The sequence below is a fragment of the Diadema setosum genome, chromosome 19, assembly GCF_964275005.1.
Source record: "Diadema setosum chromosome 19, eeDiaSeto1, whole genome shotgun sequence".
Taxonomy (NCBI): domain Eukaryota; kingdom Metazoa; phylum Echinodermata; class Echinoidea; order Diadematoida; family Diadematidae; genus Diadema; species Diadema setosum.
This window is the reverse complement of record NC_092703.1, coordinates 35,176,910-35,321,088: the sequence shown is the minus strand read 5'-3', so window position 1 is coordinate 35,321,088 and position 144,179 is coordinate 35,176,910. Positions and strand designations below refer to the sequence as shown.

Below are 144,179 nucleotides of genomic sequence, written 5' to 3'. Positions count from 1 at the left end.
TCACCAAGATACAGGATGATACATTTATGACCTTTGACCCTAGTTTACCTACCCAAGATGGTGTTCCATCAAGTAGTTGTCACCTTATAAAATAATGTACGTCACATGAACTAAACATGTGCAAAATATGGGGGTACTAGGGAATGTCTTTCATGTGTTATTGCAAAGAAATTTGCAAAAAGAAAGAAATATGAAAATACATCGAAGCTAAGCTTTAATTTAAGCGAAGTTTTTCGACGTGATTTCGACGTCGTATTAAAAAAAAAAAAACCCGGAGGACACATACCCGATAGCGCAAAGTCTCAGCTAACACATATTAAAATCTGGGAGAAATTCACCGCAGGATAAGTTAGATAGTGCTCGATAAAGACAGTCATGTTAATTTTCATTTCAAGAAAAACTGTACTCCCATAGAGATAACTCGCAAATGGGTCAAATTTGACAAGGTTACCTTCAATCTATTTTTACGAGGTGAAGACTTCATCCAGCGAAATTTTTGATTATTAAAACTGATAGAGCATTAAATAAGCTACAGCATACTGAAATCTGGGTGAAAATTGACTAAGGATAAGTGAGATACGGTCGAGTAAACTTGAAATTTGATGACGTCATTTTGAAAATTTACTTGTTTTGATTTATTAAGAAATTTGATATCTTTTCATCATTTTTCCAGCATTGCCAACCCATGAAATGACATGTACAACTCATCAGCTTTCAGAATATGTAAAGAAAATTGGGGGTCACCGTCCATCCTGACGAGTAAAATCGGATTTAAAATTGGCGGTTTTTGGCATTGTTGTACTGTATATCGCCATTGACGCGCGCGCGGAATTTCAAGTTTGACGGGCCCGTATGACGTCATTTTGAGTCGGATTGACTTGAAACTTGGTAGAAATATTCCTTGACATTTCAGACATCCGATCAAAGTGAAAAAACGTGAAATTGTTATTGCATATGAGCTGTGCGTGCGTATATGCGCGCGCGCGTACGCGTCCGTCCGATTTTTTCAATTTTTCAAAAAATGCTCTAAATGGTCTGAAACGTGTGCAAAAAAATTTTGAGCTCGATTGGAGCATACAAATATTTCAACGCGCGCGTACGCGCACGTTTTAAGGGTATGGATGAATTTTGAAAACATGAGTAGATTAAACTTAATTTGAACTATATGTGACGTAAATTTCATTGAAAAATTCCATTCCATTAATGAGATATGAATGAGAATGTGTTTTCATATAATGACGTCATAGTGACGTCACGGTCGACTGATCACTATGATTTTATTAGATCTGTCGTCTTTGGGACATGATACATATATGGTATAAGTTGACATTGATAGGCATTGCACTTTCTGAGCTAACCTCTGCACAACTTTTGTCCAGAAATAAAGAAAGAAAGAAAGAAAGAAAGAATCCGTACAGATACAATAGGTGATCCGAGAGGATACTCGGATCACCTAATGATCTAAAGTGTCACAATTCAAAGCGATCGCATGCGATCGCTGCACTCTCTTCATGTTGTGGGTCATATCAGTACAGCCCTGTCGCGCTCATATCATATGTGATGTACATTATAGCAAGACTATATTTCCGACAAAGTTGAGTTGTTTTGTTGTTTTTGTATTTGAGGCGCGTCATTCAGATATGAATATTTGCGAATTCATCTTCATAATATCATTATTTAACATATAATTATTTTCTTAAAAGAATAAAATTTTCATAATTATTTTTATGCGCGCTATGTGTCTGCTGTCGAGGCCCCGTCACATTACAGCGTATAAATCAGCGAATGCCTAGCCGATGGGCAAAATTTGGCAAAGTCCAGATACGCTCGACTCCGCTCGAATTCGCAAGCAGAATGTGGTTTCCGAACGTTCGCCTAACGAATGATGAGCATATACTAACCGTGTAACGAGCGGATAAAGTAACAAATGAAAGTGAATGCGTACAGTCCATCCAACGGATGTTGAGCGGACAAAGCGAATGAGCAGCGAATGCCCAACATATATGCAGAGCGATACTGCGGCAATCATGTGACGGATCTCGGATGACACACACTTTACCAAATCATTTTGAGCAGTGACAGTGTCAAGCAATGTTGTCTATCTAAAAAAAAAAAAAGAAGAGTGAAAATGTTCACTCATGAAGGAGTAAATAATAGAAAAGAGTGAGTTTCGAGTGAAATTGGAGTGACTTTGGAGTGAAAATGTTCATTTTCACTAATTTTGGAGTGACCTCAGGGATCATTCCAAGATTTTGGAGTGATCCCTGAGGTCACTCCAAAATTAGTGAAAATTGTACAAAATTACAACTCCTGTATACACATTACAAGGTTGTCTCAACCAGGTTAATGCCACATGGACAAGAATTGTAGCAAGTTCCGACCTATATGATGACGGGAAATCCTGCAGTGTTTTCGATTCAATATATTTGTGATAGGGAGCGAAAAAATTAGCTCCCACTATGCCTGTTTGACTTCTGGATCCATCCGTGTATACATGCAAGTAGTGACTCCATTTCTTTTGTGTAATTTCTAAACTCATTTGATTTTGAAACAATGGATTATCTGACTTCGATATTAACCTACTTAACTCAGTTGAGAGATTCACTTTGGGGATATGCCAGAGTGGGATAGTTAAAGGAGCTACCGGCTCAACAGGCATATCGAAGTAGACTTCCTCTTTCGACTGCATCACCCTGTTTCCAAAGGAGTTACTTGAACAAGTTTTGTTATCATAAAATCTATATTGCCAACTGCTACAGTCCCTGACATCTTCCAGCAAAGGGTGGTCGGGAGTGGTTTCAATTCTCTTGATAAACCTTGCACTCAGCAATTTTCTCCGTATACCTAAGGGCATCTCTCCTGACTCTGTTTGGAGAGTTTTCAGGGAGGTTCCGACTTTCTACCCAAACAAATTGACAGAGCCTGATACTGAGCTGAGTTGAGTATATTTTTGACAAAATCAGATGCCGAGTCATATATATGCTTCGCATGCATAATCCAGTAAACAAAGAATAAGGGATTTATATACTGTTATCAAATCCTTTATACCGCCACTCCATCTTACATATGCCAAACATTTAAGTACTTAGCATATCTATTTTCTTTTTACTTCTACATGCTAAGTCTTGTATATGAGATTTCCACGTTAACTTCTTGTCTGAAATAACTCCGAGATATCGGTGTTCTTTTCTCTGAATAAGTGGTTGTTCGTCTAGATAGAGTAGAACGGATTCTACTTTGTTGGATCGTGAAAAAAGTATTGGAACTGTTTTTTGGGATGAGATGAGCATGCCCCATCTTTTGAACCACTCATTAAGTATATTCAAGTACCCTTTAATGTAAGTATGTGGTAACCTCTGTGATATCGTTACCTGATTGCCATACTACGCGTCGGCGTATAATAGGACTTTGGGGTTGGGCCTAACTGGAATATCCCTGAGCATCAGGTTGAACAAAATAGGCGTTTTCACATCAGCCCGATGTTTCGAAATAGTCGCGCTATTTTCGACTTGGGAAATTGGAAAATATCTCGAACTTGAATTTTTATCGGGCTGATGTGAAAACGCCTAATGAGGCTCAAAGGGCTTCCTTGGTGTAATCCGTTAACCATCTCCATTGTTTCAGATAGTGCATTGCCCACACGCACCTGAAAGGTGCGCTTTGACAGCATGTTTGCTATAAAATGTAGCAAATTCCCGCGAATGTTTGCGTTCCACAGTTTGACCAGGACGGCTTCGGGCCACAGTCTATCATTTGCTTTAACTAGATCAATAAATACTGCGATTGTTTTAATACTCACTTTTAGATTTTTCTGTATTTCATTTTCCAGATGAATTATATTACCCACATGACTTCTGCCTTTACGGAATCCACTCTGTATCGGAGATAATAAGTCATTCTTTTCCACCAAGAAGTTTATCTTCTCTTTAACCATAATTTCCATAATTTTCATAAAACGTTAATAATGTAATTGGTCGGTAAGAACTCAGTTCTGTGGTATGGGTGTATTTGCTTTCAAAATTGGGACCAAAATTTAGTGTTTGCATGCTTGTGGTATAAGACCAGTTTCCCAAATTCGATTGTTAATTTATAATAAAAGTTCTTTAGAAGGTATATGGGCATATTGCAATAAACCTCATATCCTTTTCCGTCTAATTCAGGCGTAGTGCCTTTTCTTGAGCTATGCTCTCTCTCATAAATTCCCGGAGCTGAAAAGGTTCATTATAAACTAATTCACGACTGCTGTCAGAATCTGTCCTCATCAATCCCCAAACTTCACATATATCCGTATAATTCCTATCATTTTCCTCTTTCCCGCCTACGCTACCGAAATATTTTCGTAAAACATGTGCTTTACATTTATCGCTGACGATAATGTCCTCTTCGGAGTGAAAAGCAGGCATGTTTTTATGTTTCACATGGATTCCGTGTAGCCTCTTTATTGTTTGCCATACCTTTGAAACTGAGGAGAAGCGGTTTAGTTTCGCACTAAAGGACTGCCAGTATAGTCGTGTTTGGCTTCACGGATAGTCCTCTGGGCTTCTGCTTTCCTTTGTTTGAATTCGTTTTGCAATTCCATTGACCATAGTCTCCTCAACTTTCTCTGTATTTTATTTCTCTGTTTTATTTTATCGGAACAATCCTTCGTCCACCATGAGACAGGGTTGCGCTTTGTGTCTTTTGGGCGGTAACTTGATATTCCTAATATTTTGATTAGGCGTACCATAAATTCTTCAAATAACGTTGTTGGAGAGGCATCTTTCTCAAATTTATCAGCAGAATCAACAATTAACTTTTCATTACATAAGGAGGCAAATTTCTTCCAGTTGATCTTTCTGAAGGATCGCTTTTTGCCTCCTGTGTTGATTTCACGAAAATGAAAAGGATTTGCGCTAATGTATGACTGAGTGCACACTACATAATGATCATTTCCAAGTGATTCTGTTAACACTTGCCACATGCGTTTACCGGCCAGGGTTGCCGATGTGATAGACAGATCTAAACAAGATGTCTTACCGGTGTGACTATCGAGTCTTGTTCCCAGAACCATCATTTAAAACAACGAAGTTATTACACATCATAAACTCTTCCAGTAATTTACCGTTGAGATCTGTTCGTAGACTACCCCATAATACACTATGAGAATTAAAATCACCGACTATTAATAAGGCTTACTAGTCTTTCTTCCAGCCGCTTTCAAATGTTGCTACTTTGACTTTGACTTTGACTTTGACCATCTATAAATTTGCATATGATATAGCTAAGGCCAAGGTTATCTTTCTGATAAAGTTGAAGTCCTTAACTGCCTCTAGTCTTTCTAGTAGGTGCTTTCAACACACACATTGTATATGGAAAATTGAAAAAACCCTAGAAGCAAGAATACGTGAACACTGAGGATCAAATTAGCATAAAGTTTGATGTTTCTTAGACCATGAGCACTTTTCTGACAAATTTTGAGCCCTTAACTATGATTAATTTTTCTTCCGTTCGCTGTAAAAAAAAAAAAAAAAAAATCATGTACATCGATTCTTATAGGGAAAAAATTTAAAACTAGCGTAGCAAAAACTAGTGGGAGTTAAGATTTCTAATTTTGTTAGGTAATATATCTCGAGGGTCTCTAACACATATTATGCCAATATCATTTCTTAAATAGTGATTTTATTTTCAACCTTGGGCCCCCTAACTAACCCTATTGATAAATGCATCTCGATGATGTCTCAAGAATAGTTCTGTTAAGTTTCGCAGACGCGAATAGCTGGAATTATTGACAAATCTGACAGAGGCAATTTGAAATTCTTGTCACTTTCTGCATGTAGGTTCCTTAATACCACAAACAGCAGTGTAACACATGGCAGTACAATTCCTCATGTATTTCTTATTTCTTTTTAGGGATACTGCACTTTAATGTCACGTCAAAGTTAACTGTATTTTGAAATTGAAAAAAAAAAACCCTATTTAGGTATCATTACCCTCAGTCGATAGTCATATCCTTTGAAAGTCTGTAGCTTTAAGAGATTACCTTCTGCCCTGCAGCAACCACCAAGATACATAATCAGAAATGATAACCCAAAAAGATAGAGTCTGAAAGTCGCTGTAATCTATATCTAGCCCGTTACTAAAGTTTGAGAATGGATATTCAGGAACTATGAGTTTTTGTTTTCGTGTGATTTATTTTGTTGGAGAGACCTGTATAGGAATTCAGAGCTCCCTTCCAAAAGGCGCATAATCCATTGAAAAATGAGGAATTTAGGAAGCAAACCCTTCATGTATATATATATATATATATATATATATATATATATATATGAAGAGTTTGTTTGCAAAAACCGATAAGTCCATATTTGCCAAATGGAGATATTTGCGATTAAAGGTCAAGAAAAATAAAGAGAATAATAAGAAAAATTTTGCTTCTTTTGACCATAACTTCAAAAATTTACCTTTATATTTAGTGACCAATATGTCATTTAAAAGGTATTATTTTGTACTTTATGACAAAGATCGTACTTCAAAATCTTCAAAAATGGACTTATCGGTTTTTGCAAACAAACCCTTCATATATATATATACATATATTACATACAATATGTACGTATCTAATCTCATGATGAATGCAATGTTCAGAAAGAAATGCTCCGCACACTACCCGATGGTATAAGCGGAGAATACTGTATCATGTACTTTATACGTAAACCACTTCACACTTATCAATAGTCTGCAATTAAAAGACCTCTACAACCACATCCATTTTGAAACACGGATCAATTGATTTGATTTGATTTGATTTGATTTATTTATTCAACGTAAATTCATGCAAGAAAAAAAAGCACAGTAAAAGTACAACAAGCAATATACAAACATATAATCAACAGAAGAATATTTCATTATGCTAAAAAAATAGAAATACATAATATATGGAAAAGGGAAGAAAGCAAGAGAGAAAGAAAAAACAATGAATATGTACAGATGTACGGTAGGATAGCCCATTCAGCTCAGTCTACGAAGACATGGCTGTTCTTCCAAGGGGTCCTAACATGAAATTGATATCAGGATAAAAAGATTCAAACTGTTAAAATATGTCATTGACGACAGAAAAAAAAATTATACTGACTGAGCTACAAAGAAAATAAACTTATACTATGGAGGGATTACAAAAAATCTCGAACAAATGCATATACTAGAAAATGAGGCAGGACTACCAACAACTATTAAGTTTGGAGGGAGATTGTTATATTGCACAGCACCCTATATGATAAAAAGTTCTTTTACTGTATTCTGTCCGAGGTTTGGCAATGCTAAGTAACCGGTTGACCTTAGTGAATAATAAGAATGACAATATTGAGATTGACCTGAAATACGGAGGTGCAAAGTCATTTAATGAATTAAAACCATGGTTTTCAAGTGGCAACAATGCCAAACTGCTAATGACTTCAATCTTTTGAAGAAGTGCAGTTTAAAACAACCGTATTATACTGCTTCATTAAAGGCTTTTGTTGATTCACTGTTAAATAATGCACGTTCACGTGTGCATTTTTATATTATATGAATCTGTTTTACTTGTGACGATTTTTATGCAGACCAATCCAGTTTCAGATACATCAGTTACAGGTCAATTTCACTTCAGGGAAAGGCTGCAATAACCTTTTTACTCATGCTTAGTTTCAACTTCATGTGAACTGGCTTCTATTAGGTTCTCAAATCTTGCAGGAAGCCATTATAGTCAACACGAAAACATAAGACTTAAACAAATACTCTGCAATGGTAATCATGGTTTCTGAGAAATACAGATTAGTTTATTGCATTCCATTAAAAAGTTATCGGATCATTGGTTCTAGTGCGCTATGATTTTGCTATCATCAGCAAAATCAACAATAAATGAAATGAAAATACATTCATCAACACAGTTTCTGTAGAAGCAGTCATAAAACTTTTTTTTCTTTTCAACGTACATATTGTGTGCAGATTATTCGACAGTTGGTCGTTGGAATCACTGCCGACTGCAGCATGATCTAAGGATACCTCCAGATGATTTTCAGATTTTTATATTTGAACAACTATCAATTAGCTAGATTGAGCATAGAGTTTCAGAATTTATGATAATTGGGATGAATACTAAGTATATTTTCAAAAATTTATTACAAATTGAAATGAACAAAGATGATGACATGGCAGGGCCACCATAAGAATGCATGAGTTGGGGCTAAAGGAAGCAGAACAAAAGAAGAAGGCATGCAGAGATTATACATAGGTGAACTCGCAAGCAAGCGGTATTGTAACGGAATTACACTGCTACATTACTGACATATGTGAGCCTCCAGTGTCATAATCCTTGTTCATTGTAATTTGTTTAAGGTTTTTCAAAATATTGTTTCTCTGCTCAAGAACCACAATAAATTCCACAAATCTAGACATGGAGCTATTGAGTTATGTACTAAATGATGTGAAATAATGAAAATTGTGTGGATTACCCCTTTATCCCTAATCCCACCGGGTTTTTTGAGGGATTTGAAACCGCGGGGGGGGGGGGGCTTTTTTCCTCCCCTCCCCCCATTCAGATCTCGATCCTCGCTAAAATTTGCACTAAGGTAGAAGCTAATGTAATCTACAAGACTGTATAGTTGGATTTTTCAAATTTTAATTTACGTATTTTATATCAATTTATGCTAATTTATTCCAAAAAATGTATGCCTATAAATCAAAAAATAAAGCTCTAAGATTTCTAATTTTTGGTGAACATATTCTTTTCAATATCGCCAACAATAATATTGAAGCAAAAATTTGGCTTCATAATTATTTCATATGCATTTTATTGTTTATTGAATTTCTTATGTATTTCCTTGTTTTTACTTTTTGTTTTTGTTGGGTTTTTTCGTCTAAGTTTGTCGCAGAAACTTTTTAAAGCATAATCAGGCTAAAATAAATCACTATCAGCCATTGAAAGTAAAAATATTTATTTTTCTATGAATTAATTGCAAAAAAAAATTTACATCGGATTTGTACAAAAAATCATGATTTTGAGCAATTTTTTGGTCGACTAATTTTTTTCAAAGGGGCATGGCTTCAAAACGGTATGCCCCGGGATCAACAAATTTGGTCTAAAAAGTTGCGCGATACTTGAAAGAAAAAAGTCATAAAAATGTCGCGGCGAGAGCATCACGCGTTGCTGAATAATCACGCGAAACGTCGAGGGGGGCCAAATTGCCCCCCCCCCCCGGAATAGGGTTAAGGACTTTTACCTTTAGTTCAGGTGTTACAGTGTGGAAATATGGCGTTTGTATTGTAAGGAAAAGCATATATTGTCATAAAAAGCAATATTTTCAAATGATTGATAATTTGAGTCTTGATAATGGTAATCACAATACTGTTTCATAGATAGAGAGTTGCAAATTCTTATTACGCCAACACTTTGTAGTAAGTTTTTAATGAAGTTTTTGATTATTGGTTAATATCATACTCTACCAGTTCACAAATCTAGCTATGGTAGAAAACATTCAATCTAAATGCACTAATTGAACTGGGTACATTAATGTTGGAATATGAAATGATAGAAGTAAGAAAAACAATAAGATTGAAAAATATTAGGATAGACATTTGCTGAGAACTACATTCAGCATTAATCTTGTTTTTCTCATATTAAATTAAAACACAGTTATTCGTTTAAACAGCATTTTAACACAGTTCAACTGTGTTTCAAGAACTCCCTGAAGCATACAAGAGGCACTCCGTTTCCCTGAATTTACGACTTAATAAGGTGTGTGCATTTAGTCTTTCTCGTTTTTATTCGGTGCAAACTGCACAAATACATACGTACATCATGGTTACTACAGGTAGACAGACAGTTTTAGAATCACACAGTACTGTTGCGATGGAACCTGATGTAGGACTTCATACAGTGATTGAACTAAGAAACACGGAAATGGTTCTATGTCATCCGCTATAGGGTTACCAGTTGTTTACTTTATAAACCTAAAGGTCATAGTGAGAAACAAGTGAATTGCGTTTATACTTCTGGAGAAGATTATGATTTTGACCAAAAAGTTGATTCAAACGGCATAGCAGGGAAGACACATGGGATTCATTGACATTTACGAGATAAAGTTGCATGGCTCTCCGCATGTGTCACTTACACTAACTTCCTCTACAATTGTCTTGTTTTGAGCATTCATTTCAGAAGTAAATTCGAAATATTATCCTTTACAAAAGCCTTCAGTCAAACATAATGCATGACCTGTTTCATAAGTTCATGTTGTCAAGTCTGTTGAGTGACTACGAAACTTTTCAACACTCATACACACGTTGACGTGAACTTAAGTATTTTTGCAAAAGGAAACCGGTTGACGTCCAATTGTATAAAAATGATAGAATAAATGCAAAGTGAAATTATATGAACTTTCTGAAAAGAATAGAGCCGAAAATATTTTCAACGTTTCCAAACTGAGGGGCTAGTTAAAAGAATTATTTTCAAATTTGAACTATGTTGAACGAAAAAGAAAAATGATGCATGCATTATACTCAATTGACATGGAACCACGATTTGACAGTCATCTAAGATTTATCTCATTCCGGGATGCCCGCATCAGGAGTTTGAATTTACTATACATTTCGAAGTGTCAAAATTGCATAAGTGTTGTCCTTAAAAACAAAAGAAAGCAGTATGATACACACGTAATTCCACTTCTACAATGTAGCTAGAGCTCCCAACCTTAACAAAACAAACAAAGAGCGTGATGGGCACAAGCTAGCTAAGGGCTTTGATACCTGTTACGAATCTTCGTAATTTCCGTCTTGTTGGCTTTTCCTGCGACAGTCCGTACATGCTACGCAAGTATGAATTACATTCTTAAGTACACCTGTACTGTATGTGGCGTACAGCCACGGCTGCGTACATTGTAAACATTAAGTACCGTCCACATACAGTTTGAATCCGGAAGAAGGTAGTTGGAGCTCCTAGGATACGATGAAAGGTCACTTGATCACACCGATGTGATGCTTCCTACGACTAGAACACTCGTGCTAACCACGCTATCAACAGCTGCAGTTAGATGTCTGGGAACAGGAGAAAACAAGCAGAAATATGATATTACAACTTGAAGAAAAAGCGAAAAGAACTGCAACGCTAACGGGAAGTAGAAGGGAATGGAGACGACCCGTGAAGTATAGAAATTAAAAGAAAAGCGGAAATCTCTGGGAAACGACAGCATCTAATATGAAACATGAAAGATAATTACAAGATGTGAAATATACTGATAAAGCAGTCTGCTCCTTCGATAAAATATCGAACTTGTAATTTTCACTACGAACAATTGAATACCCCCAAAAAAGGAAATTTACTGGAGAAATTCCAGAAAAAAAAATGTCAGGAAAAATGAGAGCATCTAAATGAAAGATTCTGACATGAGAAACACTTACGGATAAAGCAATATGCTTTTTTGATAAAAGTATTGTGATTGTAATGTAAGTCTTACTACACTGAAATAAAAAAAAAATGTCGAGAAAAAGCCTTGTAATATACACAGATACAGGGGAAGTTTCAGAAAAATTCAAATACATAATACATGTATTTTTGTGTAATTTTCCATAATAAATCTAATAACTAATCGTTTGTGCATTATTTTCCATATCTAATCTAATTTTCCATATCTAATAACTTATCGTTTATGCACTATTTAGACAATTTTGTTCAGATGCTGACGGATTCATTGAGGACTTCTATTTAATGACTGATTCAACCTGCAATTTCCAAGTGTGTCTGACGTTTGTAATAATTCAAGCAGCGTATCACATAAACTGGAAGGTCTATAAGGAGAGCGTTTCCTAAAAAGACAGCAGATCGTGAGGCACTTTGGATTATTAGTACATTACACGATAAAAATTGAAAGCCCGAATTACAATCATGTGCTTCATTAGACTATGCATACTCCTACAAACATCAAAGATCACACAAAATCAGACCTGTTCTACAAGCCACAAACTTGTTTTTCGCTTGAATAATAACAAATTTAAAGTATTAAGTTCGATAGCGAGCAGCCCTAGCAAGAATAGCTCATTAAATTTTGAAGACACATTACCAAAAAGAGTGATTGCGTGAAAGCATTAATTATCTTCTTTGCCACAATTGGAAAGATTGTTACTGCATGTGTTTTTACTGAGCTCAGATTTAATCATGATTGTAGTAAATGAGGATTACTTACATATGAAAAACTTAGGCATATCTTGAACAATTTAAATCATGAAACTATTTAATCTACGATCCGTTTGAAATGCATCGAATTGGCTTTATACTATTTTGTTGAGTGTTTACAATGTACCCTATACAACCGCGAACTATCAACTTATATAGCCTAGGTTTGTTGATGTCCATCGCTTAAATCGAGCCCGGCCCAGAGGACAAGAACTCACTAAGATCTTGTTTATGCATGCCTCATTGAAAGATTGAACCTAATGTCCTAATATGAACATTTTTATCAAAGCCATCTAAAAAGAAATATATATATATGATGTGAATTTACAAGTTATATTGACAAATTTGAGTTAAAGGAAACCAAAGCCCAGATGTAAATGAGGCTTGGGTGAAAGCAGCAACATCAGTAGGACACATCAGTGAAAGTTTGAGGAAGATCGGACAATCAGTTTCAAAGTAAAGGTGCCGTAGTCGCTGGATAAGGAGACTGGTGACTACACTCCATGACCCCATTTTGTGCAACAACATAGAGAAAAGAACAGAATTCTACAAATTTCATTTTTCATTAAAAGTATACATTCTATCGACCTAATATGAAAATGTAAAGGGTAATAATTCCCCTGCTCCCTGAAGGAGGTAAGTCAAGCGCTCTTTCAATAAGCCAGAAAATTGTTATTGTTGTCCATAATGATGTCATAAAGTACAGTAGTCTCCTAATCCAGCAATGTGGGCACCGGAAGAAAAATTCATCACTTTGGTATATAGGGATTGTTGGATTTTCCTCTGATGTGTTCTGGTGATATTGCTGCTTTTACTCAATCCACCTTTTGGGTTTCCTATGAATAATTGTGACATTGGTAGAGCAATGGAAAATATATCTTTTGTAACTTACTTCGAAACCAGTATAGGCCTCCATAGAATTTGACTTTTTGCGAGGTTTAAAAAAAAAAAAAAGGTCGAGCACACCTGAGTTTGACATCAGTTACACATATCAATAGTACGAACAGCATTATATTGATTCATTATGTTCTTATGTGCATTAAAACAAATTAAAGTATAACATAAAGTCATTCTCGACACAAAAATCGAAGCAATAGAGGTCAGTTTATTGCCACTTGGCCTACTCTCAGATGATCTACTTTCTAGTTCATCTAACACCAAAACTCATTTGGTCTACTGTCAGTTTCATCTAATGCCTTTTTGTTTTTAATCCTCACTTGGTCTAATGCCCGGTTTGGCTAATTATCGTTTCGTCTAATAAACATATAGTCTAATCTCCTTTCGATTTTTCCCATTTGGTCTAATAAACTATGGGTAGGCCCTATTAAACGAAATGTGTATAACCCATTTGGAAGTCGGCCAACTGCATGCATGGTATTGAGACTAAGTGGCAATTGGACTAACGGTCATTAGACGAACTGGATGTAGACGAAAAGCGATTAGACCATGTGGGTTGAGACTAAAATGGCTATTGGACAAAGTGGGAGTAGACCAAGTGATAGATCACCTATCTACAGCAGGGTCATTCACATGGAATAAGCATGCATGAGATGAGAGAGATAGAGAGAGGTGGTATATGGAAGAGATTGAAGAGCAGACGAATTTATTTATGGCATTGACAATATAATCATCTATAATAAGAAGCCGTAAGTTCTCCTTTCCAAACACTGTCATTTTTTCCACAAACTTTTTCTTGATCTGCACCTTTATATACCCCTAGAACTGTTCCGAGGGTAAGTGTTTATTTTAATACTGAATAAAGTACAGTAAATGTTCAAATTCATTTTTACGTCGATGTAGGGCAATTTGTCAATCAGTTGCAAAGTAAATGTTGCCGGAAAGATGGTAGTAGATCTTGGTTTTCTTTAAAGGGATATATCAATCTTATCCTGCAGCATGAAGATGATGAACAAAATACGTGATGATAAAAATGTTTTGAAATAGTGAGGATAGAATTAGATATAAGCGCTATGGATCAGGGATAAAGAAGAATCAATGAGGAAGGCTTACCGTTCATGGATCACCATGTTTTCCTTTTTTCTCAGCTTCCTTTGCCACACGATTTATCTCAGATCCAGATTGTTTGTTGTGTAATGCCCGTCGACGCTTTCTTTTCTTTCTTTTGTTCTTTATCTTGATACGATGCAAGAAGCAGGTTAAACCTAGGCTTAGCATGGATAACACAGCTCCGATACCGACGACGATGACCCATGAGAATGCATCTTGATCAGTCGAAGAACGCACGATAGCAGGAAGTAAGAGAAAGAAGAGGCTGAACCCTGCCACTAACAATACTAGAAATACGATCAGCAATGACTGTCCGATGATCCCAGCGAGTCGAGTCGGTTTCTGCCTTGAAGTTTGACGAAATTTGATTGAAGCACTTTGATCTGCTGTGTTGCGGAGGGACACGGCAACACAATGTGATTCCTGTGTTCCATCTTTCACCCAATGTACCTCCTCGGAACTCTTCTTCATTGTCGTAGAATTCAGAATTTCTGTTTGCTTTTAAGATATTGCGGATTAAACGGGTTCTTTCCTGTTTTTATGTAATATTATTCAGACCGTGAGTCGGAATGGGATCCTTGGTCCCTGAAAGGGAGGTAAGGCGGATGCGATGACAGGCAGGGGTACTTTCGAAGAGATAAGTGGTGTGTTTTGAAGTCTAGTTCTGTCTGCGATCGTTTGATGTGGACACGAGGAACACCCCGGGATTATTTATAGCAATCCAGACTGTGCACGTGGAGTCAACGTGATACTAGTACTCCTCCACGATACGGAACATGCGTCAATAGGCAGACAGTGACGTGTTTTTACGTGTCTAGTCAATACCCTTCATCATCCCTGGGAGTTCCTTGATGCTCTTCTTCCAATCTCCAGAAATCTTGGATTCCTGGCTTGGAATGATATTGACTATCCAGACAATGACGTGAGACAATGATGTATATTTGAAAAGGTCAACTCCGTTGAGTTCAAAATTAGCATTTGTGAAACATCTCATCATGTTATTACCAAATTTTTGTGTTAATCATACATCTTTGGTGTTCACTCAAACCACCGAATACAAACAAATTATGTAGTTATCACACTCAGCATCTGCTGTAAAGCAGTAATAATTAAAGGGTGTAACCGTAAAACGAATAGAGACTACATTGAAAATAAGGAGAACGAAAATATTTGAGACAGTATCCGCCACCTGTTCTATGTTGTTTATCTAGTTTTTATATTGAGACGGACAGATTGGATGATAATTAAAAGTATAATGAATAAAAAAATGACAACAATGATGCTGATTATCATTACCATCGTTATCATTACGTAACACGCACAAATAAACGGAAGTCATTTTGTAATCCTGCAAATTTATTAATCATGTCTAAAGGAAGAAAAAAAGTATTCGGATGGAGAGGTTGAATGAAATGTCAAGGCCCAGGACCAGGTTGATGACTACATCTCTTACCGTGGATAAACAAACGAATAGATAAGATGTTACCGCTATCCTAATTTGGGACTGACAATAATGTAATCGCAAGTTGCAGATGACGCATGTATAATTTTTTCATGCCCTAAATACTTCTTGGAGCTCAAAACTTGAAGTGGTATCCTCACCCACTGTATCCATAAATGATAGTAAAAATCACTCACTAAAACGCATTTCTTGTAGATTCATCTACGCCAAGTATAAGAATTTGTCATCATTGCTTTCAGAATGAATACTGGAGAGAGAAATAGAATACTAAAGATACTAGGCGATTCCTTTGGGGCATTTTCAGAACTCGATATACAATTTGACTCAACATCTATCTACCCTTTATACCTTCTTGAATAAAGTATATCTTTTCTAATAAGTAAATATTAAAGTAGGCTAACTTTTCTGGTGTCTTGCGTCTTTCAAAGGATAAAGTCAAATGGATATTCTTATAACAAAGCTGGTCAAGACTGAAAATACATCGAGAGAGTGTTTTTCTTTTTTTTATGGGGGAGGGGAATTTACTTTCAATGTGACTAACATGAATGAAGATATGATGAAAATATGAAAATAATTCAACATTTTTTTCTTCAGCAAGGTGTACACTAATTCGACTTCATATTGACATATCTTAAGGGTAATGTCATTCAACTGACTTTTTAAAGAGGTAAGTGAAGTTAACTTTCATTATGCTTCCAATATGAAAATATGCTGAATCTCTTCCTCGTTGTCCATGCAGTTGTAATATGACGAATAGTTGTTATCTTCAACTAGACGGCACATGGATTTGATAGATATTGTAAAACCTACTTTTAAACGGACTGTCCAGCTTTCCTACAACACCGTAAGATAAATTCAATTCTTAGTTGCATGGTTTTCTTTTACCTGCTACAAAAGGATATGGATTTTGTTGCGAACAATAGGTGTGCCTGTTCAAGGGGCTGTTCAGTCAAGGGGGAAGAGTGGGGGGGGGGGGGGGCTTCACCCCCCCCCCCCACACACACACACACGTGAACCGCAAAAAAAAAGTATAATATTCGGCACGTCGGGGTGGGAAAACTAACAGGACATGACGTTCGTTGGTTCCGACTAGAAATTATTCCCATCTTAGTGTGGGAAAGAGAACATTGACCTGGGCCAAAGAAACCATGAGCACTACCCACCCCATCCTCGTCGGAGCCTCACCCAATAACCCCCTCCCCCGCCCCGCATACACACACACACACACACACACACACACACATACATAACACACACCGCACACCCGTGCACACTAAACACTATTTCCGCTGCCCCTGCTGTTATCCAAGGACAGATGAGAATGTCATGGGTACGACAGGGAGGAGAGTAGGTTAAATGCGTAATCTCGTAGGAACTGCGGCTATGATGCTTAGTTAAGATCAGATCCGTTAACGTCAAGCCGATGATAAGGTCATAGAAAGTTACGATCAAGCCACGCCCATTCATCCTGGCTTTAACTCAAGACTCTAACCGCTTGACGCTTTCAGACACAGACGGTGAAAAGACGTCACAGTTAAGATGGAATAGTTCACTGAGAATCATATCTATCATTTCGAACTCTTCTGTAGCCCACTCAAAACGGGTCGAAAAGAATCTGTTCAGAACGTAAATGTGAACTACATCGAGTTTCATAACCATGTTATATTACCACTGGTGTCAAATTCTTCCTTTTTTATGTCTTGACGACGATTAATTTTGGAGTGAGATTATTACGCTAAATGATTCCTTTTATCCCAGAGGTCATGCAGAAAAAAACTGTTTATTGGACTAGGTCTATAGACATTGATAGACTAACAAGTTAATGTTTGATTCGACTCCACAGAAAGCATATAGTGATTCTTTAGAATCATAGACATATCATATAGAATATATGTACATAATTATAAATCAGATGATAACAGAATTCAGGAAAACTTGTGGCAGCCAGGCCTCAAAGCCATTGTTAAAATAAAAGGATTTACTCTGGAATAATACGATCTTTCAGAAAGGCTTTCCCCAAACTCTATATATCTCCAGCAGGTTAAAGTTGATTTCAGAGATGCGTGAACCCACCCCCCCCCACCCCCCCCCCAAGAAACACACACACACACACGCACACACACACACACACACACACACACACGCACGCACACACATACGTTACTTAAAGATTAAGGGTGTGTCATCGATTATTTTCAAAGAAAAGAAAATAAACTTTAGGGGCCTAATCATTTTTTTTATTGCATCATGAAGGAGCGAGAGGTGTCACAATTCTTATTCACAAATAAGATATCAGCTTGATTGGGCAGCTCCAGACCCAATATCCACAAATACAAACATAGACACACACACACACACACACACGTATACTTACACAATCGCACACCAACAGACGTTGTCATACACACACTCAGAAATGTCCCTGTTTAAAGCCGGCTGAGACAGTAACTAGACATTCCTGTCTGTGGTTAGAAAAAGCATAAAGATTTTGTAAGGTAACAATTTCTAATGCCCCTGTCACACTTTATGGGATAAGGCAAACGCATGAGAAACGAACGTCGATTTCTTGCATCCGTTGATATCCGTTAGAATGCGTTTTATGTCCGTTTTACGCTTTCTGCCCCCCCACGGAAAAAAGCAGTAACTGACATTTTTATGAATGTCTACTTTTTTGCAAAAATGAATAGTCTACCCAATGCTTTCCAATGTTAATAGGTCAGTTTTGCAAAAAGAAAAATGAAAGTGACCAAAAATACAATTTTTCACTTTTGCAAAAAGCAGTAACTGCATCCAGTTGATTCAACTTTGCAAGTTTCCCCACGGAAAAAAGCAGTAACTAACAAAGCCCACGGAAGAAAGCAGTAACTAACAATTTAGTCTTTATCATTCAGACTCTGTATAGTCCTTCCTGCATATTTTTTTCCCTAATACCATTTATTTTTTCTACTATTTTTTTTTTAACAATGTAAACAGCAGTTTCTCCCATAATTTAGGAGAGTAGATATAAAAAGATTGTTTCACCAGTAACTTGACTCTGCCCGCAGGGAATCATATGACAAGTTGTAGAAAAAGCTTCTTTCTGGAGACTAGCAAACCTGGCAGACTCAGCGCGCTCAGAGTGCAGAATACGCGTGCAGCAGCTGCATGTATGCGCATAAATTCTGCAGCATACAGTAACTAGCTAAACATTGCATCACATCACACTCATCACTTGCATGGCACAGTATTGCAGGTCTGGTACAGTCTGAGTGATCATGCCAGTGCTAACCATGCTGTCACACAGTTTCTGCGGTCCAGGCATGCCTGTAAATCTATCATGAATTGCAGAGGAAAAGTCATGGTAGCCATGGCTTTGGCCAGAACCAGAAAATCTAGGTGAGCTGAAAATATATTGAAGGGAGATGAGCACTAGTATTAATGCACTAACATTAGTCTAATGTTAGATGTAGGCCCTAAAGTTTATAATAGGTCTACCAGATCTAACGTTACAGAGTAGATCTAGATTCTACTGTTTAGTGTTAGACAAAATGTCAGTAGGCCTAATCTAACGTAATAGACCTAGGTCTAGCACTAACATTGGGCATAGATCTGTAGTCTAGCTTAAGTGTAACGTCAGAGTTCGACTAGGATCTAAGACGAAGAGACTTGACTTTATCAATTGTCTAGTCCAGGGTCATGTCATGATGTGTCAGGGGCCAGGCCGGGCACTCCAGAGTCCAAAGTTCAATTAGGGTACATACCGTAGGTGTCTACCTTATTTTTACACAGAATGCCATTCAATCGACAAGACCTAGTCTAGGTCTAGCGATAGGTCCTAGATCTTATAGATCTAGACTAACCAGAAAGCAGAAGAACTTTATAACCTGGTGGTGGTAACAATTCTCCTCCCTATGGTCATGTGACATGTGCAGTTACTGCTTTTTTCCGTGGGGAAAACAGCAGACTCCTGGCCGTCTGCAGTTACTGCTTTTTTCCGTGGGGAAACTACCCAGAATCAAGGGTGAGCCACCGCAGTAACTGCATTTTCCTAAATAACATTTAAAAAATAACGGAAACATAATTTTTTCCTAAGTATTGTTAGACAACTAGGCATGGTGCATAATCATACCACAAAATTATTTTTGAATGTTTCTGTGTTTTTAAAGAATCTGCAAAAAACACAAAATCGCATTTATCTCAGCTCAGCAGCTATGCAGTTACTGCTTTCTTCCGTGGGGGGGCAGCTTTGGATTGACGTTATCTTCAGGAGATTTCCGTCAGAGCGACGAGATGACTTTGTGCATACAACAAGTTTTGTTTTGTTTTGTTTTGTTTTGTTTTGTTTTGTTTTGTTTTGTTTTCTCGCCAAAAACGGATAGTGCGATCTGACCCTTGCCCGATAGTTGTACTATCCAGCAAAGTGTGACAGGGGCATATGCAATCTCTGACATATCATTACGTATTAGTATTTTGAATTTGAGGAATTGACAGTAACTATCCGACAAAAGGACAGCGCACAATTAATTTATAACTACTTGATATCATAAACTTCAAACCAAAATAAGCACCACATTCAATACACAATACCACATTCAAACTATACATTATTATTTTCATGCACGTTTGATCAGGCTTTGACTATTACACAGAATCTACAGCAAGAAGGTTGATGTATAATGAAGACGAAGGAATAACGCTCTTTCGGCTGTCCATATCACGAAAACTGTGTCAGCAAGAGGCAAAACATGTTGACAAAACCTACAGAGACTTACAGGTATAACCTGTTGAATACCATGTTTGCAGGGAATTTGGACCATTTTTTCTTGTATCACCCAAAGTGCCGTTAAATACGCTTTATGGCAGACAATTATAAATGAATGTACTGGAAGTCCCTCCATACTTTTTACACTTTTCAATCCCTGATAGATTTATACGAAATGACACTTGAACAAATGACATGGGAACATTTTAACCGGAAACACAACTGTTTTCTTTCTTTTTTTTTTTGTTCCTTCCTTGATCTAAATCTATATGTGGGCAAAAATGAAAGTTCAGTGTTTCTGTGAAAGGTTGGATAACATGATTCCCAGGGTCAAGAAAAAGTGGCAATGTCAAATGTGTCGCGTTAGGCTGAATTAAAGACTAACTACATGGACCACATCCCTCGTCGGCCCTTTCAACACCTTCTTTATTTTAGTTAAAACAAAAAATACAAAGAAAAAAATGGGGGCGCGTTCGCCGCCCTCACCTATTAATTTTGTATAGGCGTCTCCCCTTTACGGAATTCCTGGATTCGCCCCTGTATGTAGTCACAACTCGGTGAGACAACAGTACTATGCTCCACCGACATTTGATCCGTTAACATTTTCTTGCCTTCGTATTGGCGTCACTTTTCCGTCGTCATCGCCAACGGCATCTATAGTTGGTGTAATCTGTCTAACTTTCCACAGCTCCGAATTATAATGACCACCAAATTTGCACCACAGGGAAATAACCTACAAAGAATGTCCGTCAAGTCCGAATAAGCGTGAAGTCCGACAAGGTCAAAGGTCAAAAGGTATACTGACCTTGCCCTGATTAGCACTGTACTCACAGTTTTGTGGTGTACTCTCAACATGGACCTTTTACACATTGATATTCATCGCTCGTTTTTTTTTTGTTTTTGTTTTTGTTTTTTGGTAATTTTGTTGTGCTGTTTTCATTTAATTAATGAAAAAAAATGAAATGTGTGTTTTCAGTCGTTAACTTGTTTTTTTTTTCAATTTCAAGTGAGGAAATAGCACATACTAAAGGGGTATTTTTTTCTGTTACGATGTACAGAAATACCAATTGATTGCTGTTTTGTAGATTTTTTTTTAATGGAAGTGAATGAAACAGGTGCGTGTTTTATCTGCATTTCAAAGATAAACTTTGTTTCCTCTTTTGCAGTGACAAATAATCAGGGTGTTTACCCATACAGGAAAATATTCACATGCTCACAATTATTCCTCAGTCAGTTTATGTTTATGTCATGTGAGGTCGCATGATGTGTGTTCTTATAAAAAGTAGCCAAAGTTCAAAGGTCAGCTATACAAGGTCAAGAATACACGGTTTATTCTTGTGAAATGTTTACTAAAATACAAAGTGGCTCATCAGCTTTGATTTGACACCTTGACTGTGTCACCATTATCATGGATCACAGAGTTAGGGTCCTTCGAAGGTGAAAGGTACAAAACCTGCTTTTTCCAAGTTTTTGGTTTTGAAGATACGAAGCCAACATTTTCTGTTATAAGTTTTTGATTTCATCGATTGTTTTTCACACTAAGTCTTAATGAAATGCTATGTCCCCTCTGTTAACATTTTGAGAGTGACTGTAATTCACAATCTCTGGTGAGGACGTTATTCAGCCTTTACCTTTTATGCACCAACATCTTCGACGCGTCCACCTCCCTTGTAGACACAAAGCTGTGAACGACGCTGCATGTCTCGCACTGCTCTATTGCGTGATCATGACGAAGACTCGTGAACATTGATGTCATGCCGAATACGCAAATCATCCAGATCACGTGGTTGGGATGTGTATACCCTGCTCTTTAGTGCTCACACCTGCAAATAAAATGGAATGTCCCAGACCCCTTCACAAATTCGTACCAAAGATACCAAAATAAATGAAGAAAAAATTAATTAAAAATCAATAATGCAGTTTGGCAAAAAGCTGAATAGCTGTAGATAATGAGTATAAATTCCTCTACAAGCTGCATTTTGGTTTGAAGATGAAAGCTTTTCTCATGAAATTTCAGGGGACTATATTTCATTTAAGGGCTTTTTACACTTGTAAATTTTTGCTTAGCCCCGGACTATCGGTGGGGCTAAGGGGGGGCCTTAGCCCCACCGATAGTACGGGACTATCCTTAGCCCACTTTCTGTTTACACTCGTTTTTGCCAAAGTGGGCTAGCCCCACCGATAGTACGGTACTATCTGGCCCTGCAAAATAGCAGGGGTTAGCACCGCAATTGCGGTGCTAGCACCGCAATTGCGGTGCCAAGCAAGTGAGTGTAAACAGAACGAAAAAATAATCCTGGGCTAAGCGACGGAGACGAAGTGCGACCCTCACTGACCAATCAGAAACGAGGTAATCAAGTGCTGCCGGTGCGTGCGTGTACGTGTACAGTACACAGCGTAATTATGAATATTCATGTGGTTTGGAAAGTCCGGGGCTAAGAAAGACGAGTGTAAAAAGGTCAGTTTTCTCCTTAGCCCCGGACAAGAGATAGTACGGGACTAATTGGCGAGTGTAAAAAGCTGAAAAAATTGGTACGGGACTAACGATAGTCCTGGGTCAGAGAAAGTCCGGGGTTAAGAAACACAAGTGTAAAAAGCCTTTTAAATAGTGAATTTGAATTTGAATTTATTCGTTTCATTTCCATTTTTACATTGCATTGTTGTTGACATATTGACACATAATATTACAGTAATATATCAGCATGAATTAACAGAATATATGGTACTTATACAAACGGAAATGGGGTGACCCAACTAAAAGCATAGCTTGTAAAATTTGTATGTCCCCATGACGAGTAATATTCATAATTATGTACAGAGTAATTGAGAATATAACATAGGCCTAAACATATTTACATAACTTGTACATATTTATATTTTAAAGGTAGTAAATATGAATGAGAAAGAGAGGAGAGGAGAGAAGGAGAGAACGGGAGAAATAGAGGAAATAAAGTGAGAACCGACGGGAGAGAGAAGGGGAAGAAAAAGAATGAAAGAAAGAAAGAAAGAAAGAAAGAGAAAAAATAAACAGTGGAATTAAAATGAATAGGAATTCCACATGAATAACATACCATGTAAAAAATTCATATCAGATTACCTTATAGGGTAAAAGCGTCCAGGTATCTGGTATAGGATTATAAAGGCTTTACATCGTAACATATTTACTCAAAAGACTTAGTATGAATTTGTCTTTGAATGTTTTGAAGCTTATGGTTTTTTGAAAAGAATAGGCTTAAAAATTCCAATATTTTGGTCCAGCGAAAGCAAGTGTATTGTGTTTAAAGTTGATTCTAATGGATGGCAGGTGGTAAGAAGAAGACTGCCGAGTGTAGTAATTTTGCACCTGTTCATTCATAACAAAATAACCTGTGGAAATTCAGAATTCTTCGAGCTGTACATAATGGATCCTGGATTCATAAGATATGTATCCTGTACTTTTAGGAATTTATTTTCATAGAAGAGTTCATTAGTGTGAGAACGTTATGTTGCACCAGAAATAATTCTCACTGCCCGTTTCTGGAGTATAATTTTCTGAGTTTCCCAAGGCAAGAACGCCATGATTGAGAAAGGGTAGTACAAGGGTTGAGTATATAGTATACGCAATATATTCTTCGGAAATATAGATTTTATATTATTGATAACACCAACATTTCTGGAAAGAAGTTTACTTAAGTAGCATATATGCATTCTCTGATTCAATTTTTCATCTATATATGTAGGCCAAGAAATTTTGTATTCGTGACTTTTTCTATTTGAACATTATTAGAGTATATGGCCTGGTAAAGATGATAATGAATTGTTAAATAGCATATAGTTGGTTTTCAAGAAATTTAAAGATAACCTGTTTGCATGGATTCATGTAACTACAGATTTCAGTTCTGCATTTATAATATTCAGTAGTTGGTGTGGTTTTTTTGAGAGAGGAGAAAATACTAGAATCGTCGGCAAATAATATGAAAGAAAGAAGTAGTGACGATTTGGGAAAATCGTTTATATACAAAATAAAAAGTAGGGGACCAAGCAGCGACCCCTGTAAAACACCACAAGAAATAGATCGCAAAGTAGACTTCGCACCATTAAAAAAAAAACACAAATAAATATTGTTTTATATTAGTTGGGTAACTTCTAAACCATTCCAAAGCTTTTCCTCTGATTCCATAATAGGATAGTTTGTACAATGAAATATTATGATCAATTGTATCAAAAGCTTTAGAATAGTCTAAGCACATACGTACAGTATGTACGTTCTTCTCAATTGCCGAGGCAACCTTATCAATAAAATGTAGTATCGCATGTGATGTTGGTATGCTTTTCACGAAGCCAAATTGTACATTAGTTAATATTTCACATGACTTGACAAATTTTATCAAACGAACATAAATGAGCTTTTCAAGGATTTTGAAAAAGGTTGTGAGCAAAGAAATAGGGCGACAATTACCTACTTCTTGAGGATCTCCTTTCTTGAAGATAGGTACTACTTTTGCAATTTTCATATTTTGTGGTACATCACCGTTAGAAATAGATAAATTGGATACATGAGTGAGAGGTTTCACGAAAAATGCAGCGACTTTCTTCACTAGCTTGTTTGTGAGGCCATCACATCCTGGGGACTTGTTAATCTTGAGGTTACTGATAATATCAATTACCTCCTCTTCCGTAACTGGAATCAAAAAACATGTTTCAGAATTCGGACTTTCTAAAAAGTCAAAAAATTCCTTTGTGCTGTTTGGAACACTTCTGACAACCTTTTCCCTACATTCACAAAGTATTCATTGAATAATTCGCTAATAATTAATTTGTCTCCAGTTTGGTGACCATTAATCATAAGTTTTGTGTTTCCTGTGAGCTTTGATTTTGTATTATGTAATTGTCTTATAACTTTCCAAGTTCCTTGCATATCATTAGATGTAGCTTTGAATTGGTTACAAAAAAAGAACCCTCTCTCTTAGCACTACGCAAAGTAGAAGAAAGAATTGCTTTGATTCTGGTATTTTTTATACTTATGTTCATAAACAAGCCTATTCTTCTTGTTTATTGATTTCAATACACAACGTGTAATCCAAGGCATGCAAGGAGTTTTCTTAGAATTACAGGATTTCTTTTCTAGCACGGGGAAATTTTTATTGAATAACACAGTTATTATCTGCATGAAATTATCAAAACATTTGTTCGTATCAGTTTCACTCAAAACAGAGGTCCATTATTCCGCAGCTAAGTCGTCCTTGAATTTCTGTTCATTCTCAGGGCTGAAACTTCGTACATATTCTTTGCATAATTCATACCGTTTAATCTTTAGAGATAAACTAGCAATAAAGGAAAGTGATCTGAAATGTCACTTACTAGAATCCCTGCCGCTGGAAGCGGCTGTAGATTTTTAAAGATATTTTCTATCAAGGTTGAGATGGTATCAGTAATTCTGGTTGGCTTGTTAATGAGTGGGAACAAAGCGAATAAAATGAGAGTATTCAAGAAAGCATTCACATAAATATTTTCTCCAAATTGTAGGAGGTTTACGTTAAAATCTCCCACTAGAAACGTTTTGTTATTCAATAAAGGGCTTGAGAGAATATCCTGTAATTCATTAATGCAGACTTCAGTACTATAATGTGGTGGTGTATATATATATATATATATATATATATATATATATTCCAATTACAATATTTTTGTGGCCGGGAATAACCAATTTAGCGAATAGAGTATCTAAAGCTTCACTCATAACAGTAAGTTCTGGTTTAAGCTTATATTCGAAATTAGAGGAGATATATAGAGCTACACTGTCACCTGTCCTATTCAGCCTGCTATTTGTAATTGGACTATGATAGCCAGTAAGAGCAAACACGCCGTTGCCATCATGAGGTCCATGTCTCAGTAAGTCTAACAACAAAACATTTTGGTTTATGTTATTTCAGAGTAAATTCAACTGATCAAAATTTTTGTTAATGCTACGGATATTTAAGTGAAAAAAAGGAAAATCATCATTAACATTTTGATTTTCACAAACGTGTTTTTCAGTTTGGTAAAAAGAAGGTGGTAAAATTGTTTCAGAACCTTCATCGATAAAGTATTCAAGGGACATTGTGGTAGAATTTAGCCTTTCAGCTACTGTTTCTGCTTCCTGGATATGATAAATATTATGGTTATAGATGTTGGTGAACGCTTCTGTTTCGTTTTCAATAGCATTAAATCTTAACATTGTGACTAACAGTCAGAAATTAAGATTGATGGGAATATTTACTCAAGTTTAGACATGTCGTCTTTACGGTAGATTATGATCGGGAAGGCCTTCTCGTTCTTCTTTACGTAGATCTTTCCATTGTGTGACCAGAGGAACTTGTAGCCTGCGCCCTTCCTAGCCTTGTTCACGTCGCTCAGTAGTTCCTTGGTGGATGCCACCAAATTCTCGTTGATGAAGATCTGGCCTCGACCCTGGTAGCCAAAGTCTTGGACCGTGACGCCCTTCATCTTTCTCCTGTCATCATACACGACATTCCTCGATCGCATTGGGTGCATGTTCAGAAAAAGATTTTTTGAGTGAAAAGAACTCGTAGTCTGGCTTTGCGGACCCTTGGACAGAGTTTTGAGCCGAAGAGCCTGCCTTGGAAATTTGATGGATGAAAGGGTATATCTCACTTATCCAGATTAGTGAAGATGAAACGCCTCATTTCTCCCAGCTATTTTACAGATTATTTTTTAATTTTAACACACGTCTTTATGGGGAATTATTTACCCATGTGAGCCCTTTAGGCATCCCCAGGAGAACAAAGCCACAGGGTGTCAAGTCAGGAGATCGTGGATGCCATTTCCCCTCATGATTGAGGCCTATTATGCGTTGGCCAAACAGCTCTACCAGCCTCTCACGGACAGCTCCAAGACGGTCGGCTGGAGCACCATCCTCAAGGTCCTATTACCCACCAGAGGTGCCGAAACACTTCTCGGTCATGTCTTAAGTTCAAGGTTCATGTTTCTGTAGAAGACGAATGGCCCAATTTTGGCCACTTCCACACAGCCCAGCCTACATACTTCATTTTTGCCTGCTCACATATTTACGTCGTCACTGAACTCTGGTGGATGCCCTGCAACCGCGTTCACATTGTGGGTCTTCACTTTCCCGTCCATGTTAAATGCGGCTTCGTAGCCAACAATGTTTAACAGGGAATTGGAATCCCGCCTAGGAGCCACCTCTCCAGCAGTTGGTGACGCTCATGCAATAAGGACACATTATAGGATCATCCAATCATGCAATAAGATGGAAAGTTGTTGGCCTTACCCGCAGACCATGCTGATACGACGTGCAGTGTGGTCCTTGGATGGGCCTCCAGTTGTCTCTTGACAGCTTTCAATGTTTTCTGGGCTTCTCCCACTCCCAAGCCTGCCAGGATATACCCTTTTTTCTGTCAAGGCTTGACCCTTGTTTCTGTCAAGGCTTGATCCTTGTTTCTGTCAAGGCTTGATCCTTGTTTCTGTCAAGGCTTGACCGTAATGTTGCATGGTATTTGTGCACATTTGCCTATATAGTCTTTCTGGATGGAGGATCTCGATCTGTCTGGGGACCACAAACGGAATGCTTCCCTTGCATCCATTATGCTACCGGTGAAGTGAAATGATGTCACCACAAACTATGTCCTTTACTCAACATTGCTCAACATTATTGAAAGTTGCACCATGATCAGATATTTGCTGTCTCCTGATACATTTAAGACTGCACTTGTCCCACTTTTAATTGGATATTAACAATCAAGTGAGTTGTACTTACCTGACATTGCTGACAGAAATAGGTTGTTACATGACAAAAATAAAGCAAATCAATATCATTCTTTAAGAAGAATGTGGGCTTGTGCTCTCCTGACATGGCAGCTGGAAATTTACCCCGTTACATGACAATGAAACAATGTTAATCATTCAGAAGAATGCAGGATTATGAATACCTGACATTGCCAGAAGAATGCGGGGTTATGCATACCTGACATTGCCAGAAGAATGCAGGGTTATGCATACCTGACATTGCAAGAAGAATGCGGGGTTATGCATACCTGACATTGCCAGAAGAATGCAGGGTTATGCATACCTGACATTGCAGCAGGGTAATTACCCTGCTGGATGAAAATATAGCAGTCAATTTGCCATTCATCCCTCATTCTTACTCAGTCCATTCATCTCTCATTCTTACTCAGTCCATTCATCTCTCATTCTTACTCAGTCCATTCATCTCTCATTCTTACTCAGTCCATTCATCTCTCATTCTTACTCAGTCCATTCATCTCTCATTCTTACTCAGTCCATTCATCTCTCATTCTTACTCAGTCCATTCATCTCTCATTCTTACTCAGTCCATTCATCTCTCATTCTTACTCAGTCCATTCATCTCTCATTCTTACTCAGTAAAAATGAATGTAAGAAAGGATGTTGCCATTCATCTCTCATTTTTACTCAGTAAAATGAATGTACAGCAGTCAATTTGCCATTCATCTCTCATTCTTACTCAGTCCATTCATCTCTCATTCTTACTCAGTCCATTCATCTCTCATTCTTACTCAGTCCATTCATCTCTCATTCTTACTCAGTAAAATGAATGTAAGAAAGGATGTTGCCATTCATCTCTCATTCTTACTCAGTAAAATGAATGTAAGAAAGGATGTTGCCATTCATCTCTCATTCTTACTCAGTAAAATGAATGTAAGAAAGGATGTTGCCATTCATCTCTCATTTTTACTCAGTAAAATGAATGTACAGCAGTCAATTTGCCATTCATCTCTCATTCTTACTCAGTCCATTCATCTCTCATTCTTACTCAGTCCATTCATCTCTCATTCTTACTCAGTCCATTCATCTCTCATTCTTACTCAGTAAAATGAATGTAAGAAAGGATGTTGCCATTCATCTCTCATTCTTACTCAGTAAAATGAATGTAAGAAAGGATGTTGCCATTCATCTCTCATTCTTACTCAGTAAAATGAATGTAAGAAAGGATGTTGCCATTCATCTCTCATTTTTACTCAGTAAAATGAATGTACAGCAGTCAATTTGCCATTCATCTCTCATTCTTACTCAGTCCATTCATCTCTCATTCTTACTCAGTCCATTCATCTCTCATTCTTACTCAGTCCATTCATCTCTCATTCTTACTCAGTCCATTCATCTCTCATTCTTACTCAGTCCATTCATCTCTCATTCTTACTCAGTCCATTCATCTCTCATTCTTACTCAGTCCATTCATCTCTCATTCTTACTCAGTCCATTCATCTCTCATTCTTACTCAGTCCATTCATCTCTCATTCTTACTCAGTCCATTCATCTCTCATTCTTACTCAGTAAAATGAATGTAAGAAAGGATGTTGCCATTCATCTCTCATTCTTACTCAGTAAAATGAATGTAAGAAAGAATGTGCTCAACAGAGATTGCTGCTAGACGCTAGTTATGTAACATTATACATTCACTTGCACTTATTTATAGAGAGGATAGCATTTCATTAAGACTTCGTGTGAAAAACAAACAAACGGTAAAACAAAAAACTTACAGAAAAGGTGGTACTTTACAAACCAAAACTTACAAAAAAGTATAGGTTTTGCACCCCTTCACCTTCGACGGACCCTAACTCTGTGATTCGTAACAATGTTGACGCAAGCAAGGGGTCAAATTAAAGCTGATGAGTTACTTCGTATTGTAGTAAACATTTCACAAGTCTAGAATAAACCATGTATTCTTGACATAGCTGACCCTTGAACTTCAGCTACCTTTTTTTAAAGAACACACTGTATAAGTACGTTTTATTCCGAAATTCTGGAAATCAGGTGAGCTATAGCGAAATTTGACCTTTGATCGAAATCATAAAAGCTTTACAAACAATTTCTTCCGACAAAGCAAAATATGCTGTCCCATTTATGACGGGACTGGTATGCATGCAAGAATTTTACAGTCATTTCTTTGCACAGTCATGGTACTCGATGACTGATTATGTTCTACCCACCATTTTCTCCCTCTCCCTCTCTCTCTCTCCCTCTCTCCCCCTCTCTCTCTCTCTCCCTCTCTCTCTCTCTCTCTCTCTCTCTCTCTCCCTCTACCCAATCAACACACAAAATACATATCCTATAGCTGCCCAATAGAACTATACTCCATGCTGTCACGTAGTTGTCAGTATATAAACTAAAATAATATATGGCCAAGACAACATGAATACAGCTTCCACGCCATAAGACCTCCTTGAGAAAACCAACAGTTGATACACTCTCGAAGTGACTGCGCAGCATCTTGACGGCGCGTTAAAAATTCGATAGTCACCGATCGAGAGTTATATTAGCATCATTGCACGAGAGTTATCTGTACTATATGCCTTGTTTCAAGGTTGAGCGTAAGTTTGCATACATTTGATTGTGATGAGTGCGTTGTGCATGAAACCAACATGATCAGGGTGATTAAGCATTTAAAAAAAATGGTATTGGTATGAGCTACACTTGTACAGTATACCTGACAGAACAACTAAAGCACATGGCTTTCGTCAGCTTCCCGTCCATATCCCCCCCCCCTCCGCATATGGGAGGGAGGAGGGAGGGGAGAAAGAGAATGATGGGGAACAATAAGAAATTCCCACTTGGACGATGTTCGGCTAGGCCCCCACCCCCCCCCCCCCTCCCTTTCCCCCATCTTGTGTGTGAATCCAAAAATCCACAAATATAATTGTACTTTGAACTGTAGGAAGCAGTTTTTTTACGACTTGCACAACGAGAAAGCAAACAAGGGGGCTTATAATGGGCTGAATGAAATTATTTCACTCGAGTGACAATGAAATGACCTATTACCTAGTACCTACGTCCCCCCCCCCCCCTGCGTTTGGTATACATGTTCGATATGATCACTTATATGGATCGCTGACTCTAAGCGCCGACTGAGAAAGAGGCGCCGGTACGCTGTATTAAAAGAAACGGGAAACTGGATTATTGCATATTGGCAGTGAGCATGCACTCCTGTAGCGGAAAGAAAATGAAAAGATATGGACATCGGAGTTGGTTTTAAATACACTTTTCTTCCTCAACAATCTCGAATACCGTCAAACGGATTGCTGCTTCCTATAAAGTCAACGACAGGTGGGAAGAGTGACCGAGGAGCCATCTTAATATCGTTCCTGACTGGAAGAGATTTCAGTACAATCGGATTCGGTGTAACTCCTATCTTGATAAGACAATCACTGAATGTGCCTGCTGACGTGAAAACACCTACTACCTCATTTTTTTTTTTTCAGTATATCATATCACGCAGTCCGCATTCAGCGACTTTGTGATATCCAAGAGAATAACGCATCATTGGAAATGGAAGCAAAACTACGCAGATTCGACATTTCCAAACTCGTAAATGGAAAATCATTTAACAGCGAAACAGATGGCATGTGGCTACGAAAAAACTGCTGGTTATGTCTTGTGATATCAGTTATTTATGTGGCACTAATATTTGCAGGAAAACGATGGATGTCTCAGCGACAACCGTTTGGTCTTCGTCCAATGCTGGTGGCTTGGTCGGCCGGTTTTGCGCTGTTCAGCTTTTGTGGGATGGTGGAGACGAGCCGAGACTTTCTTCGCTGTGTTAAAGAAGACGGCTGGCATGCATCAGTGTGTCAAACAGACTTCTTCGATGGTCGAGTCGGTTTGTGGATGTGGCTTTTTACCATCAGTAAAGTCATGGAACTTGGTGACACTGTCTTCATCATACTCCGCAAACAAGAATTACGATTTCTTCACTGGTATCACCACGTCTCTACATTAGTTTATACATGGTATGCGTATCGAGATTGGATCGCTGTAGGTCGCTACTTTGCAACCCTGAACTTCGTAGTCCATTTTGTGATGTACTCATATTACGCCATGACTGCTGCTAAGATAATATCTAAAGTACGGAGTGTGAAAGTCGTCATCACATCTTTGCAACTTATTCAGTTCGTCATTTCGATCATAGTCACCTTATATGCGGCATCACAAATCTGGATGGGAAACAAATGCAGCACGAACTGGACAAATATCGCATGGTCATTTGCCCTATACACGAGTTTTCTCTACTTCTTCTTAGAATTCTTTCGTGATATGTATGTTAAACCAACACAAAAGATGAAAATTTAACCAGGCTTTGTTCTTTAAACATGCTTTCTTTAATTTAGGGGAAAGCAATTACTTTGGGTAAAAAGTTTTTGATATCTGGGAATTATTGTAGATGATAAGTTACTATGGGATGTTCACATCCAACAGCTATGTAATAAGTTAAGTAAAAGGCATGATTAGTTATATGGGTCGTTTAAGACAATTTGTTAATATGACTGAATTGAAATTGATATATCATAATTCTATTGTGTTACCTCATTTTGAATACGGCGATGTAGCATGGCAATCCACCAATGGTAACTCTCTTTCTTATCTGCAGAAGATGCAAAATAGAGCCTGGGGATTAATTTTGAAAGTTAACTCTTATTACCATATTACTACCAGTGATGTTCATTATATTTTAGGGTGGAATACAGTAACCAAAAGACAAAAAAACACACAATAATCTGGTGTTATTCATGTATAAGATTATGAATGACATGGCCCCCGAATATATGAAAGATATATGTTTAAGTACAAGACATCGCCATACTCACTCCGTAATCAAAGCGATCTAAAGTTACCACAGCCTGAAACAAAATATTGTAAGAGATCATTCTCATACAGAGCTGCAGCAGTGTATAATAACATATCTAATGATGTGTAGCCTACGTAAACTTTCCTCTTTTCCTGGTTTTAAGTTCATTTCAATCTGAACCGAAATCCCTTCCATTTGATTTTTTTTTTATATTGCTCCAAACCTATGAACAATTATGTAATATTTGGTATATAGGATTATGATAAGTAGTCACAATGTTGTAATGTTTGACTGTTCTGTGTTCTTTGTTATATTTTTATTCTATTATCAGTCCTTCATTGTGTGAAATTTTTGTTAACAGGGCCCCATGGAAGACGAGAAGTGACAGTCATTGTCACTACTGAGAATGGGTTACCCTCCGTGTTTTTTTTTTCTTTTCTTAACCTTTATGTAAAACATTCTTCTTACTTTATGTAGAATATGATTATTTTATAGTACGGAAATAAAACAAACAAAAAACACACAAACCCGACTAATGTAAATAACACAAGAGGGGAAAAAGCTAGTAAGTTAGTAAATATAATCAACATTACCCTGTGAGGTTGTTTTTTTTTTTGGTTTTTTTTTTTTTGGTTTGTTTGTTTTTGATAGAACTGCTGGCAAATTTCTCACTAAACTCTATACTTTCTAACAAACAAACGACAGCATTGTATTTTCAGTCTTTCATTCCAACATATCATGATGACTGTTCGATCAGGGAGGTGGTCCACTTCCTTGAACCTCCTTGGTTCGATGGTGTTGGACAACACAAGCGAAAAAAAAAATCAGAAAAAAAAAACTGCAAACAATTCAACTTGGGGCAGTGTTGGGTGTAAATCATTTGTTCCCAATAAGTTTTACGTTGGATATGTTACAGGTGGGCAGTAGAAAACATCTCAGTCAAGTCATGCGCCAATGTGCAAATCATACTTGACCCACCACATTCATTGATCTGTTTTACATTACGTACAGTAACCGCATTCAACCAGATTAGGAGTAATCACCCAAAACCACCTAAACTGGTTACTGTTTGAAACGTTTTGCATGATATATAATTATCAAGGTATTCAGTTGGGGATCTTTATTTGAACACAGTGACTTCCACCCTTATATCATTTCTCATATCAATTATTGTAATGTTGCCAGGTCCAGTGGAAAGAAAACTACAACATATTTTCATTACAGAGAAAAAGCTATTCGAACATTTTGAAATGTATCCTATCCCTTCAGCAATACTGATAGATCCGCACATAATGGCCGGTTGTTTACTGGAAGGTACAGCAATATAACTCTCATTTTCACTCATTCTTCACTCATTTTTCATTCATTTCACTGGCTCCCCATTGAAAAGCGTCTCATATTTAAATTTCTCCTGTTAGTTCACAAAGTTCAAAATGATATTAGTTCACAATATCTCAAGGAATTGAGCACCTCATCTGTCCCCACACGTAGTCGGAGATCACAACATCAATCCCTTCTCCGCATTCCTAAAGTTAATACAAAGTTTTATGGTGACAGGTATTTTTCAGTTGTTACCCCAAGATTGTGGAATTCACTACCACTATACATCAGTCAGTCAGCTTCATTGGTCTCATTCAAATCTTCTTTGAAGACTTATCTATTTGTAAATTGATATTTTCTTTTTTCTTTGTACATGTATGTGTGTATTCAAAGTAAATTGTTAATTACAATATGTTTTGTGATGAGATTGTAAAGCGCATAGGGTACATTCATTTGATATATGCGCTATAAAAATGTCATTATTATCATTATTATTATTATTATTATTATTACTTTGACAATTTTCTAAATTATGCAAAATAGCCCACTACATGTTTGTTAATGTCTATCATAAGCTATGTTTATTTGAAAGCGGCCAATCAAGACTCTACCAAGAGACTTCTGTGTCATGGAAGTAATTCTGACATAGTTTTGTTTTTATTGACCTTTGACTTCTTTTAAGTTACATATCTATTCTGTATTGAAACGATAAATATGGTAAAGCATAAAACTACACTATAGTGGATGGGCGGTTTCGGGCGTTTTAGGGAGTTAAAGACGGGCGGTTCAGTGACTAATGGGTTATAATGCCCACACTTTACCTCTTTTGATTCCATATGAAGTTTAAGTATACATACGATATCAATCATATAAGTTTGCGATTTTTATGCACATGTATTCAAAAAGTTTATTACTCTCTTATATCTCTTCCAAGTTTTTATTGCATAGTTAAGTTCACGATTATTACACCCGTTGGGCTGATGAATATTTACGTTACGGTAGAACAAATATCTCTAAGAATACCTTTTTTCAAAGGTCCATTATATAATATGGACTCAAGAGTCGTTTGATATGAGAATTAAACCCTCATTGTATAGTTTTAACAGAAATTAGAAAATTCTTACTTTTGAATTAATATTTTCAATTGGAATGATTGTCTTGATTACACTTAGATATGCCTTTTGATTTGTTCTTTTATTGTTCTTTTTCTCTTTTTCTCTTATCTATACTTCCTGATATGACGTACACTAATCTTATTTTACTATATAGGGGTCAGCTATTCACAAGGCTTATTGTTCTTCCCTGTTGACCCCCATTCACATAGATTTATGCATCAGTTTGGCTCTTGTTGTTTTTGTGTATGTGTGTTTCTCATATTGTTAGATTTGTATCTCCATTTTAGTCGTTTTCATTGTACGAATTGTTTGTTGTTTTTATGTTAATTGAAAAATAAACTAGAGCTTGAAACTTTAACGGTGAAATAAATCATGCTATATATAGTTAACTTCTGATTTCTACGTGTTTGTCCTATAAACATTTCAGTCCACATTAAATCTTGGTTATTGTACATGTGTCTTTGTGTGTAGGGGGGGGGGGGGGGAGTTAAAAGGAGTCTAAATACACATTTAGATTCACAATATTGTGTTTGCCAGTACGTTGTCAGCATATAAGGATAACAAAATTTGGAAAATGTTCACCAAAACGAGCTCTGAAATTTGGCCTTTCAAAGGGACAGTGCATATAATCGACAGGTTCCCTCGGTAATAAGGTCTACAGATTTCGCTATAGGGATGATAGATAGATGCACATCGATGTGTAGGGTCCTACAGTAAGAGAAAAAATACACGACAATGCTGAGCAATACGTTAACATGATACAGTAATTGCACGCTTAGGTGTAAACATTTATGAGCTCGCGATTTGAGGATAACTGCAATTTATCGATATTTATCAATGCCAGCAGACCGAATAATGTAGCATATTACAACTTTTTGTTTATATTGTTTGTTCTTATGGAAAGGCTATGACAGGAAAGAGAAGGCAAAGGGCAAGCACATAATTAGTGTTATCTCGTTCCCTTCTCCTTCCTTTCCCCTTCCCTTCCCTTCCCTAACCGCGTCTCTTCAGTGTGCTCAGCTGCTTAGAGTGGATGTCAACAAGTTCTAATTACATTCACGATGGGGACAAATCGCGGTTTTTGGTCAATTCCAAAGTATAGTGAAGTGGGATAGCGTTTCTTGTAAGGGTTTGATTGTGTATTACTAGAAGAAATGACAATATCGAGCGTGCGTGGTGAGCGAGCTCGAAGAACCTTTCAACGAGGCGTAACAGCTTCCAGAAAAAAAAAAAAAAAGTTCTTCTTTAGCTTGAGGGGAAGTCCATTTTACAAGGAAGTGGGAATAAAGGGACCTTGTTGTCGCTACCATTCTTATTACTCAAAGGTAGGGCCATATCATGCCGTAACTTGGCATAAAATAATTTACCCATTTTCTCTTCCGATAATAATACCACGTGGTGGATAAAGAATGGTTCCCATTGGTTTAATGTGCACAAAATTTATCCATTACTGTACACGTTTATCGGAACCGAACGTAGTCTTTGCTTACTGTTTCGGTTTGTTTTTTGCAAAAGTTTTGAGATATCTCCTTTTTTTGGCAGTCACAGCAATGACAACTAAGCTGTTTTAAAAGAACACATGTCTTTTCATGATAAAGGGTAAGATCAACGTCTTCTAGGGAGAGAATGAGAAAGAATAAGAGAAAGAGAGGGAGAGAGGGAGGATGAGAAACAAAAATTTGATATCAAAATTGCATAATATAGCAGTCTGGTAATTAAATAGGTAATTGACATGTCAGCATTCACAATATAGAGGCATGACAATCAATACAATTTTGAAACTAAAACGAAAAACTAAAATATGAAAGAGAGGGAAATCAAATTCTTATTCAATTTGTAATTAAAAGCTGTCCCACATTTATCCCTCCCCCACGAAACCACACTTTTTTTTCCGTGTCTTCTTTTAAAGAAATGTCTTTTTATAAAACATTCAATGGGCAGAATAAAAGGGGAGGGGGTGTTTGCCATCCCCATCATTCAGGGTATTAAGTGATGGCCTGTGATGTCATATTCAGGCATAGGATATACTCACAGTGAGAGGAATATCCCACATTTTGTGTCATGCTATTTAATACGACTTGTCCCATAAGGGCTGGGTCACAAAATAAAATCAGAAAGAGCTACTGTAACTAGAATCGACATCACCTCAAAGACTGCAAAGATATATTATGAAAATGACATTATATTTCACTCATTATTAGCATTTGAAACAAAAAAAGAAAAGGGTACACTTCACTCACCAGATTGCATCTTGTCTTTAGCAACATTAGCTAACGTGTAATCACGAACTGCAGATTAAATGCCTTTCATGCATTTTTTTAGAGGTACTTACTGGACACTGGCTTGCATGAAAAGGATGGAAGCTCTAATGAATTCATATTCATCATCATTTTAAACTTTTGTGTGCCTAGTAAATGTACCGGTAAGGTCAAAGGTATAAGCTTCAATTAATTTCAGTTGTGAGAGAAAAGAAACACATGACTTCTTTTGCAGCATGAATATAATGTATCTGCATAATTTATTCAATTTCATTCATAAACACCATAATGATTTTTATATACGCAATCACAATTTTTTTTTCTGATAGCAAGTACAACTGAAATGTGAATGAGTTATTCGTTAATACTAAACACTGCAAAAGTCTGCATTTTCTTCAACCATAATGCATACAAGCCCAATAACAGATATTATACCGTGGTCTTGGAAAAAAAGAGACAGAAAATATAAGTGGCTAGCAGTTCATCAAACACACACATGCAACCTGTGGGATATTTTAGGATGTTTCTTTCTTCTTTGACAGAGAAGTACAGTTCAACACAGTGACGAGTACACTTATAACTAGAGAATACATTTTGCAAACTAAAGGCACTGACCTTTGACCCTTAAAGTGACATGTCCTAGATATTCTCACTCCAGTCCTTACATCTTGTTGTCAACTTGCACAATGCATAGAACATTATTTCTGGTGTCATTTCAAACTTGAAACACTTATTCTAAAAATCTTGTAAAATTGGCATTGTGTGCATCATTTTTGAGTTGAACTGATGGAAGACTTGCATCACATAAATATCTTCTACACTCATATCTGGCCATCACAAAGTAGAATCACATACTCAAGTAACCTCAATTGTGTGCCTGTTCTGAGCATTTCAATGCAAACAATCTCTCTTAACTCATCACCTGTTTTGTACAAGTTTAATGGAACTAAAAGAATATAGTGTACCTCCAATTGTAAAAGAAAATTAAACACATCTAATTACAATGTATAAAATATATAAGTAAAAATATAAATATGACATAATCAATAACAAAATATACAAATTTCGTATGAAAACAAGAGTTGGCTTCTTTACAGTATAACAACAGGCACTTGAATTAAGGAATGAATATAAAGAGAATACAATGTCTGGAAATTAAAAAAAAAAACAGTAATATTGGAATTGAACACTACTACGGAAGTACTGATCTGTAAAATACACTCCTTCAATATTCAAATAAGCGAATAGGTAATATACATTGAAAGTATGTCTTAGGTCAATATCAACCTATCAACACAATTTGTGCTGAACAAGCAAGCACCTGGGATCAAGGTATCAGGAACCCTGGCAATAAACATTTCCACATTTTTTTAAAAGATATTGTTCAGAAATCATAAAATGTCAAGTACACATGAAAACAAAATATAGTTTCTTCTACAGATAATAAAACATTTTGCATGACAATCTATTACTGGTTAAGACCATACTGGATCATTGGTTTTGGTATTCTTAGTACCAGAAATGAATGTTACACAGTGCTACGCAAAGTGTCGATCATTTGATCTGTGTATTACAGGTTGGCACTATAATTTGATATCACAGAGTGAGGTTATTCAGCACACGGCAAGAAATCACATCCTGAGTTAAAACTAGAGCTGCTGGATTATTAGATACTGACAATAGAAGAGATGAAAAAGCAGATGAAATAGAAGAAGAAAAGTGGATCAGGGTCTAATGATATCTAAACCTATCAAGGAAGTGATATTCACCTGTTGTCTCTTTTACAAAGTAAAAAATGTGTAATTGTGCAAAGTCATCTGTCTTTTTTCCCTACGTGCTCACAATAAGACTTCTCATTAACAACTTTATCACTTCCAACTGACTCACTTCAGACCACAAAAACTAAGCCTTAGAAGAATGGAAATTGAGATCATTTGTGCTATCTCATTTGAACACAGAGGTGAACCCTTTGACACACTGCAAACTACTACACCCACTAAAGATATATGAGACCATACGTCTTGAAAAATTCCTGCTAAGTTTGTAGAAAATTACTTATGCACGACTGCCACAAAAATTGTCAAATCTGAGCTGGAGCCCGCCCAATATTAACATCCAGACCTTTCAAAAAAACAAAAAACAAACTAGGAGATAAAAAAATAATTACTGTTTGTACACTATGGTAATGGTTTGCTCAATACATACTCTATGCACTTGAATCTTGAAAATAATTTCAAAAAGTATATTGTAGCTAGTGTTTGGTCCAAGAGGCTGGACCCTGACTCAACTGACTGCATAAGGAGCTTGGTACACCCTTCACATGGGATTCTTCCCCCATAAGTGTACCTGGAATCTTCCTTTCATTAAGATGAAATCTAACATTTATGCATGGTGTTTACCAACCATTGAGGGTGGGTAACAATGATTACAGTAATCAATTGATCCTTCAGCTCAGAAATTACAAAGAACAGTAACTACAACAAATTATCTACTATCATATGCAAACTTTGAACCTCTAGCATGGCTGAGAAGTCATCACTGAAATACACTGACAATGGAATGCAGAATATGACACAAGGGACTGGTGTCAATCAATACCAAATCATTGGCTGATAAGCAAACAAATATAAGCATACCAACATAATCACAAAAAAAAAACCCAACAATTTAAAGCTGAGGATAGCATGAAATTCACATACTTGGTTGCTGATTTAATAGAATATCCGTTATTTGCCTTAAGGCTGTTCCTTTTATCACAGCTATCTCTATAATAGAGGATGGACATTTACTATTACCTTTATGTAATATCAAGTCGATATCACACTTTACTGTATTACTGATATCACAAATTACAGAAAACATTCATTGTTCACACATTCTCTAGAAAAAAAAAAAAATCTTCAAAGGCACAAAGGGGTGAGTCTATGATACACAACAGTGTAAAAAATATTAAATAAACATAAAAGAAATTCAATGTAATTGACAATAGTAATGTGCATATGAAAGGGGCAAGTCATCAAGAATGTTTTGAAATAAAAACCAGAAGTGGCAAATGTAACTAAAATATTATCAAGGATTTTTTCATGTTTTTTAAATGTATGCCTTGAATGACAGACGAGGATATTAACTATTATCCTGTGACAGAAACCAGATATATGTACATGATGTACCATGGCTAACTCTGGTTCAGGTTCCCTGTATGGTCATTGTACTACACAGCCTACCGCACTCATTTAGTTATAATGCCTTACTATCACGCAGGAGTGAGCTTCTTTTGAGACAAACAACATAAAGCCTTTGTCGATCAGTGTGCTGTGATATCAACTATAAAGGCCTCAGCTGCCTACGTTGCACATCAATTGACAAGAAGTCCTACACAATTATCATTATCCAAATTACAGAATGCAATGTCTATTGGTTTTAACTCATTGGCATGTCAAGGGTTCCTACAATCATAGACCTTGAGGAGTTCATTCACAACATTTAGAAATACTCTATACATAAGTAACTAATGGACAGCACCATACTGTTACAAGATATACAGATGACTTTTAACAAATGTGTGCATAAATCTTGATTATGTAAAGTACTATAAATACATTACCATAATTATATTTCATGAAATACAATTCATCATTTAACTTGAAAAGTCAAAAGTCAGTTGGCTGGGAATATCTCACTAACACTGCAGAGCCCCAATACAATTATGTATGGCCAGCATACCAACATACAATGTGTCATATAATGAAATGTAAAACCTCCTAGTCATGTTGAAAGCACTACACTGCAGCATAGATCACTAGACATTATTCTATTCATAACTCAACCAAAACATACTACAGCTAAAATATCAAACAAACAATGCATATTTCAAAATAGGACATATATAAACTAATTTATAATGTGGTACCATAGATGCCATAATTGGACTTGTCAGACTATTTTCTGAATGTTTAAATTGACCTAAAGAACCAAATTTATTGAATGAGAGAGTTGTGTTGTCACTTCCTAGTGAAGAGTTCCTGATTCCTAAAATTGATAAACAACGTATTGACATATGGGAGGCATTGGACTGGCAAGTCAATAATATCAACTCATGAGATGCACTAAGATATAGACATTGTGAAATATTGTACACTGCAATATATAAAGTGTGTCTTCTAATTGTCATCTCTAACAATAGTTTTAGCATAAGATACTGCTGTACTTTTCTTTATGTAGACATTATGTTAAACATAATATTATTAAGTACTTCATTTTTTCCCTACCATGCCCCCCCCCCCCCCCTCAAAAAAAAAAGAAAAGAAAATGTAAAGGATAGGAAAAGCTGATGGAGTAAGAAATTACAATGAAAGAAGTAAGATGTTCTCATTAATAGTTAATGATTTGTTAGGGTCAGAAATTTTTTGGCAAAAAGACACATGACTACATTTCATCCTGAAAGTAAATGAAGTACAAATCAGTAACATTCTGTTGGTAGTTTTTTCTTTGAAAACATGACTCATTCAGGGTATGATAAAATGTTCAATACCTTTTTCATATCCCAACTTTTCAAACACCTTGCAAGTAAACACAAATATGCCAAACTGGAATAATGACTTGCTGTAATGATTTTATCTAAAACATACTACATAACTTAATGTGTGTAATATGATTCAGTATGGGAAAATGTACACAGAATATTGGTTCCTTTTAACATCTACAGAAGTATCTCAGACTATTTTGGCCATAATTACCGTATGTCAAAAAAAAAAATAACAGGACCCTCCGCAATGATATCTTTAGAAATATTGAATCAATCTAAATACAAATTCATAGTATGGAACTATAACTCATTGCCCACATCTTACAGAAAACCCCATTTGATATGCTTCAGTGGTCAAAGAGAAATGAGGAATTTTGTAGAGGATGTTGGGAATCTCTTCCCTACAAGTTCTGTCTATTGTATTCACACACAAGATCATCAAAGTGCTAAACTTAAAAGAATCAGACTCATGACATGCTTTACAACAATCCACATTTCTCTGTGACTGCTTAACCAAATCGATTGGGGCATTCTGCAAAATAATGTTATGTTTTAAGACCCTGAAGTAGCATTTAGACAATTTAATCATATTGGGTGTTATCAATGCTAAAATCTGATTGTAATTTTTGTTGGGACATACTGTATAAGAAAAAGGTTAACAAAGTGTAAAACAGTATCTAATACAGCTCCCTCAAACCACTGCAGTCAAACTTTTTGCATAATGCAGTTCAAATATGCTTCAGCAAAATGTTTTATCACCAAAAGGAAGGAAGGTTGCTGATGACTGAACTTCAACTACCAAGAGTACTCCAGCAGTCTTCAGACATTAGCATAATCAGTGGCTGAGATACCTCCAGGTGAAGTGGCTTTAGCTCCAAAGTGAATGTTGTCATAACCATCAAGTTCCTCCATTGAATTGGCTCGGAATGGATTAGGATGCCGCTTTCTTGGCTGGGCGTAATTGGCTTGATCAGTCCTGTTAGGGGAGTCCCCAGGAGGAGGAGCACCGGGTGAATATCCAACAGCGCCATCTATGTCCAGACTGGCACCATTGCCTTCATCCATACCAGGAGGTGTACGGTGAGTAGAGTTGGTTTCATTAGATGGGGGATCACCAGCCAGGTTTGCCCCTGTGGCCTTACTCACCGATCCAACAGGATACTTCAAGTAGCGTTCATCATCAATTTCTCTTGCTTTCTCTTTGTTGCTGGCAAGATCTTGAAGAGCTGCTTCAAGGCGTGGTCGAGTGGCTTCACTACTAGCTCCAGGCAAGTGGCCTCGCAGACTACTGAAGGGACTTCTTGTCAGCCTACTCCCTTTCCTCTTCACTTTCTTGGATTCTTCCTCATGCTTCTTATCAGCAGCATCATAGTCAATGTCAGGTGGTAGTTGGAGTGTAGGAGGTTTCTTGATGTCTCCCTTACTGTCCATAGGAAGAAGGTAATCTTCCATCTCTGGCGGAATTTCTTTCAGATGAGAATAATTCACCTTACCGTCACCTGTAGGGGGCAGCATACACAAGAACTATGTTAACAACACCATGATGGCATGACAGATTCTCATTGACTTTAATACATAACAAAAAGCAGTCAATAATTTCCTGTGAGAATAAAATGAGTGCAGTTTAGCATCCATTCACACCATATCTAGTTGTGACATGACAATAAGGCAACATAGGACCAAATGGTAAAGTATAGTGGGTAACATGCTAACCCCAACTCAGAGAGTACTTCTATGAGCTTTACCATTGAACCTTCATGCAAATAAATTTCCGTATGTAATTTAACAAAATAAATTTGTACACATCACAATGCATTTCTTCCCTAATGAAATAATTCTATTGCTCATTTGATTAGATTTCACAGCTCTATGTATATGGCTAATGATCTCCATTGAAAGCAAAGGGCAACTTGACATGGCAGGATTCCTAACATGGTTCACAGCTTAGTTTGACACAAGTTCCATTTCATCAGAACGTTCAAAACCTCTCTACACAAATATGATTACTGTCTCCTTCATTTGCTTATGGGTATTCATTTCAGCCCTTGTGAAAGCTCTACTCTTAAATAGAAGTTTACCTTTTATCCCTTCATCATCCTTATCTCCTCATAGGTTATCTCATCAAAAGACTTTTTTTTTGATACATCAAAATGCTTGATTGTCACCTACCCATCCTGATTTGTACACTTTCGAACCTCTCTACCTAAAGCAGCATTTTAACAAGGATTTCTCAACTTTCTTTTTTTTTTCAGGACTTAACTTCACCTTACTTTGCAGTCCAACATCAAGCTTACCATTCTGTGATAATAAGCAACTTGTATAAAACTAACCTTGAAATCCAAAGTTGTGTTCTCCTCTGGGAACACCAGACTTTCTTCTCAGGTCATACACCATTTCTCTCAGCATCTTAAAGGAAGGACGATCCTCGGTCAGTTTTGCCCAACACATTCTCATCATCTCATAGCTTTAAGAAAAAAGAAAAGTTGCTAAACGTTAGGCCCTGTCAGATCAAGAACTAATACAACTATCTCATATGTCTCTCCTATTAAACATAATGATGCTTTTCAACACCTCAAGCAAGCCATGCTAGACTTCTCTGAATTTGGCAGGCAGGGGTCACCTTGCACACACAGCCTGGTGATACAGAATAAGGTGACTCATAATAACTCAGTCTATATCGTCACTTTTTCGTCATAAAAAGATGAGCATTTAGGAGACATTGTCTCTTCTCAACAACAGAATAAACACACAATTATGTGTCTTCTCTCAAAGCTTGACTTCAAATTGTTCTGTGGAGACAGACCAAAATTTCATGACAGCCTGGATTCTCTCTCTCTCTCTCTCTCTCTCTCTCTCTCTCTCTGTGTCTCTCAACTTTGCCCAAACACCTTCTGTCTCTCATGACTAAAATCAGCAGATGGAAATGATAAAACAAAGAACATGAAAGATTATACAAATCAATAGCAACAAATCACTGCTTATTTTACTCACACATCATCAGGACAATTCTCTGGCTGTTCAAGTCTACCTCCAGCTTCCACGAATCGCAAGACTTCTACGTTGGATCTGGCTGGATACGGCTGTTGACCCCGAGACATTATTTCCCATACGAGGACACCAAAAGCCCTATGATAACAAAACAACATTTAAAGCATTACAAATTAAAAAAACCTGCTTCGATAAGTCACCCAACTGTCACTGCTACATTTCACAAATAACATATCATCCTATCAACCAATTTAGCATTCACTTTTAGCAGCAAGCAGTACTTTAATAGTTCAGCATTTTATTATGCTCAGCATATGCTGGTCTAGATCCATCCAGATGAGTAGAATAAGGGTTAGGGGTCATGGTTGACAATGCAGTGTGAATCAGTTTGGTCTTTTTATTATGAATAAAAGAGAATTGTGTTCACAGAGGCATTCACCCCTTTTTGCAGAATATAGTGGCCCCCTTCAAATCAGGAGGGGTCAGAAGAAAAACTCTTCTCCCGTTTACTAGGGGATCCCACTCTAAATGGAAGCTAGTATTGGCCCTCAAAAATCACTTCACATGAAAAAAGTCAGTGGGCATTATTTATGCAAAGCCACACATCAAGTTAGATTAACATCCCTAACTTTCCATGGCAACAATATGACATTATGATTATTTAAATGGCAATAAAGAATGACACAGCAATCTCAAGGTTGGGGAAATTCATCCCTGGAACAGCTTTATTCATTTATGGTGCATAACAATCCTCTTCTGATTTCACAATGCATATCAAATCACAGTTTCCATGACCCAGAAGTGTGTACTGAACTGCACGTATGGTATGAGTAGAAGCCGACAGCACTTGACGTGACTGTCAACATAATTCTACCCACTGTATACAGTTAGAATGAATGAGAGGGCCTAAAATACATCTACATGAAACTACTTTGTACATGAAGAAGCCTGATCGCCTGAATTCAGGCTTTTGCCAAAAAACTGGCATCCCTGTGTGTAGTCCCACAAACTACATCCTACTGATCAAAACAGAATCTGTCCATAATTGGTATGAAAACAACCATTTAATTGGTAATAAAATGAAATCCCTGCAGTTTTAACAATGGGTTAAGTCAACATCTAAGACTTCAATGAGGGCAAAAAAAGAAAAGGTTAGGCAAAATATGTTTTCATAAAGCAGTTTGTGATTTCAGTTGAGTTGTGACAATAGTACAGTCTACACACAAAAAGTTTTTAACAGTGAATTTTGTAGCACTCTAATGGGGTTCCTGCTAAAAGAGATTCCAGCTAAAAGACTCGTGATTATTAAGTGAGTACTGTGATAAGCAAAATGAGAACAGGAAACATTACAGACATAGAAAGAGAAAGAAACAAGGAAAGACATACCAGACATCTGACTGTATGCTGAAGTATCCATCCATTAAACCCTCTGGTGACATCCAGCGTACTGGAAGGAGGCCCTCGCCTTCTTTACGATAGTAATCATTCTTGTAGATGTCACGAGCCAAACCAAAATCTCCTATCTTCACTACCCTTACTTGAGGGTCATATGTCTTGGTGGACACAAGACAGTTTCTTGCAGCAAGATCTCTGAACAAAGAAAACAAGGGAAAAATGAGATTTCATGAGATTTCTTGGGACATTTATATCTCTGAGCTACCATTGCTGCTTAACAATGAATTGCCTAAGAAATCTGAATCGGTTTGGATCAGTAATCAGCATTGATATTAAATCAGGATCTCTAAGGGCAGTGCTGCTGCCTGGCACCCAATTTAATCAAGCTTTCTGTGGACAGATTTCCCTCAAAAAAAGAAAAAAAGAAGAAGAGTTAAATCAGAGTGCTGCTGAGTTCAGCAGAACTGTGAAGTGCTAATTTTAGTCAAGTTTTCAAGTGACAAGCTTTAATGTCCAAAGCTTAAAGGGACTGTACAGTACTGGTTGAGGTAGGGATTCATATTTTGAACATTCCTAAGTGAGATAATGAAAAGCCTCCCATGAAATATGAAAGAGCATGTAATTTTAGGAAGGATTCAACGTTTATTTGATGAAAATTGGTTTTCAAATGGCTGAGATATCAAAAAAAGTGCTAATAATAAAAGGCGACATGCCCCAACTTTATTAGGATCTCTTTGTTTCACTTTGTTTTTGGATATCTCAGCCATTTCAAAACCGATTTTCATCGAATAAACTTTTGATACCCCTTATAACTGCATGCTCTTTGACATCTTATAGAGTGGTTTCTGAATATCTCGCAAAATGTTAAAAGCTAAATCTACACCCCGATCAGAACTGTACACACCCTTTTTCATTCAGACAGCAGGCTTCACACTTTGGCACTCAGTTTACCAGTAATCATGATCTCTCGAGGCTGCCTTTGACAACTTGCATGTAATCTCATAAACAGGAAGGAAATCCAATTTCTGGCTGGTTTATGTGGTCATTCAGTTAGTGACCAAATAAGTAATGACCACCAAGGCACTGACCTGTGAACAAAGTGTAGTTCCTCCAAATGTTCACACCCCTTGACAACGTCATAAATGATATCCATTTGGTCTTGAAGAGTAATTTTACTTTTTTCTGGTGAGGGCGCCCTTGCTGCTCGAATGTAAGACAGGAGGTCACCACCTTCCATCAATTCAAGAATGATGTACTGAGGGTCGTTGTCAAGACATACTCCCATCAGAGACACAATGTTAGGATGCTTGAATTTTCTGTGAAAGTAAACAGTAAAACAAAGCGCAGACCATGAGTCAGACATGATTTTTCTGACAGTAAGATTCTTAATGGCTAGAAACAAAATGGTGTGGGGTTGGTTTTCTCTACAGCAAGACATTAGCGTGTTTTCGCTCAGCAAAGTACGGGGGTTTCAACGATGTGGGAGCGATCTCCTGCTATGTCTGCCGTGCTCAAAGAACACTCCCTACTAAGTGGTTTTGCTGATTTGCTGAACGTGGACGTACGTAGACTGCCAACCATACTTGTAGTAGTTGTACGTACACACTGTGTAGTTTGTATCATGGTATTGAACTTGCGATTAATATATATATCAATATATCAATTTTATAAAGCGCAAAACCTATAGACATATATTCTTCTGCGCTGCAAAAGCTTCTGACATTTGTCTGATGTGCTTGATTAATCACAACTCTCTATATGAAACGGGGCCAGGACACAATTTCACAGAAAATAGCAAGTTAGAAAATACCAAGGTCAAGGACTAAGGTCTAAGGAGTTAAAGGGATCGTACAGTTCTGGTTGAGACCTAATTTCAGGTTTCTAACATTTTTAGGTGAGATAATGAGAAATCTCATATGAAATATGAAAGAGCATGTAATTCTATGAGGAATTCAACGTTTATTTGATAAAAAATGGTTTTGAAATGGCTGAGATATCCAAAAAAGAGCAATTCTAATAAAGTGTGGGACCCACACTTTGTAAGGATCGCTTTGTTTTACTTTATTTTTGGATGTTTCAGTCATTCCAAACCAGATTTTCACCCAATAAACTTTGAATTCCTCTTAAAATGGTATGCTCTGTACTACATCATAAGTGTTTTCTTGGTATCTCGCAAAAATTTAAAAGCCCTATTCTCCTCTCCACCAATACTGTACTATCCCTTTAACACAAATTTGCATTCACACTCACGAGCGGCGAACCTTGTTCTTCGATGTTGTTAAGCTCCTCATAGTTACTACAAAGTTTAACAATTACTCATTCAAATTCATATTACGGTATAGCATTTTCATCTTAATTATACCCATACTTATAGTTTTAAAAAAATCACCAAAGAGCTCTGAAAATTGGTCGAATCCATTGTGATTATAAGGCCAAACCATCCGGTTAGAGACAATGGAACCTGGATCTGAACATAGAGGTTCGCAATGCACATGTGATTCAATCATGCGCGCCATGCGTGGTGTCTACACTGCTACAAGCGTGCTGATTGGTTGTTGATTCTGTGTCCGGCCTCGTTGCGACCAACATAAATCTGGGCAAGACCCGTTCCAGATTTCTACGCTACGGCAGGCTTCCCGCTGTTACTATAGTAACGTGTCGATTTTTGCACATGGACCGCAAATTCTACATCCGTGCTGAGGATGCGAAGACTGCCTAATAAATGCTCTCAACACTTCCAACATTAAGCTTCATACAAATATGAATTCTGGTACACACAGTCTAAGTCAGCATACAAAAACGAGTGATGTATATCAGTTAGAAAGACTCAGGCCATGCACATACACCACTCACATTTGGTGTACACAAGAAATGTGTGGACATCAGACAGGAAACTTACCCCATGATTGTAGCTTCCTTCAAAAATTCATCCTTCTCCTGGTCTGTTGCTCCTTTACGCAGAGTCTGATCATTCATTAAAAAAAAAAGAAGACATGAGGAGAAAACAGAGATACATGAAGAAAAGATAATACAGCTGTATCTTTTAACAGATGTATGTAATCATAAAACTGTTGCTTTTATGAAGTGTATGTATCGATAAAACATACAATTGTTAAGTTTCTTTTATGTTGAACACTTTGAAATCCTTGGTTCGGTGCAAAGGTAATACCATATATAAGTGAAAATGTGTTAGCCCTAATCTGTTATTAGCAGTTACACCAGGTGACACAATGGACAAAACTTGAATGAAGCGGACTCTGGACTCCCTACCACATCCTACCACAGCCACCTTCACAGCCAATCTAGACTCCATACCACACCCAACTTCAAAGCCACTCTGCACTCCCTACCATACCCACCTTCACAACCACTCTAGTCTCCCTACCACACCCGCCTTCACAGACACTCTAGAATCCCTACTATACCCACCTTCAGTGACACTCTAGACTCCCTTCTACACCCACCTTTACAGCCACTCTAGACTTCCTACCACACCCACCTTCAGTGACACTCTAGACTCCCTACCACACCCACCTTCACAGCCACTCTGGACTCCCTACGACACCCACCATTCACAGTCACTCTGGACTTCCTACCACACCCACCATTCACAGCCACTCTGGACTCCCTACCACACCCACCTTCACAGGCACTCTGGACTCCCTACCACACCCACCTTCACAGCCACTTTGGACTTCCTACCACACCCACCTTCACAGCCACTCTGGACTCCCTACCACACCCACCTTCACAGCCACTCTGGACTCCCTACCACACCCACCTTCACAGGCACTCTAGACTCCCTACCACACCCACCTTCACAGCCACTCTGGACTCCCTACCACACCCACCTTCACAGCCACTCTAGACTCCCTACCACACCCACCTTCACAGCCACTCTGGACTCCCTACCACACCCACCTTCACAGGCACTCTAGACTCCCTACCACACCCACCTTCACAGCCACTCTGGACTCCCTACCACACCCACCTTCACAGCCACTCTGGACTCCCTACCACACCCACCTTCACAGCCACTCTGGACTTCCTACCACACCCACCTTCACAGCCACTCTGGACTCCCCGGCCGTCAGATGGTAAAACGGTCTAACTCGAAAATTTGACTTTTTGAGGTAAATCCACTTTCCGGGACATGTGAGGGTGCTCTTTCCAATGGTGCTTTCAAGAAAATCCCATCATGTCTTGTTTTAAAGATAATTTCCGCTATCTTGGTACTTTTTTGTGTTTTTCCTTCAGATTTGAAGGTAAAAAAGTCTATCTTTGAGTTAGCCCATTGTCGGTAATATTGTTTGGAGGTAAAACGAGCTATCTTTTACATAAACCATGTAACCTTATTAACTGAGATTTTTTAAATCATCGCTGTCAGATGGTAAAATGGTCTATCTTCGAGTTAGACCAGTTTACATAGTGTTGTGGTCTATCTAGAAGATAGACCATTTTACCATCTTATGATGTGTAGCGGGAGTGTATACATGTGCTGTGGTTAAACAGTCTATCTGCACAAAAATCTCATTTATTTTATAATTAAAACCCCAAATAAGCACAAAATTCTTCAGTTATCAGTGTTTAATATGCTTCTTCTTGTCCCATTGCTAAAAATGCATCATACCCATCTCCTAAAAAAGCTCAAACCTCTAAACTTTAAAGTCATTTTTCTCAGAACAGCAATTTTCGAGATAGACCGTTTTACCATCTGACAGCCTTCCCTACCACACCCACCTTCACAGCCACTCTAGACTCCCTACCACACCCACCTCCACAGCCACTCTAGACTCCCTACCACACCCACCTTTACAGCCACTCTAGACTCCCTACCACACCCACCTTCACAGCCACTCTGGACTCCCTACCACACCCACCTTCACAGCCACTCTGGACTCCCTACCACACCCACCTTCACAGCCACTCTGGACTCCCTACCACACCCACCTTCACAGCCACTCTGGACTCCCCACTTCCACTGCCTAGGATGTCCAGGGCACTGCCTTCAAAGACTTCCCCAAAAGCTCCGCTTCCAAGGAAGGTGATCAGCTTGAGACGTTCTCTTGGAAAGATTGGAAGAAGTACCTCTTTGCCATCATGCCTGGATCACAGAGGATTAGCAGAGAACACACAGAGATTTCAATACATTCAGTCTCAACAAATTCACACCAAGGAGTTTACAACAGATTGATATAGAATTACATGTCGGGGTTATGGAAGAGTTTCATTAAGATGGTTGTTACGTACACTACATTTACAGTTGTCATATCAAATCCAAATCATAAGAGAACTATTTTAATATCTCTTGGTCACCAATCATAAAACTTTCATAATTATTGCAACAGTCCTCATGACAGAGTGCAAAAAGTGTTAAAGTTAATCCACAAACCTGAATACATGTAGTTCATGGTCTTTGTACAAATCAAGTTTTGGCATCAAGTCAACTTTACTTCTGACTTCACTTAATAAAATAAGTAATCTTTCTTTTTTTTTTCTCAAGACAGAGCCCAAAATGTATTCTTTTGATATCAAATGGACAGTAATATTGTGTGTTTGTGCATGTATGTACGTAGATATGTATGAGTGTAAATATCATGACCTTATTCCTTATTTCAGAAACTGAAAGCATGCACCATAGTATAGCACTCAATGTAATCAGTGTCTCAATAGCCCTCAGTACACATCTTTCCATGCAACTGAAGTCAAAAGTACTTACATGACAGCATAGTTTGAATTATCCTGGCGTATAAGGGTGTTGGGGTAGCTTCTAAGTTGAGCAAGCTCAACGTCTTCTTGGAAAATGGCCCCAGCTTTGGAATCTTGCATTCGGTGGCAGCAAACTGAAATAAACACATATACACACAATCAATATATGAAAAGCAGTTAAACACCATACAAGTGGCAGACCACCCATAAGAAGTCATGTTGGGTAATTCCAAGGCATTCAATACTTACCAAGGACGATGACTACTATGGCTACAATGACCAGCACAGCTACCACAGCTCCAATGATGATGAATGTGGTGCTATTATCTGAAAGTAAACATGATAATGGAGTAAGATTACTTCCCTGCACTTAGAGAAAAAAAGTACGGTATTTGCTCATGTTTACTGCTAATGAAAATCAATATTGAAAGTAATTCCATTATGTGCTGGTGTCAACCTTTAACTCTTTATGTGCTGTGGTGTAAACCCCCTGTGTACGATGAAGGAAACCCCATGTGTGCCACATTATTCTGAGACAGCAACATTGTCATGCTTTGGGAAAATAATCTGTGCTTCAAATCAATGTAACTTTTACAGATTTTTGTTACTCTCGACATGTTAAGAACAAAATTGTACAAAATGCCAGGCTTTGTTTTGATGTAAATTGTGTGACTAATGTATATTTGCTCTTCTTTCATATGACCAGTAGTGACATTTTTGTAGAGGCAGAACTTTTGCACACAAAAGAGTGACAGAAACTAAAGAATTCACTCGCAGATAGAGTAAGGAACACCGCTTGATTTAAATCAATCACCACATAAAGTGCAAGCTACATGCAACAAGAATTACATCACGAGAAATGCTTTCATGGTACTGTGACATATTGCGATTTATTAATTGGTTGGGTGAATTTTTGAGCAGAATATGCAGACTTGGCACGCTGTCAAACGAGTTGGGCATGCGAACGTGGCCCAAAAAGAGTTAGAAAATGGATAAATAAAAAACGTCCTTTTCTGCAGAAGAAAACAAGAAAAACAGATGCACTATACGTAAAAGTAAAGTTAAATCTCGTCAATGGAACAAAAGTCATCTTGTCAGCCCTTGGTCTTTGCTATATTTTCATCTTGATACTGACATATGGACACATTGTATAAAGGCTTCTTTACTAACTGTTTGGATTGGGTAAGGCAGTTCCTTCACTGATAGGGCTAAACGGTCCCTCAGCAACGTCATTTCTAGCGGAGACCCTGAAGGTGTAGGTGTCTCCTGTAGCAAGGCCAACAACGATCCAGGATCTCTCAGGGCCTAAATAGACTTCTTCCCACTCTCCAATGGACAAGGCCCTGTGGTAAACACATCATGTGTACAAATGTTACAAAAATGAAGCAGAACTTAAGACAGTTGTACTGAGGGTATGAAAAAATGGAGACAAATCAGAATGGAAGTAAACTGTGGTCTTGAGCACACAATGATTGCATGTCGAGTTGATGAAGGTTGGTGATATCAAGTATGTAACATACAGTATCTCCAGCCATATTATGAGGACAATGCTGTCCATGAAAAAAACACTCAAACATTTCATTTTAAGTACTGTGCTATGTTATTGGGTGCACTCAACTGAGGAAATTTTAATATTCACAATTCAGGTTCTCATTATTGATGTTTGAACAATATGCTAATATCTAAACCAGATTTCGAGCAATTATAAGATGCTTTGTTTTTGCCAGATTCTATCAAGTGGTCTTTGAAAGACATCATTCATTACATACATGTAGCACACTCTTTCACAATGTAAGCAGAATTCAACATACAGTACTTCTTGACAATGACAGTCATACCTAGCTTCCAGTTTATATTCCAGAATTCCAGGTCCATTGGCAACTGGTTCTGACCACTGGACAACAAAGGTTCCAGTTCCTATCCCTGTCTCTGATACTGTAGGTACACCTGGTGCATCAGGTCCAGAAGCTGGAATAGAAAATCATTCAACAGTTTAAAGAGAAGACATTTCAGAAATACTTGTTAACTTGATGGCAAAACAATTTGTAGAGTTAGACTTTTATGTATTCTCATGGATCTTCCCAAAACATGTAATACATGTACATACAATTCCAGACACCACACATATTCTTTTCCTTTGTGCATGTACAATATAAATTCTAAGGAACATTCACATGAATATCTCTCTCTCAGTTATAACTAATGACAATGCAATACAAATGTAATATCTATCACACTCACCATCAGTTTGTACAGTCAGAATCTCATCACTGCTGCTGTAAGTGTACTCCATTCCAGATGTGTAAAGAAGATCAGTCCGTACCTCATAGTCTGTGAATGGAGTGAGTGGGTCTGACTCCCCTTCACCAATGGTCACACTGTATACAACGCCTGATGTGGTGTTACCACTCAAGGCTTCTTGCCATTCTCCAGCGGTCTGCTAAAAATATGGGATACAGACAGACAAAGACCTCAATCTACTGATAAACTCTAATCAGAATGTCTAACCTACATTGTGAAATCAATTAAAAGTGACTGACTCCATCCGCTGGCCAACAAGACATACATGTACATGTAAGACTGACTGACTCCATGCACTAGACTACCAGACTTAAAGACTCACGGACTTTATTCATTGGCCTACCTGTTTGTATCTTATCCAGTGAAATGCAGCACTGCTGTCACTGGGGGCAGTCCATGTCACAAGTAAGGTTTGACTGGTAGAAGAGACTAGCTGGACCATGGCTGGAGGTTGGAAAGTCGTCTCTTCACTGATGTTGCTAGGAGTAAAGCTATCTTCAGGACGAGAGATTTGCAATGATTCCACCTGATAAACAAGGCAAAGAGAACCACCAATCATCTTACTTGCATGATTCAAATGAAAATTTGCCCGCATTACAAATGAAGAGTTTGATTGCAAAAAAGAGGGGGGGGGGGGGTGAAGAGTCATTTTAAAACATTCTAAAGTAAAGTCTGTCATCGGATAAGGCGAAATAAAACATTTCCAATGATATCTTACTAATTGCATAATAAGGAATATTCTTGAAGTTATGATTAAAAATAGCCTACATTTTCTATCTATTTTTTGTTTGTTTTTTAGCCTGTTTAATAGCATACATTGTCTACAATGTATCTCAAATTGACAAGAAAGAAGTTAACTCATTAAGAATTAAAGATTTTGAATAGTAATTTAGCAATCTCTACGCAAACGGGTAATGATTTATCAGGTACTCAACTAAACTGACATACTGCCTGAACAAACTATTTCAGTATGTGTTATTTTTTACCTAAAGTGTATTGTTTACCGAATAATTGAGTACCCATTTCAGTATTGAAAAGAGCAAAAATTTCCAGACAAACATGATTTTGTTGCATCTTTTGGCTTCCTTACTACTGAATTAAACTGAATTCCTCTACTCGTTGATCTCTGTCTTACTTACTGTAAATGAATACTGTGTAGCCCCAGACAGTCCACCAATCAGCACTGAGTATTGTCCATCTCCATCTGACACAGTATCACTTGTCTGTGTCTTAAAGTACTGGTTGTCTGTAGAGTAGGAAACTCTAAACTCCAGCTCATCAAGGGGACCATTGACCTCCACAGGTAGGAGCCAAGAGACGTTCACCTCAAATGGAGTCAGAACCTGAACATCAACATCCCTGGCTGGGGAGGGGTCTGGAGTTTGGGTGGTATCAGTTTGACCAGTGAATATCTTTTTATCTTCTACAAAAGCCTTGCATCTAACTCAACCATAAACTCTGTTTTACAATGAGCAACAATCATTTTCACTATCCTCTTTTATCATGGAATTTTCATATGTTATGGATAAGATTCAATTTGCTGGGATAGGAATGGTCATTTCACAATTAATCAAGGTTTTGAGTATTTTGGCACAGTCACATAGAATGAAAGGACAGCGTGGGAGTCATATGGAAATAATTGAAAATAAAGAGAGAGAGAGAGAGAGAGAGGGGGGGGGGGGGGAAATATTCAAATAGGGATTACAGAAATGTGTCTTGCTTCCAAGACTATAGCCCTTATGATGTAAAAACTAAAACCTACAAGTGGTTTGAGAGAGTTACTGTTTGACTCACCTCCAGGACTCGTTCTGAAGATTTCTGAAGGACCGAGACTGGGAGACCCAACGGAGTAAAAATTTCTGGCAGACACTTGAGTGACATAAAAAGAATATGACTTGAGGTTCTCTATCCTAACAATAGATTCCATAGTCTCCTGGTGAAAGAAAGAACACATCATTTAGTCCGGATCTTGTTTGTTTTCATAAGTACACTTATCAACCAGCATGAAGAAGTCTACGTATCAGCACAAAGATAAACTCAACTGATATTAAAAGTTAAGTAAATTAACCTATATCGATATTTCATCTCGTTACTCCTCTAATTCAGCCTAAAATAACAACTCTGTCACACACAAAACCAAGTTACTTAAAACCAAATGCTCTGACCACACAGAACAGACAGGATAAAAAGTAAGTATGGATGGGACTCTATGACATTCAGCTGACCTATGATATACACTGAGCTGTGCGCACCATCAACTTTGTAGAAGAAGCAGTACCAATGCACTTTGCACAGTTCCCTGGGGAATGGTTTCTTCCTTGAGGTGCCCTCAGCCAGACAATAAAGTTCAGCAGTTATTCCCACATCATATGATACTTGATACTAACAATACAAATCATTTCAAACAATACATGTACAATGTACAAGTGTATATACTTCTAAGACATAATTAGTCTTATATTGTAAAATATTTTTTAGATGAGGTATGATGGCACACTTAATTTTGGTGAGATCTGAGAATTTGACAGGCAAATAATCATTGAACATGAATAGGTAGAAATGTGCGCTTTAAAAGAGTCTCACTATTATTATTTATCAAAACATAAAATTATCACAGCGTATTAGGATAGGTTTCATGAAGGTAATCATAATTTTACCTTAGAGACACATGTCAGGTTGAGTGAGCTGCAATTAAGCTCAGAATTCTCACTCTCAATGATCCCATAGAACACAGTGTAGATGATTGCTGCTGTGCTTACACCAGGACATTGTGTGACAGGTGTTAGTGTTAGTGCCAAAGAAGAGTCATCTGAGGTGTCAAAGATTGCAGGCTGGCTGTAGTCTGCTGGAGACAAGCATTCTGGGTCTGTCAAGAGATTACATACAATAACACATGACACATGGCTGGGACTTCACTGCTGATGCTATGAATTCAAAGAACACTTTATTTCTGTTATTGAAACTATTATCCTGAATTTTTGCATTTATGTCTTGTACTTTTGTTATTTTTGATTTGGTTAGAAGAATCTGAAAACTGAACTGAACTGAACTTCTGCTGCAAACAGCATCCATATGGCAGGGGAATTTACATGTATTTGAGGTACTCATGTATTCACTGGTGTAAATGAGTAATAAAGAGAAGTACTTGTACCAAGATGGCTATAAATATCATTGACTTGTCTCCCTCTCAATGGATGGAGAACATCATTTGGGGAAACCCCTGAAAGATATCACCATGGCTCAATCATGTAAAAAAAAAAAAAGAGTTATGCATACCATGACCTAATTTAATCTATATACATAAGGAAACAAATTAGACCTGGATCCTGCATACAACACTTTTTAAGATAAGTAGTACAGTCTATAATGGCAGAATTATATCATGTTTTCATCTATTGCAGGAGAATATTTATATTAAGTATTCATTCCATGTAAAGTCATGGTCAGTCACAAACACACATTCTGTAATTACAGTAATGACGATGATGAGAAGGGGATTGATGATTGTAATAACAACAACAACAACAACAATCACAACCATCACCACCATCATAAAACAGCCAAACTTGTTGAGAAGGATACCTGGATACGGCTGAAGACTGGTACCATATGCCACGACAAAACTGATGTCTGTTTGCCCAGTCTGACTGGTAAAATCTGCACCAGTCCACTTGTCTACACTGGCTACAATGCCCTGAGCAGAATTGGACCAGTAGACACGATGTGTGTCCACAGAGAGTGAGTCAGGAGGTAGACCTGTGGAAAAATGGAATTTCAAAATTCTTCTCTTTGTAAAGAGTTCTTACGAGCTACTTAGCCTACCATTATTGTAAAGGCTAAGGTCCAGGTAGCTTAGCACTGTTTTACAGGGAACTGTATAATCAATTTCATAGGAAGAAAAAAGCGTTATAAACAGCTTCTCACAAAAGGATACTTTCCTTTCCTTTAGTGTACGATATATCGAGATGAACAGAACAATCAACATTAACACACATTACATGTAGTGTGACTGCAAACTTTGACTTTTATTATTCACATGTGCATGAAATAGGGACACCACAATTATCAAATAATGTAAACCTGCTATAAGTGCACAGAAATGCAGTTATTGTATTGCATGACTAGACATCTCCTGAATTACAAGAAAAAATTCGAAAGACGAGTAAGTTGCTCTCTTTTAAACAATTACTGACTCAATATGTGAGGTAAAATGGCAAATGTGTCTCACATAATTTTAGACAGTTAAGGGAGGTATAGAAGTGTAGTCGATGGGTAGTTCTCAGCTCAGAGTCAATGGACTGGTGCTTCTCCAAACTTTGAGGAAGAGGAGACATGGCCCTTGTGTTACTGAGATTGCCAAATGCCGGAAAGGAAAGCCTGTCAAAGCTGGACATGTCAGCACATTAGCAAGATCTCTGAAAGTGACTGCTGCTCACGATTCAAAATAATTGTGAAATACTGGTTGCAATTCAAAAGAGGGGGAAAAAAATAGTTGAGGACACAGACCTGGGCTTCAATGGCCCTCTGGATGGTGAATTGGCTATGGCTCACTCCCTGGCACTTCTACTTGCTTACCTTACTTCACATCATTACAGTGAAAAGGCCTGGAGATCTGTGTGGCTATACTTTGGCCTAGTAAGGTTCTAAAGAGGTATTTTGACAGAAAGAAATTGGAACCTAGTTTAGCTCTCGTCAAAAAATGCAATGGTAACAATTTGGTTGTGGAGAAGACCTCAAGACAAATTTCGGAAATGGAAGAAAAGCTATAATTCTGAACAATTTTGCAGGAGAGTTGATTTTACCTGAGTTCACTTGTGATGCAGCAGTGAAAAGAAGCTGACACTGACATCCTTGATCATCAGACACCCACAAGTCACCTGTGGCTGAATCTGTGAAATAAATCCTTGTTGCTGTTGGCTCTGAGCTATCTACAACGATGACAGAACCAGGACTAAGACTAGAGGAACAGGAACAGTTCTCTGCTGATCGTCTTCTTCGGTTGATGTCATCAAAGATGGGTGAAATGTTTCCACCATCCAGGTCGGATGAGATCAGAGCTGAGCCAGACTGTGATACTTCTGTCCAAACCAATAAGCTGAAAAACACACAAAACGTTATTGCCTCAGCAATGAACTTGATCATATAGGAGATGTGATTAATTTCTAGCAGTAAGACTGAAGTCTGGATAATACTTTGCAAGTTCAAACTGTCATTCGTCGCTGGGGTGACAAGACCTTGTATCTGAAATTTTGGTGAAAATGACTTTTTTGGATCTGTGGTCACATAGTGGGTTAAGTGATGTCCTGGCCAAATCCCAACTGTCTTACCCCAAAAATGAAGCCACCATGGCATGTCAAAGGAAAGACTATCCCATTCGCTATAGTGCTTTGGCCGCCATGTTTTTTGGCTCTCCTGAACATTTGACATTTTGTAGATACGAGGTCTTGTCACCGCAGCGACGCATAGCTATTTCATAAAATAGCTAAGAGCCACTATCACATGATATTGATATTACTCATTTTAGAGTTCTCAAGCAATACTACATAGAAGTCTGTGTAAAGAAACTTATTGTAATACACAATCACAGTAGGCCTAGATTGGAGTCATACATGAAATCGTCACAGACGCACACACACACACACACACACACACACACACACACACACACACACACATGCGCCCACAAAACAAAACAAAAACTAATCTGATCCCTGCAGTAATTTTCTAAAACTATTTCCCAGTCTGATGCTTTAAGTATGCATTCTTAATGTAACGCTTCCTAAATACCAAACAGTGTTATGCACTTGTTAAAATTCTATGTTGTTATTCTATCTGCTCACTTTCCCCACAAACAAGTAAACTAAACAAGTTTGATACTTAGACATAATAGATTTGTCTTTAAATTTCATACTCACCTCGTCCTAAGTATAGCATGCTAAATTTAGTAACAATTTCCAGTTAAAAAAGCAAAAGCAAAACAAAACAAAATAAAAACAAAACAAAACAAATTAAATGTGGGAATTAAGTTACTAGTTTCTGTTTTCTCCACTCCACCCAATCCCAAACAAAAAGAAAAGAAAAAAACAACTTTTTACAAATTTCTACTGTAAAATGGGATTTGAGTTTGCATTTTATGTAAGGAGAAATAAAACTAATCTGACCTTGAGAAAGGAATAACTGCCACCCCTCCGATGGAACTCTCGTCAGGAGCTGAGTAAAGTGGTTTCATGGCTGCTAAGGACAGAGGAAGGGTGGTGTCAAAGCTGTAGATACTTTGAGTATCACTCCAGTACAACGTTTGAGAAATCCAATCAAGAACAAAGTTTGACTGGCTAGGAGTTTGTTGTTCACCAAGGTCCAGAATCTAGAATGGATACACAAAGAATACGTATATGACATTCATGATAGGATGTTGCTGCTGAGTTGATATCAGAAAATGACATTTTCTGAAAGACAAGAACACTGAGTGCATGACATAGCCTCATCCAATGCCAAGACTACATCATTCATTATCAACTTCCCAGCATGGAGGTTGAAGACTTCTCTCAAATGTAAAATATTTCATTCATAAAACAGCGAGTACACAGCATCTGACCTTGGTCAGAGTCACTATCTAAACTAATCTTGTCTTTAGTGGGTCAACACAGGCTCACATCCATGACCAGAGAAATGGTACAATACTGCAGCTATTTTCATACATCAAATATCAGCATGCCTTTCTCATATAATGAACAGTAAACATGGTCTATCATACTTTAATATTTCAATATTGAATAATGTATCACTAATACGCATGTATCCAATTTTATGAATATTTGACACACAGAAATCCACTTTATTTTGAGACCGGTATGGTGAATGGCATTCCTCAGAATATTACACTGTAATTGAAGTCATATCTATGCACAAATGTAATAAACACACTGTATATACACTGTACATACTGTATCAACTTTCAGAACTCCTGCCAAAATCTTTTCATTCAAATATCTTGTAACATTTCATTTCAGCATCGCATCCAACTTTTAAGTGGCATTAAACATATTCAACATTATCATGCAGACTACAATTGTGCATTTTATGTTGACTGTTGATTGTGATTGTGGATCATCAGTTATAGTACTTCATACTGACATTTTAGCTTGATCATCCCTTCAAACTATACCAGCCTGCTACATTCGATGTCATAGCACAACAGAGTATAGACAGGATAAGTGCAAGAGGTGAAATTTTACAATTTACATCCATTGACCCTTGACCTTCTCCAGAGTTTTCACAAAATCCATATAGTGACACACCTTGCCATGCTACAAATCTACATGACATTCCCAATTTGCTGGGAGAAAAAAATCAGAATCATAACAAGCAATTACAATATCAATGAAACCTTCATATGTGCCCCTGACCCTTGCTACAAGACATTCATCTACCTTTCAATGCAAACCATTCACATGCATTGTAATACATCTCCCTTATACCAGGTGCGATTTAAAGCAGTCTCCAACTTTCATATGTATTTTTAACCTAAGCAACACAAAAGGGACCATCAGTCAATAGGGACCATCAGCCAATAGGGACCATCAGCCAATAGGGACCATCAGCCAATAGGGACCATCAGCCAATAGGGACCATCAGCCAATAGGGACCATCAGCCAATAGGGACCATCAGCCAATAGGGACCATCAGCCAATAGGGACCATCAGCTAATAGGGACCATCAGCTAATAGGGACCATCAGCTAATAGGGACCATCAGCTAATAGGGACCATCAGCTAATAGGGACCATCAGCTAATAGGGACCATCAGCTAATAGACCATCAGCTAATAGGGACCATCAGCCAATAGGGACCATCAGCCAATAGGGACCATCAGCCAATAGGGACCATCAGCCAATAGGGACCATCAGCTAATAGGGACCATCAGCCAATAGGGACCATCAGCTAATAGACCATCAGCTAATAGGGACCATCAGCCAATAGGGACCATCAGCTAATAGGGACCATCAGCTAATAGGGACCATCAGCTAATAGGGACCATCAGCTAATAGGGACCATCAGCTAATAGACCATCAGCTAATAGGGACCATCAGCCAATAGGGACCATCAGCCAATAGGGACCATCAGCCAATAGGGACCATCAGCTAATAGACCATCAACCAAGAAAAATGCTTCATTGATGGGTAGAATGTGTTGTGTAAACATCCAGCCTATCTGGTGGTATCAGCTGATACAGCCATTCATGAGCTCAAAACTTTACACAAGTAGACTTCAAAACAGAAATTGTATACTCAAGCTGTGACATTACAGCTTGAGCAAAATACTAAACATTGAAGTGAGATTCAATAAATCCTGCAAAACAAGACAAGTGGGTCTTACCTCAGTCTCTGTGTCACTACGATAGATTTCATCTCCATCCTCTTCGACATAGAAGAAAATGTCATCCTTGGCGATGTACGCCAGGGCTGCAAGAGGAGTATCTCCACCAAGGATTGAAGTGGACGTTCCACTATCAAGATCTCTCAGAGTGACACCAGTACTAGAACTCAATGCCAGAGTGGGTGGAGGGGTGGACACTATGGAGAGAGGGACACAAAATGAATAGACATAACCAGATGAAGGGTTATACAAAGTGATGGAGCACAGTACTTTAGTCCGAGAGGTATGACCTATTTTGGGGAAATTATTGTGGAAATTTAGAAAGAGTCAGACTGCAATGCCTTTCAGCACATGAGTGAAAAAAACAAATATTAACATGTTTTTAAACTAAAGAATGTGGCACACAAATTACGGTCTTGGCCACAGAACAAGCCCTCTTCAAGTACAATGTAGGCAAAACTAGATATATCGCTACAGCGACTGATATGCCTCCGCCATAATGCATGGTTCTCCTAATAGGTCTATAGTACAATGTCTTGACAATGTGTGATCACAGTTTCACACAATTGGCAAAATATTAAAATGACAGGGTTGCCACAAATGTGCTGAATGTCCACTTTCCTAGAACTAGGTTCAATTGGATGAATGATTAAAATGTCAGAAAGCAGGTATTTGGGGAACTGATGATTTTTACTTGACTTTTGACCCTTTCATAAGTTTATGCATTGAGTAATTTTCAAGGTATTGAGAAAAAGTATAATTTCAGTATCAAATGGGAAAACAGCATTATCTAAACCTGGCCTTTGACCTTTGACCTCACAGTTCCAAAGAGAATCATTGTTAGGTTGAACATGCATAAATATGTAAGTTTCATGATGATACCTTGAGTTACTTTTGAGACATGGAGGAAAAAGTGCAATTCAACACTTTCACTTGACCTTTTACCTTTTGACCTTTGACCTTTTGGCAAGAAGCTTCCCACAGAATATATATCGGGTAATACATGCATACATAAAGTTTTAAAAAAAACTTCAGGCATTGCATAAATATAAGGAAAGTAGTGATATTTTGAGGAGTTGACCTTGACCTTTGACCCTCTGACCTTTGAACCATGACCCCCAACTTCCCTAGATAATCACTGCCCATTGGAACAAGCATATATACTAAGTTCCATGAAGATACCTTGAACCATTTGTGAGATATGGAGAAAAACATGAATTTTCAACCTTTTTTTTCACAAAATAACCTGTGACCATTGACCTTTGACCCCGTGACCCTAAAATCCAAACAAAGTATTATCCCCCCAGGATATACCCTCATACCAAGTTTGATGTAAAACCACCACACGGTTCTTGAGATATCGACAAAAACAAAATGGGACGGACGTACGGACGGACGGACGGACGGACGACCCGAAAACATAATGCCTCCGGCCACTTTGTTGGCGGAGGCATAAAAAAGTGACAATAAAATTATTATGTATCCCTCCAATGTGACTATTCAGACTATCCATGCCATGGTGGCGGGAAGAGTAACAACAACAGTTTATATGTGATCACTGTGGAGATGATGTGATGTAGTACGAGCCAAGGAATGGGTTCCATGACGTGGACTGAATTCGGTGTGACAAGGCCTTAATACAGTATCAGATTGACAAGGGTGTGCATAATTTGTAAGCAAGTGCATTGACTTCACACATTAAGATATTTTCTTCCAAACTTGAGCAATCAACACAGGGAGCTGCTTGATTTTGCATCCTTTCAAATACTGAAGGTCTGTTTTTTATTATCATTATATTTTCACAATCACCCAGTCTCCTAATTAACTGCAAAATATTAAGAGACTATCACAGATCTTACCTCCTGTAACTATGGAAACGGGATCAGTGGCTGGCCCACTTCCTACTTCAGTGAAACCCTCCACCTAGATACATCAGTAGAACACACAAAAGGAAAAGATAAAATTGAAAGATGAACTTTATTCTGTTCTCTTCCTATTTCAAATATTTCAAGATACCAGCAAAAGAAATTGATTACCCAATAAGAAAGTACTTTCTGTAATTGATAGTAAAATGAATAAGTAGTCTTTATTCAATGTGTTTCAAATAATCACTTTAACAGAGTGTGTTAATAATGGCGTTATGTTTTGACTTGGCAATTATAATATACATATTTAAACATATCAAATAAGACAAAATTACTACCATTGTTTTAAAACAGAAATAGACATATTTGATTGAATTCTGGGAAATAGTCCCATGGCACAAGTGTTGTCATGTTCTTGAAAACTTTTGAATGATCTATACAAAATACATTAATTGCAGACCTGTAATACTAACCTGGAAGAAGTATGTACTGTTTCCTGTCAGGTTGAAGAAGGAGTATGTATTAGTCTCACTTCCAGCAGCTGAAATAATTGACACATCTGATGTATTAACTGTGATCACAGAAAGCTGATCCTCATCTGATCCCCAGGATATCTTATAGCCTTGCAATATACCATTGGCATCACTAGGCTGGGTCCAGCGAAATTCTGCAGAGTAATTCACTTGTCCTGTAAAAATGTCTTGTTCCTCAAAGGTGTAAGCACGGGGGTTGAGCGGAATGCTTGGAACTATGAAAATATAAGAGAAATATTTACAAAATGAAGTCAATTTCAAACTAAATGTTGCAAGGAATCAATCTTTGAAGAATATATTGATACAAGTCAACTCTGAGACAGATACAACTAGAAATGTCGCTATGGCGACTGATGCCTCCGCCATAATGCATGATTCTCCCAGTAGGTGTATAGTACAATGTCTTCACAATGTGTGATGACAGTTTCACATAACTGGCAAAATATCGAAATGACAGGTTTGTCAGAAATATCTTGAATGTTTACTTTCTATGAACTGGGTTTGCTATAATTGTCTATTAAAGAGTGCAGGTACACAAATTTGGGGAATTGAAAATTTTTTACTTGACTTCTGACCAACCTTATTATAAGTTTATGCATTGAGTACAATTTTCAAGGTATGAAGAAAGAGTGTAATTACAGTACAACAACAACAACAACAAAAATATATATATATCTTTTTTTTTCATTTAAACCTGACCTTTGACCCTTAACCTTTGACCTTCTGCCTGGAAATTTCCAAGAGAATCTCCATTAAGTAATACATGTACATATATATTCAATTTTATAACTAATAATGCAATCATCGCATAAACTAGTACATGAGGGAAATAGTAACATTTTGAGGAGTTGACCTTGACCTTTGACCCCCTGACTATTGACCCATGACCCCTACATTCCCTAGATAATCCCTGCCAGTCAGTACAGGCATATGTACCAAGTTCCATGAAGATACATTGAACCATTTGCGAGAAAAGTGATATTGCAACATTTTCACCTAACCTTTGACCTTTTGACCTTTGACCTTATGACATGAAACTCTCTCTGGAGAATCTTTACGCAGTAGTACATGTCTACACTAAGTTTCAAGAAAATAAATGCGGACATTGCATAGATATGGGGGAAATAGCAATATTTTTAGCATTTGACCTTGACCTTTTGACCTTTGACCTCTTGCCAATGTCACTAAAATCTACTCAACTAATTGTCCCATTATACGTCATCCTTGGACCAAGTTTGGTGAAAGCTGCTTCATCCACTTTTGAGTTATCACGTAAACAGATGAAATTTAGGATTTGACCTTGACCTTTGACCTTTGACTTCTGTCCGATTTCACTGAAAAAACTGATCAAGTAATTGTCCCATCATACATCATCCTCCAACAAAGTTTGGTGAAATTTGCTCCATCCAGTCTTGAGTTATCGCATAAACGGATACAATCTCATGATTTGACCTTGACCTTTGACCTTTGACCTTTAGCCGATTTCACCCAAAATCTAATCAAATCATTGCCCCATCATACTTCATACTTGAACCAAGTTTGGTAAAATTCCAGTAAATATTACTCAAGTTATCGCGTAAACGAAAGCGGACGGACATACGTACGGACGTACGGACGTACAGACGTACAGACGTACGTACGGACGGACGGACGGACGGACGGACAGACAACCCGAAAACATAATGCCTCCGGCACCACTTCGTGGCGGAGGCATAAAAACAAGGTCTCTCATTCATACTTTGCAAACCAAACTTAAGAAACCCAAATGAATATTACAGGAAAGTATGTAGACGACCTACTGTATCAAAAGAATTTCTACATGAATTAAATACTTCTAATCCTTCATTTCATGAACTGCAGATTATACAAGTCGTTTTCTTGGTTCACATGTCTAAACTTACATGTTGTATTATCCATTTTTAACAAACTCAGTGAAATCTATTATGATGTAAACTCGCAAATTGCTAAACAGATGAATAGCACTAAAAACAACTGTCTTACATGATGTAATACCTTCCCTAATGAAGATACATAACACCAATGCATTGTATGACTGCTCTTAACATAAAAAAGGAAGAACCTCCTTACCCAAAACAAAAATTTCAGAAAATGGCTGTGTAAAAGAAAAGAATGTCAGCAAGTGATTCTACCAATTTCAGGGTAATTTATAATCCATGTAAATCAATGGAACTCAATAAATCATGTTGATCTTGTATAGTCCGGCATCAGATCATTTCTAACAATAGCCCTGTGTCTTTGGGATTCCGATCAAGACAAAAAAGGCAGCTTCACATAGCAGCACGGATCCATCAAACATCCTGGAACTTTACATCAATGGGCAGGGCTTAAGAAATGAGGTAATACTGACAGTGGTTGATTTACCTGACATTGGAGATCTTGCTTGTGTAATGGTGGATACAGCTGAGGCCCAAAATGTATAAGGAGTTATTGATATCATCAGAGCCTGGTATGGGTTTAGGTTCTCAATTGTGTAGTATGCATCCTGGGAAGTGAAGAAAGACATATTTAGTCATTCAACTGAAGAATTACTCAATGATATAAAAATGCTTCAAGAAAGATATTCTCCTCAGAAGCCTTAAACACTTATTTGTATACTTGTGAGGGACAAATGAAAGTATCACAAAAACAAAGAAATTTAGTGTTCCTCTGTTAAGGAGTATACTGGTACATTTTACATGTTCACATCCAAATATTTTGGTGTTTGTCTGTTTCTTTTTTAGAATCTTTGACAAAGATTACAAGAAGAGGCACAGAATTACTTAATTTTACATTGCTATTTCATAATCTGGACTACAAAAACCTTCTTTTGTAATGCATTACAAACAGATGAAGCAATGCATGATTAGACTAATAACATCTCAATATATTATGTCTGATTGGACAAATAACAACACAAGTCACGATGACTTTGGTAAACTTGGAGCAAAGGCAAGAGAACAATGTTAACAAAATTATCTGCATTTTATCAAATGGACCACACACTAGTGTGGTATACTCTAATACAGTGCAGAGTTATTTCCTATAATACTCAAACTTGTAGTATGGGAAGTTAATATACAGTCATGCAAGTCAAACAATATAAACTATGTTTCTGTATTGACGTTGCTTTGATTCATTACCTGTACAAAGTTACCAATAAGGCATACTTTTATCACTAGTGGTAACATCCCTGTATTGATTCTCACCTGAACAATGTCATATGTTTCCCCAGAGTTTGTTGTTATGGCAACAGAGTAAAATACAGTCCCATAGCTGACCTCTGAACTCTCCTGCCAAGTGACGTTAAAGTCATTCCACACTCCAACAATATTGATTGAGGATTGTGGGATATCACCAGGTATCACATTTGGGCTTTCAGTAAATCCAGCTGTCATGAACAAAATTGACAATGATAAGTTAGAATCAATGTTAAATCATGTCAACGAAATCAGTGGTTTACATAACATGACAACTGACAAAGAGTTCAGGATGATTTTAAACCTCACTGTGGACAGTGAAAATGAAAAACAAACCTACCAGCATTTGCAGGATTTGGGCGATAAAAACAGATTTTAAAACACTTTGGAACTTATATCGAATATTCAATCTTGGAAAGCAGGAAAAGGTAATGTCATTATCTGAAGATTCTCCACTCTGTAGACACATTTGCAGCAATGTGTTGAGAATCCATCAATGAATTCTATCAATAATGAATTCTGTTGGATGAAAGGTAATCGCTGCAATACCAAATGATAGCATTTCATAATTGTCTTTTCAAACTCTTGTGTAAATTACAGCACCAGTGTAGGTAATACTTTCCAACAGATGACAACAATTTCATAGTTTTGGTCTCCAAGAGTCTGCACTCTCCTCACACCAAAACATAACCTCTGACAAAGTGGGTTAAAATTTGATGGTGTTATGTGAAAATCTGCTGTAGGTCTTCCCTTCTGATACTCCATGGGGACACCATTGGATCTATCATGATAACAATTTTGTTGTGTGTCCTGCAATGGGGGTCTGGTGAAGGCTGTGTATAGTAGAGGAGAATTCTGTATCAGCTGCCCCCAGCTAAGAAATGAGCCAACAAATCTGTTTAATATCTGACCTTGGATTCTCAAGATGAGCAGATATAAAACTCATCACAGGCAACAAAAGACTAAAAGAGAATGACGGAGAACAACAGATGAGAAGCAATGAGCAAAGGCTCAAGTGAGCTGTGAATGGTGAGAGATTACGTGAAGATAATATCAATGATGTTTGCTTTAAAAGGTTAACACTTGGTATCTTGATGCAAGAAGAAAACACTCTACTCCCCTGCAGTCAGACACTGCTGCTTACCTGGCAAAGGTTTCAAAGACTCCTGGATAATGCTCATAGCTTGGACATCAGAGGCTGGAAGCAGAGCCTGCCTCTTGCCCTGGTTATCGCTGACCACCACCTGAGACTGGTCATTTATCCAAAACAACTTGAAGCTGTAAAAATGCAGTTCCACACTTCTGTAGAGATACAATTAAAGTGTCAGTATCATGAATTTACAGGTAACCTAGATGAAAAGATAACCCCTAAAAAGAATTAAAAAACAACAGCAACATGGAAACATAAGTGTATCAATGGCTGCTTATTTCTGAATTAGCCTATGAAAGGCATTTCAGGCATGAAATGCACAACTTGTAGCTTTAGATCAGGTAATTGCAGAAATACAACATCCCTTGAAATCAATATAAAATATCATCATCTGGTCTTTAGAACAACACTGAAATACAATGAATAGGATATGTCGGGTATCTCAGATTTAGATTGAGAGCTGTAATACTCACTGTGTTGCAGATGGGACTACACCAATCTCTTCCACACTAGACTGAGGATCAGGACTGCTGAATACATTAGTTGATCAGCATGGCAGGGAGAAATGAAAAAGGAGGCACATGCAAACAAAAAGAACTAAAAACAGAACTCAAACAACAACAACAGGGAAACTCATAAAAAGATAAATATAAGTGGGGCAAATGTCTTTACAAATTAATAGGGCTTATATCACCAGCTTCAAACTAAAGCAATCATAAGAAGCATGCATGTTGATATACAATGTACATGAAAATAAATGAAAAGTGGGAAAATGGTAAAAGACTGCAAGTTAAAATTGAAGACAGCTTCAGTTGACAACTCAATAATGAGAATGAATAATGTCGAAGCTTACATAAACCTAGTTTTCTCGTACATACAGTGTAAGACATATATCTGTAATGTGACATCATATCATGTAGCAATATGTCTTTCAAGTTCTCTCTCAGCTTTTGAAGGGGGGGGGGGGGGGGGGAGAGGGGTACCATCACATAGAGCCAAAGCTTGCTAAATGATTACAATACTTCTCTGAGTCCATAGCAGGCTTTTTTAAACTACTTTACAGCCATTTCAACAATTGCTGTTGCAAGTTCACTCCAAAGATATAAACAATTTCCTGGCAACTTTTAGGAATTGTTTTCATTTCCTGTAATTCCTAACACATAGAATGATGATGTATTCAACGAGGTTTTATAGCCAAAAATAGATTGTACACACAGAGTATACATGCTTCATGCAAATCAAACCCTACCTGAACCTAAACCATAGTCAATGAGATAATTTTAGAGCACTCCTTCAACTTCTTCCTCATTGTGGTGACTAAGGATGTACACACTGCGTTAACCAAAATGAGTGGCATGATGTGGTAAACTGAGATATGCAACACAGTGACATATACTCTGTCTACCAAGTGTAACGATTTGCATCAAAATAGAAAAAAACTGTGTCAACCAAGACATGTACGACAATGTACCAACCAAGATGTGTTGCACATTGTGCCGACCTAGATTTTTGTTACACAGTGTCAACCACAATGTGTGCTACACTGTGTCAACCAATCATGTGTGGCATACTGTCATGATAAGAAGTGATAAGAAGCACACTGTAGTATTAGTAACCAGGATTTGTGACAAACTGTACTGATCACAAGACTATCACATCCTTTACACTAAATGCTGACAAGTGTACCTTATTCCTGCCAATGAAGCACGGTAGAGTTTCTGTTCCACCATAGAGTTTTCCCTGGTCACAACAAACCAATAGAGGGCGCCACCATTCAGGTCAAGTGTCACACCTGCTACTGCATCTAGAGACAAGTCTCCTTCCTCATAGATCACCTGACGACTTTCTCCATTAAGACGAGAAGTCTGTACAGACTTGGCTGTGGTCCAGTAGAGATAGGCTTGAACCGAATCAATGACAAGGTCCTGAACATCAGTTGCATATGGGATAACGATGGTTGGTACTGTAACAGAGACTGAAGGTGGCTCTGATAATCTCCCTTGAATGATCTGTAGTGAATGTAAAGAGAGAAACTTGAAAATCAATATATATTACTGCATGTACACTCTCAGCTGCCTCACAACAATATCAGGCATTTTACTTTGTTTCTATTCTTCTCGCTTTGGTGATTATAAAGAAACATGTGAATACCTTTCAAGCACAGAGAGTTAGAGATAAAGTGAATCCATTTGTATTCAGTACAGAATGATGTTAGGAAGTGAGGATGAATTGAATCCACAGAGTTTCTAAAACAATAGTAATCAACATTACATATTGCATTGTCAATCTAGTGAGAACTTTTCTGACAGGCATTATGATAGCAAAAAAAAAGAAACAAAAACAAAAAATACAAAACTTAACAGAACCCCATGAATATACAAATCAGCTGCGCGATATCCACTTTCGCTCAAACAAAATTGCACGCCTGACAGCAACAGTGCGAGATGGAACTTTTAACTAAATGTCACGTGATTGGCAATTGACCAATCAGATAGTTACATTTTTTTAAAGGTGTTGTATAAATTACCTGGTCTTGATCTGTATCAGCCCAATAAATGAATTCACTCAGCCAATCCATGGCAATGGCCCTGACTGTACTACTGAAGCCTGGAGGATCAATAGTCAACTGATCAGCTGAATCACTACCCTGGACAGACCGGTAGAGCTCCCCCGATGATGTAGTCCACACTAGGTAGTCTCCATACCAGTCTATATCTGCACATCACAAAGTTACACACACATACACATTTAAAAAAGAACAACAAATGTAAAGACAAATATTAATGTTCTTACATCCTTGTATTGAAAGCTTTAAAAAGGATTGCTATCTCTTGCAGGTCTTATAATGCACCCAGCCTCAGATTCCACTGACTTGCCACTTTATATCAAAGTCTTTGCTGGAGGATTGAATAAGGAAAGTTTTCACTATATAAACTGAGTTTTACTCATGATGCAGACCCCATGTGTGTTGACAAACATCTATTAAACTAATGATTACAATATTACACCAAGCACTCTAGTGCTAATTTTCCATGAGACATGAAAATATTACTATGGACTGGCCAACCTCACATGAGACAAGAATGTATTACTATGGACTTGCTAACATTTTAGGAGACATGAATGTACTACTATACAATCATCATGTCATGTCTACAGTTTTCCAGCACACAAAATGTCATCATTGAGAGAACAATCCTTCTACCTGACTGAACTCATAACCATGCAGGAAGAAATAAAGAATATATCATCATACATATATCAGGCTTAATATCTGGGACTGGAAGGCAACCCAAGCATTGCAATGAGTTTACCTCTCACAGGCGACGGCAGTGAAAGGATTGCTGTTTCCATACTCCCATCCAGCTCACTGGTCCACAAGGTTGTCTCATTGGTCAGCAGCAGATAGGGATCCACATCCACTTTACATTGTACACAATCAAAGAATATATAATAAGTTATCAAAATACGTAGGAAATACCAACTTCTATTTTAAGAACACTTGACAGTCAAAATTATTCATGCCTGGCTTACTATTAAAGCAAGACTTTAGGAGTTTAAGAATAAACAGAAATTCCGATAGTTTGAAATCTAAAGTAGATTTCAAGCAATACAATGCACATCCACTGCTACAAGACACTGGAGAATATGGGGACTGCAAACTGCCTGTCATGTTCTGTTATGGCAAAGATTCCTTTCTCTTTCATGGCTAGCTCTACATGTTGATGTAGAAATGTGCACACTCTTATCATGACAAAGACGCACATTAGATTGTGAGGGAAGGAATACTCTGACTGCTGCACACAGGCAACATGGATGTGTCAATCACCACAAACAGCTGTCACGTTTTGCAAAATCATTTACATAAATACTATGAAGTTCATTGATCATGACCTTTAACTCAAAGCCTAGACCTCCAAGCAAGAATTGCAGGAAGGATATATTTCATATGTCCACAATGTCTAGCCTTTATACCAGTTACATTCCCACTACCTGTCCTTGCTGAATCATGGCTAGAAATGATATGTTGACCCAAAGTTTAATGACATTTGACCTTTTACCTTCTCATCAAATCTCGATTATTTAATATTCATCTCTTTCTCTCCTACCTGTAATAAGAGTAGTTCCAGTAAATATCTCAGAGAAAGGACCAAAGCCAGCCTGGGAGTAGGCTCTCACACGAATGGAGTATTCCGTATCAGCTTCCAGGTTTACAGCAGTAGCGTAGACTTCAGTGATACCGTTAACGATTGTTGTATTTCCTTCTTGGGTTGTGATGGTGATCTCATAAAGCCACTCCTCCCAGGCACCTGAACCTAAAACAAACAGCACGCAAGGTGTAGCCCATGAACATTTGGAAAGTCTGTATATCACTGTGTTAATATCTAAAGTCGTTATCAGTTTACTACAGGATGTATAATTCTCAAATATAAAGAACAGAATACATGTACACAGTTGGCATAGCTTTGTAAGCTTTGTGTTATTGCCTGCAACTTTAGCCAGCTTTTAAGTAAGCTGTTAGTGTTATATTACAAGAAACTCTGGAATATGCAAAATGGTATATCAAATTGCATTAGCATATCTGCCAACCCTGAGACTTAATCAATCTGAACAAACAAAGAAAAATTATTTTAAAAATCTGTACTTTCATAAATTTCATATACTTTATTATTAACAGACATTTCCAAAAATCAGGACACACTGAAATTAATGTGTTTTCTTTCAGTGAAAAATCTGAATATTCACATTAAAACTGAATAGTTGGCAGGTATGCATTAGTATTTACTAGTTTAAATCCAATATCATTAGATCCATCATTGAATGAAACAAATAAACTGAAAAAAAAAATAGAGATGTCGCTATGGCTACTGGTATGCCTCCGCCATAATGCATGGTTCTCCCAATAGATGTATAGTACAATTTTTTCACAATGTGTGATGACAGTTTCACATAACTGGCAAAATATTGAAATGAGAGGTTTGTCAGAAATGTCTTGTTATGTTCACTTTCCTTGAACTAGGTTTGTTATAATTGTCTAAGAGTGTAGGTACATGATTGTATATGGGGAATTGAGGATTTTTACTTGACTTTTGACCGACTCTTTTATAAGAGTATTTATAAGAGTATGCATTTGGAAAGGTTTAATGTTTTAAAGGTATAGTTGTATAAGACACTCTTTGCATCCATACCCGACAAAGCGCTGCCATGGTAACAATTTTTTTTTTTGGTATATTTATTTTTGATTTTTTTTTTTTCAAGCAATTTTGAATTGTGAAGCAATTGAAATTAATTTTGGTGCATACTGCAGTATCGAATATGAATGTGAAAGATATGTTTTTTTTTGTGTCTGTCACGAAAAGTGTTGCCATGGTAAACAAAATTTTTGGTAGTCAATTTCAAGTCTGTTATGTATAATGATCTGTGGTGTAATTATGCATATTATTTGTGTTTGCAATCAAGGCAGTGTTGTCATGGCAACTGCAATTGTTCCAATTTTTAATCACTTCCACAATAGTGAAGTACCGGTAATTGTAATAAATAAATAATAAGTAATATATAAAATTATGAGAGGGAGTTATGTTAAAAAAAAGTGGGTGTATGTGTTTAAGGCAAAGGTCTAAGTTGAATGTTTATGATTTTATCATTTTTCTCATGTTTGTGTAATTCCGGAAGTTATTTTTTGAGAGAATATTGCGGGCCAGAGGTCAAAGGTCAAAGGTCAAAGGTTAAAAGTCAAATGATTTTTTTTTTTTTTTTTTTTGCCTCTTCATATCTTTTAGTAAATATGTATGTGGTACATTCATGGAACTTAGTGGAACTTAGTAAATATGTATGTACTGATTGGTAATGATTGTTTTGGAATTTAAGGGTCAAGGTCAAGAACAAATGTTTAATATTTTAGTGTTTCTCCCATTTGTTTGTGCAATACTGGTATTTTCAAAAGTTTAGTGGGTATTCATATAACCTTATAAAGAGAATATTTCGGATTATGAAGTCAAAGGTTTATGGTGAAAGGTTAAGTGAAAATATATTTTTTTATATATTTATGAGATGGTTCAAGGTATATTTATGGAATTTAGTGAATATTCATGTATTGATTGGCAGTGATTTGGAAACTTTACGGTCAGAGGTCCACGTCAATTCAAACTTTCATTATTTTCTTATGTATGCAGTGCCTGAGGACTTTTTGTTGTTGTTGCTGAATTGCTCTTATTTTGTATGAGCCTGTGCGTTATTTTGATTTTGTATATTTATGTAATACTGTGTAAGTATATTTCTCATTTTTGTAAAATCATTTGTAATTCAGCCTCTGGCTGCGATCAATGATTTGTTGAATAAAGATACCATTAATAATAATAATAATAATTGAGTAATTTTCAAGGTATGAAGAAAAAGTGTAATTACAATATAAATTAGACTTTTTTTGTATTTTAGCCTGGCCTTTGACCCTTAACCTTTGACCCTTGACCTTCTGGCAGGAAATTTACAAGAGAATCTCTATTAGGTAATACATGTATATATTAAGTTTCAAAAATAATCCTGCAAGCATTGCACTAGTATATGAGGGAAATAGTGAAATTTTGAGGAGTTGGCCTTGACCTTTGACCCACGACTATTGACCCATGACCCCTAAATTCCCCAGATAATCCTGCCAGTCAGTACATGCGTATGTACCAAGTTCCATGAAGATACATTGTACCATTTGCGAGAAAAGTAAAATTGTAACATTTTCACCTGACCTTTAACCTTTTGACCTTTGACCTTATGACATGAAACTCTCTCTGGAGAGTCTTTATGCAGAAGTACATGTCTACACTAAGTTTCAAGAAAATACCTTTGGGCATTGCATAGATATGGGGGAAATAGCAACATTTTTAGCATTTGACCTTGACCTTTTGACCTTTGACCTGCCAATTTCACTAAAAACCTATTTAACTAATTGCACCATCATACGTCATCCTTGGACCAAGTTTGGTAGAAGTTGCTTGATCCAGTCTTGGGTTATGGCGTAAACGGACACAATTTCATGATTTGACCTTGATCTTTGACCTTTGGCCTTTAGCCGATTTCACCCAAAATCTAATCAAGCAATTGCCCTATTATAACTTTTACTTGGACCAAGTTTGGTAAAATTCCAGTTAATATTACTCAAGTTATCGCATAAACGAATGCGGACAGACGTACGGACATACGGACGGAAGCACAACCCGAAAACATAATGCCTCCAGCACCACTTCGTGGCGGAGGCATAAAAAATCAAAGCTTAACATTCCTTCATAATGTAGTCCAGCAGCAAAAGAGCACTTTTCATTTGCTTCTCAAATTCAGAGTTTCATTTACTGTACATTTAGGGCATTCTTACATGTACTATGCTCACTGCATGGCAAAATTACAGCAGTTGGCTTTAGATTTCAAACAGTATTTTCTCCAGATGCTAATATGCTGAAAATTAATTAACATCATTATTACATCACACTTGTAATGTGCTATAGGCCTACAATCACATGCTTACTTAGCAACAGTTCTCTACTGCTCGTTAGTGACCTTTACCAAAGTATGTATATCTAACTGAAACAACTTTTAATTCTAAAAAATCTCAGCATGGAGGTTCATACTCAGGCACTACGTTACTGCATTTTGTGTCATTGTACCTTTTAATGGCACGGTTGAGGGTTTAGTCCAAGATATGTCTGCTGTGGAGTTGGTGAACAGCGCCTGTAAACCAGTGGGAGGGAATGAAGGCACTGGAATAGGTTGGTAGGTGGGATAGAACATATCCAGCCCATGGTATCCAGATGCACACGAAAACACAGTCGAGGTAGAGATTGTTTCAGGTGGAGATTCATGGAAAAGTACATCTTCAAAATATTCATAACCAAAACCTAAGCATTGCGTGGGAGGCCCGTGTGCCACGTGTGTCCAGGTGAAAGTATTGTTGAAATATACAATGCTGGTTGTATTACGGAATGTGTGTAAATCTGTTGATTTTACTTCATGGATGGTCCTCTGCTCAGACCCATCCAGTAGAGCTGAATGCATGGAGTCTCCTGTCTCATTGGCATACAGTATCTGAAAGGTTTGTGTGCTGATAGCAAACACAGACATTCCAGACAAACCTACTACCAGCTCTGCTTCTGATGCACTCACAACTCCTCCTAGACTGCTAAGCTCAATGCGATAGATTCCATCATCAGGCAAACTCCAAAACAAGTACCTAAAAAGAAAAAATGGCTACCAGTCACAAAACTATACAATGTACATCTCTAATTTTTTTGGTTATTTGAAGGAATTCATACACTCGAATAGTGTAATGTTACTTGGGGCAATGAGTGTATAATGGGTTTGATACTTTCACTCAAATCATACCTCTAAGTACTTGAATTTCAAAGTGTCTACACACTTAATCACTGTGTTCATGCTACATCAATGACATCTGAGATAAAAGTTGAATGAAACTATGACACTACTTCTGATACTCTGAGAATTCTTTTTCTTAAAAAAAAAAAAAAAAACAGCATTCATTTAGTCTCTGTTTCCTTCAGTGGACTCTGTCAAGCTTTGCCAACCATGTTAAATACAATGATGAATGTTTTTGATGCAATAGTTTACTCTCCTGGCAATAGAGTGATGAATTTCTGTAGTGGAAAGGTAGATCTACAGACAATATAAGTTTATTGATCATTTTACAAAGCTTAGCCACACTATAATGTGGCAGTAATCTTGATATTTTATTGATGAGCATGCTGCATTGTTTATTTTGAAAGGCTTGAAACGGGTAAATCCTCAGCAACCATTTTCAAATGTGGACACAAATTTGAACTCATTTAGATATCCTTCTCTTGTAGATATACAAATACAAAGTACATGGCATCTTGTATTGAAACAATATTTGCATATTTGGCACATCATGGAACTTGAGTAGAGTATAAAAATACACAAATGCCTTGTTTATTTCACTTTCTGAATGAAGATGTGCATGAGTGCATATAGAGTGTGAACTTTGATTGTGTGGCAGCAGTTTGCTTATGTCCAAAAATGTCTTCAAAACTTGAGAAAAGGGTTTAAACACGCAGTAAGCAAAATTCACCACTTCTTTAGTATGTGGCTCTGGTAAGGTAAGAAATCAATTGACTTGAAATACTTTTTGCACCTTGTAGTTTTACTAGCAGAACTTACAGTAAAAATGACATCAATGGAAATGTGAACAGCTCACCCTAAATATGGATCCACTTTCATTTCAGTTGGCACAGACTGAAAGTTGGTGATTACAAATACACAGTTTGACACATTCAAATCACAGCGGTAAATCTGAAAAAGAAAGACATTCAAAACATTTTGTTGTAAACTGAGAGCTGTTTATACATTACCACAAGACAAAGTATTAATTTTACCCTCGACAAGCCACATTGTTTTACAATGTACTGTCTGCATGACATGAATGAGAGTTTGAATGGTTAAACTACACCTCAAATTTCATTGCATGGTGCTAGATTTAAGATCAGGGATCCTGTCTGAACTTTTCATTCCTGGCAGAAAATCTATATCAATATCTCATGCACTGAGGAAATATTTTCCAATTTATTTCTATCCTTTACACCAACAACATTCCTATCGGAGAGAGGGACTGTTGGTACACATTGTACAGTGTGTTTCACTGAAAGTTTTTGTTATCATTATCATAAATTTACTTTATGAAATGTACATTAGTGAAAAGATATGCTTCTCTCCTTTCATTTGATGCACAACTCAGTTTTCATCCTCCATGTATGACTGAGTTAAAACAATGGACGTTTGGTGCTAAAAAATGTTCATTTGCACGCACAAATGTTTGTGATGCCTGCTCAAGAAAAAGTTGCAAGAAAACATGCTTTATTTCTACCAATTCTACGGATAGTCAAAAAACAAGCATTCAGCTTTCTCGACTTAGCATCAGACAATGGACTCAATATCTGCACGAGTGGATTCACACGAAACATTGGCAGTACTACTGTAAGGGTGAATGCTGTTTTTTTTTTTTTTTTTTTGGGGGGGGGAAGTATTTACAGAGAATGCTGTATGAGGACGGAAAGCCTAATGAAGCCTGTATTAAGTTTTCTCGAGCAGGCATACACGTACATTGTACATCATTTTTTTATGCCTGAGTTGTCATATGACAGGAAAAATTATAGATGGGATGATTTAGCTGCAACACTCATTTCCCATAGACACCTACCCAAGTATACTCGTCACTCGTCGTCATTTCTTTTTGCAAAAAAACTGGTGAAAAAGCCTGAAAAATTCACTCAAAGTTGCCATTCATGTACATGCAAATGAAATTTGGTAGCACAATTGTCCATTGTCCTAATTCAGTCACACATGAATTATGAACATTGAGTTGTGCATCAAATGAAAGAAGAGTTCTAAGCATATTTTTCCATTCATGAACATCATTAAAAGCAAATCTAAGATTTTGATAGCAAAAAGTTGCTTTGAAACTCAGTTGTTTCTGGGATGCACTGTATAACAGAATGAATTGTTGAAGTCTTTTCATCAAATATTGACAGTCAGTGGATACAATGAAATCTCTTACAATTCATAACTTGAACACATGCTGTCTTTTCTTTCTTTTTTTTTTTGTCAAACTTCACTAAAGTGTTTTATGAATTTTTCAGCATTCATTGAATCCTATAATATACATTTGGGGTAAATTCCACTTTAATTTATTATTCCCACCTCATCGCCTTGAACAAAGTACAGTTGGTCATTCAGCCAATCAACATCAAGTTTGGTTGGAGCAGGACTCTCATTGGTGTACAACTCTTGAGACTGAGCTAATGTCAAGTTGGCAGGATCCACAATTTGACGATGAATGCTGCCCCCACTGTCACTGATGAAAAGCATGCTCTTCCAGTAGTGTACTGCAACATCTGCAAGTAGCATGGAAATATTAAACTGCTTCAGCTTACCACGGTACATTTCAAATTTTAAAATAGCAGTTCCATTAAATCCAGTTTATAGATGCATCATTTTTTACAAATAATTTTGTTTAATTTGAAAAACAAAACCTTCACAGAAGCACCGAGATTACCATATCATTGTCGATCTCAGAGATCTCAGAAATAAAAATAAAAAACTCTGTTGATCATAAGATCTTAAAATTTACAAAAGAGACCACAGAGATGTCTTTGAAATTATTTCACCCTTCTAATAAATCTAGTCTTTTCTTAGTCTCTAAGAATCGCTATATACGTCTACATTTCAAAAACAGCTCTGCTGTTGGTGAGTATAGGAACTAAATGATTGACAAAATATGAATTTGAGCATTACATTGCATCTCTCTTTCTTGTTGTTCATTTTTGTTGTGCAGGATAATCACTTTACTATAAAAAAGAAAATTATTCCCACATGGAGAATTTTCCATTTGTTCATTATGTAAAGCTTGTCCCACACATTCAAAATGACATCTGTATTACATGATGCCTGCCATGCCTGAACAAAATGTAGGAAAAATTCACAAAATATACATTCAAGTTTTGGTTTTCTTTTGTTTTGTTTTGGTTTCTTTTGGTACAAATAGACAGAACAATATTCATTCTGGACTGAAACATAAGCACGGAAATGACATAATTCAGCTAAACAGAGCACAAATACAAAATGACATTTAAAAGCAACAGTTTATAACAGATATACAGTGGACTCCCGTTATAACGACATCCTTGGAGCCGGCAGTTTTCTTTCGTCATATCAACATTTTGTTACAACCGAACAAATAAACAATAAAAATACATAGAGCCATAAAGTTGTGGCCTGAATTTTTATTTCGATGTTAACCCAAATTTTGTTATAGCTGTGTTCTTTATAACGGGAGTGCACTGTACCAAATGTAATTCCTTAGAAAGATAAAGTCAACAAGAAGTGGAAAAAAAAAAGTTTGATGTCTCAAGTTTCAAAAACTGATAAAAGAGATATGACCTAGAAAAGATCAATTACAGGATCAAATAAAAAAAATCATGTAGAAAAAAAAAATTGGTACAAAATTGATTACACACATACACACACAAAACAATGTCTTAAAATCATGTAGAAAAAAAAAAACAAATTGGTACAGAATTGATTACACACACACACACACACACACACACACACAAAACAATGTCTTAAAATGTTGCGAACTGACCTTCAATGGTCACATTTTCTCTGTCTACTGTGTGCAGATTCTTTGGTGTATCAGAACCAGTGAGGGAGTCATACTCAGCAAAGGCCACAGTAGTTGCTGGTTGTAAAGGCATAGCGTTCACGTCTGCACTTGTAACCCCAACCACAAGATACGGTACAATGCCTGTCACTGGAGGGAGAAAGCAAAATAGACTAGAGCAATTCCACTGCTGTACACTTTCAACTGGGATGTCTCCACTCTCTCATGAGATCATTATGATCCCGTTTACAGTGCGGGGCTGGGCCGAGCCCTTCGTCACTTGCGAGGCCGAGCCCCGCAATTTTGTCCGTTTACACTGCCGGGCTCGGCCGCGCTTTTGATTCAAACCTTTCAATATGTTGCCGTAGTGGCGTTCTGCTTGTAAACAAATGCAATTTGGTATAGTCTGGTTTTCAGACCCTTTGCCAACTGAATTCCGTGGAGACGAAGTCGCCGTTCCGGCAAAGGCCTTTGCCGAAGGAAAAAATCCTTTGCAGAACAAAACCACCTTAAACTATACTAGTTTTCGACGTTGAGGGGGTTAATATCCTGAATAGCGAAATTGTACAGGGAGAGAGTTTGGAAGCCAGACTAAAATTGGCTGCGCATTTGGCCCAGTTTGCGTTTACACTGAGAAAAGGCCGGGCTCAGCGGCCGAGACCACCTCCAGAGCGTGGCCAAATGCGCGGCCAATTTTGGCCTCGCATTTGGCCTTTTGTGCGTTTACACTGAAATGAAGGTGGGCTCGGCCGCGGCTCGGCCACGGCCAAGCCTTGCACTGTAAACGGGGTCTTTATTTGCCATATATAATAATTGTATGGCCCTTCAACTAAATGTTAAAGATCAGTGATCTTGACAATGCCTTCAGCACCCTTTAAGGTTGTGACATAAAAATCTACACGCAATCATCACATAGGCCTACTATGGTACACATAAAAAACAAACACAATAATAATACAGCTACATATAGTACATTCCTTTGCATACTGTACATGTACCTCATAATATGGAATACCAATCATATTATGCTACGACATACACTGTAATTAAACTCAACAAAAGAAAAGAAATTCTCAAATGGCATTCATCAATCTGACATACAGCAAATTTTACTTTAGTTCACGTTGTAGTATACATGTATGTAAATTTTATATACATAACTTGGTACTAAATGTATGCCTTTACATGCTGCTGACAAAATGCCTACTCTGTATGAGGAGCACACATAATACATGTCACTCAGCATTTTTGATTCGCCTCCATGATGGAACTATATCATATCATTTACAAAGTACATTACACAGGATATGATACCTTATTATAACTTTGGGGAAACATATGAGTTTAATCTGTTAATTCAGTCTGGTGGGCTTGTAGATTCAATCAAAGTGTTTAGGTCCTACCTCCTATCAAAGCAATAAACAATCATCCATTTGACTACAATTTTTAGAGTAAGATGCAGACATGTCACAATACAATACAAAATTAAGTTTCACAGAACCAAGATCAAACAGTGTAAAAATCTGATCGAGTATCTATATTTATAACTCCACTAGAATAACATCACTGTTAATAAAAACAGAATGTGAAGATTATCTCAATAAATGAGGCCACACCCAAATAAAGCAAATTCTAAAGATGACACTGGTATTTTCAAAAGCTTTGCCTCATAAGTAATATTGGACTGTGTTTAACACTTATTAGTATGAGAGGGTAATGTGAGCTTGCTCTCTTGTTGTTCCAGTACATGTTTGTGTGATTACATCAAAGATTTCATCTTATACGCCGATGGAAATGAAGACATTGTTTTTGCATAGCTCTATCTATACATCATGAACATATGGTATACAGCCAATAGAATACATGTTATTATATTAGTGAGATTGTACAACAGCAAAATAACTTTAAAACAGTTCAGGCACTCAGATCTACACTTCGCAATCCACATATTAAATCTATAGATAAGGGATACTTGCTATAAAAAAAAAAGAAAAAAAAATGAGATATGTATGATCAAAACTGAGTAAATATATGCGGCATACACAGATGGGAGTCCTTATTGGTTACTTCAAATAAATTGTTGATACTGGAACAATACTCAATCCAAAAAGGCTTACAAGGTTTCCAGTCAGTCTGAGCTGGAAATGTACACTGAGATGTTAGTCTAGACATGGATACCTTCAACCTATGCCTTCCAGTCAACAAACATACATTATCAACCAATGCTGAGGTTTACCACACTGCCTTTTAACTATTTACACTCACCATTAGAAGTTTCAGCCGTTGTCAGATTTCTTCCATCAGCCGGCCCATCCCCAGCCATATTACTTGCACTCACAAAAACTCTATACAGAGTGGACGCCTGAAGGGTAGAGTCCACCACTGTGTCCTGCTGCTTGGACGCTACAACTGACCGAACCACGGAAGGTTGACCCATAAAGTTTTGTACAGTTATTGAGTATCCTGTGATAGGGCCATTAGGAAATGGAGGAGGCTCCCATGACACAGAGATAGCTGAGGGACTGGAGCTCGTCAGACTTGTGATTGTCGGTGATGTAGAGGGCGCTGCATCATGAACAATGGAAAAGAGAAAACACAGATACAATGTAGCTACCACAAATCGCAATTTCCGTATCTGTGATTGTGTATTCTGCTCTGGGGGGGGGGGGGGGTGGGGTGTAAGGAATATGTGCAATATGTGTTATAATTTATGGATTATGATATTTGGAGTGGTCTGTGTAAAGTAAGGTGTTTCAGAATTTGTGGTTATACAACTTTTTGCGGCAATTGATTTTTCCATAGTTTTCTGTGTATGTACACAAATATATTTATTTTCCCCCTCTGCACGTTAAACACATGATGCTAGTCAATGTTGTGATGTATGTTTGGTTCCCTGTATTTTTTGAGTATTCACTTGATGTTTTATATGTAATGTAATATTATTTGCTATTTATCTGTTGTCAATATGTGTTTATGAATGTGTGACAAAATCAAATTTCCATGCCATGTTTTTAAACATAATTTGGACAATAAAGAAATGAAATGAAATGAAATGAAATGAAATTGCTGCCACATGACACCTCAGAGCTGCAGAATAACAGAATACACCTTCACATTAAAGGAAATATAAAAAAAACATTTAACTCTTTATGTGCCACATTCGCACGTCCGACTCAGTCGACAACTTCGCATATTCTGCTCAACAAACAAAGCCGCCAAAACCGATCGATAAATCGCTAATTACTGCTAATCCCGCAGCACAATGAAAGCGTTTCTCGTGCCTTTGTTCTTCTGATATACGGCTTGAATTATATGTGGTGATTGACTATCAAGCTGTGTTCCCAACTAGATTTTCTTATACATTCTAAGTTTCTGTCACAGTTTTATGTGCAAAAGTCATGTCTTTACAGTAATGTAGCAACTGGTAATTAAAAAGAAAAATTGAAAATAGATTCGTCATACAATTTATATCGAAACAAAGCTTGGCATTCCTCTCTAACTTAGCCTACTATTATGCCCGTCTTAACAGAAATTTGTAAAAGTTATACAAATTGGAAAAACAGAATTCTTTCTAAAAGCATGACCACCTTCGTGTCTCAGAATAATGTGGCACACAGGGGGTTTCCACCATGGCACATAAAGAGTTAATAGAGGAAAATACCGTTTGAGTTTTTTCAGGTCAACAAATTGGCACATAATGTCAATCTCATGTTCATTCTCAATGTGAAAAAATGTAACTACCTTTTCAGTTGAATCAGGTGGTGGAATATACACTGTATGTGTCTTTAATTATCATATGCTTTTAAGTTCTAGTCTCACCTCCAGACTCCTCAGTTCTGACATCTCTTGACTGGTTCGAGGTGAGGGTATGTCTCGGAGTGATGACCCAAACCACTCTGAACTGATAGAGGGCATAGGGTATCAAATCCTCCACATTCAGACTTGAGTCACTTATCGGCTGAAGATAGAATGTGACAGTGATGAATAGACATTATAGCACGCTGGCATAACTATTCAACCAAGAATACCGCAATCAACATTTACATGTTGTTGTTGTTGCTGTCATTACATCATATGTATATAATGCTGTATTTTACCTCAATATTATACTTTTTTTTTCCAGATTGATGCACTTAGGAACATAAGTATTAAGCATTTTATAAACGTTATTCATTATCATTATCATTGTCATTACTCTTGCATGCCCTATATACCCTACACACTACGGTTTGAATACAGGCTGGTCTGGACTGAGATACCAATGTGCAGTGTAGCTACATATTAGTACTTCGTGTGCAGTATATTTCACACTGAAGTCAACAACCAAGCACCCATTATTAAAGTGTTCATCAGGGCCGGCGGAGCGTTTTCAAAAGGGGGGGGGGGGGGCTACTTCTGGGTTTGATGCGCTAACAAGCAAAAAAAAAAAAGAAAAAAAGGGTCCTCAGTTCATCTCTTCCCTTCCACTTCCAGGTTTCTTCGGCCGACAAGCAAAAAAAAAAAAAAAAGGTCTTCAGCAGAACCCGCGATCACACTTCAAGATCTGTATCTATTTCTTTTTAGTGCCACTTACGTACTTCCGGGTTATGGTGCAGAAAAAGTATTAGACCCCATGCCCCCCCCCCCCCCTCCAAACTCTCATGAATAATTTTTATGAGTGGATAAACTGTACAAAACACCAGGTTACATCAAAGAGCGTGTGTCCCGGCAAAATGTTTTAAATAATGCCTCTGACACTCTTGTGCGAATGCAAAAACAAGTTGGACAATCTGAGACAGGAGAATGTAGGTCTGCTCTTTTTTTAGACTTGACCACATAATTCACATAAAAGTAAACAATTAAAAAAAAAAGACAAAGAAAAAAAAACTGTCTTCTTGAAGCAAAATCAATACATAATATTCTCACTACTGCATTGTGGGAAAAGTCCAGGGAAGGATATGTTTGATAACAACCACATCAGTGTGACTTCCACTGAATTCCAGAAATAAGTCTTAGAGTGAAATAGATATCTTCCAAAAACTCTTCTTTACACAATGCCGTTTATTTTCGATGACTGTTGGAAAACAAGAACAGAATCTTAATAACTACTGGTAATTAAGTTATTGTTCATGGCAACTTGCCTACATGATGTTTAACAGAAATACATATGAAGAACAGCCCAAACAGTTTTTGACTAGAATGATGATAAATCATTCTTTTTATACTCTGAAAGTTTCTCAGTAACACGTTGAGATGTAACAAACCTCTAATGATCCATAATAATTCCATGCTGTATTAGCACCCTCTGCATAGCGCCACTCAATCAGGTAAGTGACGGCTGAGTTGACTGCTGCTGTCCAAGAAAGTGTCAGAGTGGTTGCCTCTATGTCACTGATTTCAGGGGTGGAGGGTTCCCCTACTTCAGCTGAAATGAGTCAAGTCAACATTCCTTGTCTGAACTCAAACCTCAAGACAATTTGTGCAGTATACAGATGGTGACTACTACCTCTTTAAAACATTTGATATGAATGAATCACTTTTCACATAGTTATGTTATTACCTCCGCCAAGGGAGGAGGTTATGTTTTCGTTACCGTTGCTTTGTGTGTGTGTTCGTTAGTTAGTTTGTCCGTGTGCAAAATAACTCAAAAAGTAGTGAATGGATTGGGATGAAACTTGCAGGAAAGGTTGAGAATGACACAAGTAACAAACGATTAACTTTTGGTAGTGATCCGAGAATTTTGGGGGAATTTATGAAGGATTTTTGATATTTTGGCAGGTAGGGTCAATGAACTTGGGAGTTCAGGCTGCGCGTATTTGAGGTTTTTATGCGCGCACTAACGTGCGTGCTCTAGTTTCTGCTAGGGCGAGGCGCGCCGTGCAGCTGAGGGTTTATGACGTAACAATTAAAGGCTTCTATATTGGGAAATCGGGCGACTTTCAGCACACTACTAGTATAAACACTTTCAGCATGCTATAAGTACATAGGCCTATGGGTGGAAATCACTGATATTTCTATGGAAGAACAAGATCAGTGATGGAAATGAGCTGCATGCTTGGCGGAGGTCTGCGCTCTCAGAGTGCTTCTCTAGTTTCTAGAATGCAATTAATGCAACATTATCACTTCGGCAAGCAGAGCATGTTAATGTAAATACACATACATGTAATATGCAGTCTTTCCTTGTAAGAGGCATCAAAAGAAATGTGATATTCCATAACACAGAATCATTCCAATCTAATTTCAAGTAAAGTTTCAAATTCAGTTCCTCTATTAGTATTCCCTTTTAAACATAAGAGAAAGATAACATGTAGGATGGCTCTTGTCAATGGTAGCAACATACTTTGAAGTATTAGGATTTAAACTTTTTACTCACAGTAGTATCATGCCATCATCTGAGAGTATGAGGTAACATTATGCATTCATACAGTAATTGAATGGTACTGTAAAAATGAATCTGGAATTGATATCTTATTGTACACCCGCACTACACTATGCCAACTGATGTACACCAGTACCACACCATACAATGTACTTCCATGGTCAAAGTGTAATCTCACTGAGATGTGATTATGACAGCTTCAAAAATTCAATGTAAATTTCTAGACCTCTACAGTCCATGTGCTATCTTGGGATTTCAGGTACAGAAGAGCTGATTTTTTTAATTTGTTTAAAGAACTATTGATGAGCACGTGTTGCTCACAAACCATCAATTCAACAGCATGTTCAAATTTGACCAGGAAACACTATAAGTTTTACACAATGCTAATATATAAATTTGAAGAAACTCACCTGCTATAATTGATGCATACTCATCTTCAGCAAACAGGCAGCCAAGTTCACAATATTGCACCTTGTATACACACACATAAAAACATGTTTATCAGCAAAATGATTAAAGAAAACCAAAACCCAAATATAGATTTGGATTGAGTGAAAGAAGCATTTAGAAGAATACATGTATTAGATTTAAAGTTTGAGGAAAATCGGACAGTTGATTCAAAAGTTATGAATTGTTAAAGTTTCTGTGTTGTCACTGCTGGATGAGGAGACTATTACAGTTCTTGACATCATTGCAGACAACAACACAAAGAAAACATATTGAAAATCCCAAAATAATTTAATTTTTCATGGAAAGTACGCATTTCATTGGCATGCTACTGACACATGTTAAGGGTAATATCATTCCCTGTGCTTTTTGAAAGAAATAAGCAAAGTGCTCTTTTATAATGTTAGAAAAGTGAAAATATGTTGAATTTTCATTATGTATTCTATAGATTGTTGTCCATTACAACATATTGAACTGTATTTAGTCTCCTTGTCCAGCGATGACAGTACCAAAACTTAAACAATTCATAAACTTTTGAATGGAATGTCCAGTTTCCTCAAACTTTCACTGATGAGTTGAACTAATATTGCTGCTTTCACTCAATCCACATTTATATTTTGGTTTTGGTTTCCTTTAATTCACTTCATGTCTGAAGTTTAATACACAATACAAAAACTTTGATAAATGTGGTATTCACTAATGAAAGTGTACTTCTCAGACAGCCAATGGCATTCTTGGTTTCCACAGTCCACAGTACAGAACTGATTGTTGCTTTAGTGTTACGGTGTGGAAAGACAATGTGAGGCTGGTCCACATGAAAGGACTGTCCAGAGACAATACTACAATCTCATAAGTCATCTCAAACTTATCTCAAGTTCATGTGTCAAGAGATAGTGAGCAGTCTTGAGTAATTGGTTACAACCACCGATCATGGCATGACCTTTGTCTTCAAGGGGTCAAAGTGTATGTCACCCCACACTATGAAAACATTTAATGAAATCACATTGCAGCCATTTTTCTGATTACGGTATTTTTACATAAAATTATCTAGATCCTTAGCTTGCTGGTTTATTGTCAAAAACTATCTCTTTAAAATTAACCACAAATATCAAAATTTTATTTTTTTTTTGACAGGCAGTAGTTCACACCAAACCTTTCGATTTGCTAACTGTCAGATTTCCCATTTCTCAATAGAATCAGTCCAACTCACTTAACAATTGTCTTGGATTTGATAACTTCAGTTTCACTAGAATAATGCCATGATGGGTTGGATATACAAGTGTATAAACAGCAGACATGCAAAGTACAGTCTTTACTACCATACAGTCAACCTCGGATACCTCGAACTCGGATAAGCCGAATATCGCTTACCTCGGGTGCAAAATGAAAGTCCCGATTGTTCCTATGGAGTTTCCGTGTATTAAAATTCGCGTAGCTCGAAGAAAATAACTCAAAGTTCGCTTACCTCGAAGTGAAATCTAATGTCCCGATCTTAATTAACTTATTGTTTTTCCCAGCATGTTGCTCGAATCGAAATTGCAACATCACTCAGCATCTCCGATTAAGCGCGCGTGGACAGCGGAGACATGTCACAAATCTTTTCACACTCGACTGTAAATATTCTTAACAATCGCGCGCCCAAAGAAATACCCGGTAGGCCTACACAGCTGACAAGAAAAAACCCCAACACCTACCTACTACACACGTACACGATATGCACATAGCACTCATGCCAATGGAGTGCTTACGTTAACACTACGCTCTTTTCTTTAACCACTGTGTTCTGATTCTTGATCGTGATACCGAGTCGTCATACCGTGCGCGTAGATTTCTTAACCGTCGTGGCGCACCTGCTTAGGTGTTGACAGTTACCGGTAGCGTGTTTTTTTTAGACGGCACAGATTGGGGAAACTAAAAATCTATCGGGGACGCGTGTTTTTTTTAGACGGCTTTATCTTTGGCATTAATCACGGTCCACTGTTCTAACATTAATCTCCTGCGTAGTGCCTATATTTTAACCTTTTTTTTGGCCTTTCACGAAGTTTGTTTCATTTATTCTTCCCCGAGAACGCAAGCACTGGATTTTTTTTTCCAGCAATGAAATGATCATGAAAATAATGTGGTATATGATCTGGAAGTATAGGCCGAGCATAATAAAGAATGAAATAGACAGGGCTCCACACAGACTTTATCGGGTCACCAATGTCATTGATTTTTATTTTTTGGTGGTCAAAAGTAAAATCTGCTGACGCAAAAAAAAAAAAAAAAAAAAAAAAAAAAAAAAAAAACGGGGAAAACTTTAGAAAAACTAAATCGGTCCTACTAAACATAGAAAAATTAGTATTGAGCATTATTGAAGTGATACAGATGCCCATGTCCTAAACAAATGAATAGAAAATTCAATCATCTTATTCTGTTTTTTTTTTTAAGATTTAGCAATTAGGCGTAGAGATTATTATAAACGTTGATGCTTTTATATACTAGGAGGTTAAAACTTACGTTTGAAATGAGAAAGTGGGAGCACTTTTTGCTGACATTTGTTGGCATCCGAAAGTTACCGTTATTCATTTCTTATTGTAAAAGCAATCATCCAACATATATATGTTAGTATCTTACAGAGCCGAATATAACCATTAATCATTTTTAAATGTAAAAGCAAACAACCGACATTCATTTTAGCATCTTGGCGGAGCTGAATGCTATCCTTATCCATTTCCAAACGTGAAAGCAAACATCCGCTATTTGTTTTAGCATCTAACTGAGTGGATTAATACCGTTAATCATTTCCAAATGTAAAAGCAACAATATGTTATTTATTTTTGCATCGTACGGAGAAGAATATTACGGTTATTCATTTCAAACATCCGACATTTATTTTATTATAGTATCCGGAGCCGAAAGGTACTGCTGTCCACTTCCGAAAGTGAAATGAATCATCTGACAATTATTTCATCATTGTACGGAGCCAAATGTTACTGTTTTTCATTTTTGAACGTCAAGGCAGACATCAGACATTTATTTTGCCATCAAACGTAGCTGAATTACTGTTATTCATTTCGAAATGTAATAGCAAATATCCAATATTTTTTTTAACATCGTATGGGGCAGAATGTTACCGCCATTCACTTCCAAACATGCCAAACGTAAAAGCAATCATTCGACATGTATTTTTATAACCTCCGGAGCTGAATGTTATTGCCATTTACTTTCTAACGTAAAAGCAAACATACGGCATTTATCTTATCATCGTACGGAGTTTGATATTATTGTTATTCATTTCAAAACATTAAAGCAAACATTCGACATTTATTTTAGCATCTTCCGGAGCTAAATGTTATTGCAATTTACTTTCAAATGTAAAAACAAACATCCAGCATTTATTTCATCATCGTTAGGAGTTGAATATTATTGTTACTCATTTACGAACGTCAAAGCAAACATCAAACATTAATTTTACCATTGCACGCAGTTGAATGTTACTGTTATTCATTTTGAAATTTAACCCGTTGAGGACGGTTTCATTTTGCTACAACACGCATTTCCCATAGACACCTGCCCGAGTATACTCGGGACTCGTCCTCAACGGGTTAAAAGCAAACATCAGAAAGTTATTTTAGAATCGTATGGAGCAGAATATTACTGGTATTCACTTCCGAACATAAAAGCGATCATCTGACATCTATTTTAGCATCTTCCGGAGCCGATTGTAATTGCTATTTCCTTTTGAAAGTATAAGGAAACACCCGACATTTATCAAACCATCGTATGGAGTTGAATATTAGTTTTTCATTTCCGAACGTCAAAGCAAATATTCGACATTTTTATTCCTGCGTCTTCCGGAGCCCAATGTTATCCTTGTTCATTTTCGAACGCAAAATCAAATATCTCACATTAGTTTTAGCACCATACGGAGCTGAGTCTTATCGTTATTCATTTCCAAAAGTATTAGTAAGCACCCGACATTTATTTCAGTATCATACCGAGTCGAATATTACCATTATTCATTTCCAAAATTAAAAGCAAACATCTGACATTTATTTTAGCATCTTACGTAGCCGATTGTTACCGCTATTCATTTTCAAAAGTAAAGGCAAACATCCGCATTTTTTTTTTTTTTTTTTTTTTGGGTGGCGCGATCGGGCCACAAAAATCTTTTTTTCTGAAATTTTAATTTCAATTCTGATTTTCATTCAATTCATTCATATAAAAGTCGATTTAATTCCAATTGACAAGCATGCAAACAATCAGTAGGCACTACAACAGATACTCTGTTGAACAACGATATTATAAACTTCGGATAAGTCGAAGAAAATTCGACGTACGCGTACCTCGAAATTCGCGTACCTCGAACCATTTTCTTCAGTCCCGACGAATTCGAGGTATCCGAGTTTGACTGTATTTTGGATTGAGCTCTCACTTTGTCTCATGTTACCCTCATGCCATTTAAAACTTTCTGAAAATTTGGAAGAATATCTATGGACTGGGCATGTTGGCTTCCAAACAGTAGATAGAATTGAAACATCGAGATAGTTAGGGAATACTTACTCTTTGAGATTCTCCAAAGTATGTTACATTCTGGAAAGAAATACAAATGAAAACATTTTGTACAATCTTTAACTCTTTGGGAGACAGAAACATTCAAAAGTAATTTTGAGTCTGACATGATTTATAATGCAAATGATTTTGCCAAATAAATGCAAGAGGATAACTGTTTTTAAGCTATGTTCATGCTTGCATGATAAAGAGAGCTACATGTATACATAATTCATCTTGTGGGTTTGATAATCATTTGACCCACACAAAAGTATGTACCTGGTATTCTTTAGGTGAAAATGGTCTCAGTCATGTGCATATACATGTACAAGAAGCTACTAATTTAGACCTGAGTTGCCCAATTATTGATGACAAAATAAATCCCAAGTGCTGATATTCTGTTATACATAATAATTACTCATGTGACAGTCATTTTTTGTTTTTACAGGTGTTACAAGTGACAATGAAATTCGGCAAAATCTTACTTGCAGCTCTCTACACATACATTTGGTGTTCAGGAAGCCTGATGACTTCTAGATTATTATTTTTTCTCTTCTTTTTTTTAATGTAAGATTGTCAAAAGGTTTGTTTGTTTGCTGTTGTTGTTTTTCATCCAAAATTAGCATTGTCAGTCAGTACCTGATGATATGGAACTTACAATGTATTTTGCCCTTAGTATACACATGCACAATGGCAGCATTAAGTGAATATTAGGAGGGTGCTACATTGGTTGCATTATATGAACATCAGGAGGGTCCTATGTTGGTTACAAGACTTTCTCTCATGATAACTGAAACTCTTCATCTTCCATTGAATCTTACTGGAATATCATCTGCCTGTTTCATTACATTGGTGTAATACTCACACACTCTGTGTAGCATGCTTCAAGTGTTGAATTGTCCCAGGATGAACAGCCAGTGTCACACTGCAATGGATTTAAGGTTATTTGGTAAGACAGTGTCACGAGTCAGTTGAATACAGCTCCCGGGAATTGGGTAAAAACAAATGAAACAAAGTAACACAAAAACTACCTCATAAAGCTGTCCTTAAAGAAGTTCAACACTCAGATGAAAGTTTAAGGAATTGTATTTGGTTACACTTACCTCATTACCTGACTCTAATTCACTATATTTTGAATATTCAACAGGGCACATCTTCTTTGAAATAAATATTAACTAGAGTGTGTTGTCAATCAGCTTATAGAGGCATAATGTCTTTGAGTTTTAAAATGGCATTAAAAGTCACAATTTTTCTATTTTTAAATTGTTTTCGTATTTGACAACAAACAAGCTGTAAATCAAACTCAGAGCTCATAGAGTAATGAATGGTAAGTTGCAGGAGACCATCAAAATGAGCTCAAAGCTTGATGAGAAAGAACAAAATCTGAGGGAGGAGAAGGGCAAACATTACAGAAGAAACAAGGAAAAGTAGAAATTACGCGGTGCGTAAAATATGTCCCCGCCGGAAGTAGTATTTAGTTGCAAAATGTACAATATCGGTAAAAAATCAAGGTCAAAGGTCAAAGAGGTCAAAGGTCAAAATTCTATGTAGAAGTTTTGAAGCCCTCACCTAGTGCCATCACATAAAGCAAACGGAATCGAAATCGGGTTAGAAATGGCGAAGGAGTAGCATTTTGTAGCCCATGTACAATATAGGTCAAAAATCAAGGTCAAAGGTCAAAGAAGTCAAAGGTCAAAATTTTGTGTAGAAGTTTTGAAGCCCTCACCTTGTGCCATCACATAAAGAAAACGGAATCAAAATTGGGTTAGAAATGGCGAAGGAGTAGCATTTTGTAGCCAATGTACAATATAGGTCAAAAATCAAGGTCAAAGGTCAAAGAAGTCAAGGGTCAAAATTCTGTGTAGAAGTTTTGAAACCCTCACCTAGTGCTATCACATAAAGCAAACGGAAGTGAAATTGGGTTAGAAATGGCAAAGGAGTAGCATTTTGTAGCAAAATGTACAATGCAGGTCAAAAATCAAGGTCAAAGGTCAAAGAAGTCAAAGGTCAAAATTCTGTGTAAAAGTTTTAAAGCCCTCACCTAGTGCCATCACATAAAGCAAACAGAATCGAAATCGGGTTAGAAATGGCGGAGTACCATTTTGTAGCAAAATGTACAATATAGGTCAAAAATCAAGGTCAAAGGTCAAAATTCTGTGTAGAAGTTTTGAAGCCCTCACCTAGTGCCATCACATAAAGCAAACAGAATCAAAATCGGGTTAGAACTGGCGAAGGAGTAGCATTTTGTAGCCAATGTACGGTCAAAAATCAAGGTCAAAGGTCAAAGGAGTCAAAGGTCAAAATTCTGTGTACAAGTTTCGAAGCCCTCACCTAGTGCCATCGCATAAAGCAAACGGAATCGAAATCGGGTTAGAAATGGCGAAGGAGTAGCATTTTGAAGCAAAATGTACAATATAGGTCAAAGGTCACAACTGAAATTCTGTGTAGAAGTTTCAAAGCTCCCATGTAGTGCTATCATATCAAGCAAACAGAATCAAAATTGGCTCATAAATGATAGAGAAGTAGCAAATTGAACATTTTGATCACACACGGACGCACAGACAGACAGACGGACGGACGGACGGACAGATACACGGACACACACACATACGGAGCCCGTTTCATAGTCCCCTGCTCGAACTCGTTCGGCGGGGACAACTAATCTCAGGTACAGAGCGTGAATACACCACAGTTCATAGTGAATGAGTAGAGACTTTGAACAGAAGAACTGAATGTAAATTTGCATGCATCATCATACATCATAACAGCTTGTCTGATTTGACAAGTTTCATATTACCATTACACAAGAATCACTTACTGTAAAAGTGGATATTTTCGCGTGACTAATTTTTCGCGCTTGGCCGGGCCGGAAGAGTTTCGCGTGTTTTTAATTCCGCGGAATCAAGACATCACGCACAGGCACATATGGCAAGCAAAAATATTCGCGTGCTTTTATTTTCGCGCTACTTTCTGGTTGCGCGAAATGCGCGAAAATTTGAACACCGCGAAAATTTCCACTTTTACAGTAAATAATGGCTTGCATGTCTTACCGAAACATTTCTGCATGGGAGGTCACAAGACCCGATGTCTGAAGTGAGAGCCGACTGTGGGATGAAAGGAAACAAAAAACAGAAAATCATCAAAATTTTCCATTGAACAAAGTTTATTTCTGGTTCTGAAGAAAACTACATTAATTGTAAGGTCTGTAATAGTCATTTAAGTTTTCATAGAGCTGGGCAGTAAGTTCTGCAATGAGGCATTGTAGATTTGTTATCAGGATAACAACTATGCCTTCTGTAGGGACTACAGATCAGATTTCTAAATATTTCATTCTAGCGATTAGATGAAAAACATTCATAAAAAAAGTGCAGTGACTTTGTTTCAAAACACTGAAACCTGATACAGTGTAGGTTTATAGGTCAAATTTGAAAAAGGTATTGCTGTGAATAACAAAAAAAAAAGAAAGAGAAGAAAGAATCTAAAAGAAAAAAATAATAAATGGTCTTTCATCTATGTTTTTCACTGTACATACATGTTCCAATAGGTGACTAGAAACTGCATCTTAGACATATTATGTAGAACGTCAGAAGAACCTGGGTGTTTCAACGCCTATGAAAACTGGTGAAACCTACATAAATTATATGATCTAAGCTCATGTAATCCCCCCCCCCAAAAAAAAAAAGAAATAATAATAATAATAATAATAATAATAATCATAATGATATATAAATAAATAAATAAATAAAAAAGAAAAAGAAAAATGTTCTCCCATTCACTTCATTGGTCTACTAGGCAATGGTATTTGTTATTTTGATGGCATGCAATTTCAATATCTTACAACTCTGCTAATATCAGTTCTGTTTTTAATGAAATCCTTTCACATCATCAAATATGAATTTGATATTTCTGCACTGGATGCCACACAAAACTACAAATAATGATTGTTCAGGTGAACATGAAATGTGTACCTCAAGAGAGATGAAGAACAAGCCCTTATTCAGAGTTTGTTTGTTTGTTTGTTTGTTTGTTTTTGTGTGTGTGTGTGTGTTTGTTTCAATTAAAACCACACGTATATTACAAACAGAGAACAAAATGAACCTTATTACAATCTAAGCATTGTTGCACCGCACAGACAAATGAGCAGTCAAGATTGAAATATATGACAGATCCTATCCCACAACCTGTATCATAGCAAACAGGAATTTCAAGTCATTCAAATACTGTACATGCAGATATACAGCAAGTGATGCAGGCAAAGATAATGTACAACAATATTGCAGACCTATAAAACTCCTGACAAATTCTTTTAGAAATGAAATTAGCTCGGAAGCAAAATCTTCCCGCATAAGAATCATTGTACAAAATCTATTTTTGACGAAAAGACGGACATATAATATATCCATCCTTTCATCAATAATAAATTTTGTAAATGACATTCTAGGGTGGGATGATTTTGCTTCCAAGCTCATTTCATCACAGACGGATGGACAGAGGGATGGACAACCTAAGAACATTATGCCGTCAGTCAACACCACTTTGTGGTGGAGGCATCTAAATGCATGGAATGAGACTATGGATACATGTTCATTCATTTCTCTCATTTCACAACCCTAGCTATATATGTGAAAAATACAAACATTTTGTTCAATGGACATGTGAATTCATTCTGTCATTGATCTTTCTCAGTCTCTGGAAGTAAAATGAACATTACTATTACACATCAAAGTCATCTTGCATAGCAGAGCAAAATAAAACAAAATATATGACTGCATGATGAACTTGTACCTTTACAGGCCAAAACCCACACAAATCCTCATACTGTACAGCTTGTTCACACATACCACAAGCGGTAAACAACACCCACAAAGCAACCAACCCAGTGTACCAAACAATTGAATTCTTGGACAATGAACCTTGAAATGGCAGTTGAACACACAAGTACTACAAACTACGTTGTACAATGTATGCAATTGAATTGGTACATCCTTCCTGATTGGACTGTAAAGTTTGTCGAGGGATTACTGGGGGTTCTTGGGAGATTCAGAGACATTGCTAGCTACCTGCAGTCATGTAACTCCATGGTTACATTACAGGGCAGTACCTCAGGGAACACTCTGAGAGAGAGATTTGACAGATAAGAAATGAGTGACAGAATCCTTGATCTCTTGACAGATCCCTGGTGTCAAGGAGTTAAGGGGACCAGGAGGGCGTGGCTTGCCCTCTCACTCTTGACCTCATCACCATGGTAACATTTGTACTCAACATGAGACATTATTCACATCCATGGCTCAAACACTTCAAGCAAGGATGTGACAGGGTTTTTTGCACCCATTTGCTTTGAATGTGCAAATCATAATGATGGAATATTTTAGGAGAAACCTGAAAGTGGCACTGAATGACACATCCTTCATCTCATTCATACACTGTAGATACTATGTACAAGTACTCAGTAGTTCAGTACACAACCAGTTTCATAGCAGGTTTAAGGACATCCCCACATGATTCACACTATTAAAATTCATAGAGACATACAACCTGTATATCATTTATGACAAGGCTTTGAAACAAACAATATGGCGACTGCCTCCACAACAGACAGCTGAGAGACGATAAAGCAGCGGAGTGGCTGTCAGAGTTACCACCCCACATAATACAATGTACTGCCAGCTTTACTCAAACAAGAGAGGTGGGACTTCCCACCTCCCTGCTCAAACATTATGAAGCTTTGTGTATGAAATTTTTCTCTCCCCTCCCTCAATCTTTCTTCCTCCCATTTTATCCCTATCTTCCTATCTTTCTATCTCTCTCTCTCTCTCTCTCCCTCTTTCCTTTGGGTCTCACACACAATTTCTGTCCTTCCTCTAATACAAATGAATTGGATCACACTTATTGGTGATCATGACATTTAATAATTCATGTATACATGTCACAGAACAAAGCAAGAATACTGTTTATGTACAGACATTAAAGGCCTATAGATACACTGTATGCGTGAAACACTCATACCTGACACAGGCAGTAGGCCCTATGTGGTACATTGGCTGAAAGAGACTTGCACATAATTACAATTTCCATGAATATTTTAATCACAGAAAACTGGTACAAGTCTTTCGTTGCTTGTCATCTTCAGAAGAAATGACAATACCAATGCCTAATGATGTACATGATATGTACCCTGGACCGTGTGTATCTATGACACTATGAGTTATCAATTGAAAAGCACATACAATGTCTGTATTGCCTGAGATTTAAAAAAAAAAAAAGAAGAAGGATATTCGGGGATCACAGTACACATGCACACCTCAATATAGAGAGGTTGTAAATACAAAGTTGAAAGATAAAAGTGAAGAATTATGAATGACCAAAATAATATCAAAAGTATAATGGATATTCTCAATGATCCACACAAAATAATTATGCTGTACATCAATGTGTGAGGTGATTAATAGACCACACTGCAAACAAATGTCACTACATAGTTTAAAGATTAATGTTTGTTCAGAGAAAAGTTCGATGACTTTTCCAAGAACTTCAATTCAATTCAATACAATTTCATTGTCCGTTTATGGAAATTTTTTTTTTGTTTGCATGCATATCCGGTTACATTGATACATTCATACAAAGCACACAATATCACTATCATTGTCATAAATATACACTGTATAGCATCATCTGTACGAGTCAACATTGTATTGGATGTGGTGTGCATATAACGTATACGGGTGTATAATGTGTCAATTGATAATTGGTATGCTTGCATTGTTGGCTTTGTTTCATCAGATCGCTCTAGAGACAGCGAAATGTTGGGTTTCTGCATTCTCAGGCCGCTATGAACACGGCAAGTTCACTAGAAGTGTAATAGGCATACCACACTTCACTATCAAACAAATGTTTACCATTAAATGAAAGAGCACAATATATTACTATCAAGTATTCATTGATGATAACATTTTTGTGACTAAACGATCAAGCACCATGTGAATGAGCTCATATTTAAAGGGTGTTGCTTCCCACCAAAGTACATTATTACTTTGAAAATCACATCTAGTGCAATCCTAACAGTCCTGTGTATACCAGTGGTAAATACAATGTACAATGTATATTCCACAATTAAAATGAAAACATTTTCTGTCTGTTTGCTGTTGTTTTAATGACAATTTTGAGAAGATTAAACAAAGTCTTGAACACAAAGTGCAGTGTGAACAACAAAGTTTGCATCTATAGCCATCACAGCAGCAACTGAAGAAAACTCCAGCATGCATTTCCAACACAATATCACAAATATCAAGCAACACGTTAAGGTATGGAGAAAAAGTGCAATTTCTGTATTGAATAGTAAATTGTTACCATTTTCATGTGGCCTTTGACCCTAAAATTCATAAGATAAGCAATGTCAGGCAGAACATGCATAAATATGTAGTACGTTTCAAGATAACTTGAGCCACTTCCGAGATATGGAGGAAAAACTTAGTTCAGCACTTCCACTTTATCTTTGACCTTTTGACCTTTGAGGCAAAAACAAAAGAAAAGAAAAACTTTCCAGAGATCTCTATTAGGTTAAATACATGCATACACCTAGTGTAAAAAAAAAAAATAATCCTGCTGGCATTGCATAAACATGAGGGAAATTATAGTAAAATTTTGAAGTATTGCCCTTGGCCTTTGCCCCCTGACATTTGACCCCATGAACCCTAAATTCTCTAGATAATCACTGCCAGTCAGTACATGTATATGTTCCATGAAGATACAATTTGTACCTTGAACAATTTCCAAGGTACAGAGAAAAAAGGTGAAGTTTTAATATTTTTTTTGACCTTTTGACCTTTGACCTTTGACCTCATGACCCAAACTTTCAACAGAGAATCTTAATCGGGTAATACATGTATACACTAAGTTTCAAGAAAATATCTTCAGGCATTGCATAGATATGATGAAAATAGTGAAATTTTATGTATTTGACCTTGACCTTTTGACCTTTGACCTGGAGCATGTGCACCCAAAAGTTGATAGGCACAACTTCACCCCCTAATACACATACACGTGTACATGCCAAGTTTCATTAGGATACCTCAAAAGGTTTTGATAGTTACCCTGTCCACAAAATTCATTACGGATGGACGGAAGGACGGACGGACAGACAACCCGAAAACATTATGCCTCCGGCACCACTTCATGGCGGAGGCATAAAAATCCCAAACTGGCTCAAATTGGCATTTGGGTGAGGATTTAGTCATCCAGGGTAAGCAGGGAAGCAAGTCAATAACTAGAGATTGTAATTTGTCATCACTGACAAATTAAGGTGATCCGATTTTTTTTTTATCAATGATTCGAGTCCTGATCGCAATAGGCATGACCATACAAGTTTCATCTGTGTTTAGAGACATTGGCCGTGTGATGTTTGCATTCTCATTTAGCAAAGGGAGTCATATCTGCCATGTTAGGTACCAAATTCTGTATACACTATAACGAAGAAAAAGCAACAAGTACATATGACCTTTGACCCACCTTTGCACTCCCAAGATTGCATCTGATGAAATAGTGGTTATTTTGTGAAATGATTCTCGCGACATCGTCTATACGTGTGAAAAATATGGGAAAGGTAGGACAGGTATTCACTAAGATACGCGATGAAACATTTATGACCTTTGACCCTAATTTACATACCCAAGATGTTGTCCGATCTAGTAGTTGTTATTTTATGAAATAATGTACGAGATATGAACTAAACATGTGCAAAATATGGGGGTGATAGGGCGTGTTTTTCTTGAGTTATTGCAAAGAAAGTTGCAGAAAGAAAGAAATATCTCAATACATAGAAGATAAGCTTTAATTTCAACCAAGTTTTTATCGTAATCCCGACATCGTATGAAAAGACGAAGTAAACAAAACGATAGCGCAAAGTCTCAGCAACAACATATTAAAATCTGGGAGAAATTCACGGAAGGGTAAGTGCGCTAGTGCTCGATAAAGACAATCATGTCAATTTTCACATTAAAAAAAATTCCCTCCCATAGAGATAACACGTCATAACGAAGATACAAAAAGAAGTACATATGACCTTTGACCTCAATTTGTACAGACAAGATGGCATCTGAGTAAAAAGTAGTTATTTTGTGAAATGATCCTTGTAACATGGTCTTTGCGTGTGCAAAATATGGGAAAGATAGGACATGCCCTTATAAAAATCTTAGGTTGCGGCAAGCTTGCAGCAAGCTTGCGGTAAGCTTGCGGCAACCTTAATTAGCTTGTATTACAGAGTGCAAGCTTGCGCATGCTTATTGCCATCTTACTGCAAGCATGATACAAACTTGGCATCCCCTGGTAAGCTTGCTACAAGCTTGCGGTAAGCTTGCTGCAAGCTTGCGGTAAGCTTGCAGAAACTTACCATTAGCTTGTGAACGATTGCAAGGTCGCAGATATGATTGCAAAAATAATCGCAAGCTTGCAGACTGTGTCGCAAGCTTGCAGATAAGTTTGCAACACCATATGAAAGCTGTGCAAGCTTATGACAAGCTTGCGGTGAGACAACTAACAGCTCTGCAAGCTGGCCGTAAGCTTGCAAGTAATGCAGAAATCTCCGCAAGCTTACCACAAGCTTGCAGGCCATTATCAGAATTTCTGTGAGCTTGTCGCAAGCTTGCATGTTGTTAAAGAAAACTCCTCGCAAGCTTGCAGGTTGTTAAAGAAAACTCCTCGCAAACTTGCAGGTTGTTAAAGAAAACTCCTCAAGCTTACTAAAAGCTTGTGAACTGTGATCAAAATCTTTGCATGCTTGCTGCAAGCTTGCGGATTAGAACTTCGCAATCATGCAAAATGCAGTCAAAATCTTCGTGAGCTTGTCCCAAGCTTAAGCTTGTGGGTAAATTGTTAGAGCAAATTCTGCAAGCTTACCGCAAGCTTACTGCAACTGTATGGCCACAATCAAAATCTTTGCAAGCTTGTCGCAAACTTATAGGTTAATTGATAGAGAAAATTGCCTGGTGCCCTCTCTGTTACAAAAAAGTTACTTTGTTCACTCTGAAATTCAAAATGGCGGTTTGACTGTTTCTGTGTGCAGCTTAGATTTCAGGACAATAATTCTGTTCAAAGGTATGAAATTGATTAATACTATTATAACTAACTGCATGCATTAACATGCTGAATAACTTCACCATATTTTCATTCCCCATAAACCTCAATAATCTACACATTTTAACAAATTAATCATTGTAACTTCCCCTACATGTGCAATACAGTCCCACCCATTGTAATTTGTGTGTGTATAAACAGGTATTTTTATACATATAACTCGATACCGGTACATTCTGCATACCTCTCTCTTTTTTTTTTTTAATAGTAAAATAAATGAATGTATAACAGATTTGAGTGTATTATTTATACTTCATTCCTTTTTTTTTGTGTTTCACTTTTGTGCAAATTTCAATTAAATTTCCTAATTGTATCCCGGCCCCGAACAGAGTTCGGAGGATACTATGGATTTGGCCTCGTTGCACCGCTGCGTCCGCCACAGAGATTTTCTTGTGAGAGCGCTCTACTGGCTGCAGTTCTTCGTAGATCATCTTCAAATTTGGCATGAAGGTGTATTATGGTACAACGAAGATGTCTGTTGTTTCTGGTGATGGCGCCCTCGCTTGTTCCGTCTTTATACATGAAAATAAGATCAATTTAACAGGGTCTGCTTGTATGTGCAACGTACACTGGCCTTGTTTCTTCACCGTTTTTTTTTTTTTCAAATTTGGTAGGCCTATGTATTAATGCATTATAGTCAAATCTATACACCTACGTGTATGCCTATTGATAATGCTGCCCTCACTGTTCCACCTTTTACAGGGTCAAAGGTCACCCTGATCATGTCAAAATTTGCAAATGTGCTTATATATGCAATAACTTGATTGATACTCGACGGATTTTATTCAGACTTGCTAAGGAGGTATATGGGTGGTCATTCTACATGAAGGACACAACAGTTTGTGGTGATGGCGCCCTCAGTGTTCCGACTTGGATGCCATGTCACATTTCTTGTGTGTGCTCTATCAGCCACATTTCTTATTAGATTTTCTTCAAATTTGGCAAAAAGGTGCATTATAGTGAAATCAAGGTGCCTATTGTTTTTGGTGGTGGTGCCCTCGCTTGTTCCGTCTTTATACATGAAAAGGTAAATTCAGCAGGGTCTGCTTGTGTGTGTGATGCTGGCCTTGTTTCTCGACCGATTTTTTTCAAATTTGGTATGTAAAGGTATCATAGTCAAATCTATACACCTATACCTACAGTGTATTGATAATGCTGCCCTCACTGTTCTAGCTTTTACAGGTTCAAAGGTCACCCTGACCAAGTCAAAATTTGGAAAAATGCTTATGGTAATGCAATGACTTGATCGTTACTCACTGGATTTTACTCAGACTTGCTATTTTAAAGGAGGTGCGGGTGGTCAATCTACATTGTACATGAAGGACACATAACAGTTTGTGGTGACAGCGCCTTCAGTGTTCCGACTTGGAGGCCATGTCACATATCTTGTATATATGCTCTATTCGTAAGCTATTTAGAAGCGACATTTCTTGTCGGATTTTATTCAGGCTTGCTATGGAGGTTTTGTGGGGGGTTATTCTACATGTAGGTACCGGTAACAAAAGTTTTCATTGACAGCGTCCTCATTGTTCCGACTTTTAAGGATATGTCATATTTCTTGTATGTGCTGTATGGTACTACATGTAACCTCAATTCTTATGGGATTTAATTATTCAGACTTGCTAAGGATCGGTAAACGAATGGTCATTCTACATGTAGGACACAACAGCTTGTGGTGGTGGTGCCCTCAGTGCTCCAACTTAGATGCCAGTCACATTTCTTGTGCATGCTCTATCAGCCACATTTCTTGTTGAATTTTGTTCAAACTTGCTATTGAGGTTTATGGGGAGTTATTCTAGGTAACAAAAATGTTCATTGCCAGTGCTCTCATTGTTCAAACTTTTATAGGATGACATGTCATATTCCTTGTATGTGCTATATACCAGCCTCATTTCTCGTCAGATTTTATTGTATCCTGCGACAGTTGCCATATTATACAACATTCTGGCCTAAAGTAATCCAGATGGGGGCTGGGAGATTGGTTCAGGGGATATGTGAAGAGTTTGTTCGCAAAAACCGATAAGTCCATATTTACCAAATGGAGATATTTGCGATTAAAGGTCAAGAAAAATAAAGAGAATAATAAGAAAATGTTTGCTGCTTTTGACCGTAACTTCAAAAATGTACCTTTATATAGGTAAGGACCAATATATCATTTTAAAGGTATTATTTGTACTTTATAACAGAAACCGTACTTCAAAATCTTCAAAAATGGACTTATCGGTTTTTGCGAACAAACTCTTCAAGTGCTCGAATGGGTCTCCTGTGCGAGTGCTCTATAGTAATCAAATTTCTTAATTTCGTTAAAAAACTAAGCTTGCAAAGGCCTGCGACAAGCTTAGCAGCAAGCATTCCGCGAACTGGTGGCATAGCACACAAGGTTGCAAACTCCCTGCAAGCTTGCAGGTCAGCTAGCCCTGCAAGGTTGCCAGAAGTCAATACACAAAGGCTGCAAATTTGCAGGTCAGCTACCAGTAGCCCTGCAAGGTTGCGGCAAGCTAATATGCAAGGTTTCAAACTTTGTGCCAGCTTGCAGGTCAGCTAGCCCTGCAAGGTTGCAGCAAGCTAGCATGTTAGGTTGCGGCTGCTCATTTGAACATTTGGAACCCTGCAAGCTTGCCGCAAGCTTACCACAAACTGGCCCGCAAGCTTGCAGCGAGCTGGCCAGCAAGCTTGCGGCAAGCTAAAAACTTTGTGCAAGCTTGCAGGTATGTGAACTAGCCCTGCAAGGTTGCAGCAAGCTAGTATGCAAATTTGCGGCAGCTCATTTAAATATTTGGAACCCTGCAAGCTTGCTGCAAGCTTGCCGCAAGCTTGCCACAGGCTGGCCCACAAGCTTGCTGCAAGCTTGCCGCAAGCTTGCCACAGGCTGGCCCACAAGCTTGCTGCAAGCTTGCCGCAAGCTTGCCACAGGCTGGCCCGCAAGCTTGCAGTGAGCTGGCCAGCAAGCTTGCGGCAAGCTAAAACTTTGTGCAAGCTTGCAGGTATGTGAGCTAGCCCTGTAAGGTTGCAGCAAGCTAGTATGCAAATTTTCGGCAGCTCATTTAAATATTTGGAACCCTGCAAGCTTGCTGCAAGCTTGCCGCAAGCTTGCCGCAAGCTTGCCGCAAGCTTGCCAAGATCTGGCCCGCAAGCTTGCGGCAAGCTAATCCGCAAGCTTGCGGCAAGCTTGCGAGGCATGCTTTACAGATTTGTATAAGGGTGTATTCACTAAGATACAGGGTGAAACACTTATGACCTTTGACCCTAATTTACATACCCAAGATGGTGTCCGATCAAGTAGTTGTTATTTTATGAAATAATTCACGTCACATGAACTAAACATGTGCAAAATATGGAAGTGATAGAGGCCGTTTTTCTTGAGTTATTGCAAAGAAAGTTGCAGAAAGAAAGAAATACTTCAATACATCGAAGATAAGCTTTAATTTCAACCAAGTGTTTTGACGTGATGCAGACATCGTATGAAAAAACGAAGGGCACACTTACGATAGCGCAAAGTCTCAGCTACAACATACTAAAATCTGGGAGAAATTCACCGAAGAATAAGTGAGCTAGTGCTCGATAAAGATAGTCATGTCAATTTTCATTTCCATAAAAACTGCACTTCCATAGAGTTAACACGTAAACTGATCAAATTTGACAAGATTACATTCAATCCATTTTTACGAGGTGATGCCGTCATCTAATCAAAATACCGTTATTACGTTAATGAAAGAGGATTTAATAAGCTACAACATACTGAAATCTTGGTGAAAATTGACAAAGGATTAGTGAGATACGCTCCAATGAACTTGAAATTTGATGACGTCATTTTGAAGATTTACTTTTTTTTACTTTATTAAGAAATTTGATATCTTTTAATCATTTTGTCAGCATTGCCACCCCATGAAATGACATGTACAACTCATCAGCTTTCAAAATATGTACAGAAAATGGGGGGTCACCGTCCATCCTGACGAGTAAAATCGGATTTAAAATTGGCAGTTTTTTGGCATAGTTGCACTGTATATCGCCATTGACGCGCGCGCGGAATTTCAACTTTGACGGGCCCGTATGACGTCATATTGAGTCGGATCGACTTGAAACTTGGTAGAAATATTCCTTGACATTTCAGTCATCCGATGAGTGTAAAAAAACGGGAAATTTCTATTGCATATGAGCTGTGCGTGCGTATATGTGCGCGCGCGTACGCGTCCGTCCAATTTTTTCAATTTTTCAAAAAATGCTCCAAATGATCTGAAACGTGTGCAAAAAAAATTTGAGCTCGATTGGAGCATGTCAACATTTTAACGTGCGCGTACGCGCACGGTTTAAGTGTAAACTGAAATTTGAGAAAATGTGTAGAGTGCGCTTGATTTGAACTATGTGTGACGTAAATTTCATAGAAAAATTCCATTCCATTAATGAGATATTAATGAAAATGTGCTTTCATATAATGACGTCATAGTGACGTCACGGTCCATTGATCACAATGATTTTACAAAATCTGTCGTCTTTGTGACATGATACATATATGGTATAATTTTGAAATTGATAGGCAGAGGACTTTCTGAGTTAATCTCTGCACAACTTTTGTCCAGAAATAAAGAATCAGTACAGATACAGAAGGTGATCCGAAGGATACTCGGATCACCTAATTATGTTTGTAGCAGCCCGCCATGCCATATCAATTGGACAAGGTGTGGTGTCAATTCAATCTAGGTCATTTCAATCCTCAGTATCTCTGTGCTACAGCGCCGTGCTTACAAATAAACAGAATAATTTCAATGCATGGCAAAGCACATAGAATGGAACGTGACTGATATTTGTGATCTTCCAACATTCCTCCCTGTCAGTCATGTATATCGGTTCAATAGCTGCACACTTAAAGTGTACCTAAGGTACCTGAAGTTCAAGTTTTGATAAACAAAGGAGAAACATACAAACAGAATGGTAAAAGTTCCATCAAAGTCAAAATCAAAACCAGGAAATTTATGGAATCTTTGAATTATTCACAAAATCAAGTTGCGACTTGCAACTATCTACAGGCAATAGGCCTAAGTAATCACTTTTTTACAACCATTACATTCACTTGTACACACACACACACACATAAAACACCATTACTGTGATATTAAACAACACTTCTATGCAGCAATTTAGAACTTACAATCAGTGCTTTTATTCGAAAAGAAAGGAAGCAAGGTTTATGTGCACAGGTCAAATGGAGACTTACAATTTTTGTATTAATGTATGACGTGATAACATCATCCCCATTAATTTACATGTTTCTGCCAGTATCTGCCACTGCCGGACACAGTATGTAAACATTGTGAAACTTTCCCAATATTTTTTTCCTCATTTCATGTCCAAGCTTGGTCAAGTTTCAATTTAATAGTTCTTCACTGTATTTGTTTGATTTTGTTTAATTTACTACAGCCTGCATGAACCTGGACTGATTATGTCTTCAATATGCGACTGCAGAGAAAGTTTCATCTGTAAGGGTTAGGCCTCTTCACTGAACATCCAGCCTGACTCTGGCTTGAAAAAAAGCTCTTTGTTCTACCATGAATGGTACTGTGCGAGCTGAAATTTTCGCGTACAGATATTTTCGTGAATTGCTACTTGGAGGACATTTTCGCGTGTTGTTAATTTCGCAGTTGCCAGGGTCTAACTGAATTTACTTATTCACGCGTTGTTATTTCGCGTGTTATTACTGTTATTATTTTCGCGGTTCGAAGGCGATTCACGAAATTCGCGAAACTAAAACCACCGCGAAAATTTCAGCTCGTACAGTATTCAAATAGGAGATTACAGACAAAAAGCTTTCAAAAGACAACACATTTCATATTCGAAACTGTGTGCATCTAGATGTTTATGGAAAAAACAGACTCTGGTCAACTCATCTCTAAACAGAAGTTTGTGATGAGGCACACTTGTTTGTATAGATCGATGTACTCTCCACATGCAGTGCGATTACAATTCTATGCCATTACACATATCCTATCCAGAGTAGATATTTCGTGCTTGCACTCTTTCTACCAAGACCTCCCAACTAACAGCATGCTGTAGGTTACAAGCCATCAGTCACAGCAGTCCTAGGTGACTGCACCCACCTCTCACTGAGGCATGCTATAAGAGACTGAAGAACCAGAGGTCATGGTTGCTTAGCAACCACCTGTGCATGGAATGTCACATATCTTGAGTCAGGCAGTGAGGTTGGTATTTCCCTCCTCTAACCACAAGCAAGGCCACAAGTGACTTTGCTGATCTGGTATGTGTGCAGAGTTGAGTGTCATTTTATCTGACGTTTTTGGTGAGGTTTTTATGTGTGGAATAAAGTCTGCCAAACTGAAAAACAATAATTAAAAGACAATGGAACCCGCATATGACATGTCATCAGATCTTGTACATCATGTATGGAACCCCATTTGGTGGAATATAAAGATCTATGCACCCAATATCAATAGGGAATCAATAGGGAATCTCTGAATGACTCTCTGCAACAGGACAAAGCCCAATAGTAGAGCAGATAAGCCGAAGAATTGTGCAAAATTTGACTAAAGCATGAAACTTTCACCATTGTTAGTACATGCTATAAGATTAATTTTAAGATCGGGAGGTAAGTCTGAATTGACCTCTGATGACCTCTAGAGGTCAATGACCTCAAAATCTAAGAAAATTGATATTTTGCGTCATTGGTTAATGATAAACACAGTAATGATGTACTAAAACTTAATATTTGTCACAGTGAAATTGTCTTTATGTTCCACAGAGCCCTGACAGGTTTCTACCTTTGACCTCTGATGACCTCCAGAGGTCAATGACCTCAAAATGTCAGAAAATTGATATTTTGCATCATTGGTTAATGATAAAACACAGTAATGATGTACTAAAACTTAATTTTTGTCACTGTGAAATTGTCTTTATATTCCACAGAGCCCTGACAGGTTTCTATCTTTGACCTCTGATGACCTTCAGAGGTCAATGACCTCAAAATTTCAGAAAATTGATATTTTAATGCGTCACTCATAACTGAAACACGATAATTATGTACTAAAAACTAATTTTTGTAAGAGGAATTGCCTCAATGTTCCACTGAGCCTTTCGAGTCAGATTTCTACCTTTGACCTCTGATGACCTCAGATGACCTATGATGAGGCCAATGACCTCAAAATGTCAGAACATTGATATTTGGTGCAATTGGTTGATGACAAACATGATTTAGATGTTATATTCATTTGTATTACAATTGAATTGTTTTCCTATTCCACAGAGCAAGAGAAATTACTCACGTGTCTCTACCTTTGACCTCTGAGGAAGGTGACAGGTCAATGACCTCAAAATATCAGAATATTGATATTCTATGTATAGTCAATGGTCAACTTTGTAATACCCGATGTACAATCATTTATGCTATAAAAGAAGAATCTTGTCATTCCATGGAACATTGGTCATTAGCCTGTGCATTATATCCAACTTTGACCTCTCAGGACAATGAGAGGTCACTGAGGTCACATGTGTAGGCCTACCTGTATTGATGTTTGGCTTCATTGGTGTAATCGTACATGCTTAATCATGTACAAATCACGCATTGATGTTTTGATCAAAGTATGTATGCAGATTCCACAGAGCATTGGTTTATAGTAACAGGTCTCTGAAATGTGAGAGGTCAATTCAGAAATAAAGCTTAAATTTCTTGAGTGATGGCAGTGACCTCAAATACAACTGTTATGTTTGGGTTAGTTATGTAGACTAGCAAATATGGCCATTATCTCGACACTCGAGGAAAACAAGGCCCACGAGACTGATATACAGAGTATTTAATCTATTCAGTGTAAGTCTCATAGATCTTTTCCCCCATTTGTCGGACTCATTATGGGACTGGTTTGCCTAAGTGTCAAGCTCACGGGCAATATTTGCATAGTTTCCAGCTGGTGGGCCTGTATTGGCCAGTGTAAAGCTGGTGGGTTGTTACAGTATGACTGCGATGAATGACTCATGGTCCTGGAGTATACAGTCCACAGCTGCGACATCATGGACCATCTTGAAAACTTCGACATACTGTGAGGCCCAACATGCATTCCACATGAAGCAATCCTGTGTATTGCAACTAGCTATTGCCATCCGAGACCTACCCAGGGAATAGATAAGCATTCATGGCAAACCATGGAGAAAGCGGATTGTGCAAAATATTTTGGAGTTCCAATAGGAGGCTCAGCTGGAATCAAATCGCCACAGCAGCTTAAAAAGGTTAAACTTCAACCAAAGACTCTCTCCAGACGAAGATACGAGTATCATAAAGTTCAGGTGTTTTGCTACTCCATGCCGCTCAGGACTGTCCTGGAATATGCATGCATCATCTGGGATCCATTCACCCAGGTGAAACATCATGAAGTTTGGAATGATCCAGAGAAGATATGCACCCTTTAGCTGCAATGACCATCATATGCAAAACAAGCAGTGTTACAGCCACACTTGAAAAACAAAACAAAGCAAAACAAAACATAACTACAATGGCAATCCCTGTAAGAAAGTACAGCTCAGGCAAATTCAGCGATGATGTTCTGCATCAAGAACCCCACAATATCCACTCCGCAGGAAGTTGTGGCTCTATTGCTGCATTCTTCCAAAATTGCAAATGACCAAAAATGTCAGGCATCATTTGAAAGAACACAAAGTAGGCCTACTCCCAAAAAAGGTGGCGGCTACTCTCGGCCACTGTCTCTTGTATCTCTTTGAAACACTTCAGGAGAGAGATACTCAATATTCAGCTCTGTTATTAAAGACACATATGTCTCTCTTTTTGTTTTTGCATTTGTTTGTTGGTTTTTGCTTCATATAGCTCTTTGGATGCCTTCTTTAACTAATTAAGAAAAGGCTCCATGGTAGAATATTACAAGATTACACAGTATAATGAAGAAGAAGAAGAAGAAGAAGAAGAAGAAGAAGAAGAAGAAGAAGAAGGAGAATAGGAAACGAGATCTGCTGTCAATGATGCAGAGCCAATACCAATCAGTTCCATGGCAGATCTTAGTCGGCACTGCAAAGGTTTGGATGTCTCTCTCTGTTGACAAAGGATATTCTAAAGCTCCAAGTAAGTCCATGGGGTGGTTTACATTGTCTGGGCATAGAGGGTTGGGTTGGGTATATGAGGATATGATGCTTTGTTATAACAATTAGGTCTGAGATATCTATTTTTTATGTTTGTTTTGACCATCCCGCATGGATCTCCAACGAAAAGGAATGATAATGTGTTAGACCCAGCCGCCACCGTGTTTTTTCAATAGATTTTGATATTACAGTGTAGTTGAGAAAAAAGTAACCGCTCATTGTCCTAGATGGAAGTCAAAATTGAACTGTGTGTGGAATACTCTGCATACAATTTTGGACACACACACACACACAAAATGCATTTTTTTAATATAATTATTATTTCATAAGCAGCAGGCCATTACAAACCAATGAGACCAGACATCAATATTCTTACATTTTGATGCATATCTTTCAATATCCTCCAGAGGTCAGAGGATCATCGCTAATGTTCATGTGAAATGAGTACATGCCTTTTGAATTGCTCACTTATATTGCTATAGAAATACACAATATGTGCATCATGTCAATCATTAAATATTGTATCAGTTTCATTTTCAGTCTTGGATTATTTTTTCTATGTACAACTAAAATCGTGGCAAAGTAAACAACTTTCACATCAAAATATAAACGAGAATACTAAAAAAGAAATAGATGTAATAACGTGCAAGGCAAATACCAGGCCTACATCATCTTAAGGTATACTGGTGAAGGAAATCACCTTGTTGATAAATATTTTACTTGACTGGGATAGCGACCACTGAACAATATTTCGAGGTATTCCTTCAAAAGTGCCTGTGTGCCAGGTCGTTAAATCTCATTTCTCAAAATACAAGAGCTCTGTCGAATGGGAGTGGAATACCCTACCCTCGCCAACGCTGCGCTTCCTGGGTTCCCATCCATATAGACTTGGTACACCTTGGTGATCCATAATTTTCCAAATATTCCCCAAAACGTATGCATCAGATTCTTAAAAAAAAACAAAAAAACAAAAAAAAAAACACTTTGGGAGGAGGGTAGGTGAGATGCGCCCACACCCCATCAACTTCCGTATAAGTGATGACGCACACATTAAACAAGAGCTACACTGAATCACTGATTTCAGGTCTAAACCTGCAAAAATCCAATCCCCCACCCACATCCTCCCCCTCCCCCTCCGCTTCATTCCTTTGCACCATGAACTTATGTTTTTACATTTTTTCCAAGTCCCCCCCCCCCCCCCCCACGTGAAAACAGATCGACACCCCTTGCTCCTGTGCACATACCCGACTTAGATAATTACCTGAAAAGTTCTGCGGAATGAGTAGCCACTTTTTTGGTAACAGAAATGCATGATTTGTAAGCCCTACATTATAAACAATTAACTATTAACTATCGCAATATCAATATTAACATCCTCACATTTCATTCGAGCTATTTGACCTTGTGTGATTTTCATAGGTGAACGGTAATGGCTCGTTAATAAACAGGGCCTACGAGTGCTCTCTAAAACATCATCATGTTTACCATTGATGATGCCAAACTATTCTGATACTTTGAGGTCATTGACCTCTCGAGATCATCAGAGGTCAAAGGCAGAAACTCGTCTGTGTGCCTATATGAAGACGATGTCATTGCATACAGATATGCTTGTTTTGTACATCCTTGCCATGTTTGACCTTTCACCAATGATGTCATACTTCAATATTCTGATATTCTGAGGTCATCGACCTCTCAAGGTCATCAGAGGTCAAAGGTAGAAACCTGTCTGCTCTTTAGAATATGAAGACAATTTCATTGTAAGACTGATATGCTTGTTTTGTACATCTTAACAATGGTTACCATTAACCAATGACATCACAGATCAATATAATATTTTGAGGTCATTGACCTCCAAAGGTCATCAGAGGTCAAAGGTTAAAACCTGTCAATGCTCTGTGGAATCAGAAAAATGGTTTCCCTGAAGTATAGATGCATGTTTAGTGAATCATAACCACATATATCATTAACAAATGTCTAAAAACATCGATATTTTGATATCTACAGTTCATTGACCTCTGGAGGTCATCAGAGGTCAAAGGTAAAAACCTGTCAGTGCTCTGTTGAATCTGGAAATGATTTCTCTGTGGTATAAATGCATGTTTAGTGCAACGTAATCACATATATCATTTGCAAATGTCTAAAAACATCGATTTTCTGATATCTAAAGTACATTGACCTCTGGAGGTCATCAGAGGTCAAATCAGACTTACCTCCCGATCTTAAAATAAATCTTATGGCATGTACTAACACTGGTGAAAGTTTCATGCTTTAGTCAAATTTTGCACAATTCACGTGATTTTGAGGGCTTATCTGCTCTACTACAACACAAACCCTACTATGTGTGTCTCTATCCCTTTACACAATACCAGTATCACTGACAGCATCAACTGTTTTTCCTTCAACCTGCATAAGAGTGTCTTATGTTCAGGTTTGTTCCTATGAAGCCTAGCTGAATTGACAGATATGGCAAGAAATGATAAACCAGCAAACACACACAGAGTAAGGTAACACTCATAACAAACCTACAATTAAAGTACATTTATTAAAGACAAACACAAAATGTTCCTCTCCATCAGATGAAAGGAATATTGCTGTCAGGCTCTCCATGACCTCATTAAAGTATAATTGGTGTAATTTACCATTTTACTCATTTTTTTCAATAACACTTACAGCCAGAATAGGCCAACTTAAAGGGATGGTATAGTATTGGTGGAGATAAGGATTTGGCTTTAAACTTTTTGAGAGATACCAAGAAACCACTTTGGAATAGTACAGAGCATATCATTATATTCTGAGCAATTCAAAGTTGATTTGATGGAAATCAGTTTTGGAATGGCTGAGACATCAAAAAACAGAGTAAAACAAAACAATCATAATAAAAAGTAGGTCCCACCTTTTATTATGATCACTCTGTTTTCGACATCTGAAACCTCTCATACAGTGCTCAAATGACAACATAATTACAGCACCAACACTGTGTATGCAATGAAAAATTCTACACCATAAATCTGCCTTTTTCACTGTACATTTGGAGGTATAACCTGCTGATTTGAGATACTTCATGATGGAGTATGTCTTGACTATATGATCATCATTGTCCCTCGACATCCATTATGATGATTTCTACAGATGGGAATACTTACTACATTGTCACAAATTGTAATTTTCTTTAATTAAAATACATACAATGTACAGTAAATATGATTTTTTTTAATCACTTCATTTCCTTTTTTGTTTCTATTTTTTGTACCCACTAAGCTCCACCCCTTCAATAATGATAGTATTGACTTTCTTGATATCATCAATAGAGAAGTCAGGTGAAATAGCATCAAATGCCTGATGTTACGCACAAAATCTCACATAGAATCCTTTGAGCACAATCTTTGAAGTATGATGGTAATTGCTTTTGAGCAAAATGTTTAAGGAATGTGAGTCCAACAAGGAAATGTGTGGAAGTGTGTGTTGTGATAAAAACTCATCTTCTTTTTGTTGTTGTAGTTGTTGCTGTTGTTGTTGTTCGTAAGAAATGAGTCTGACCAATAGGCCGCAATGTCATAAGGAGCTACGGTGTAGTCAGCATCAATGCCATCATCGGAAAACAGAAACCGGAGACAGATTTCTGTATCAAATAACGGTTACATAAAGACTTCCATTGGACTTTTGGTGGTTAAAACAGTGGAAGTATGGAATTACAGAAAGGAAATGAGGTTAGAAAGATGGCAGATGACAGTCAAACCATTACCACAGGGCATAGGAGAATCTCTAGTGGTCTTGACATGAGCTTTGTGTTACCAGCAGGGGTTTTTCAAGCCCTGAACAGGATCTGTGTGCTGACACACGTTTCAGTCTGCAAGTCCTACCACAAAGCACACATTTTTGTAACCCCAATCCAGCACCACCAGGATACAATGTAGGCCTACATTATCACAAAGTTTGACCATTTGTATGCCTGCCTTTAAATGAGAAAGTTACAAAGATTTGCACAAAGTTGCCTCTTTCAGTAATGATTCCAGTTGTTTGTTACTAGTTTGTTTCATGATTTTGGGCAGATTTGAAATCTAATGGAAACTAAGGAGGCAGGCTTTTGTTTACTTCTTTCAAACATAATATACAGATCAAATTCCAGCTGGTGATCAATGGCAGCTGTGGTGGATAAATGAGACTCTGGGAGACTCAGCTTTCCTCCCAGCTCCACTAACACTCCGTACACTACAAATCTTTACTGCACGTAAAGCTCTGACTTGAACATACTCTATATGCACATGTTTTCACCAGTAATCAATCATACATTTGCATACTGAAATTAGAATGATAGCACAATTCAAATCTGGATTTGTTTGACTGCTTGACCAGAGCCATCCTCTCAAACCTTCACTTCTCACAGAAATTACACTCTTTGATTTCCACATAAACAACTGATGCCAAACATATTAGGCCTATAGCTAAAGTAAAAGGCAGTAGAATCACGAAAATGCAATAGGGTTGGCTGAAAACAAACCCACATCTCAAAGCATTAACAATGACAATAGGATAAGAGCTAGTAAACAGCTTCAGATAGCAAGATAACAAAAAATAAAAAAAAATACATGTACAATCATCAAGAAATATTGCTGTATCTGGACATATAAGGGACAGTCTGTACAATTGCACTATTAAAACACACAAAAAGTTAAGTCATTTTTTGTGGCACATATGTTGAAGATAGGCATAGACAGTTTGTCTTCATGTACATGATTCCACTCATAAGTTTAATACAAGAGCAACCTGTACAGGCTACAATACCTCATTTCAAAGGAACATTGAAGTGGGAACTCATCATATGATTTGACAACTAATCAATGATATTGAAAATAATATTTAATTTCATGTCTAAAAAACTTGTTAGTTAGAGTGTCAGCATGCAATGTTCAGTTGTACAGTGCATTATGTTCAGGCAGTCAATTGACATGACGAGCATTAGGATTTGTTTTGCTAAAAAAAAAAAAGAAAGAAAAAAAAAATTTTTTTTCTTCAGCACAACACAGACCAAAATATGGTTGTGTAAATACAACCCTTTGCATGTAAAAGTTGCAGTTAATTAATGTGGTAACCATTTGCCACGTGTTGTCTTTACCCAACTCCCTGGCACTGATATTCTAACATTGTGACTGTATGTGATTAATTTCACTATGAATTTGTTGTTTTTCAGTCATTGTGGTCATGGACTACTTAATCTCCTTGCTATAAAGCTATTCTGATTGTCCAGGCTTTTGTTTGAACTTTGAAGTCATATAAACAGGAATTGTGCACTGTCAGGAATTTATCAGCTTATTACCTTTATCAAGGTGATAATTTCTTCTTTTTTTTGCAGACAATTACTTGTTTTCTTATTTGCTATAGACACCGATGATTATTACCTCCGCCAAGGGAGGAGGTTATGTTTTCGTTATCGTTGGTTTGTGTGTTCGTTCTTTCATTCGTTCGTTCATTAGTTTAAGTTTGTCCGTGTGCAAAATAACTCAAAAAGTAGTCAACAGATTTGGATGAAACTTGCAGGAAAGGTTGAGAATGACACAAGTACCAAACAATTAACTTTTGGTAGTGATCCGAGAATTTTGGGGGACTTTATGAAGGATTTTTGATATTTTGGCAGGTAGGGTCAATGAACTTGGGAGTTCAGGCCGCGCGTATTTGAGGTTTGCCTGTGCGCACTAAAGTGCGTGCTCTAGTTTCTGATGGGACAAGGCGCGCCGTGCAGCTGAAGGCTTATGACGTAAAGAAGGCTTCTATATTTGGAAATCTGGCGACTTTTAGCACCGATGTTGTGTGTACGTAAGATATCTCTATGGAAGAACAGGGAGGTGAGCACCTCCCTGGGAAGAACAAGATCAGTGTAGTGGTGGAAATAAGCTTCATGCTTGGCGGAGGTCTGCGCTCTCTGAGTGCTTTTCTAGTTCAATTATTTTATTGAAAATGTTAGGATAGGTTTGTGGTATTTAGAACAGGATTTCAGAGTTTGCAGCTTGGTATTCTGCATCACAGTGCTTCTGGTTGAATGTGCATAATAACCCTACAAATGCTTGAAAAATTCACAAAACACAAGAACTGGAACATTTACTTATCTTGGTGCAGAAAGTACGAGCAAAATGATACAAAATACTGCATTAACTAATAGTCCTTGTAGGATGGGCTCTGTTTGTATGACTCTCTGAGTCTCACTGAGTTGCCTGAACTATGAAGTAATTTGAGGATAAAGCATTCAAGAGTTTGAACATGTTGCCTGTTAAACACAAATCTCTCTTGAGGACGGACTGATTTTGCTACATCATACATTTCCAATAGACCCCTGCCTGAGTATACTCGGGACTTGCCCTCAACGGGTTAATGCAGGTATTCATCCCTGTACTTCTCCACTTTGTGTACTTTGATATACCTAAAATGGGCAAAGAGTCTGCAGTATGAGGAAAGACTTCCTTATGCCCCCCCCCCTAAAAAAAAAAAAACAAAAAAAAAACAAATGCAATACCACAAAGTCGATATACCACAAATTTTGCCATGTAAACTCTTATTTCCATATATGCAATAAAGTACATGCACTTCTTTACAGTCATATATTCCTACATACTACAAACATGGCTACACATTTTGGAATGACTAGCACTGCCTTTATAAAAAAATACAAAATGTGACTCTTATGCCCTAGCATTTATAGCGAATGTTTAGGCTAAAAGAAAAACACCTTGGATTCTAAACTTTGGCTGACCACCCGATGATGGGTAATATGGATTAAAGCATTCACGCTCTGCAGATATGATCAGAAAGTATATTACTATTATATAAGTCCCTGACTTGCAATATATTTTACAGGCCTGACAAATGAATGACAAGAGGACAGAATTAAAAAAATAAAAATATAAAAACTATGGTCGATAGATTTCTATTCTAGAGCACTCACCACTACATACATGAAACATATCATTTCCTATTAAGAAACCTTAGACAAGTAGAAACAAAAACGAAAAACTTTATTATGCACCAACTCATCTACTTTCTGAAATTGGTCTGGACAAGTTTTGGAAGTAAAAAACATAAAGTTCAAGTTTGATGCCATTCCCCATGGCTATGACCTAGCCAACAGAATCTGGACCTGATCCAGATCATAGCTCAAAACAGAAAAGTTTTTGGCCAAAGGCAATTAAGCTCCAAGTCAACATCTGAGATGCAGGACCCAATATCAGCTTTTCTAGGCCTTTGGGACAGTTGAAGAGTTCATAAAAACATTATTATTCTTAAGTCATTATTAGACAAACATGAAAGCAGTTGTCACAATCTTTTGCTTAAACTAATTTAGCACTACCCCCCCCCCCCCCTCTAATCATGAACTTATGTAACTAGCAGACGTCTGTCTTTAATACAGTACAAAATACACTCCTTTGTAGTTCATCAATCTAGAATAGTATCTGAGTAAATTGACCTGTGCAAAACACATCAGCAGGTCAGAAACAATAAAATGCACTTATAATTAATACATACTTTTTACAGTTTTCTATACCACCTTTTTTTGGGACCCTTCTTGATGATTTGTTTGATCCCCCTAGCCCCCCCCCCCCCCCTCACTTTTCCTATTGAACTTCCAGTTTATATTACATCAACATCAAGCAACAGCGCAACACCAAATGCCGCACTACAGTGCCGCACCACCACCCCATGCTCCAACTTTACTTCCTGCCGTAACTTTGGGGGACACCTGGGGAGATAGGAGGGGTCACACACCCTGCTCAACTGAAGCAGGAATCGTTCTCAATAACGTTCGCAAAATACCTTACTGTCAAGAAATGAAGGAAAGTTTTGAAAAGCCTAACTCACTTACCAGGTGATCCAAACATCTGCTATTACATTCTGATACCAGGTTACCATTGACGCTTTGGAGAAGAATTAGTGCAGTCAAATACCACAAACAACACAGATTGATTTTCCAAACTCTGGCCATTTTTCGTTGTCTACTGTTCTGTATTTGGGCATGGCGCGGTGCCGGTGGTTTATTGCACACCCTACCCATTGGTAGAACCAGATCCGAACGCCATCGCACCGCCAGCATCTACCCACACAGGCCACAGACCATCGTACGGGACACGGCGGCCGTGCTGAGATGGTCCATGATCCGTGAAACCACCAACATCGTCAGGATGTAGGCGTGGCGGGTACAAACACTGCATTCCAATAACATGTATACATGCATGACGTCAAAATAATCTCTCTAAACTCATTGGTCAAAAGTCTGAATGGAATGTGCGAATTATCAGGTATGATGAATAATGCATTAATTGTTTCAGCGCACACAAGAGCTTACGTATTACACGTACGTAAAGTCGTACGTAAGGACGCGCGTGCGCGTGTGTGTGTAACTTTGGACAGCATGACATATGCCCACCGCCGCGCACGCAGTAAAAACAGTGGACAATCGAGATCAATCACAATTCTAATTCTATATGATGCATTATCAATGATGCAAGACTGCGAAATACTCATTATACAGCGACATTTTATGCTCCAATGTAACTGGGACAGGGAGTAGTTATTTCTATAATTCATGGTTTTTATCAGTGCTCTGCGTGCATTGTCCCGTTCGTCGTGTGGAAACCACGCTGGCATATACAAGAAGATGGCTAATGTTATTCAACTTGGTGAGTATTGGTAGTGCAGCTTGTTGTGGAGTAGACGCGTGTAGACTGCAGTCCCAGGTATTGAGTTACGTGTAAGTAAATAAGTTCTACGAGCCGCTACTGGCGCTAGCCTCTCGTCTCATGATCTGAGCTCTCTGCTCTGTGTTCATGGTGTTGTGTGTCTGGGCCTCGTCAGCATGCACATCAGTAGACAGAAAGATCCGTCTGTCCGGAGGAGTCTTTTATTTTTTTGACGTTAGCGTGAAGCCAGACTCAGTCTCCGCGGAGGAGAGCGATAACGTCAAACAAATTAAAAGAAGACTCCGGACATGGGCAGACGGATCTTTCTCATCTGTCTCTCTAGACCATTCTAGATCTAAAACTATCAGACTATACTTAAGTACAGTAGGTGTAGGGTGTGGGGGTTAATTTAGCACACCTGCACCTCTACTCAGGCTCAGCTTGGGCAGCCACAGCACAGGGCCAGCTAACCGCAGCAGCGACCCCATACGGACAAATACGTACCGTAAAGGGGTCGCACAGCAAGCCTATACCTGTCACAGAAGCACCTGATATGGCTTAGCATTTCGGTGACCAGAGACCAAAATACAGGGTTTTACACTGAAATTAGTAGCCTTACTCTTAGATAAGATACTTACAATCACAGCAGGCGAAGTCGATTTACAATATGATCTGTTTTGAGAGCCCAGTGAAAGAGTTTATCCGAGGGTTTTTATAGTCCTACCGCATTTCGTATTGTGGTACGACTTACACAGCGCATGCGCGAATATGGATAAAACGTAGCACATACTATAATACGCAATGTATGCGTGTGGAAAAAAACCGGACGGCTCGCTGAGAACTGAAATGAATATTCATGAGACGTAACAAAAAAGAATGCATGCTGGGCGCTGATTTACTATCGGGCCTACCGGCACTTATTAATTTCGAATGTGTGGTTCATTATTTATTTGCAATAAAGGAAGTGCACACATAATGAACATCTGGAGATTTGACGGATTAAGAAAATAACAGGTGATTTTCATGATAGAGGGTACGTTTGTTTCTTTGTTTGTTTTTTCCCAGTCTGCAGGGGCAATGTCCCAGATGTCTCATCTATAAATCAAGTTTCCTTTCACACTGTAAAATGTTGTACATTCACAATGGGCTCCACTCACAAGCTCTGCTTCTTGGGGACTCATATTCATTTTTGCTTCATGTTTATTATCTGCTGTGATTTGATTTGAATACACTTCTGTTACTGTACATACATGTCTTGTTTATTTTCAATGTTTCAGGATTGTTTGATTATTTATTGAAGAGACCTTTCTTTTTTCAAAGACTTCCACCGTATGGGAATCCTTTCCTGTCTTTTTCTTTCGGGCATTTCACTTGCTGTTTGATTGTGTGTGTGTGTCTGCACGCATGTGTGTTTAATGATTATTTGTGTGTACAAGTTGGATGAACTGGAAGCTAAATTTCTATGTACTGTGATTACAAGATCAATAAAGTTGACTCTGAGTAGTCCTTCATTTTCTTCATTCATTCATTCATTCATTCATAGCAACAGGACAAGAAGTGTCTTCCGAAATTTTTATATCAGAATGTCATAACTTCCTTTTTTTTTTAAATCTGATTTTATCATTTTTGCAGTGTTCTCCTGGATTTTTTTTTTCATTCTCATGAAATATAGATGAAGTTTTAGACTGGCTTTCATCTTAAAGGTATGATGGATTGGTTAATGAAAAACTAGAAATTAACCCTTTCAGATCCATCCATATGGTCATGGGGATTGTATTCCACTGCTCCCTATGTCATTTTCAAAACATTTAGTGTCTTTTTTTTTTTTTGCACTATTATCGACACTATATCTAATAACACTATACACTCAATTATAGCTTCATATTGATATTGTTATTTATACATACGAGTGTGTGATTACACCTTTTATGTATTAGTGATGGTAATGTACAAGCATATTCATACACTTATTCTCTTCCTTCTCATTTGCATTAGGAATAAAATAAGCACTAAATTATTATGTCATGTCCCTAGTACTCATTCTCATGAATAGTTAAACTTGTCAAATTGTTAAACTGTAAGATGATAAATGTCTAATCAGTAGGCCTATTGCTATGAAAGATAAATTGTAGACCCCATTCACACATTTTTATTCTTTTGATGCTGTCTTGCTTGATCCGGCAATGGCTTTTTTAAGCCTTTCTATTCGTGTTCAATCAATAATCATTTTTCCTTATCTCATAACCATGCTTTTTTAATTGATCAATATTTTAATATTATTAATATGTCATCAGAACCTGCCTTGCTTGATAAATTATATAAGATTATGATAATGATATAATGATTATTATTATCATGATTTGAAATATCTAATCATTACTAGTACCCTGCATGGCTTCAGTTTGCTACTTTCACTGTACTTATTGATGCCATTGTATACTCACTTTATCCAAGATTTGGTGATGGAAACCAAAACAAACGCTCTTGCCAAACCCAGTTGGCAATATCATTAAGGTGTCCTTCTGTTTCACTGTGCTTTCCATTATTTCTACCTGCTCCTCTTTAAACTTAATTCCAGCCTCCTCCTCTAATTCCTTGAGAGCATCTTTGAACTCCATGATGATGATACTGATAGCTATGAATGGTCCGAGAACTACGAGCAACATTGTACATGTACATATATGGCAGATGACGTAAACATGAATATTCATTTGCGCATGCCCAGATCAGTTTACTTACGTGATATTTTCAAAATGGCGAGCGGCAGTGTCGATAGTGTCGAGTGGGGTTCCAGCAAAGATGATAGCGATTTCTCTTGTTTTCGGAGGTAATGGTGAGTAATACATAGTCGGCTATAATATTCAACATTATGGTATTACAACATGTGGCTTTTTGTTGCGAATCCATGTGTCGTTTTGAACGATGAGTTTGTGACAGAATTGTACGCGTCGCAGTACTTCCTAAAAATCGCATGCGATGCTTCGGGGCGCTGTTACTGTGTTACAGCGCCCCGCGACGGGGTTAAGGGCCAGCTAACTACACGCAGCTGCTGTCGCTTCGCGACAGCGGCTGCACGTCTATTCCTTCGCAGACGTTGTTATGTTTCAGCGGTGGGTGTGCATTTCCTTCATGAATATCTTTATTAATCGTGGAAAACTAAAATATGAGGAATTATCGTAATCTATGATAATCATTCAATAATCGGTATGCGATTTTTTGTTTAATTACGTCAAAAACTCACCGAAATCTGTGGCTAAAATCAGGTCTGTAAACGTCCGTATTGCTTCACTCCTCATCTGCGTGTTATTTGAATGGCATTCACTCTCGTATACAACAACGTAGGTAGTCGGGGCTGAAGTGATGAGATAGTCGGATGACCCCGACTAAAAAAGGTCAAATCATTGCCGGCGCGCGTGATGAACAAGGTAGGCCAATACTAACTTAGATAAGCTTTACGTAATACATAAAACGCACGGGCGCATGGGCGTACGTAAAACGCAGCCACTTCTGGTTGCGCATGCGTGATAGTGTGTTGATTTTGTGAAGCTCTCGAAGGAAAAGATGCCACCACACGATCTACTCCGAAAAATTCCAACAATAAGGTCTGGATACTAACAAAACGCCGAATTCAACTCAACCATCAGGAAAATACGCTGTAGGTGAGTGTTAACGTTGAAACGTTGAAACACTAATGCATGTCAGACTGCTGTGCTGTGCCAGTCTGGTCAGGCTAAGGGCCAGCCAGAGCCTAAAACACTCATATTATTAAACAGTATCTAATACGTTAGGGTAAGGGCACCAGTATTCGGTCAGGTACCGGTAAATATATTCAGTCACTTATCAGTAGCGTAGCCACCAGCCAGTAAGTTCAAATGTCACAACACATGCAAATCACATCAATTCACATACTTGCACACTCATTCACAACAGGAAACTCCCTTAGCCCCCTCCAAAAAGCCCTCCAAAATCCCAAATTTTACCGTCAAAAGTGAGGAATCTGCGCGGATAAGGCCCAGTCAAAGAGTATGGTTCGCCGAAAAAGCACTAAAAATCGAGAAATATGCCGTTCTCTTGCGGGATTTTTTGCTTATCGCATGCTTGGAGTGTAATGGTATCCTCATAAACGCAAAAGAAAAACAAAATTTCCGTACATGCCGATACAGTGTCTCTATGTACAAGGGTTGAATACGGGTGCGCATGCCGACGCCCCAGTATTCGGTCACCAATGGTCGTCGCAACGTCCCCGATGCAATTTTGCGCCAACAGGGTAGCGCGCACGCGCATTTTTCAGCTGCCTTGAACACGCATTGACTTTGAACATGCACATCGCGTGACCGAATACTGGTTGCGGTGACCATATTCTGGGGCCTTTTCAAGGTGAAATATTTCGGGATTTTGTGCAATTCTGTGAGATATTTATTTATTTATTTATCTATCTATTCAGTCTTTTTTCAACAGGGTAGCCCCATCAGTAGGCAGGTACTGTTCTTACTGGGGGCCCTGCACAAACAAACATTACAGTTGACAAAACAGACAGGTTTACATCAAATTGAACACACTGTAAGTGGACAAGTACAATTTTTCCACCGAGTCCCCTACATACAGTCACACAATAACTATACACTGACAATCACACACTTACTAGTCAAACAAGCAATGATAACATGGTGGGCCTACGTATCTATCATAACCAAATAATTAACCATAAATTTCATCAAAAATTAAAACTGTCACTGAAAGTGATAAATACCCCCATCCAAAGCGGAAAAAAGTGAACCCAACCAGCAACCATCTTATTTTACTAATAACAAACTTATTTACATAACAATATATTACTCAACATTGAATAAGAAAATAAGAATGCACTGCCCACTGACATTCACGTTATATACAGCTGTATATCATATCTCTTGTCGAATGCTCATAATCTGAGAAAAATAAATATATCGGTAATTTCTGTGTTTGTCAGTGAAAACGCTGTTGCCATGGTAACACAATATATAACATGAAAAAGAAATTATACACAAGTATGATATCATGGATCATATCATATCCTAAATTTCAAATCAAATACTCAAAAAACTAAAAAAAAGCAGTATTATTCTATAATTTTCATTCAAATAATGTTGTTAACATGGCAACACACTTTTCAACTATAACATAACAAAATTGTAAACATCTAAATCATAATAATCACATATGCCAAATTTCAAACCAAATACTCAAAACTCATATATGAGTTAACAAAATCCATAATTTTTTACATGATTTTTCATTCAAATTATACTGTTACCATGGCAACACATTGTACAACAGTTAACCAGAAAGCCTATCTCATCCACTGGCAATTTGAATGACCTTCAAAACAGAGAAAGAAAAAAAAAAAGAGAAAAGAAAAGAAGAGAAAAGAAAAGAAAAACAAAACAAAACCTGTCACCACAGCACATACTCTCCGACAACTACAAAAGGTGGGTCTGCATTCCTACAAACTTGTACATACCATAGAAAGCACATGTGTGCTCAAAAAATATGTGAGCTCAGAGAAAAAAAAATGCATTTTTTGCATGATCTTCAAATAAAAAGGTATGGCATTATCAAAACAACATTGCTTGTGAAAAAAAGCAAACAAACAAAAAACAAAAAACATATACCAAATTATCAAATGTATGATAATCACCAATACAGCATCTTAATATTGCCGACTTTTCAGAAACTGAGTACAAATGTTTGCTTTGTTTGAGCATTTCTCACTTCACTTGGAAAACTATTCCAAAGTATTGCGCCATCAAAAGAAAATGCCTTTCTGCCACTTTCAGTTTTTACTTTGGGTACAACTAAACCTCTACTTTGAGCATTTCTCGTACTGTATCGATGTACACTCATGGCAGCTGAAAACATACTCTGCAGATATACAGCCAGAATCATTCAGAATGTCAAACATAAGTTTTCCTTTCTGAAATTTCCATCTCTTCTCCATATCTATCCATTTTAGACGTGTGAACATCTATTCTTGCTGTTTGTTTGTGTTGCTTTATAAGAATATCCTTTATTCTTTGACTTGAGTTTGTCCACACACTTGAGCAGTAATCATAGTAAGATAATATCAGAGCATTTGCTAATATGCTTAGCGCTCTCTACAGTCAAATACTTTCTTACTCTACGGAGCAAAGCTAGCCTGTAAGCAATTTTGGCAGATACCTGGGCAACATGTTCATTCCAGGTCAAGTGTTGATCCAACCAAACACCAAGATATTTGACTGTCTTCACATGTTCTATCGACACACACTTTCAATCTGAATATGTCTTCCCTGATACCATTTACTCTTTGTGGGGTGCCGACTAAAAAAACTTTGTGTTTTCAGTGCTGAGTGTGAAACGACGACTCTACTTGCCTTAGATCATCATTCAATACAGTCTCTAATTCTTTGGGACTCGAAGCGCTATACATAATAGCAGTGTCATCTGCATACAGAATGATTTTGCTGTGTTTGACAACAGAGGGTAGGTCATAAACAAAAAGCGTGAAGAGCAGGGGTCCTAAAATAGAACCCTGCGGTTCTCCTGATTTGAGAGCCAGTGTATCAGATTTTTTTCCCCATGGATCATTGTACATTGTTTCCGATGTATCAAATATGATTTGAACCGTGATATTGCGTTATCACCTATACCATATGTACCGGTACGTAGTTTGTGTAATAACAGGCCATGATCCACGGAGTCGAAAGCTTTCCTTATGTCTAGGTATACCAAACCTACATCAATTTCCCGCTGTCCATATTCCTGAATACATAATCACTGACATCAATTAAAACTTACAATGTACATGTACACCATTGTACCTGGATCTTGGTTTTCTAACTGTCATTTGGGCTAGTCTGAAGCTTTAAGATGAATCTTTGAATTCAGAGAATGTTTACTGACGAGTCTTGCTCCATAAACCTACTAACAGTATTTAGCACAACAGTCTTTAAATCTCTCCATTGAGGGTGTGTATAGAAGATGTGTACTCTTCAGCCATGCATGTAAGCTTAGCCTATTGTGTGATGGGGGGATGGTGATTGTGGGATTCATTTAAGAGTACATTATACCGGTACTGTATCTATTGTTGTGTGAAAATCATTTGATTCAGAATGGTCTCATATTCAAACAATGTGCAGTTTAATGTTTCCGGGTTAGCATGCCTGTACAGTGATAGGGCCTTAAACTGCACATTACCGGTACTTGAATATTAGACCGTTCTGAAGCAAATCATTTTCACACAACAATAGATATGTACTCTTAAATGAATCCCACAAGAATTGGAACAATCATCCCCCAGCATTCCCACTGATTCCCTCTGATCTCCACTGATTAGTTGCTAGCCATCCCCTTTAACCTGCTCCGTACTGGAACTTGATGCCAGATTTTCAAAATGTCGACAGGAGTGTCTACATTTGTGGCCGAAATTTATGTTTATTTGTGTAATGCTGACCTGAAATGACTTTGATGAAAAGATCAGAGTTTCTTCTATCAATATCTATTCTTTTCTGCATCAAAACTGCAAAGCATGCATTTTTTTTTTTTTTTTTTTTTGGGGGGGGGAGGGGGGTCTACCGGTAATTCACTTTTTTCCATCATTGTAGTGCACACTTTGGTATAGTACTCATATGAAGATGTACATGTAATTCAGGCTGAGCTTACTACTGTCTTTCGCTGACCCTTTGATACGGTCCTGAAAGTGTAACAAAAGAGTTTGCGAACCCATCAGCATGCGCTGTAGTCATAATCTCAGATCCAGACAACATTTTGTGTTTGATGGCACATGCAGTTGCCCATGAAATGGGACTACATTGTACTGTACATACTGCTTGACTGCTTTGCACTGATAGATTGCCAACCTTTGACTGGCAAAAGAATCTTTTGGGGGGCATTGAAGGCTCTCAGAGAAATTTGGAAGAAACAGTTTAATCCTTGACTTCAGAAACTTATTCTGATATTTATACCCCCACCCACACATAGTGTGTAGGGGGGGTATATAGGAATCACTCTGAGGTTGGGTGGCCGGTCGGTTGGCCGGTCGGTCGGTCGGGCGGGCGGGCAGTCGGGCAGTCGGTCCGTTGCAAAATCTTGTGGGTCGAACTCCTCTCTCATTTTTTGAGCAATTGACCCCAAATTTGGCATGTGTGACCACTACCAAAGGTAGATGTGCAAGACACCTTTTTCGTTAGTATCGCATAATGCGTTGCCATGGCAACGGGTTATTTTCGTAAAAACTTGTGGATCAAACTACTCTCTCATGTTTTTAGCAATTAACCCCGAATTTAGCATGTGTGACCACTATCAAAGGGAGATGTGCAAGACACCTTTTTCGTTAGTATTGCATAATGCGTTGCCATGGCAACGGCAAATTTAAAAAAAAAATCTTACAAAATGTTGTGGATCGAACTCCTCTCTCATTTTTTGAGCAATTGACCCCAAATTTGGCATGTGTGACTGCTATCAAAGGTAGATGTGCAAGACACCTTTTTCATTAGTATCGCATAATGCGTTGCCATGGCAACAGCATATTTTCATAAAAACTTGTGGATCGAACTACTTTCTCATTTTTTGAGCAATTAACTTCAAATTTGGCATGTGTGACCGCTGTCACAGGCAGATGTGCAAGACACCTTTTTCATGAGTATTTCATAATGCGTTGCCATGGCAACGGAAGATTTTCATAAAAATCTTACAAAATGTTGTGGATTGCACTACTCTCTCAGTTTTGTAGCAATTCAGTTTGAATTTGGGACAAGCAATCAATGTAATGTATATTTGTGCAAAAACACCTTTGATGTGTGTGTTAATAAATCTGTTACCATGGTAACAGCAGTTTTTTTAACCAATCATGAATACAAAAATGTGTGGATTAGCTTAACTCCTTCAGTTTTTAAGCATTTGGCTTGAAAATTGGCACGTGTGACCACTATGGTACGTAGATGTGCATACTTACTCTTTCGTCATTGTTGATCAATGTGTTGCCATGGTAACGGCATAGTTTGAATGAAAATCATACGAAAATATTGTGGATTCAGTTAACTCTCTCAGTCTTAGAGCATTTGACTTGAAATTTGGCACACATGACCACTATAGTATAGAGTTGTGCAAACTTAATCTTTCATCAGTGGTGAGCAATGTGTTGCCATGGTAACAGCTTTTTTTAAACCAAAAAACATACAAAAATATTGTGGATTCAGCTAACTTCCTTTAGTCTTCGAGCATTTAGCAAGAAATTTGGCACACCTGACCACTGTGGTACATAGATGTGTAAACATAATCTTTCGTTAGTGTCGATCAATGTGTTGCCATGGTAACGGCATATTTTCAATGAAAATCATACAGAAATATCGTAGATTTAGTTAACTCCCTCACTCTTTGAGCATTTGGCTTGAAATTTGGCACATGCAACCAGTATAGCATATAGATGTGCAAACTTAATCTTTCGTCAGTGATGAACAATACGTTGCCATGGTAACAGCATCTTTTCACGAAAATGGAAACAAAAATATTGTGGATTCAACTAACTTCCTTTAGTCTTTGAGCATTTAGCTAGAAATTTGGCACACATGACCACTGTGGTACGTAGATGTGTAAACATAATCTTTCGACAGTGTCGATCAATGTGTTGCCATGGTAACAGCATATTTTTAATGAAAATCATACAAAGATATCATGGATTCAGTTAACTCCCGCACTCCTTTCGCATTTGGCTTGAAATTTGGTACATGCAACCACTATAGCATAGAGATGTGCAAACTTAATCTTTTGTCAGTGATGAACAATACGTTGCCATGGTAACAGCATCTTTTCACTAAAATGCATACAAAAATATTGTGGATTCAGGTAACTACCTCAGTCTTTGAGCATTTAGCTTGAATTTGGCACACCTGACCACTGTGGTACGTAGATGTGCAAACTTAACCTTTTGTCATTGTTGATCATTGTGTTTCCATGGTAACAGCATAGTTTGAATGAAAATAATACACAAATATTGTGGATTCAGATAACTCCCTCAGTCTTTGAGCATTTGACTTGAAATTTGGCACATGTAACCATTATAGTACAGAAATATGCAAACTTTATATTTCATCATTGTTGAACAATGTGTTGCCATGGTAACAGTGCATTTTGAATGAAAATCATACAAACATTTCAATTCTCCTAACTCTCTCTGTTAAAAGCATTTTGACTTCAAATTTGGCACATGTTACCCCTACATTACCTAGATGTGCAAAAAATCTTTTGTCAGTGTGGAAAATGTGTTGCCATAGTAACAGTATGTTTTGAATGAAAATGATACACTAATATTATGAATTCAACTAAGCCCCTCATCCTATTAGCATTTGGCTTGAAATTTGGCACGTGTGACGGCTATGATATATAGTTGCGCAAACTTCATTGTTTTTTTTCTTAATGGCCAACATTGTGTTGCTATGGTTACACAATTTTTAATAAAAACCATAGAAATCATCAGTTTATTTATCTTTCTCACTCGGTTCTTGAGCACTTGACTTGAGATGTGGGACATGTGACTAACAGTGAGCGATGCATTTATTCACTGTTGAACAGTGCATTGCCATAGTAATTTTTTTTTTCATTAAAAAGTAAAAAAAAAAAAAAATAATCCTGGTAGAGCTAATTCCCTCAGTTGTGGGTGGGGGTATATTAATCACAATGAGTGATAGTTCTAGTTTGGATTTGCAATATATTTGTATATAAAGTAGTAGGTCTTGAAGTACATGTAGCTCACTCTCCATACAATGTAGGTTGGGTTTGTAGCATGTTTGTAGTCAGTTTGCTTTACATATTTTAAATTTAGGTTTTGTTTGTCTTCTATTGAAGGAAACAATCCCGACTGTCTCGCTGGAGCTGTTGCTTTAGCAGCAAACAGTCTGCTAAGTGGAAATGTCATATCAGTGCCAACAGACACAATCTATGGGGTTGCAGCTCTTGCTCAGAATACTGCAGCAGTTGAGAAGTTGTATGAAATCAAGGGGAGGAATGGACAGAAGCCTATTGCCATATCGGTCAGCTGTATTGAGGACATTCACAGGTGAGTAGCCCATTTTTAAGTGTAGACTTGGATTAAATTTTTAGAAAAAAGTGAAGTCACATCACATGGCAGTTTATTTTCGTCTTCAGCCAAGTGAATGAAGAAAGCTTCTGCCCATATTATTTTAAGTTAATGTTTTACATAGAACACACATAATGTGAGTGAATGCCCTGAGCTATAACCAGGAGGTCATCAAATTACCACAGTATGATCATCTTGTCTTGTCTTCTGATGACTTTGCAGTAACTGGGTTATACACTTGCAGTTACTAGATTGTCCTTACATGTACAGTTTGTAGATAATTTTTAAGACCCTCTACTAAGAAGGCAATTCAGTTCAGGCAAGAAATAAGTAAAATATTAAAAAAAAAAAGTCTACAATTCTATATCAGTCAAGGATAAGTGGCTGACATAATTGAGGTGTTGATGAAACCAAAATTTACATTATGTATTCAGAATATCAACTCATTGTACTGAAGTCTGTATTTGAGCTTGTGACCCTGCCTGTTGTAATATAAATTGAAATACTGTTTATTTAATCTGGATCACTGTAGTACTATGCATTGTACCTCTTTGGTGTTAAGCTTTGTGTCACCTTCACAATTTTTGGATTTTCAACCCACACACATAATCTCAAATAATATGACTGCTTTTATGACCTTTGTTACTGAGGTAACTTGAGGTAATAACTAAAGCATGTCTGGTAATGGTGGTCTGACTGGTTTGAGCACAAGCCATCATATGAAGGCTACGAGACTGGTGAAGTAGTGGATATTGGTCAAGTCTTTATCATCATGAATTCTATCAAACATTAAAATTTTCTGTGCCCAAACTTAAAATTACCCCACAAGTTATACAAATGTAGCTCAAATCAGACCAGGAGGAACTCAGTAACTGCAGGAATTCAGTAAATTTTTGGCTGCTTATTATCTTCTTCATACATCATAGTTACTACAAATTATGGTAATCCTAGTCAGACAGTGTAGGCTTGCATGCCACTGGGCTAAAAACAAATTGCAGTGTTTTCAGACAGGTACCTTGCCATCAATGATAAAATCTGTGAATGAAATGCACTTCCTACAACAATCTCTGTGTGATATGAAACAGACAGTTGTAGTGCCAGTAAGCAGTTAACACAGTTTTCCTAGTTGTCCTACATGTGACTGTTGTATTCATATGTTGTATTCAGCCCTTATGAACTTTGTCAGAGAAATGAAGAGTGTTCCAGGGAAAAATGCTAGGCTATTCATTGCTGGAATGACTCAAAATAAATTCACTTTTTTTTTTCTTTTTCAGTATAGCTTGCATTCTAATAACTATTTACTGACATCATGGCATTGATGATGCTTATTAAACACATTGCTAATTGTTCTACAGTATGTGTTATTAATTTTCCTGTGTGCATTGTGGTCGTTCACCAGGTGGAGCTATGTCACTGTCACAGATGATGTCCTTCGAGACCTCCTTCCTGGACCAGTGACTCTAGTCTTCAGAAGAAGACCCGAGTTGAATCCTGACTTCAATCTTGCCACTGACCTGATTGGAGTTCGTATTCCAAATTATCCTTTCATACAGCAGTTGGCTACATCAGTGGGAGAACCTATTGCCCTGACCAGTGCTAACCTCTCAGCAGAGAGAAGCACTCTGTCAGTACAGGTGAGCAATCCACAGCAGACGCCCAATGTTTTTAAAGGTCATGTTTACCATTGAGAGTAATGATTTCAAAAATATTTGAGATATCACATGTGATGAATATGTGTAGGTCAGTTGTATCATAAAACATCCTACCAGCGTACGATGTACAAATTTTGCAATAAAACCTAGAATATAAGGAGATATCACTATTTTTCTCAATAACCGTAACTGTAGACAGTTTAGTCTGGTAACATTTTTATTATAACCATTGTTCACATTCTAAATATTCAACATTACTTAACACTAATCATACACATTCAAATTTTTACATTGGTTGTTTCTATCCGTAACTCACATTTTAGAACTATTTTGAAGCACTAATACCAGGTTTTTATTTCATCTGCAAATGGTAAATAATGCCTTTAAATAATTCACAGTGTGAGTTTACTGGCAGTAGCAGTAAGCTGTCCACAGTATGGGTTTACTGTTAGTATGATTAAACAAGCCACAGTTTGAGCGTACTGTCATCAGCAGTGGGTGGTCTACAGTGTGAGTTCACAGCCAGTAGCAGTGAGCAGTCCAAAGTATGTGTTCACTACCAGTAGCAGTAAGCAGTTTACAGTGTGGGCTCCCTCTGAATTTTAGCAAGAGTAAATTATGAACAGGGTAGAAAGACTCTCCATAGCAGTAAACGATCCTTGGTTGGGTTCACTGACTGTAACAAGAAGTAATCCACACCATTGGCCCACTGTCAGTAACATGCAAGTGATAGTGAAAGATGCAAGAATTTTGATTTGCTTTAACAAAAATGCTGAAGGTAATGGTAATGAAGTACCTTCACATTTATCTTAGTAGATCTTGCCTACTACATTTCATACTGTTCTTTAGATATTCTGATGTACTGTGATGGTTGCTTTTGCTTGTTCAAATTCTTCCTAGGAATTTGAAGAGCTGTGGTCCAAGATAGATCTGGTTTTTGATGGAGGCATCCTAAGTGACTCAGAAGAGGCCAGGAAAGGTTCAACGGTCATTGACCTTTCAGAGATAGGTCGGTTCTCTATCATACGACCAGGGAGGTGAGTTCTTAGGTTTAGGATAAGATTTTCTTCATGGGAAGTATTCTGTGATTATGAGTTACACTAGTAATCTCACAGATAGACGAACATTTCTGGTAGAAATGGCCTCTAGCATCATGTATGAGAGCCTCTCGCTGTTTCCTTCATAATTTGCTAATTTTGGCAGACAGGTATTTCTTATCCACCACATAAGACATTATATTGATCATTTCCACTAGCAGTAAAGATTAAATTACAACTCTGGCGTATATGCAACTTTTTTGGTAAAAAGTTGCTTCATAGACATGTGGGTGCAATGACTCTTGAAACATTGCCAGAACATTTGAGACTGGAAGATAAAACTCATGATCACTGGACTTCACTCTCTTATTTTGAAAGCCATGCAAGCAGCTGAATGCACAGTGTACATGTTTTAACTTTTATGTACTTGCCTTAACTGCTTTTCATAATTTTGTCATCCAGTACCTGACATCCAGATACCAAATTCAGTTGGCATCCTTCTTAAAGACAGGGAATTTAGTGTTGTGTAAATTGTTCAGTGGTCTCCATGGCAGGCCAGGGGTAAAGCCTCACATGCCCCAAACTGAGTTAATTCAGAAAATCATGGGAGTGCAGAATTATTCATTCATGAGTTATGTATGTATGTATGGTCCCCATGAAGGATCTTTAATAGGAATGTTTAAGTGTCCTGTTTACCTTTGGGAGCGGTGATTTAAAAAGATGTTCAAGATATCACATTTGATGCATATGACTAGTTCAGTTCTATCACACAACCATTCACATTTTGTAAATTTAACAATACTTAGCATTGATTAAAATATGAATTTAAATTTTTACATGATTGATTATTTCTATCCCTAACACACATTTTAGAACTAATTTGAAGCACTGAAGCTGGGTTTCTGTTTCATCTGCAAATGGTAAATAATGCCTTTAAGACTCATAGCACTGTGAATTTTAATCAGTATCTCTATATCCTCCCCCTCCCTCTCTCTCTCTCTCTCTCTCTCTCTCTCTCATCTTCATCATCATCGTCATCATCATCATCATCATCATCATCATTATCATTTTTCCCGATATTGGAACCATGTAGTGCTGAAGAGAAAACCATCAAACTTCTTCGTGGGAAGCATCACTTGAAGCAGAAAAAGAGGTAGTACAAGATGCCATAGAGAGAGATATGGACTGCACCTATTAAAACCAGCCAGGTTTTTAGACAAGAGGCAATACCAAAAGACTTTCATAGAGACAGGATGAATTGCCAGATTACCTCCATCATCTTGTGTTGGTTTTCCTGAGACTTTGTGCACTTTGCATGGAGAAGGAAAAATAATGTGTGTTGAAAGCATGTATGATTCACACCAACGGACTATATTGTGCCTATGTAATGCTATTTAATACATATTCCAGACATTTCTAACATCTTGAGCTCACATGTTATGGTATGATGCCTGAATCAAGGGCATAGAGGTGGTGTTTGAATAGCCATGTCGTTGCTTGTTGAACTTTCCAGAAAAACTTTTGTGTAACATAAAGATCATTTCAACACTGTCACTACATGGCAGCTATTGATAAAAGTTGGTAGATTTGTGGTTGATGTGTGTGTTTGTACAATGTACACAAAGGGTGTGTGTGTTTGCGTGTGTATGAGTGGTTGCTGGTATTTGCAGTGCTTTGCTATGTGCTTGTAACCATTAAGATTTTTTCCCTCCAAAGTCTGTTTGCTGGTAAAACTGGAATACCTCAGGCAACCTATGAACGCCAGCACCATCTGTGGTTTCTCATTGATACCAAGAAAAGTTGAATGTTTTATTTTGAAAGCATACCTTGGTACTTTTTGTATGTTTATTAATTCCATGAATTCATATAAGAGAGACATTCCTCTTTTTTATATAATGCTCTATATATGTATACCAATGGAATTGAAGTGTGCTCTCTTAGAAACTAGCTTCTAATGTTTAAATGAACATAAACTGACTGAACTATGAATCACATGATTAAAAGTGAAATGCTTATCTTCATAATAACCACAGTGGTTTAGATTTATTCAAGTTTGAAATCACTTGAGTGTAGAGTCCTTTGGGATTCTTGTGTGCTATGAATCTTTCTCAGAGTAGTCTGTTTCTCTGTGATTGATGACATGGACATTCTAGGCTAATTGTTCGAACTAGGAATGTCATTTCAGTTTTATAATTTCATCAGTTTCAGGGCATTGTCTCTTCAAGGAACCATCAAGATCATGTTATCTAAAGAATTAATTTTTCTTTTTCCCTATTTTTGTTGCTGTTGCAAAATATATGTGACACTGTAGTATTTCACCATGCAGGCAGATAAGTTTTGAAGATATCTATACTTTTGTACCATGTTAGAAGCAGTTTACTGGAGAATCACAAGCAGTCACAAACATCTTCAATTTGAGGCTGTCTGGATGACAGTGCAAAGACAAATTATCACAGTCTAAGACTGTCATACAGACTGGCATATCATGTTTGAATGGATTGTTAACACTACCACTATCCACCCCACACTATTGCCTTTGTAGATCTTTCATTAGATCATATGTTGTAATACATTACATCTGGCATCCTGATTTCCTATGTAGTGAAACAGTCATGACATTTACAACACCTCTTGCTCATGTATACAAGCAACTGTTTGTATTAATCAGTTGGAAATAAGACAGTGAATATGAATTTTATATTATCAAATTTGGCATTGCATTGGTTAGTTATGTGTACATTGATACAGTCTCTTTTCAGATACTAAGTTTTCCTTCAATTTAATTGTAGCTATATATCTTGTAGTCAAAGATGAAGGTATGAACACTGATACAGTCTAATAACCAGAGGAGAAAGCCCTGTAATGACATGCTGCATTCAGGTTAAGGAACATTTTTATTCAGAGCTACGTGCATGGTTCAGTTAGTGACACTGATTTGAAATGGAACAGTTTACACAGTAACGTGTCAAAGTGAGATGTAGATGATGTTTTGATGTACAATGTACCGTATGTCCCCCCCCCCCCCCCCAAAAAAAAAAAAAAAAAAAAAAAATTGCAACAGGACCCTCCGCAATGATAACTTCAAAAATAGTGAATCAATCCAAATACAATTTCAAGGTACGAAACTATAACTCATTGCCCACATCTTACAGAAAACCCCATTTGATTTGCGCAAGTGTTCAGAGAGAAATGAGGAATGTTGTAGAGCATGTCAGGAATCTCTTCCTTCCAAGTTCCGTCTATTGTGTTCACACACAAGAGTATCCAAGTGCTACACTTCGAAGAATCAGACTCATGACATGCTTTACAACAATCCACATTTCTCTGTGACCGCTTAACCAAATTGAATGGGGTTTTCTGCAAAATAGAGCTAAGATGTTATATTTTAAGACCCTGAAGTAGCATTTAGACAGCTTAATCATATTGGGTGTTATCAATATGAAAATCTGATTGTAATTTTTTGGGGGGGACATACTGTATAGGCAATCTCACAGTATCATAAATCTATTGAATACGCCTGCTCATGTTTAGAATACACTACTTATATTTAGAATACTGTGAAATGGCTGTTCTTTCCAGACATGTCCATACTGAGATTTTTCTCATTATCTGTATGTCTCCTGCCAGTTCAGTCTACTGTCACTTGATTCATTCCAACCATCTGTTTTGGGGGTGGGGTTTTTCAGTTGCTGGTGAAAAATAAAAATCGAATATTTGACAAATGTTACATCATTCTGTAGTACAGTGTATACTAACACACAAGAAAATTTGGGAAGGTAGGAGCCGTTAATTTATTTTCAACTTGCCATTATTTTACTCTTACATTCAAAGTGCATTTGATATATATATATATATACACTCTGTATCATCGAGGCATTTGCATTGCTAAAATTGTAAGTGTAATGTATTCAGTGCCCAACATGAATTTTACTTGACTGTATCTCATCTTTATGGAGTCTCATGCTAGTCTCAGCTCCTGCTATTCCACACACTATTTACAACTTGCAGTGTGCTTTGTGAACTTATGAGAGCTTCTCTTTACCTCATTGCTACATGTGTATGCACATGTATTTGAATGGATTGTGAGGATTTGCCATTTTTGTTGTCTTTGTCATGGTCCAACCAGAAAAACTGGATAGATTTTATATGTAATGAGCATTCAGGAGTTAATAACCAAAAGCATATGTTCTGTTAATGATTACACACTTTGAATTCATTTTCTTACCGGCCCCAATACAGCTTTCAGAATATAATGCATTCTCCTGGAGTTGTTGTAGAAGAAACATGGAGGGTTTTACAATGTACATGTATGTGTCAGTGTAATCATACATGTATTTCAAGCTTTTGCATTTCTGATAATGGTGATTTTTTTTTTTTTAGGTATGTTAATAGACATGAAAGTAGAGCAAAGAATGATTGCAAACTTTCCCCATGTCCTCTTCATCATTCTTGTCATTCCTGCAACCATGAACCTCAATAAGACAAGTTTCAGGTACAGTAGACTCCCTTATAATGAAGTCCTGAGGACTGGCTGTTTTCTTTTGTTATTATATCAAAAATTTGTTATAACCAAACAAAAAAAAAGTAAAAAAAGATACAGAGAATAATCGGCATTTTCTCCCACTTTCTAGCATTGCTGTGACCACCAATACCATTTTGTACTATTTTGTGGCGATCTCCTTTTCAGTACAATTTTCTTTGAAATCTGCGTTTTGTAAGTACAATGTAATGTATTATTTCATAGTAATCATGATTAGACAGACAGATTGTGACATATAGTACTTTCTGTCTGCTCTCAGTATCACAAATCTCTGATGTCTTCAGGTCTGTTTGCACCTGTCTTTATGTTTTATTGTTTTGATTTGTTTTTTGTGGGGTTTGGTGGGAGTTTGCAAAAGATGCTCAATTAAATCTCTGTACTTTCTTCTCACTGAGATGACAATGATTATATTCATTGTGAAGCATTTAAAGATCGTAGTGATCAGATACTTTATACACACCTCCAGATAACTTTAGCTTCCTTGTGTGAATGGCAGTGCACATGTTACTTCAGCTTCTAGTGTATTAGAGAAAGATGGTGGGTACAGCAGAAGTGGTTTCTCAGACTGCTTCCATTTCCTGTACAAATTGTACATGAAATATTTCTATGAAATTGAATTACATTGATTTGTTGCCCAAGCCATTATTCTGTGATAATTTGAGTGTAGACAAATCTTTCTCATTACGAGGCTGTAAGTAGTCTTTCTTTCTTTTCATCGTACAAAGTGTACTTACGTTGTTGTTGCTACATAAATTGACTGGGCATAATTATGTATCATGTTAACTGTCAGTTTATATAATGGTACTGTCTGAGTAAAATTCTTGGAGGTGCACGTGCATGTTCACATACATAATATGATGTACGAGATGTATGATTATTAGATAGTTTTTGAGCTATATAAATGCAGTGTACAGTCTCACAATACATAAAGTATCATGTAAGAAATTAATATTTTTAAATGTAGAGTGATTTTTATTAAATAAAGAATATACACTGTACAAAGAAAGGCTAGAAAGTGTCTTTGTATTGAATGAAATATGAGTTTTGATATGCTAACATGCTCAGAGGTCATGCGTGTATACATGCAACTATACATTGTCGGTCAATAAAAAAATACAATTCGAAAATTGCAATTCATTTTGAAAAACAACTATGAACAAAAGCTAATTATACATGTTTTAAGAGATTGTCTGATCCCACATCATTCATAATTGTTTCTATGTTGCATGTGTTTATGCTTGGATGAGCAGATACACTTACTCACACACACACACACACACACACACACACACACACACATACACACACACACACACACTCACATCATTGTTTGAGAGAGTGCAAACATTGACCTTTGCCAAAGTCTTGTACTGTATAATGCTTAATTGTGTGATGTTTGATTAAAACAATCAATTGGGATTTAATATTACTTTGGTTTTTGCACATCCAAATGACATCCGTAACAGAATTAATAATGCATGTGTACCACACATACCAAAATACACAAACACACACACACACACACACACACACACCTAGTTAATCTCCGATGGCTTGAATATACATGTATACATATCCTCTGTTAAAATGGCTCGTTCCCGTTCAGTTCAGCGGTAGTCTAGGCCTACACGTACTTACCGAAGTTTTCAAAAGTGTGAGGAAGGCATTCCGGGTTTGATGATCTAATAAGCAAATAAAACAACAAAACAAAACAACTTGTACTTCTACTTCCGGGTTTCTGCAGCTGACAAGCAAATAAAAAAAAAGGAAAAAAAAAAAGGTCTTGACCTCATCTTTCTCCTTCCACTTCCGGGTTTCTTCAGCTGCCCGCCGGCGTGTTTTTTTAGAGGGCACAGATTGGGGACCCTAACCTTAACCCTCAAACCCTAACCCTAAGTTTATCCCTAACCCTAAACCCTAACACTAACCCAACGTGTTTCCCATAGGTTTAATACACGCCATGCCCCAATCTGTGCCGTCTAAAAAAAAAAAAAAAAAAAAAAAAAAAAAAAAAAAAACGCTGCCCGCCGGCCCTGACTAGTACACAGTTTGTCTACAAGTACACCCAACACGTGTCAAACGTTGTCGTTGGAAACGCAACAAGCGCCTTTTTTTTTAATGAAAATTAATGGAAATTTTCCATGTAATTCTTTTTTTTTAACTTACGCTGTATATAACTGAGTGATTTATTATACATGTGATTCTAAACGTCACATCATCAGACTTAGCTAGGCTAGTCATCACTAGCGACTGATTTGCTTCGGGTGATATTCACACGCACAAATTCCTATAATATATCTGTATGTTAGGTCCGAAAATGAAGTACGGTTTGTTAATCTGAACTTTTTTGAAGTTATTCCGATGTTCGTTTGTCCCATAACGAATAAGGTTCCTTATTCCGAGGGTTAGTTAACCCAAAATGAAAAAAAAAAAAGAAGAAAAGTTCGTTATTCCGAAGGTTCAATAGTCCGAAAATGAAATTAGGCTTGGAATAACGAACCTTGACTTTTCGGACCTCCGCACCTGTGGAGTAACGAACTATAACCATATATTATTATAATAGGCCTACTCTCTAGTTCTCCCTCTTCCTTTCTGACTTGACTTAAGAGTTTCGCTCTGATCGAGGGATGTTGGAGCACTGCCAGACTTCCAGCATGGCGAAATGACACATGGTTAGAAGTACAGTGTACAACCTAACCCAAAGCGGAATAAAGAAATCACAAGGAAAGTGCCAAAATATGTCTCGCCCATTCGCGTTGAAAAATTAATGTTTTTCTAACTCCCGAAAGTTCAGTGACCCGCTTATGACCTTTGACCTTGTGGTGACCTTCAACTCCCCAAGGGACATCTACCATCCAAGTTTGGTCACAAACGGACATAGGGATCAAAAGTTATGGATCATAATTGAAACGCGCCGTAAAACTTCACATTGACCCCTGGCTGCAACCTTTGACCTTGAGGTGGCCTTCATGTTTGGTCAAATGTTTGAATTTGTATAACCACTTTTCCCTCCAAGTTTGATTGAAATTGAAGTTCTCGGTAGGGAGTTATTTAAGGTTTTGTAGCGTTACGGACGACGGACGGACGGACTGACGGCGGACGGACAGACGCCGCAGGCGATCCCTTAGTCTCCCCTCACTTCCTGTGGGCTCGACAAAAATGTCACTGCATATTCAAATTTATATGTAACATTGGTCACAAGCATGAATATGCTTATTAGGTGAGGTGTGACGTCAAAACGTCACATGTCTCTTATACACATTTGTACACATATCTTTACCAACTTTTTACCATGAATTCAAGATGAAGAATGAATGTCCTACAGCAGATCAAATCATACGAGTTTTGTCAAAGCGAAAGGGTTTACAGTCATTTAATTATGGACATGGAACTTATCATACAGTATTTCCTGTACAAACAACACGAGTTGTGAGATGATGGTACAACATGTATCATTGAAAACATCAAACTCCAATTACGTTTATTCACTGATTTTGCTCATTCCTTATTTTCAGCGTGTGGTTCTCGTATATCCATTCTGATGGTACACTCGCAGTAGCTATACATGCTAACTGTCAGAGGTGGGATTTCTGGAAAAAAAGGCTATCCATAAAAAACAAATAAAAAAACACGTCTCGCAGCATTGTGTAGTAGATTTCAGGACAGATGCCTATGTGACACCAGTGTTGATGACTGTTACACTTATTGTTTGTCAGAGTTTGATGAAGTCAGTCATCCTTATTCATAAAAATGTTGATATGCTACATAAAGTATGCACATTTTCTGTAGGCTTGATGACTGTTTTTTTAAAGCAGATGAATATTTTTATGCCTCCAATTATATTATGGCACAAATTACCTTCACTTTCCTCTGCATAAAGGTTCAAGAAATTCCCACAATTTTCATATATTTTTCAACCTATGCAGTATCAAATAATATCGGTATGCTAGTAACTATACATCGCAATACTAGTAATCTAATCTGACACGGACGTACAACCAAGATGCTGTTTCAGTAGAAAAAATAGTAATACTAAATAAAATGAATAATAATAATAATAATAATAATAATAATAATAATAATGATAATAATAATAACAATAATAAGAATAACAATAATGATAATAACATGAATGATAATAATTATAATAATGGTACACAAATGAATAAATAGACAAAATTTAAAAAATCAAATAGAATAAAAAAAAAAAAACAAAGAACAGAAGACGAAGTGCTCTAAAATGTGCTGGTTGCTTTGAGGGTTCTACCTCCGAGCCTAGCTTATTTGAAGTGTCATTGTACAAAGTAAGTTCAACATAATATGACTAAGAAATGGAATACTTGAAATATAACCTCAGCAATACTACCAATGGCTACATTAGAAAAAAAAAGAAGTGCATGAGGTAGAAAAAAAATATTGATAATGACAACAAGGATAACACATTGTAGTACAGAGTCGGGTGAAAGGTCAGCTTCGTTAATCAGCAGGCAAGGGGTTCCATACCTCAGCTTCAATGTATGCAAGTAAGTTTGTCATAGTGTAGATTCAGTCAAGAATAAGTTGGCGTTATGTTTGGTGCTCGGAAAAAAAAAAATCATTTCGTAAATTTTGTCAGTTAACAGGCGGAGCGGAGCCGTACAATTTGCATATTTATACTGTACATTTTACGCAATATTGTTTTGTTATTATGCATTGCTTTAAACAAATATATGACGGTTTAGCGATATATGTAGATAGAAAAA

At 37.4% G+C, this 144,179-nt stretch overlaps 3 protein-coding genes and 1 pseudogene across 3 annotated transcripts in view; 2 read left to right on the top strand and 2 right to left on the bottom strand.

The window, feature by feature from the left end:
• LOC140242477 (retinol dehydrogenase 11-like) overlaps positions 1-26,901 on the bottom strand; it is a 54,073-nt gene extending 27,172 nt beyond the window's left edge. Inside the window, exon 1 of the mRNA XM_072322210.1 lies at positions 26,652-26,901. Within this exon, the coding sequence (XP_072178311.1) occupies positions 26,652-26,901 (250 nt within the window). The remainder of the gene's footprint in view (positions 1-26,651) is intronic.
• A 4,791-nt stretch (positions 26,902-31,692) lies between these two features.
• LOC140242476 (very long chain fatty acid elongase 6 pseudogene) lies at positions 31,693-32,493 on the top strand (annotated as a pseudogene).
• Positions 32,494-42,702: 10,209 nt separating this feature from the next.
• On the bottom strand, positions 42,703-120,529 carry LOC140242661 (proto-oncogene tyrosine-protein kinase ROS-like). The gene is made up of 42 exons (XM_072322418.1): positions 120,303-120,529; positions 96,283-96,336; positions 94,098-94,157; positions 93,245-93,274; positions 88,663-88,723; positions 87,138-87,298; positions 85,714-85,852; positions 84,160-84,459; positions 81,877-82,044; positions 80,433-80,626; positions 78,934-79,028; positions 77,372-77,934; positions 73,829-74,035; positions 73,034-73,141; positions 72,247-72,434; positions 71,406-71,728; positions 70,193-70,246; positions 69,714-69,871; positions 68,579-68,760; positions 67,755-67,875; positions 65,313-65,587; positions 64,834-64,897; positions 62,975-63,171; positions 60,762-60,964; positions 59,403-59,695; positions 58,183-58,356; positions 57,267-57,466; positions 56,395-56,533; positions 55,740-55,975; positions 54,944-55,126; positions 54,541-54,739; positions 54,138-54,267; positions 53,470-53,642; positions 52,549-52,626; positions 52,310-52,433; positions 51,541-51,694; positions 49,490-49,554; positions 47,679-47,906; positions 46,582-46,785; positions 45,199-45,333; positions 44,538-44,671; positions 42,703-43,706 (listed from the first exon to the last, which is right to left on the bottom strand). The coding sequence occupies exons 1-42, from the start codon at positions 120,489-120,491 to the stop codon at positions 43,027-43,029; spliced, it is 7,623 nt and encodes a 2,540-aa protein (XP_072178519.1). The 5' UTR covers positions 120,492-120,529; the 3' UTR covers positions 42,703-43,026.
• A 439-nt stretch (positions 120,530-120,968) lies between these two features.
• Positions 120,969-136,657, top strand: LOC140242771 (threonylcarbamoyl-AMP synthase-like). The gene is made up of 5 exons (XM_072322531.1): positions 120,969-121,116; positions 131,977-132,187; positions 133,608-133,842; positions 134,761-134,897; positions 135,991-136,657. Exons 1-5 carry the CDS (start codon positions 121,023-121,025, stop codon positions 136,052-136,054), a joined length of 741 nt encoding a protein of 246 aa, XP_072178632.1. The 5' UTR covers positions 120,969-121,022; the 3' UTR covers positions 136,055-136,657.
• Positions 136,658-144,179: the final 7,522 nt, after the last annotated feature.

Coding starts and splice junctions, on each gene's coding strand:
- LOC140242661 (XM_072322418.1), bottom strand. CDS start 120,491: ATGGGTAGGGTGTGCAATAAACCACCGGCACCGCGCCATGCCCAAATA. Junction 93,275..94,097: donor AAGCATGCTACACAGAGTGT/GTGAGTATTACA, acceptor ATTTCTTTCCAG/AATGTAACATACTTTGGAGA. Junction 54,268..54,540: donor TCTGACTGTACAAACTGATG/GTGAGTGTGATA, acceptor TTTCTATTCCAG/CTTCTGGACCTGATGCACCA.
- LOC140242771 (XM_072322531.1), top strand. CDS start 121,023: ATGGTTTTTATCAGTGCTCTGCGTGCATTGTCCCGTTCGTCGTGTGGA. Junction 121,117..131,976: donor GGCTAATGTTATTCAACTTG/GTGAGTATTGGT, acceptor CTTCTATTGAAG/GAAACAATCCCGACTGTCTC. Junction 133,843..134,760: donor GAAGCACTCTGTCAGTACAG/GTGAGCAATCCA, acceptor AATTCTTCCTAG/GAATTTGAAGAGCTGTGGTC.